The sequence below is a fragment of the Haliotis rufescens genome, unplaced genomic scaffold (assembly GCF_023055435.1).
Source record: "Haliotis rufescens isolate VD_foot unplaced genomic scaffold, xgHalRufe1.0.p SCAF_71, whole genome shotgun sequence".
In the NCBI taxonomy this organism is placed as follows: domain Eukaryota; kingdom Metazoa; phylum Mollusca; class Gastropoda; order Lepetellida; family Haliotidae; genus Haliotis; species Haliotis rufescens.
The window spans coordinates 1138327-1259775 of NW_025964363.1; the positions used below are offsets into that span (position 1 = coordinate 1138327).

Genomic DNA, 121449 nt, shown 5'->3' on the forward strand with positions numbered 1-121449 from the left:
AAGTGCTCGCTGATCCATTGAGGAGGTAATAATGTTAGTGCTATGCACAATCACGTCGTGAATGTAATTTGGCGCATTATAAATGTACGTGTTACTTATTAAAGTCTGTTTGGTAGAGCGTCCGCACGGAGAGCAGAAGGTCCGGGGCTCGATCCCCGGTCGCGTCGTACCAAAAGTCGTTAAAAGATGGTACTTGTTGCTCATAGGGCACAATGCTCTCACACACCGTTCTCCTAAAGACCGGTCGAAAACTAATATTATTATTTGAAACGTCAACGCCAGACAACTAGTCTCGGTTATCCGAAGAAACAGATTCCATTGGGCGTGAAAGGCAAACAATAGCTTGACATTAATCATAGGACGGAAAACAACAAATCAAAACAAAACAACACATCTGAAAAACGTCTGCTATTTCTAACAATATGACAGTAACCATGGTAACGTGAAACATTAAATGCCACAAAAAGAAGTAGAAGAAGAAGTAGAAGGATAAGAAGTAGAAGGAGAAATAGAAAAAGTAGTAGTAGAAGAGTGAGTGAGTAAGTGAGTTGGGTTTAACGCCGCTTTTGGCAGTATTCCTGTTATATCACGGCGTGTCAGCTAAATGTGGGAGGAAAGCCCGAAGTGATGCAGGTCTCAGACGTTTACCACTTTGGTGAAACCCACGAGCAAGGGGTATGGTGCTGACAAACCTAGAAACATAACCGAATCATAGGTTTCTGGCCCAAGGGACGCAACTCTGCACAGCGAATCGCGACGCCTTAGACGACTGGGCCACCCGTGCCCCCAGTAGTATAAGAAGAAATATAAGGAGAAATATAAGTAGAAGAAGTAAGGATAGAAGGAGAAAAGGATGGAGAAGAAAAGAAATAGAAGGAGAAATAGAAAAGGTAGAAGAAGAAGGTTAGCTTGTTTGTTTTGAACGCCGCACTCAGCAATATTCCGGTCGGAAAATAATCGAGTCTGGACAAGACAATCCAGTGATTGACATCATGTGCATCGATCCACGCAATAGTGATACTATGGCAATCATCAACCAAGTCAGCGAGCCTGACCACCCGAAGAAGAAGAAGTAGAAGAAGAACAAGAAGTAGAAGACGAAGTAGAAGAAGAAGAGATACAGATTGAGTCGACATCACGTTTGACTTTATTGAAACACCCGTCTGAACACAACATTACTAAAACTATTTCATAAGTACGAATTTTTATCATTCATATCTTTGCAATGGCAGCAATTTCGCATAATATATTGACATCAACACATTAAAAAATATATAGACGGAACTGTTTTCGTGCTGGCGGACGAACGGGCGAAGGACAAAGTCCGGGGAAATAAGAACATGAGAATGCCAAAGTAACCCTAAAACGCGTTGCCAAATCTTGTTTTGGTTTATGAAAACATTGAAGCAAAAACGTTGGTTGATTAGCCAATTAAGTGCCTTGTAATCAATTACAATATATTTGTTTGTATATGACTGCAAGAAGCTGTGAAACATATCATGGTTATTTATTATACAATTTACAGAAATCACGTGTGACTCATGCATATAGTAGCGGAAAGAGAAACTGAATATGTTGGTCAATAGTGTTGCTTTCACATAAATGAAACAGTGGGATGCACCCACTTGGAAGACATACATGTGAGAACGGTACTGTCTGTGTTTCCTAAGCCACTGTGACTTAAGGGTTCCGGTAAACAAATCAATCTTAGCGTTAAAACTGTCATAAATCTGTGTTCTAGTCTGGTGTTACGATAGCCAAGCGGGAAATTCAAGAAACTGTGCTCAGGAATGAAATCGAAACTTGTGAATACAAGCTACGCACATGAACAAAAGCCACACTCTCAAATCAAAGCTATCCTCATGAATCAAAGCTAGACACATGAATAAAAGCCACACTCTTGAATCAAAGCTGTCCTCGTGAATTAAAGCTTAACACATGAATAAAAGCCAGAATTTTGAATCAAAGCTATCCTCATGAATCAAAGCTAGACACATGAATAAAAGCGACACTCTTGAATCAAAGCTATCCTCATGAATCAAAGCTACACACATGAATCAAAGTTACACCCATGAATAAAAGCCACACTCTTAAATCATAGCTGCGCTCTTCAATCAAAGTAACTCTAATGAATCAAAGCTACACACGTGAATCATAGCTACGCTTATGATTCAAAGCTACCCTCATGAATCAAAGCTACAATCATGAATCGAAGCTGCACTCATGAATCAAAGCTGTATTCATGAGTCAAAGCTACATATGTGAATCAAAGCTACACACGTGAATCAAAGCTGCACTCATGAATCAAATCTGTATTCATAAATCAAAGATACACACGTGAATCAAAGCTGTATTCATGAATCAAAGCTACATACATGAATAAAAGCTACACAGGTGAATCAACGCTACACACGTGAACCAAAGCTACACAAATGAATCAAAGCTACATGAGTGAATCAAAGCTACACGCGTGTATCATAGCTACACACTTGAATCAATGCTATACTCATGAATCAAAGCTGTCCTCGTGAATTAAAGCTTAACACATGAATAAAAGCCAGAATTTTGAATCAAAGCTATCCTCATGAATCAAAGCTACACACATGAATAAAAGCGACACTCTTGAATCAAAGCTATCCTCATGTTTCAAAGCTACACACATGAATAAAAGCGACGCTCTTGAATCAAAGCTATCCTCATGAATCAAAGCTACACACATGAATCAAAGCTTCTTTCATGAATCAAAGTTACACCCATGAATAAAAGCCACACTCTTAAATCATAGCTGCGCTCATCAATCATAGTAACTCTCATAAATCAAAGCTACACACGTGAATAATAGCTACGCTTATGATTCAAAGCTACCCTCATGAATCAAAGCTACACTCATGAATCGAAGCTGCACTCATGAATCAAAGCTGTATTCATGAGTCAAAGCTACACATGTGAATCAAAGCTACACACGTGAATCAAAGCTGCACTTATGAATCAAATCTGTATTCATGAATCAAAGATACACACGTGAATCAAAGCTGTATTCATGAATCAAAGCTACACACATGAATCAAAGCTTCTTTCATGAATCAAAGTTACACCCATGAATAAAAGCCACACTCTTAAATCATAGCTGCGCTCATCAATCATAGTAACTCTCATAAATCAAAGCTACACACGTGAATAATAGCTACGCTTATGATTCAAAGCTACCCTCATGAATCAAAGCTACACTCATGAATCGAAGCTGCACTCATGAATCAAAGCTGTATTCATGAGTCAAAGCTACACATGTGAATCAAAGCTACACACGTGAATCAAAGCTGCACTTATGAATCAAATCTGTATTCATGAATCAAAGATACACACGTGAATCAAAGCTACACAAATGAATCATGCTACATGAGTGAATCAAAGCTACACGCGTGTATCATAGCTACACTCATGAATCAATGTTACACTCATGAATCAAAGCTGCACTCATAAATCAAAGTTAGACTCATGGATCATAGCTACGGTCATCAATCAAAGTTACTCCCATGAATCAAAGCTACACACGTGAATCAAAGCTGTATTCATGAATCAATGCTACACTCATGAATCAAATCTGCACCCATGAATCAAAGCTACACTCATGAATCAAAGCAGTACCCATGAATCAAAGCTACACTCATGAATCAAAGCAGTACCCATGAATCAAAGCTACACTCATGAATCAAAGCTGCTCTCATGAATAAAAGCTACACAAATGAATCATAGCTACCTTCAGGAATCCATGATACACTCATGAATCAAATCTGCACTCATGAATCAAAGTTACGCTCATGAATCAAAGCTACACATGTGAACCAATGCTACACTCATGAATCAAATCTGCACCCATGAATCAAAGCTACACTCATGAATCAAAGCTACACACATGAATCAAAGCTACACTCATGAATCAAAACTACACTCGTGCATCAAAGCAACACTCATGAATCAAAGCTACCTTCAGGAATCAGTGCAACACTCATGAATCAAATCTGCACTCATGAATCAAAGCTACACTCATGAATCAAAGCTACACTCATGAATCAATGCTACACTCATGAATCAAAGCTACACTCATGAATAAAAGCTACACTCATGAATCAAAGTAACGCTCATGAATCAAAGCTACACACGTGAATCAAAGCTACACACATGAATCGAAGTTACACTTATGAATCATAGCTACACTGGTGAACTTAAGCTACACTCATGAATCAAATCTGCACCCATGAATCAAAGCTACCTTCAGGAATCAATGCTACACTCATGAATCAAAACTACCTTCAGGAATCAATGCTACACTCAGGAATCAAATCTGCACCCATGAATCAAAGTTACACCCATGAATAAAAGCCACACTCTTAAATCATAGCTGTGCTCATCAATCAAAGCTACCCTCATGAATCAAAGCTACAATCATGAATCGAAGCTGCACTCATGAATCAAAGCTGTATTCATGAGTCAAAGCTACACATGTGAATCAAAGCTACACACGTGAATCAAAGCTGCACTCATGAATCAAATCTGCATTCATGAATCAAAGATACACACGTGAATCAAAGCTGTATTCATGAATCAAAGCTACATACATGAATAAAAGCTACACTGGTGAATCAACGCTACACACGTGAATCAAAGCTACACAAATGAATCAAAGCTGCATGCGTGAATCAAAGCTACACACGTGTATAATAGCTACACACATGAATCAATGTTACACTCATGAATCAAAGCTACACTCATTAATCAAAGCTGCACTCACAAATCAAAACTAGACTCATGAATCATAGCTACGCTCATCAATCAAAGTTACTCCCATGAATCAAAGCTACACACGTGAATCAAAGCTGTATTCATGAATCAATGCTACACTCATGAATCAAATCTGCACCCATGAATCAAGGCTACACAAGTGAATCAAAGCTGCTCTAATGAATCAATGATACACTCATGAATCAAATCTGCACTCATGAATCAAAGTTACATACATGAATCAAAGCTACACTCATGAATAAAAGTTACACTCATGAATCAAAGTTACGCTCATGAATCAAAGCTACACACATGAATCAAAGCTACACACATGAATCAAAGCTACACACATGAATCAAAGCTACACTCATGAATCAAAGCTACACTCATGAATCAGTGCTTCACTCATGAATCAAAGCTACACACATGAATCAAAGCTACACTCATGAATCAAAACTACCTTCAGGAATCAGTGCTACACTCATGTATCAAAGCTACACACATGAATCAAAGCTACACACATGAATCAAAGCTACACAAATGAATCAAAGCTACACTCATGAATCAGTGCTACACTCATTAAACAAAGCTACACACATGTATCAAAGCTACACAAATGAATCAAAGCTACACTCATGAATCAAAACCACCTTCAGGAATCAGTGCTACACTCATGTATCAAAGCTACACACATGAATCAAAGCTACACACATGAATCAAAGCTACACAAATGAATCAAAGCTACACTCATGAATCAGTGCTACACTCATGAATCAAAGCTACACACATGAATCAAAGCTAAACTCAAAAATCAAAGCTACCTTCAGGAATCAGTGCAACACTCATGAATCAAAGCTACATACATGAATCAAAGCTACACTCATGAATCAAAGCTACACTCATGAATCAAAGCTACACTCATGAATAAAAGCTACACAGATGAATCAAAGCTAAACTCATGAATCAAATCTGCACTCATGAATCAAAGCTACACTCATGAATCAAAGCTACACTCATGAATCAAAGCTACACACGTGAATCAAAGCTACACTCATGAATCAAAGTTACACTCAGGAATCAAAACTACCTTCAGGAATCAGTGCTACACTCATGTATCAAAGCTACACACATGAATCAAAGCTACACTAATGAATCAGTGCTACACTCATGAACCAATGCTACACTCATGAATCAAATCTGCACTCATGAATCAAAGCTACACTCATGAATCAAAGCTACACTCATGAATCAAAGCTACACACGTGAATCAAAGCTACACTCAAGAATCAAAGTTACACTCAGGAATCAAAGCTACACACATGAATCAATGCTACACTCATGAATCAGTGCTACACTCAGGAATCAAAGCTACACTCATGAATCAAAGCTACCTTCAGGAATCAGTGCAACACTCATGAATCAAATCTGCACTCATGAATCAAAGTTACATACATGAATCAAAGCTACACTCATGAATAAAAGTTACACTCATGAATCAAAGTTACGCTCATGTATCAAAGCTACACACATGAATCAAAGCTACACACATGAATCAAAGCTACACACATGAATCAATGCTACACTCATGAATCAAAGCTACACTCATGAATCAGTGCTTCACTCGTGAATCAAAGCTACACACATGAATCAAAGCTACACTCATGAATCAAAACTACCTTCAGGAATCAGTGCTACACTCATGTATCAAAGCTACACAAATGAATCAAAGCTACACACATGAATCAAAGCTACACAAATGAATCAAAGCTACACTCATGAATCAGTGCTACACTCATGAATCAAAGCTACACACATGAATCAAAGCTACACACATGAATCAAAGCTACACACATGAATCAAAGCTACACTCATGAATCAAAACCACCTTCAGGAATCAGTGCTACACTCATGTATCAAAGCTACACACATGAATCAAAGCTACACACATGAATCAAAGCTACACAAATGAATCAAAGCTACACTCATGAATCAGTGCTACACTCATGAATAAAAGCTACACACATGAATCAAAGCTAAACTCATGAATCAAAGCTACCTTCAGGAATCAGTGCAACACTCATGAATCAAAGCTACATACATGAATCAAAGCTACACTCATGAATCAAAGCTACACTCATGAATCAAAGCTACACTCATGAATAAAAGCTACACAGATGAATCAAAGCTAAACTCATGAATCAAAGCTACCTTCAGGAATCAGTGCTACACTCATGAATCAAAGCTACACACATGAATCAAAGCTACACACATGAATCAAAGCTACACACATGAATCAAAGCTACACTCATGAATCAAAGTTAACAAACATGTAACAGAGATTTCCATTTTACCCTCTTCTGAAAACCCCAATTTCTCCGCCGCAACTTTATATTACATGTACAAACTTGTTATCAAAAACAACAAATTACTCTGTTATTGAAAGATCATATCGCCTTATGAGCGATTGTGTACCCCAAAGTACATAAATGACTAGTTCGGCAGATAATCGAGACTGGTTATTCTCTGGCGTTGACGTTTCCTGTCAACATGCGCCAGTGCATATCAATTATGTCACCATAAGTCCAAAATGCGTATAAGCATTTACTGTTTCTATAGTCATCATGTTTTTGGTCACCCAATTTGAACACATTTTATATTCTTAACAATATTAATTTTCCCCTACCCGCTACCCCCTACCCGCTAGCGCCAACCGCACTCCCTACTCCCCCTTCCATAAATAAGCGGATACAATGACAGAGCACCAAGAAGACGATGGAGTGTGATATCATTGTCAGCACCTACTATTAAATCATCATAAAACAATACACTAAAGTAATATTTAACATGTTGTCAGTTATAGCAATACCATCAGTAAATTCCTTTATCCAAAACAATAATTTGGGAAGAAAAACACTACATGAAATGAAGTGCGTTTCTCTTTGTCACTCTGACGTTCAGTGCATCTCTCAATGGGCACCAGTGAAGTGCCTTTCTCTGGTCACTCTAACGTTCAGTGCATCTCTCAATGGGCACCAGTGAAGTGCGTTTTTCTCTGGTCACTCTAACGTTCAGTGCATCTCTCAATGGGCACCAGTGAAGTGCGTTTTTCTCTGGTCACTCTAAATAATAGCGACAGAACCATTTCCATAAGCTTAAGAATTGTCTGCTTAAGGCAGAGCACATCACTCTGATCTCTGATACGTTTTTCCCATGCCTACCAAAAATCTTTTTGAAAGTCTCTCTAAGTCTTGAGTTCGATGTCCAAGTCAGAGTCTGGAATATTGAAAGACCATGTTAGATATACCTCATACATGTAAGTTGTAACATGTAGACACGTCCCGCTGGGGCTGCTGGACCATTCCTCGACACAACACATGTAAAGACATCACAGGATGAGTTGGTTGGTTGGTTGAAGATGGATAATGGATGAACGTGCGACGCATGGATGATATATGTATAGAGAGAAATGTAGATGATTGAATCAAAATATAATATCTCTACCCATATATTGAACTAAACTCATGAGAACGTGTAGGTCGGGTTTTAAATTATGATAAAACCTAGAATTATTTTTTATTAAAGTAATCTTATACTTAAGATAAAATTAGAACTTAAACACACGTGGGGTAAGAAAATATACTTTTCATATATGAACTGGAAATCAATGTCCTGAAACATTTAATCTTTATTTCATGAATCAGTCTTAGCACTATCAACGTGTGTGAACTCCCGCTGCATTAGTACACAGAATCACATCTTGACATGGTGGACCGCCTCCGTGATCTAGTGGTAGAGCGTCCGCCCGGAGAGCGGAAGGTCCGGGGTTCGATCCCCGGCCGCGACATACCAAAAGACGTTAAAAGATGGTACTTGTTGTTACCCTGTCTGGCGCTCGGCATTAAGGGGCTAAAACAAGGACTGGTCGGCTCGGAGTCAGTATACTGTGTCTAAGTGGGGTATTCATGTTAAACTGCGGCATGGTATCTCAGTGAGCTAGCACTATAAATCGGCATCAGTCCGGACTAGTACAAGCAGCCACACAAACACACACATACACGTGCATGCACGTCGCTATATAAGTGCAATAATCTTGGACGCGACGTTAAACCCAATTTCACATCACCTCACCTCTTGTCATGGTGATATGGATCGACTATTGCTAAAAGCGGTGTAAAACAGATTCACTCACTCTCTCCTCAATGCATACAGGCTTATTAGCATTAATAGATGGCAATTAAGATGTTTGATGGATGATCAATGCATGGATGGGAAGGTAGAATGGAAAATGGGTGGTTTAATAAGATATAGTCGGCTACATGTACATGGATAGATCAACACTGTTGTCAACAAACGTGGTCACGTGGGCAACAATTGGAGGGTCGCGCTCAAACAGGACATCGTATTTTCCTCCGTTTAGTGATAACGCCAGTATTTCCTCCCAGTTCCGCCCATGTGTCGCCTTGTCGCTTCTATCAACACAACATCAACATATCAGCATGTGAAATCCGACTTTCACAGACTGAGTATACACGATGCAGTTCATGGTCCTGGCGGCTAGCCTAGTAGGGGGTAAGATTATCTTTTGTGAATTGGACATTTTACATGTCATTATAGGAAAGATGTATTGTGTTATTAAGCATGGATATTCCATGATTATCAAAGTCATGTATGTGCTTACAACATACACCTAGAGATGAATAGTATAACTAGTTTCATATATTTACATATATACACGCGTATAAATAGTTTAATTTACCAACATGTATACATGCATGTAACTAGTTTCATATATTTACATATATACACGCGTATAAATAGTTTGATATACCAACATGTATACATGCATGTAACTAGTTTCATATATTTACATATATACACGCGTATAAATAGTTTCATATACTAACATGTATACATGCATGTAACTAGTTTCATATATTTACATATATACACGCGTATAAATAGTTTAATATACCAACATGTATACATGCATGTAACTAGTTTCATATATTTACATATATACACGCGTATAAATAGTTTCATATACCTACATTTTATAGTTTATATATCCCCATTTGTTAACGTTTGTAGCCAGTTTTATATATCCCAACATGTTTATAGCTAGTTATATATCCCAACATGTTTATAGCTAGTTATATATATCCAAACATGTCTATAGCTAGTTTTATACACCCATACGTGTTTGTAGCTAGTTTTATATATCCCCACGTGTTTATAGCTAGTTTTATATATCCCAGCATGTCTATAGCTAGTTATATATACCCGAACATGTGTATAGCTAGTTTTATACATCCCGTGTGTTTGTGGCTAGTTTTATATATCCCCACGTGTTTATATCTAGTTTTATATATCCCCACGTGTTTATAGCTAGTTTTATATATCCAACATGTCTATAGCTAGTTTTATATATCCCCTAATGTTTATAGCTAGTTTTATTTATCCCAAAATATTTATAGCTAGTTTTATATATGCCAACATGTCTATAGCTAGTTTTATATATCCCCACATGTTTTTTTGCTAGTTTTATATATTCCCACATGTTTATAGCTTGTTTTATATATCCCCACGTGTTTATATCTAGTTTTATATATCTCCATGTGTTTTGTTTTTTTGGTAGTTTTATATATTCCCACATGTTTATAGCTAGTTTTATATATTCCCACATGTTTATAGCTAGTTTTATATATCCCCACATCTTTATAGCTAGTTTTATATATCTCCATGTGTTTTGTTTTTTTGGTAGTTTTATATATTCCCACATGTTTATAGCTAGTTTTATATATCCCCACATGTTTATAGCTAGTTTTGTATATCCCCACATGTTTATAGCTAGTTTTATATATCCCCACATGTTTATAGCTGGTTTTAAACATCGGTGATATAAGTATGTAACTCTGCTCACTTGCCAAGATATAAATATTAGGAAAGAAATACATCACACTTATCAATATTTACCAAATTTTCGGATTAAACAAAATAGACTATGATATAAATCTTTGAAGTATAGAAAGTAAATTACTACAGCAATGATTTGCAAACTGATGTTCTTTCAAGGAAAACGTAGAGTCAGTTTCTACTTTACCCTAACCCTAACCCTACCCCTCATGTACAAAGCGCCACACAGCTGAGAAGCTGAGGTATAGGTACCACAAACAGACACTATCTACCCTCTATACTTACTATCTGTTAAACCTCTAAGCAAATCTTACTATAAGTCGATACAAGGAACAGGCGGACGTTTTATCGCGTCTCATTCAATGACGCAGTGTGGACTCACAAAAAGGAAGCCTCCGCGAACCGAGGCATTGTGCAATAGTCTCCCGTGTGCGCACTTGAGATAGGGCTCCTGAGAGTTCTGTTGAGGGGCAATTCGAAACTTCCTGTTAAAATAACATGTGTGGTCCACTCAACCACGGCGCTGATCTGATGATGACTAAGCCGCGTTGGACGACAACAGCGCCGCCATTTGTTGAGATGGGGATGGGGTGGAGGGGGTGAAATGGGGTTTAACGTCGCATTCAGGAGTATTGCACTTTTATACAGCAGTGTGCATGTGGGTATAGTGTGTTTGGCAATCAGTCATTCGATTTTGTCCGAATTACCTTTAATAGGAGAGAGAGAGAATAATGTTTATTATAGTGTCACATGTTATATACGCTTCGTACTAAAACATGTACACGAACAGTAAAATATAACATCCGACCAGGTATGGCCTACGAGACACTTAGACATAAAAGCAAATTATAACGTCATGATCTGGGTAAGGTAAAATAAGACATATACTAACACAATGTTTAAAATTAAGGTTGGGTTATGAACACGCACGCTCGCACGCACACGCACACACACACGCCAAATTACTTATAAAGTCACGCACACAATCATACACAAACACGTAGGTACCCACACACCCACCCCACACCATACCACGCACACACACACACACACGCACAAGTACACGCACACACAAACACACGCACGCACACACACATACCATACGTACATTATACCATACACACGCACACACACACACACCATACGTACATTATACCCCCCCCACACGCACGCACTCACGCTCCCCCCCCCCCCCCCCCCACACACACACACACACACACGCACGCACACACGTACACATACACCATACGTAGATTACCACACACACACACACACACACACACACACACACACACACACACACACACACACACACACACACACACACACACACACACACACACACACACACACAACACGGGGGTGCATTTATCCTCACCGACACTCAACATAAGCATTACAAGTATAACACTGATCACAAGAAGAAATACTACAATTCGCAAGCATAATGACATACGTGCAGAATAGCGCACACAGAATCAAATGAGTGACAAGCGTCTTTGGAACATTTGATCAATTAGCTTACAAAGAGTATAACACCTGTGTTCACATCTTAGTAATGTTATAAATTTCTCGGTTGAAGATAAGTTTTTAAAATCTGGCATTCATTCACACATAGCGTTCATTACATCATAACGTAAATTATCATACATGTTACAATCAATTAAGAAGTGGACCTCAGTCTCTACTGAGGTAAAACAAAAAGGGCAAGTTCTATCCTGAAGGGGGACAGGGGGACGACTGTACCTCATTTTTTCAATGTTAATGGGGAGGCTGCCACTGCGTAAAAGTGCCAAATATTTTCTGGTGTGTCTATGGATATAATTTGATAAGACATAGGGCTCAGGCGATAGATCCTTTTTAAGCAATCTATAGGTCCTCAGCTTATTACCATTAGGGTTATTAGCATCATTCCACAGCACTGAAAACCAAGCAGTTTCATCCACTTGAAATAATTTTTGCTTAATGAGAGTGAATTGGCCACGTGTCATCGAATGGACATCGATCAAGTCGACGACGTTTAAATTTCTAGCTAGCTTGTAAACCTCCTTTTCCCATGAGCGCCCTCTTTTACTTGACCAAGCATGAATGACACGGGGCAATCTTGTAATTTCCATACTGTTAAGGCGGAACAATAAACGAAATACGTCTATGCGTTGCTTAGTGACACATGATTTCCAACCCATGTCTCCCCTGGCGGCGACATTTGACGCATTACGTCGAAGGCCGAGAAAATTTTTACATGCTTTGTTTTCCAGAGTGTTTAACATTTTATGTTCATACAACCCCCAGATGGAAGCACCATATTGCATAATAGGCTGAACCAAGGATTCATACAATTAAGTGTAAATTGCATAAGTAAAACCACCAGCATCAAAATATTTTGTACATAAAACACCAAAAGCTCGGCTTGCCGATTATCCAGTTCATTAATTGTGAACTTAAAGTCCATGTGTTCGTTGAGCCACAAACCAAGATATTTATAATTGTTACTATACTTAAAAAGAGTTTCTCCAATTGAAAAGTTGGTTGTGGAGCAATTAGTATTGGTAGGCCTAAAATGAACAATCTTAGTTTTTGTAGGATTAACTGTAAGTCTCCACTTTTGACACCATTCATTGACCACGTTTAACATATTTTTCAGTTTGTTCTCCGTGGGCGCCAATAATAAGATATCATCAGCATTTAACATAATACCAATATTTAAATCATTTACGTCAACATCACAGCTCATGCTTTTTATTTTGGCCGCCAGATCGTTAATGTAAATAGAGAACAATAACGGAGAGACAAGGCATCCTTGCCGTAGTCCCCGTGGGGCCTTAAACCAAGGTGAAAACAAACCATTTACTCTCACAGCGCACTTCGCATTGCTGTATAAACTTTTAACAGCTTCAAACATTTTTCCGTTTACTTTCAATCTCAATGCTTTTTTTTTCTTATAGATTACCACTGGAATTGTTTTCAAAACATGCACTCTCTTTTTGTGACAATTTATTCTTAAGGGCATTCAGCATGTCCATTGAACAATATATTCAAGGAGAAGAAACCTGAGAACCAGTTATTTTTTGCAGTTTCTATTTGAAAAAAAGTATTTATTTTAAAGTAGCCCCTCCCCTGCCACAGCTCGACTATTTACAGACCGCCGTCATAGAGCTGGAATATTGCTGAGAACGGCGTTAAACAACAAACATATGAATAAAATCTATGTAACATTCGGATACTAAATATAATACGTCAGAAAAAAACAACAGTCTCGATTATCCACCGAAACATATTCCATTATGCATAAAAAGTAAGATAGCGGTGATGATTATATCAATTATATTGCAACCAACAATTATCTGACAAAGAAACTTTGCCATTCAGTGGGCACATGGGTGTTTATGGGTAATTGTGAAGAAAATTCATTCCTTTCTATTTTTTTTCGACAGGTGTCTGTGTCCTTTTTGGTGTCCCGTTATCTTGTAAGCTGCGCTGTTGTTTCTTTAACGAAATCCCTAAATTTATCAAATCTGTTAGAAGAAATTCTCACCAGAATAAAAGGGAGGCCCTGAATAATCTACCGCGCTTATTCCACGGGTTGCCAACGATGTTAATGAACACGGTAGGGAGGTAACCGCACATGACGCAAAAACAATAGTGAAGCATGTAAAAGTGGAACGAAGTGAACGATATTTTTTCTTCTTCTAAATGTGTCTGTGTTGATATAACATTTTGAATAACTTTTTCTCTCATTGTAATTTGTTTGAATTTAAATTTGAATTAACAATGTAATTTTCTTCGGGAAATTATATTTTTTTGCCTAATTCTTAAACGATAAATCAGCATTTTTATCTCATTCAGCCTTGAACAGCTTTTCGATATATTACACCGGGAGTGCACGGCAAGTGAAATATTTGGGCGAAATTTTTTTTATTGTAAATGTAATCTGACAAACAAAGAGTTTTCCGCCGTGTTGATGCAACGCATGAAAGGTTTCATGTGATGTCGAGATATATGTGCGATATATTTCATATTTTTTACCACCATAATTTTCATACGAATAATTAATGATAAATTAATGTTCTATTCATGTTGCTATTTACGATTTATGATCTTATATATTCCAAAATAAAAAAAATAAAACTGTCAAATGTATTGATCCTAACGCTCCGACAAACTTTGTGGTTTTAATTTAACTATCGTTCCTCAACTGACTAAATCGAAGAAAAACAATCTGATATTTTAATGTATATCAGTTTTAGGGGAAAAGCGATTTTATGCAATAACATTTAATTACATACAATTATTGGACAGCAATAACGTTGCGCAAGTACCGAAGACAAAGACAACTTTTGCGTGATAACTTTTGCGTGATAGTAAAGACACACACGCTCTCTCTCTCTCTCTCTCTCTCTCTCTCTCTCTCTCTCTCTCTCTCATGATGATTCACAAACGGAAACTCTGCCCTGTCGACGAGGAAATATTATGGCGCTTATGTCTACCGTTCAGGATACACTATATTTATAAATAAACCAATGTTTACCCTTTAACCGAATTGTTGACCTGTCCCCCCCAGAGGGTGTCCGTGCATGTCATGAGTGTAGTGAGGTCACGGAAAGAGTGCAGTGAGTTGACAAGAGACGATCATCCTTCACGAATTCCAGTGCATGCTACATGTCTACCTGTCCGAAGACATTTATTTGTCTTTTGTCGACGTACGCTTTAACATCTATGAAATCGCATATATGACCCTTAGTCATTAACGATCATAAAATTCCAACATGGCCGCCAAGGAGCCATATTGAAAATTGCATTGGTCATTTGAACTTGTAGCAGTGTGCTATTGGTTAATATGTGAGCATTCAAGTCTTGGAGGCTTGTCCCTTGTTTGTCTGTCCATCGTTTGTCTGTCCATCGTCTGTCTGTCCGCCATCATACATTAGAACGTTGAAGCTACTTTAGCACTAATGTTTCCCAAGGAATGGGCGGGAATACCCGAGTACTTGTATGACATAATTATAGAATAACCCACGAGGTAATTTAACCCACATTAATTTCACGAGTGACATATTTTCCGTAATCACTCGTACCGAGTGGGTTATTCTATTTATTACCCATATTCATATTAAAGACATGTTTCAAGAAAAAAACAATCAACTGAGTAATGCGGTTGGAGTGAGTGGACGGTGTTTTTTTCACACGCGGATTGATACAAAACAACTGATTATTGATCGGCGACAGTTGACTGTTTTTTTCTTGAAACATGTCTTTAATATGAATATGGGTAATAAATAGAATAACCCACTCGGTAAGAGTGATTGCGGAAAATATGTCACTCGTGAAATCATTGAATAGTCACGCTACATTGAACCAACGATCCATTGAAGCACGGGTCACCGTGACATGTATTATTCACCGTAACACGTGAAGAGAATCGTTCAAATATTCCACCAGTGTTTGTTTGTTTGTTGTTCAACGCCGCACCCAGCAATATTCCAGCTATATGACGGCGGTCTGTAAATAATCGAGTCTGGACCAGACAATTCAGTGACTGACATCATGAGCATCGATCTGCGCAATTTGGATGCGATGACATGCATCAACCAAGTCAGTGTGCCTGACCACCCGATCCCGTTAGTCGCCTCTTAAGACAAGCATTGTCGCCTTTGGCGGCAAGCCTGGGTTGCTGAAGACCAATTCTAGCCTTCTTCACTGGTTTTCAGCACTAATGAGCTGCACTGATATCATCAGAATTGCTCATAGATATCGGATTGTACACACGTGTTTCTATTCTGTCCATTACTTAGTAATCCAGCAACATCAACATCACATTCCCATTAGATATATCGGGACGATGGACGCTGTTACAATCGCCGGTCCTGTATTGGGGGTGGAGAGATCATGTGTGTTAGAGGTGGAGAGATCATGTGTGTTTGAGGTGGAGAGATCATGTGTGTTTGAGGTGGAGAGATCATGTGTGTTAGAGGTGGAGAGATCATGTGTGTTGGAGGTGGAGAGATCATGTGTGTTAGAGGTGGAGAGATCATGTGTGTTGGAGGTGGAGAGATCATGTGTGTTGGTGGTGGAGAGATCATGTGTGTTTGAGGTGAAGAGATCATGTGTGTTAGAGGTGGAGAGATCATGTGTGTTTGAGGTGAAGAGATCATGTGTGTTTGAGGTGAAGAGATCATGTGTGTTGGTGGTGGAGAGATCATGTGTGTTGGAGGTGGAGAGATCATGTGAGTTGGAGGTGGAGAGATCGTGTGTGTTGGTGGTGGAGAGATCATGTGAGTTGGAGGTGGAGAGATCATGTGAGTTGGAGGTGGAGAGACCATGTGTGTTAGAGGTGGAGAGATCATGTGTGTTGGAGGTGGAGAGATCATGTGTGTTGGTGGTGGAGAGATCATGTGTGTTGGATGTGGAGAGATCATGCGTGTTGGAGGTGGAGAGATCATGTGTTGAAAGATCATACACACAGAATATCCGGATCATCCCAAGCTAGCCATTTAATCAATTCTAGGCTTAAAGTTAATCCTCATTGCCATGGGAACGTTAACTCAGATCTTTAAAGAACTTACAAGGGATGTTTGCATTCATGTTTCGTGTGCAACTCTAACGATAGGTCAATCTGTGTCCTGCGTGAAGCTGTGCATATACTAAAGTCAAATCCTCAATGATACAGCGTGGTGTATCAGTACTATCACACGTCACGTGATGTACTTCTTTCTTCACAACACGTCTCTACATCACTGCCTCTTCACGTCGATTTACGACTTCAATGTCTAAGTATTGGGTCTTGTGTTTGGTTCCGTGTTTCTACAGGAGCTGGGATGTAACAACATTATTCAGAATCAGATTATTCTCGGTAGGTCTGCTTTGATCTATCATTCTTGAACTGTTTGAAGAAGTCTATCAATGGGGGCGTCAACAGCACCTGTGCAGTCGTATAAACGCATATCTGAATACAAATAACAGAATTCTAACTTGAGACATCCAGCAATGTCTACTATGGGCATCTTCTTGTTGGAACAGTTTACCAGGTGGGAGCATTGCATCTGATTCCACTAGTAACCACGACATCCACTATATAAGTCACACACACACACACACACACACACACACACACACACACACACACACACACACACACACACACACACACACACACACACACACACACACACACACACACATTCAATTGTTTTGAAAATAAATTTAACTTGATGCTCAATATAAAATGTATTAATTGTTATGAATAGGTAAAACACAAACACCATGACACCCAAACTTCTCCACGGCGCCGACAGGTGTCGGGTTGAAATAGCGAGGCACGACCGCCACCTGACGGCACAACGAAGAAGTTTGCATGACATGGAACTGTAGGTGGCCATGTTTGTTCTGCAGCGTTGGTCAGTTCGGCGGCAGGATGCAGCAATGAGGAGGCAGCAGCTTGTCCCCACATCAGCAGCCTCATACGTTCCAAGCTGACCTTCCTGGATGCCTCGAACATAGACGCCGAATGCAGGTCTGCCTTGCTTTAAAACAGAGAAAGGATATTATTCTCTTAGTGCTTCAAAACATTCCATTTCCGACTCATTAAATCACATATAGATAGATAGATAGATAGAAAGATAGAGAGATCACCTGGACACCTGGTGTGGTAAGTTTAACTTGGCAGAGGAAGTTTTCCAGGATTCTAGTGTTTGTTCCTTGGATTGAGACATACTTACGAGCGTAGATATCAGCAGGCATTAACGTTAACTGAGATCAAAACTCCAGGACCAACTGAAGATGGTTCGTTATATGTTTCAGAAAATACAGTCAACTGTTTACTTGTGCCGAGCGGTTTATTGGCGACTGCGATCTGAAAAGTCGGCTGTCATGGCAGCCAATCGCAATGCAGATCAACAACATATGTAACCAATCAAAAGAAGGTGAGATTGTTTGTCCTTCCTGTGCTAATAGCATAACATTTCAGTAGAGTTCCGTCACCCTCAAAGCCACATTAGAGTTACGACAGTCGCAAAGCAACATCAAGTTACAAAGTGTAGCCACTTTACTCTCCAGGCACCGGCACCTGAAGCTGATCACTTAGAGTGTTACCATTTTCATAATCTCATTAAAATCAGATCTTAGTTTTCGCTACCGATAAACAAAGATCTGAGGACATCCCATTAGGGGTCACGTCAGAACGACCTTTCATCCGTCCAATCAGAACGTCGCTTACCAGATCATGAACGTGACAGTCGGAATGTGATTTCTAATCATGCAACCTCGAAAATGTTAACACAGTGTATTCCTAACGATAGTTACGGGTTTAACGACTGAATCCATACAGTCTAGGCCATCTATTAGCCATTCCAGAATGGTCTTTTGTTCAGGTTTCAAATTTTTAATCGAGAACTTGTAAAAGTATGTTTCGAAGCGTAGAGGCCAATTTGAAATTAGTGCCGTAAAGCACGAGAAAGCAGCTTTCTGATTGGCTAATGTCGACTTCTTGTCAGTCCTTCTATCGGTATGTTTCGAAGCGTAGTCGACAATTTGAAATTAGTGCCGTAAAGCATGAAAAAGCTGTCTTCTGATTGGCTAATGTCGGCTTCTTGTCGGTCATTCCATTGGTCGGTCAAAGTTCGTGCAAGGTCGGTCTGACGTGACCCGTAATGGGATGTCCTCAAATCTTTGATTAGCGGTAGCGAGAACTAAGATCTGATTTTAATGAGATTGCCATTTTCGCATATTCCAATATACATTTGGAGGCTTCAGAGGTTGGTACAGGCTTCAGGTGGCCGTGTCTCGGGGTGTCGTGTAGCCTCGTCTTTTAAGCGCGTGTACAATGGTGTGAAGCATCAGACCTCCCTCCGCCATTATCTGGTGCGAATAATGTGGCGTCCCGTCTCCCCCACTCACACACTGTGGACATTTGAACCACAGGTCTTCATTGTGGAGACAGACGAGTCAGATAATTAAGTGTGTGGCTGTTTATGTTAAACCCTCGAAAAATTCTTCACCTTTTTATGAAATAATTTTTATATTGTGTCATAATGCTTTCACAGTTGACTTGCCTTTGCATGTGTTTGTGACGGGTATTACCGGTGGGGCATGAAACGCTCACCCTTTCGAAAACACGGCATCATCACTATGTGATAGATGTCCATGAACACATATTCATCATTGTTAGACCAACGCTTGGCCGTCGGTCAAAACAAAGCTGGCTCAAGGTTGATAGCCAACGTTGGCCCAACGTAAGTGATAACCTTGACTCAACGTTGGCCCAACGTCTGACTACCATCTGGGATGCTATGATATAGTAAGACTCGTACAATAGACTCTGCTTTTAGCACTGCTTTCTTTTGAATATGGAAAGCGTTTTGTGGCTTATTTTTACTTTAAGTCTGTAATCTGAAGACGTACGCATCATGGACGTCATGAACGTCATCTACATGTGTAGTTGTTCGTTGTAGACTACGTGAAGACCGGCAGCTGTTGGCGAGAAGGAGAAATGGACATGGAGGTCGACCTGTGCAATGACGACGTCAAGAATGTACGTGACTCCAAAGAGATGTGCGGGTAAGGATGCGGACAACCATTCGCTTGCGCTTCTCCGCTCTCGGGGAAATTAGAACACATCTGTGACGTCTTTCTATTGTTTAAACGCTCAATAATTTCTCAGGAATGGAGACGTTGTTTGTCATTTAAACATTATCCTGAACCGACATTTCAATGAATTTGCACTTGGAATTGACGAAACTATTTTTTAAATATTTTGAATGAATAATTTCTAATTTTATCGGAAAACATGTGTCGCCAGCGGGGTTCGAACCCGCGTCGTGTGATCCGAGGATGTGTAATTGTCGACCTCAAAAATACTATGCATATGTATATGATGTTGTGTTAGAGAACGTTACCTATGGCAATGTTCATATTTATAGCAATTAGATCAACCTTCATCCTTGTTCGGGGCTCTATACTTCCGAGTATTCCCCTCAGCATGTACATTTACAATGTACAAGCGATTGATGACATACTACACAAGGACCCTACACAAGTTTGTCCCGTATTGTGAATATCAGCTCGCGACGGAGCTTGGTGCACGTGCAAAAGCGCAAAGAGCGCATTCCTCGTGATTTACGCAACGGCGACTCAAACAGAATAAATACAGTCTGTAGAGAGTTTTGGTTTATTTTTCAAATATATTTCACAAGATCATGTGCAAGAATTGGACGCCTGTCGCCTGCTGTGCCTTCTGTTCAACGGAGCGTGCAATATATGATAGCAAAGAAGGACTAGGTTCTTTTTTAATTTTTAAAATAGAATAGACAGAAGTTACAGTATCTCCCCGCCTATGTATGTATTCTACTTACCGTAAGCTTTCTAAAGAATTTTTCTATATATTTTTAACTTGGACGTAAATGGCTTCCATCTTGAAACGAATGTAGAGGGTTGTTATGCTTTGCTGTTACCATAATGAAAGAAGAATTGTCAGATTTATCACAAAGTTTGACACTGTATAACTTGTTAAGTATAATACATAGATATACTCCGCGCATATCTACTTATTCATCAAACCTTTCTCAGATACTATTCCAAAACTTAGCAAAAAATATGGATGCTAAGTTTCTTCCACAAAAGCTTAAAGATGACACACATTTTTCGAGATTGCTATATTTTCCAGTCAGTTATGGCACCGGCTGGTTAGCTCCCTTGGACCTGGGCACAAGCGGTCAATAGGGGTCATATATATCTATATGTCTGTCTTCAGGTGCTTCGTATCATGAGTGTACTCTCTGTGTTTAATTATTTGTCGTCATGGCGCAATTCTATTCAAAATTCCCTACTTTACTTATTGAAAATTATATAAACAATTCTTGACTCAGTGGTATATTATTTTACGAATTGTAAGGTTATAAACATGTTAATGATTTATAAATGTAACCGTAATGATCCGATATGTTTAACAGATATCGTGTTGTATGACGCAAATACTTGTTAAACTGTTGTTGTTTGTTTAGATACGGATTTCTATCAAATGATAACATCACCGTCATGGAATAACAATATGTTGTAATGATATTATCAATATACTATGTTACATTGGCTTTATCAAGAATTGAATGTATTGACAAAGAAGGAGCAATTGTTTTGGTTTGTATTTCAAAGTAATTTTTTGGTTATATACAATTCTTAAACTGTAAGAAACCTCCATCCGAATTAGTTTCTATTACGGAACAAATTATATTTTGCCTATAAAAACTATCGGATATCCTTTAATTACATTGTTTTGATAAACTAATGCAATTTAATTAAGCCATTTGAGCAGATAAGAGAGGGAGAAACGTCCTGTAATCACACGTGTAGTGTGACTCTTTCCTTTACTTGACTTATCTTTTGTTTCCCCAATGTAACAGGTGTTAAACCGTTAAGCTCATTGTCAAAGACCGGACATTAATGAAGGGATTTGTGTTAGATAACATTAAATCGGGATGAGGAAATATCGAAAGTATCCGTAGCTGCATTGGAATTTAAGTCAATCTTTGTTATTTAACTGGCAAAATTTGTAAAAAAAAATTGCCTTTCTTAACATTTTCTTATTGTTAACAACATTTCCTATATTTGGGGGGAGGCGTCGTCCTGTCTCTCGTGTATAATACATAGAAAGGAACACGGTATGAATATTAGGATTCGAGTTGATATCTAGCCATATGTCAAGATCTAATACTTTATACCTGTTCATACCCAAAAATAATAGTTCAGTAAAATAAGTATCGTAAACTAAAATCACTGAAAAAAGTTTTAAGTAGTTTTATCCTTTCACGTATTAAAATAATGGACACATTTTCCAATATAAGTCTGTACTAAAAATAACATGTTTTCAGTTGACTAACATTTAAACAGAAAATAAAGAATGCTACATTCGTCACATGACGTTAAGATTTAAATTTCAAGGCATGGTTTGTTGTACGTATTTGAGAGATTGCTGTCAATATGACACTTCATCTCAGTGTGTCAAAGGTATGTATAAAAGCAAGCGCGATGAATAAAAAATCATGCATGTGCCTGTTGCGTACGCTATCGGTCATTTTGGTAATCGTCTTGTTATCTTAGCAATTACTGCCGATACGATATATAAGTGAGAATGGATTTGAGGGCACGCAATCACACGGACTGGAAGAAACTACATGAAGGAGAACCACTTAGCTGCGACCGATCTTCCAGATTTACCAACACCGCAACCCTTCCAGGAGTGTACTGTGTGGAGCGGTTGATACAAAGGAAGAAAACTCAAAAGGTAGGTCAACTTAAAGTTAATTTGTGCTTTTGCTTTAATGTGTACAGCTCTCAAGTTATTAGTAAGTAGTAAAAGGTACCATAATGTGTTGGGCTAGATACGTCAGAGCATTCACAGACTAACAGATAATATATAATTAAGATATTAACTATATAAAACAACAACAGCGTATGACGTGAAATAAATAGGATATAGTGTAATTCTTAAAACATCACATTTAACAAAAAAAACGTAAATGTAGGTTTTGATTTATGGTTCAGCACATTTGAAGCAGCGCCATACTTACAGATTTTAGTTGAGGTTTTCAGACATGGGTATTCTATTAATTTCATATAAATTGACATGAAATAGTGTTATTATATCAAAACATTCAAAAACATTGTTTTCATTGAATGGGAATTCATTATATAACAATACTTTGATTAATTATTTCCTGAAACAGTTTTGTCAATAGTTCCATTCTCGTTACATTTTGGTAGAGCCAAGATGGTTCATGAAGTGTTTGTTATTTAAGCAATATGTAAATGTAATACAAGTAAGACCATCCCCAACCTTATCAAGAAGAAATAAATAAAAACAAACCCATAATACCGAACAGATGATGTATTACGAGTGGACTGTATACATTTATATCACGCCTTGGCGATATCACCAGATGGGGTCGCGTTTACGTAATGTATACTGTTTGATAGGGGCATTGAAACTTGATAATACGGATTTAAAACACCACACGTTCAGTCTTGGGCTTGTGTGAAATCAAGGACTTCTCTTTACGCCCTTGGTGAAATACAGTAATATTAGTAGTAGTGCTTTTAATAGAACTTAAGAATAGAATAGAATAGTTTATTGTGTCACAATCCTGAATATGGTTAAAAGTTACATTTACTTGTAAGTAAAGTTGTAACAGATATCTCGTAATATTTGCATTATATAATTAAAGCATTGTCTGGCAAAAAAAGGTCATGTAAAGATTCATTGATATTAAGATTACTATCCTCTGGTAGATTAAAATTACCAATCAACACTGTATTTTTATCAAAACCCTTTACATAGATCTAGTATAACGATAATGTATACAAAAAGGAAATAAGTAATGAAGGCGGTCTTTGTGTGACCGACCGCAACTGCTGGTGGAGGAACACCAGGAATATCTTAAACGTCTGTGCAGTTCAATCGCTACAGACCAGACTTAGTTAACGATGGGTAATTTGATTACATCTATTATCATAATATGATTATATAATCTGTGCACATTACGTACCATTTTATCGTGACATATCGTGTATGAATTGATTATTGAAATGTATTTGCAAATGAAATGGTATTGGCTAAGATCAATGTAAGTCATTGACATGTTCAATATTCTTTATTTTGTTTTCAGGGTGTACTCTATCTTGTGCAGTGGCAGGGTTACTCAATAGAGGACTGCACCTGGGAGCCTGAACATCATCTGCCAGGTCATTTGATTCAGTCTTTCCACCAACCAGATGCCTGTCCACAGCTGATATCTGCATTTTTTCGAGATGTAGAGAGAGGATTCAAGGCACGTCTGAAAACCCGTGAAGTCAGGTTTTCTGTACCGTGTCCTTTGGACGTGTTTAGGTCTGTGTACCATTCTGATGGCAAGGTGCATCTCCAGCAAGCTGATTTTACCAAACATTTTCTATCTGACCACTGGTGGTATCATGTCAACGTCCACGGAGAGGGAACGTGTGTGGACTTTCCTGTGAGGGCCTGGCCACGTGTGAGGATGACTTCCACCTGGGTGGTCCGTGATGGTCGTGTGCTGCTCGTGAAGACCCCCGTCGAGACAGTACAGTTTGCTGTGCTCACTAGAGCTTGTGATGCAGCCTTCATTTCAAAGGGAAAATGAACTCAAACCAACTTATGGCTTTTTGTATATAGTGTATATAGTTTTTCCACAGTGTATATAACCTTAAATTGTTTGTTCAAAATGTCTGACAACATAACGTATGCACAGAATTTGAAATTCAAGGACTCTTTATCATTTTCCACTGAGGTCAGTCCGTTTCTGAATAAGAAACATTTAGAACGGGCTGACAAAATTGCTATATCTTTGTTTGTTACTCATAAATTTCTGAAACAGCTCCATACTGCAAAATGTCGCTATGGTAATCTATCATACATAGCCATTGTAAATACTCAACTAAAGCACATGCAGTTATGTCAGACAGACAGGACGGAAACACACATTGGACGTGTTTGTGGCTCAGTGTCCTCCAAATTGAAAACTAAATATAAATCTGGCAGAAAAAGGGAACTTTTTATGGGTGAAAAACACTGTTTTTCTGTATTTTCAAGTGAGCTACTGTGTGTTCAAGGGGATGGTAATGCTACAGTTACTGAGTTTTTAGGCGATAGAGTAGAGCAGGAATCACACTGCCAAGAAGTTTGGCACACGCTCTCTGGTCAAGGTCCTACACCTCTACACCAAGCTAAATCTGATAGGACTCTGTCGTTTCTTCAGGAATTCGGTTTAATGCCTACAACAACAGCCAGCGGTTCAAAAAACAGTTTAGTCAGTTTACCGATGTCAACTCCAAAACATTATTCCAACTTGTCAGAATCTGAAAAGCTAAAGCTGCGCTCCCTTGTCAATGTTTTGGATCGTTTTGGCGTAAGCGACTCAGCATATCACGAAATTTCCCAAATTCACAGAGAATTACCAAGAACTCACACAGTGGTAGGGGCACGTAATGAGATGTCGTCTTCTGTAGTCATTCAACGTGTGCCAGGTAATGTGCCGGGAGCAATGCTTAGCTTTAAGGATGAGCTCAGGAAGAAGGTAGCGCAGCATATCAAAGATAATCCTAACGTAGATAAGGTGTGTGTTAATATTGGCGGGGATGGCACCAAAGTTAGTAGGATTTCTAATTTTGTCATCTTTACATTCCACATTGTCGAGCCTGGCAAGACACTATCATCTTTAAATTTAAATACCCTTGCCATTGTACAATGTAAAGAAGATTACCATAGTTTAAAATCCTGTCTTTATCCAATGTTTAATGACATCAATGATATTGTAACTGTGGGTCATATCCAAGTGGGTTGCAGAGAGATAGGCATTGACATTCTTTTCTCGTCAGACATGAAAATGATTTCAACAATGTTAGGCCTAGGTGGCGCTACTGGCAATTATGCTTGTCCCTGGTGCAAAGTGCATAAGAATGATAGACACGACGTGACTAAGGCCTGGGACTACTATGACACAGGGGAACTCAGGCGTACAGTAGAGGACATTACACAATGTGCAGACAAATGTTCCCACGGTGCTCTCCATGCCCTACTCATAAAACTTGAGGTTCAGAACTACATTGGAGATGAGTTGCATCTGCTACTTAGGATAACAGATGTGCTAGAAAGGAATTTGATAGTGGAGGCATGCGACATGGATAAGTGTCTAGTTGAAAAGAAAGAGAAGGCAAGACATGTTGACGAGATAGTACAGTGTATCAGGTCCTGTGGTGTTTCATTTTCTGTTTGGGAAGAGAGAGAGAGCAAAAAACTCAATTGGACAAGTCTCTCGGGTCAGGAAAAGAAAAAGCTTTTGAATTATCTACCTGCAAAGCTTAGAGGCAAATTAAATCCTGACACCGAGAGCATCATCATCAACCTTTGGCAAAACTTTTCAGAAATCTATTCCAAAATTTGTACTCCAGGTACCCCAGCAATTGAGGTTTTTGAACTGTCGAAAAGCTGGGTTCAGTTATTCGTTTCAATTGGGTGTAAAATGAATTTGTACCAAAAGATGCGAATAACGCCATATATTCACTGTTTGGTTTACCATGTCCCTGGTTTTGTTCACCGCTATGGCTCAATTCGTGACTTCAGTTGTCAGGCCCTTGAAAAAACTAATGATGAAATTAAAAAAATACATCAGCAAAAATCAAATAAATGGGATGCAACCGTTGAGGCACTGAAAGTCAGGAAACGAATGGAGAACCATAGTGATCTAAATCGAGTCAAGCGCCAATACACCAAAAGGAAGCTTGTGTATTGGGAAGATACGATAAATGAAGTGAGACAGGGTAAAAGGTCAAACATCACTAAAGAAATTACATCTCAACCAACTCAAGATGTCAATTTGAGTGAACTTTCAGTTTCGGGGCCGTGACTTTTTGCAAACTCATGATGTGTCAACGAAGTCCACTTCAAGGGCAAAACTTATGGAGATGGCCAGCAAACTGAACTGATGTTTGCAGACCTGTTTTTGTGTTTAGGACATGTGACATCCTTTTGTTAAAGATTAGCATAATGCATTATATTATTCATGTCTTCACGTTAATAAATAGTTTTCCTCAATTCAAAACTTTGTTTATTTAGTTTGTTAGCTGATGTTTCGACTCGGTGCTTGTATAATTATTTCATGCATAACTATATCGCCTCTTGTGGCACTTTTTAACAACAGGTAATAGCGCAAAATACACTTCAAATGATTACATTCCGATTACATCAATATAAAACGGGGATAATAAAGTATGACATACCAAATTATACATTCATGAACTTAATCCAAAACAATGTTCTTTTAGTTTTTAAAACAAACAGAAATGTAAAATATTTACACGAAATGTATCTACACGTGGGTTCGAACGTAGAACGTACAGCACGAGAGTCGTGCTATAAATAAACACTAATTAACCCTTGCTAATTAACCTCAATTAGTACTGCAGGAGTTATCGCTGATGACATCAAGATACTATTTTACAACGCTTTATTGGGTTTATATCGTTGTGGAAGAGTTAGGTCCCATGTATTCTTGGGTATGAATATTTTGTCAAAATGTAAAAGTAGGGACTGTTTTAAGTCGGGGAATGTCCTCGTAACTCCCCATTCCTGCTCGGCCTCGGCTCCATTATTTTTAAGGAATGGAGAGTTACTCGGATATTCCCCTCTACATAAATTCAAATATAAAAATCAAACTTAAACAAATTATTTGCTTTCTCCATTTATATTAAACACGTCAACTCATGCCATGACTCCCTTTAAGCCTAAATCAACAGGGGCATAGGTGGTCCTGGAACCGGCTGAGGCGCCGGTTCCATTGTGCACAGTTGCGTCCCTTAGCGTGCCAGGATCCCATGACAGAGCGTTCAAATCCCAGATTCACTTAATTGTAATTCTCCCTTTGCCATATCAATGGCCAGCTGGAGGGTTTCGCCTCAGTAATAAAAGTCCACGACCTTCATCACCTCAGTGTTTTCTCCGCCATTAGGCTGACACGCTGTGATATATCTGACATAGTGTTCGTAAAACCAAACCCACTCACTCACTCACTCTGTTGCAGAGCTCTCGACATGTTCGTCGATTGTTGTGGGAGAGCTGCGGAAACGCTGTGTGGAGCAGAGGCGAAAAAGGTGATGCACAACTTGGCCACAACCTACGTTTCCTTGAGCAGGGGGGCCGTATGCACAACAACACAATCACGTGAGTTCCCGAACAATCCCGCGAGATATGGTCGTTTAGTTATGTCTTAATGCATTGTGCATCGTGTGCACGAGTGCATCTACAAATACAAAATTGCATTTATTAGTCACCCATGAAGAGATCAACCTGTATCGAGCAGTGTTTGATAGCATCACTGGCGGTCGGGACTATTTCTGGCATCAGCAGTCATTTGGACGGTGGTGCCGGTAGCTCCTTGCAACTGTACTCTTAGACGGATAATATTCTCCCGACAGACCCAGCTTATTTTCACAAACCACTTGAGATACAAGGACACACTGTGTATGTAGCAAGGTCTGTTGACATATTTTACTTGAATTTGAATTGCAAAGGGATATTCTAGAAGTGGTTCAAACAATCACTGATGCACATCGTACTTCCACTAAGCAATATCATTAGAAATGGAAGTCTAATGGAGGCTACAGTCTCCTGACCCTCATTCCCCGACTACAGCACCACCTCAGAATAGCAGAATACCTTCAATACTTGAGATCATCCCGAAGGTTGAAAGGTTCTACACTTGCTACGTATTTCGCATCTTTCAACTCAGTGATTACAACACGCTCACTATTGCTGAACCTCAGGCCTTGATTAGGTGGTTCAGACGAGTAGATCACATGTTGCAATGGTTGCTCGTGTCAGCGAGATTCATGCTTTTGAGGTCAATAAGACTCTTACGACAACGCTATGGTAAAGTCTTTAAGGCCTCAAATGCCAGGAGGCCAGAAAAGTTACTCACTGTCTCTCCACTATCCTCGATCTTAAGCCCAGACAATCACAAAGACTCCTCACTCTGCCCAGTGAGAGCCTTAGACACCCTCGATCTTAAGCCCAGACAATCACAAAGACTCCTCACTCTGCCCAGTGAGAGCCTTAGAAACCCTCGATCTTAAGCCCAGACAATCACAAAGACCCCTTACTGCCCAGTGAGAGCCTTAGACACCCTCGATCTTAAGCCCAGACAATCACAAAGACTCCTCACTCTGCCCAGTGAGAGCCTTAGACACCCTCGATCTTAAGCCCAGACAATCACAAAGACTCCTCACTCTGCCCAGTGAGAGCCTTAGACACCCTCGATCTTAAGCCCAGACAATCACAAAGACTCCTCACTCTGCCCAGTGAGAGCCTTAGACACCCTCGATCTTAAGCCCAGACAATCACAAAGACCCCTTACTGCCCAGTGAGAGCCTTTAACATCCTCGATCTTAAGCCCAGACAATCACAAAGACCCCTCACTCTGCCCAGTGAGTGCCTTCAACATCCTCGATCTTAAGCCCAGACAATCACAAAGACTCCTCACTCTGCCCAGTGAGAGCCTTAGACACCCTCGATCTTAAGCCAAGACAATTACAAAGACTCCTCACTCTGCCCAGTGAGTTCCTGAAACATCCTCGATCTTAAGCCCAGACAATCACAAAGACTCCTCACTCTGCCCAGTGAGAGCCTTAGACATCCTCGATCTTAAGCCCAGACAATCACAAAGACCCCTCAATCTGCCCAGTGAGAGCCTTAGACATCCTCGATCTTAAGCCCAGACAATCACAAAGACCCCTCACTCTGCCCAGTGAGAGCCTTAGACACCCTCGATCTTAAGCCCAGACAATCACAAAGACCCCTTACTCTGCCCAGTGAGAGCCTTCAACACCCTCGATCTTAAGCCCAGACAATCACAAAGACTCCTCACTCTGCCCAGTGAGAGCTTTAGACATCCGCGATCTTAAGCCCAGACAATCACAAAGACCCCTTACTGCCCAGTGAGAGCCTTAGACATCCTCGATCTTAAGCCCAGACAATCACAAAGACTCCTCACTCTGCCCAGTGAGAGCCTTAGACATCCTCGATCTTAAGCCCAGACAATCACAAAGACCCCTTACTGCCCAGTGAGAGCCTTAAACATCCGCGATCTTAAGCCCAGACAATCACAAAGACTCCTCACTCTGCCCAGTGAGAGCCTTAGACACCCTCGATCTTAAGCCCAGACAATCACAAAGACCCCTCACTCTGCCCAGTGAGAGCCTTAAACACCCTCGATCTTAAGCCCAGACAATCACAAAGACCCCTTACTCTGCCCAGTGAGAGCCTTCAACACCCTCGATCTTAAGCCCAGACAATCACAAAGACTCCTCACTCTGCCCAGTGAGAGCCTTAGACATCCTCGATCTTAAGCCCAGACAATCACAAAGACCCCTTACTGCCCAGTGAGAGCCTTTAACATCCTCGATCTTAAGCCCAGACAATCACAAAGACCCCTCACTCTGCCCAGTGAGTGCCTTAAACATCCTCGATCTTAAGCCCAGACAATCACAAAGACTCCTCACTCTGCCCAGTGAGAGCCTTAGACACCCTCGATCTTAAGCCAAGACAATTACAAAGACTCCTCACTCTGCCCAGTGAGTTCCTGAAACATCCTCGATCTTAAGCCCAGACAATCACAAAGACTCCTCACTCTGCCCAGTGAGAGCCTTAGACACCCTCGATCTTAAGCCCAGACAATCACAAAGACTCCTCACCCTGCCCGGTGAGTGCCTTAAACATCCTCGATCTTAAGCCCAGGCAATCACAAAGACCCCTCACTCTGCCCAGTGAGAGCCTTTAACATCCTCGATCTTAAGCCCAGACAATCACAAAGACTCCTCACCCTGCCCAGTGAGTGCCTTTAACATCCTCGATCTTAAGCCCGGGCAATCACAAAGACCCCTCACTCTGCCCAGTGAGAGCCTTAAACATCCTCGATCTTAAGCCCAGACAATCACAAAGACCCCTAACTCTGCCCGGTGAGAGCCTTTAACATCCTCGATCTTAAGCCCGGGCAATCACAAAGACCCCACACTCTGCCCAGTGAGAGCCTTTAACATCCTCGATCTTAAGCCCAGACAATCACCAAGACCCCTCTGTCTGCCCAGTGAGAGCCTTTAACATCCTCGATCTTAAGCCCGGGCAATCACAAAGACCCCTCACTCTGCCCGATGAGAGCCTTTAACATCCTCGATCTTAAGCCCAGGCAATCACAAAGACCCCTCACTCTGCCAAGTGAGAGCCTTTAACATCCTCGATCTTAACCCCGGGCAATCACAAAGACCCCTCACTCTGCCCGATGAGAGCCTTTAACATCCTCGATCTTAAGCCCAGACAATCACAAAGACCCCTCACTCTGCCCGATGAGAGCCTTTAACATCCTCGATCTTAAGCCCGGGCAATCACAAAGACCCCTCACTCTGCCCGGTGAGAGCCTTTAACATCCTCGATCTTAAGCCCAGGCAATCACAAAGACCTCTCACTCTGCCCAGTGAGAGCCTTTAACATCCTCGATCTTAACCCCGGGCAATCACAAAGACCCCTCACTCTGCCCGATGAGAGCCTTTAACATCCTCGATCTTAACCCCGGGCAATCACAAAGACCCCTCACTCTGCCCGATGAGAGCCTTTAACATCCTCGATCTTAAGCCCAGACAATCACAAAGACCCCTCACTCTGCCCGATGAGAGCCTTTAACATCCTCGATCTTAAGCCCGGGCAATCACAAAGACCCCTCACTCTGCCCGGTGAGAGCCTTTAACATCCTCGATCTTAAGCCCAGGCAATTACAAAGACCCCTCACTCTGCCCAGTGAGAGCCTTTAACATCCTCGATCTTAACCCCGGGCAATCACAAAGACCCCTCACTCTGCCCGGTGAGTGCCTTTAACTTCCTCGATCTTAAGCCCGGGCAATCACAAAGACCCCTCACTCTGCCCAGTGAGAGCCTTAAACATCCTCGATCTTAAGCCCGGACAATCACAAAGACCCCTCACTCTGCCCAGTCAGAGCCTTAAACATCCTCGATCTTAAGCCCAGACAATCACAAAGACTCCTCACTCTGCCCAGTGAGAGCCTTGGACACCCTCGATCTTAAGCCCAGACAATCACAAAGACCCCTTACCGCCCAGTGAGAGCCTTAGACATCCCCGATCTTAAGCCAAGACAATCACAAAGACCCCTTACTGCCCAGTGAGAGCCTTAGACACCCTCGATCTTAAGCCCAGACAATCACAAAGACCCCTCACTCTGCCCAGTGAGTGCCTTAGAAACCCTCGATCTTAAGCCCAGACAATCACAAAGACTCCTCACTCTGCCCAGTGAGAGCCTTAGAAACCCTCGATCTTAAGCCCAGACAATCACAAAGACCCCTTACTACCCAGTGAGAGCCTTAGACACCCTCGATCTTAAGCCCAGGCAATCACAAAGACCCCTCACTCTGCCCAGTGAGTGCCTTAAACATCCTCGATCTTAAGCCCAGACAATCACAAAGACCCCTCACCCTGCCCAGTGAGTGCCTTAAACATCCTCGATCTTAAGCCCAGACAATCACAAAGACTCCTCACTCTGCCCAGTGAGAGCCTAAGACACCCTCGATCTTAAGCCAAGACAATCACAAAGACCCCTAACTGCCCAGTGAGTGCCTTAAACATCCTCGATCTTAAACCCAGACAATCACAAAGACCCCTTACTGCCCAGTGAGAGCCTTAAACACCCTCGATCTTAAGCCCAGACAATCACAAAGACCCCTTACCGCCCAGTGAGAGCCTTAAACACCCTCGATCTTAAGCCCGGGCAATCACAAAGACCCCTCAATCTGCCCAGTGAGAGCCTTAAATATCCTCGATCTTAAGCCCAGACAATCACAAAGACCCCTCACTCTGCCCAGTGAGAGCCTTAAATATCCTCGATCTTAAGCCCAGACAATCATAAAAAAAACTCACTGTGCTCAGTTAGAGCCTTCAACATCCTCGATCTTAAGCCCAGACAATCACAAAGACCCCTCATTCTGCCCAGTGAGAGCCTTTAACATCCTCGATCTTAAGCCCAGACAAAAAAAATCACAAAGACCCCTTACTGTCCAGTGAGAGCCTTTAACATCCTCGATCTTAAGCCCAGACAATCACAAAGACCCCTTACTGCCCAGTGAGAGCCTTTAACATCCTCGATCTTAAGCCCAGGCAATCAAAAAGACCCCTCACTCTGCCCAGTGAGAGCCTTAGACACCCTCGATCTTAAGCCCAGACAATTACAAATACTCCTCACTCTGCCCAGTGAGAGAGAGCCATTACCCCTTGTCAACAGCTGCGACGACGGAAGTATCCAAAACAACAGTGTCTGTTTGGCTCCGATCAGTCATCCTCCAAGCCTACACATTTGCAGGAATATCGCCCCCAAACAGCCCCCAACCAGCATGTGCCATGGAGATAGATAGATAGATAGATCAACCACTACATAGCAACTGTCATCCCCCCGAGGCAAGGGAGTGGACTGACTATAAATGTCCAGTTTCCACCCCTGCTGAACTAGGCTGCAATTATGGAGTTATATTTTGGCTGGACTAACGAGTTTATGCATAATCCAATAAAAATCGCGTAACGAAATGGACATCCGGTTCGTTATGAACATGGATTTCAACGTGCAGATTTCGGTCGACTGCAGGATTTGAAAAAGATGTCTTCCGTCAACTGGACGTCGACAGATATTTTCCAAATCTTTTCACATTTTAAATGATGTGCTCACATGAATTGATGCATTTCGCGAGGTAAGATCCGTTTTATTTCAATATATATCTTGATCATCGATCAGATTGTCTTGACTTGGCGCCGCCAATTTGTTTGAAAGAAATGCAAGTGAAATGAGAGGTGGAATCTGATTGGTCAATAGAAAGGTCATAACTCGTAATAGCCGAGCTAGCCCAAAATTTCCAGCCTTGTTCAGCAAGGGTGGAAACTGGACTTTTACAGTCAGTTAACTCCCTTGCCTCGGGAAGATAAGAACAAATATGTCCAGGAGAAGACGGCTGTTTCAAATGACATGGTCGAGCCAGAAATTCTAGCCTAGTTCGGCAAGGAAGGAAACTGGACTTTTACAGTCAATTGACTCCCTTGCCTCGGGAAGATGAGCATCTGTACATTATCAGCGGTAAGGGAAGGTTGTTTCTGGAAGTCCGACACAGTGTTTGCCTTACACTACCTGGGGGATGTCTCTGTCCCGGAGGTACAGGGTCGCACAAGTTTGGACAACTAGTTCTGGCTCAACAACTGACAGCAGCCATTCGTAGGATCGACATCAGCATACAATGTTTCTTCGTGTACATACAAGAAGAAATATTTGAAATTCCAAACTTCATGCTTGGATACCAGTGGAGGGTTAGATTCTTCTGTAGAGACTTCAACAAACTGAAATCGCCACAAGGTGAGGTTTCACGTGTCCCCAACCCTCTGCTCGCGAACCCCAGCGTTAGGCCGGAGGAGTTGGTTTGAAGACCGTCATGGGGGGGGGGGGGCGTCCTTTGCGAAAACACGACACACATAAGTTACCCGCCCTCGTGATAAGTGGGCCTGCAAAGTACAGGGGGGGGGGGGGGTTAAGAAGCAACCCATGCACGAGCAGTGAACCTTATTGTTGGATGTGATCATAGTTTAGGACCGGCTTCCTCGTGTACATGGCACCGTGCAGGCCCTGTTACAGGTTTGGGTATCTGCACCCTACCGACCATGGGATAAATACGCACAGTGAAAAAGGGCAAGTTTTACACAAATCAAATTTTACCATAAATTGTGTATTTATTAATACTTTTCCTATCTCACACGAAAGCCTCCCACCCATCAATCCCCGCATCACAGTTCCACCAGTCTGTACGCTTTTGGAATGAGTAAGCGTGGGATGTCACGAGTTGCGCGGAAAACAAGAAGTGCACAGTCCATTGTCAGTGATGGAAGCCATGGCGACTGGGGGTGTTTGGGTGAGATGTTTTTTAAAGCTGAAAACTTGGTTTGCGATCGTTTCCACACAAGGATCGAGAAAGAAGGGAAAATGTACTGTGTGAGATAGGATACGTATTTGTAAATATGCAATTTATTGTAAAAGTTTCAGCCTTCTTTAGGTGGCATTTAGAAGTTGATATGACGAACAAGGGAGACAGTTCGATGGATGTACATTCTTTGTAACAAAGAAGTTATATATCCATAGAGGGGCGGTCGGGTAGCCTAGTGGTTAAAGCATTGGCTCGTCACGACGAAGACCCGGGTTCGATTCCCGACATGGGTACAATGTGTGAAGCCAATTTCTGGTGTCCCCCGCCGTTATATTGCTGGAATATTGCTAAAAGCGGCGTAAAACTCACTCACTTATATCCATAGAACTATCTCCCTTGACCATCATCACATAACCGTAATATTTGACATTTCCAGTGGGTAAACAGAGGCCCAATTCCTCTTTATACAATAGAGTTAGTTTCAAACGTATGTTGTTGTGCTTCAGCTTCAACAACATCAAGAACCGCAACAACCACAACAGCAACGACAACAACAGCAGCGACAACAACAACAATAACAGAAGCTCAAGATGACGCATCAATGAACCACACGGCTGAGGGAAAAGTCGGTGTTTCGACATCAATGACGGCAGACGCCGCCATCGGGGCAACACAAACCGGAAGTCGCACGATGTTTGATTGTCAGAAACTTTTATTCATAATAACATGTGTCGTCCCCTTTCTCATCCAAACCCTATTTCCATAGAGCAGCGTCAGACCCGTGGAGCTCCGGGGTAGAATAGGTTTACAGACCGCCGTCATATAGCTAGAATATTGCTGAGTGCGGCGTTAAGCAACATGAAACAAACTAGAAAAGCGTTAACCTGAGAAAGAAACATTAACAGAAATGTAACTTTTTTTAAATATTTCATCATAAAACGGGTAAAGTTTTTGACAACTGCATCAGAGAATATTTCTCCATCACTGCCAGTATACTGTTTTACCGCTGTACTGTACATATATTGATTGTATGTCTACACAACCTTGGGAGCAAAAGGAAGCATAGCGAGTTGTTTTTATGTAACTGAAAATTGAAAGACTGTTGTTAAACTATGTTGTTTCTATTTAACCATAACGACGTATTCCTGCAACAGTTTGTAAAAGGTAATCTGTGACTGGGGAATTGTCAGAAAAATATATTGATTCGATGAAGACTGGGGTAAGAAATGAATTTGCAATAACATGAAATTTGTTTGAAATTTGGGCCGAAAAAGTAAATTTATTGATTTTCAAATATAAATTATCTAAGATACCCATCAGCAGTTGTGTATTATGGGAAAAGCTATTTTGAATTTTTTTAAATTTGAAATAAAATTATTTTTCAAAATATATAACCATGTGGAAGTATGCTTTTAGCGCCGACGAAGCGCCAGCACAGATAAGGTTTGGACAAGATATCGCTAACTTAACATACATGATAAATCAACTGCGATGTATTGGTTCTTTTGCTTCCCTGTGTCCAAGTATGTAATTCAATTATATAGGGCTTTTGTTTACAATTCTATTTGTTGATGTTTACAGTTATATTTGTTGATGCCATGTATTGTTATAGAAAACCCTTCTCCTCGGACAATAAACCCTCGAGAAAGTCCTTGGAATGGTTATATCCGGACAGGTGACATCAGGGCTATAACGAGCTAATCCTGCCACAACACATTCCAGAAATACAGACTTGTATCCGGAACGCCTCCATAAACACTCGATGCTTTTTTGACGGCATTCACATTTTACACGTGCATTCACGCTATACACATGCATTCACTCTGAACACATGCATTCTCGCATGTTGTCATGCGCGTATATAAAGTATATTTTACGGGTGATTCATTCCCTTCGCAAGGCCAGCTCGTCACAACATCTTTCCTATTCACCACCACTCACACCTTCAGTTGGGGGCACGGGTGGCCATGTCGTCTAAGGCGCCGCGATTCGCTGTGCAGAGTTGCGTCCCTTGGGCACGCCAGGAACCTATGATTGTGGGTTCGGATCCCGGTTCGCCCCGATTATGTTTCTAGGTTTGTCAGCACCATACCCGTGCTCGTGGGTTTTACCGAAGTGGTTAACGTCTGAGACATGCATCACTTCGGGCTTTCCTCCCACATTAAGCTGACACGCCGCGATATAACTCGAATATTGTTAGAAGCGGTGTTAAACCCAACTCACTCACATATTTCAGACACCTGCAGGGATGACACGAGTTGGTCACAAATGGTCTCCTGACGTCTCATTCAAGATATATACCTATATATATATATATATATATATATATATATATATATATACCTTCGATGATGTTACAGTAAATGGGTACAGTTTAACATGAATACCCCACTCAGACACAGTATACTGACTCCGAGCCGACCAGTCCTTGTTTTAGCCCCCTAAAGCCGAGCGCCAGACAGGGTAACAACAAGTACTATGTTTTAACGGTTTTTTGGTATGACGCGGCCGGGAATCGGACCCTGGACCTTCCGCTTTTCGGGCGGACGCTCTACCACTAGACCACGGAGGCGGTCCCAGGCATTTTATACAGTGAAACAAGAACTATACATGCAGTGCAGACCATACCCAGAGTGGTAGCACATAGGCCGCTCTGTCGAGATACAACGGATCCCACATCACTTTTAATTCGTCCTTTTTGTCGAAAATATAAATGAATTATGGCATTAATTACCACTGCCATTGAATGGATGGGAGTAATGGTGTTTTATTTTTCAAATATTATATTATATTTTCATATAAATATTACGTTTTATGATATTTCATTGTATATTTACTTTGTACGGCTTCTATGCTGATGTCATTGAGCTCTGAAACACGACAGTTATAATTCTTTTATTCTCCATTCGGAAGTGCCCGTTAACGCTCGTGCTTGTGTCGAGAATTATGAATCCTCCAGGCTGATTGGTTGATAAGAAAGTTCACCTCACATGACCTATGGTGGTTTTGTCAGGTTTTGCCAGAGTAAGAGATCTGATTGAATGTGATTGTGTGCATATACTTACTACGAGTAATGCATATACTTATTATGTGTAATCAGGTTCGCGTATCATGAAGTGAAATGTTTAGCATGAATACCCCACTCAGACACAGTATACTGACTCCGAGCCGACCAGTCCTTGTTTTGTCCCTTAATGCCAAGCGCCAGGCTCGGTAACAACAAGTACCATCTTTTTTTAAATAACGCAGAAAGGGGTTTGAACCACCTTGCCTTCCGCTCTCCGGGCAGATGCCGCATATACTACACAAACAGGGTGGTTCAACTGTTGCAATGGAAATGTGTATGTTATATCGATTCATTGCAAAACACAATCATTTCGGTCTTAAAGAGGGACTATACAATTTTCAAAATATTTTATGCACTGGTAATTACGATTTGTGGTGATTTCTGCATTTTTTGCGCAATAATTAAAATCAAGAAATTCAAGTGTGTATGGAAACCAGAAATCAAAATGCAGAAACGCAGAAATCAAAATGCAGAAATGCAGAAATAAAAAAAACGCAGAAATGCAGAAAGCAATATATCTTCTCCATGATGGGTTTACGTAATGTATATCGCCGGGTCAATAATGCCTTGATTATTCATTGGATGTTTTATTGATGTTTTTTTATATGAAATTATTATTTTGTTGACATCGAAATATGTATTCAAATGCATAATTTTGTTATCATTCCTTGTGGTCATGGTGTGTATTCGATTTGTTCTTAAAAAGAGACTGAGTTTTTTTGTACAGACAGATGAACTCTATGCCGGAGCTTGATCGTCGACGTTGTCGTTGTAGATGAAGGCTCGGGATGGAGAGGGTGGCGTCGTGTATGTGTTTTACTTGTTGTTATGTTTGTACTTTGATATTTCGTCTTATTTTCTGTGTTGAACTAAATAAAACTTCACATCAAGTTTATTAATAATTCTTTTATTGTCTTTGTTTTGATAAAAATATACATTATTTATACAGAAATACTTGTTCTGTTAATACCAGAACTCTCCTGAAAAAATGCAACATTCTTTAGTGACGGGAGATTTCAGAGGAAGTGACTAACGCGAAGCGACCGCAGTCTACACAGTGACTCTATTATACAACTCCTGGTATAAGATGTGATGAAACCCCTCAATTTTCGACAGCACAACCTGTCGCACTCTCTCTCGACGGATCTGATACAAGGGAGATAACTGAGGAGACAGTTGGCCATGCCCGAACAATGAATCACGCTCCAATCCAAATTTCACAAATGACGCTGCTCAGACGGTATTGAATATGACATTCAATTTTATGTTAACAGGCAGTTATTAATAAATACCACTTAAACTGAGGGCAAAAGAAAGAATACACTTGAAAATTGGATTTGTCCAAAAAATTACAAATGTCATTAAAACGTTAATAGGCTGAAACAGTCGCCCAAACACAACTATGATACCCGTATCAAATACATCGAATAACAGTTTATTGCTTGTAAGTTAGGTGTTAGTTACTATCTGTACAGCATTGCGAAGGTCTTGACTCATAAGCCCGGACCTAACCGGCATCTTAATCACCAGGGAGCACGGGTGGCCCATGTCGTCTAAGGCGCCGCGATTCGCTGTGCAGAGTTGCGTCCCTTGGGCATGCCAGAAACCTATGATTGTGGGTTCGAATCCCGGTTTGCCCCAATTATGTTTCTAGGTTTTTTCAGCACCATACCTGTGCTCGGGGGTTTCACCGAAGTGGTAAACGTCTGACACCTGCATCACTTCGGGCTTTCCTCCCACATTAAGCTGACACGCCGTGATATAACTGGAATACTGTTAAAAGCGGCGTTAAACCAAACTCACTCACTCACTCACTCATTCTTAATCACCAGCATCCATCAGCTCAGTGCTCTACAGGTGCTACAGACATTGCCATTATCCTGACTGATTATAGAGTTCACTACAAATGTGTCGTTGGTACATTTTATTTTTGTCTGTCACACAGATTTTAATGTATACCACCATTTCGTATGGATTCCTCAATATATTACTGTACAGATAATACTTAGAAACTCTGGTGGCCCTGTCGTCAAAGACGCTACGCGGTCCTTCCTCGTGTCAGAATCCGAGGGTTCGAATCCCAGATTAACCTTTATTATGTTTAATGGTTTGTCTGCACCACACCAATGCTCGGTGTTTCCTGTCACAGCAAGCTGACACGACGTGATGTTACTAAAATACTCACTCAGTCACTCACTCACTCGATCACTCACTCACCCACTTAATCACCCACTCACTCACTCACCCATCAACATACTCATGCACTCACTCATGCTAGTTCATTTCACTCACTCACTCATGCTCACTCACTCACTCACATAGCCACGGTTGGTGCATCAGTGCATCAGTTATAACCCTCACAACATCAGGCTTCAGGAGAAATAATACCACGTATCACAACAAAAGTCCTTCTATAACAACTCCGGTTGTTACGAACTCCGTGACTCATAAAATCAAGTCGCCATATCCGAAGTTACTTCTCCACGTGACAAGTCTATTACATTGATTAGAATCGAGTTCGATATAGCCGACCTCGTTATATCCGCACTGGCCTTGTCACAGGTACCTCGAAGGGTATCCGTTTGTTACATCCATTAATACAGTACAATGGCACCGATATGATCAAATATCACGTGGTACCTTATAATCAATAGTCACGTGCCCCCTTGTACACACTCCGCAGTATAATCTGCAGAGATCTGGAAATACCAGCATCTTCAAAATTCTTTCATCAACTTGTCTGCTTATTTTTGGAGCACTTTATCAAATACAACACTGTATAACGTAAGTTATTATGACGTCATACTTCAAGACACACTTGTGGAGCCTGGTTGGAGTTCGCAATATTCCGGAATCGACCTCGGAACCTGGTAGTCGTTATCCGACACTTGCAACACACCTCCTGTTTCGCTGGGGGCGTTCGGGTTCGTGCCTCGGGTGTAAATACTCAGAGGCGTATAGGACTTAGGGGTCGGGGAGTCCAATTTGCTTTCATCCAAGGGAGAATACTCTGCCTGGTTTGAAGCTCCGGTAGCATCAGCCGGGCTGTCGGGCACAGTAAGTGTCACTGACGTCATCTGTGACGCCCTTCCTTGTATGACGTCATTATCATCGTATCCCGGGTTATCGTATGCTACATCCTCGCGCTGAGACCGATCCCTCCCCGGGGGTTTCGCCTGGCTGACCTTGAGGGCAGGGGAGAGGGTGAAACCGGGGCGGTTAGGGGGCAGAGGGGGGCTGGTTCCGTTTCTCTCCTTATAAACCGGGTCACCCTGGAACAGAAGATTTTCAATTTCATCGTTTTTTATTGTTTATGGGCATTCGGCGTTTACACTTGTTTTCCTCCTAATCGTCATTTGTAAGTTAATTTTCAATTTGTGTGAGTTCATTGGAGTATGAATCTTTATATCGTGAAGGTCAGCTGTGCGGCCTTGACACAACGGTGGCCATCTTGAATATTAGTATGTTTTTGCAACCGACGGACAGTAAAACAATCTGTGCTTATCATCATTTGAACACATTTATATCTAATGCAAAGTTCTACCTAATGTTTGTTTCTTTCTTTCTTTGTTGTTTAACGCCGCACTCAGCAATATTCCAGCTATATGGCGGCGGTCCGTATATAATCAAGTCTGGACCAGACAATCCCGTGATGACTACATGAGCATCGATCCATGCAATTGGGATACGATGATATGCATCAACCAAGTCTGACCATCCGATCCTGTTAGTCGCCTCTTACGACAAGCATGGGCTGCTAAAGACCTTTTCTAGCCCGGATGCTCACGGGTCAACTCAATGTACGAGTAAAATCTGTAATGATGCAGTAATCTCTCACCATTTCACCAATCTCGGCGTAGTTCTCTTCAGGCTTCTCCTGCCTGCCCTGCCGGCGTTTAAAGACGCCCATGTAGTCACTGAAACCAAACACTTGCATAAACGCTCATCCCCATCTTCATCAATAAACTCAAGCATGACAGGAACAAAACACAATGTCTGCCACAGCCACATTACAACTGTGAACTGAAACTTGGCTACCCTACCGACATTGAATCCTTTACTTCTTTCGCTGGGTGAGTCATTTGTGACTCCTGCCATTCCGGAAGTTTACGGAAAGATACGAGTGCTGGCGAATGCGCGTGAGAGAATATTAAACTAGGCTCTGTCTAACTGATACCAGAGTGAGTGGAAATATACGGATGGACTCTGCATGAAATTGTCCCCTTTTCTTCTAGGAAACAATTTTTAAGGTGCAGCTCGTTTTAAAGTCAGTGTTTCAGTAATGTCCCGGCAGAGGACACCAAGACCTGGTTGCACACAGTGTCACCCATGTTGGGAATCCCACCCGGCGTTAACACTTTAAACCCTCGGCTACACCCTATATACTGACGGCATTCTGCAGAACGTAGTATAACTTGGCCTTTTATCTCAAAGAGTTTTTGATAAAATATTCACATGTCTATTTTCAAATTCATTAAAACATAATCCATTTAAACCATACAGAATTTAGTCTGCCAGATGAAGTCGCAAACAAAAATTGCTTCTTTTTTTCATCTTTTATCAAGAATGAGTGAATGAGTGAGTTTGGTTTAATGCCGCTTTTAACAGTATTCCAGTTATATCACAGCGTGTCAGCTTAATGTGGGAGGAAAGCTCGAAGTGATGCATGTCTCAGACGTTTACTACTTCGGTGAAATCTACAAGCACGGGTATGGTGCTGACAAACCTAGAGACATAATCGGGGCGAACCGGGATTCGGACCCACAATCAGGTTTCATGTGTGCCCAAGGGACGCAACTCTGCATAGCAAACTACGTCGCCTTAGACGACTGGGCCACCCGTGCCCCCGTTTAACAATGAAGACATGCGACGAAGTTGCACCTACCTGAGCGGCTTCCCGCGTTTCTTCAGGTAAAGGACCAGAATGACGACGACGACGGCGACGACTAAAATTGCTACAACAACACCCACTATTGCCCCCGTGTTGTCGCTTGGGTTGCCTGTGTTAGCCCCTGGGCTGGGGCTGGGGCTGGGGCTTGGCGTGGTCCCTGTGCATCGCTCCTGCAGGTCCGCGACATCGGCACCAGACACTGAAACAGCACGCATAAACTGGACTAAGTGTCCTCACCATGTTGCTGTCTTCCATACATTTTGTAATGCAATAAATGGTCAAAACTTTTAACCCCGGCTCAGTGAGGGTATTCTCTGTACTGAGCTACTTACGAGAGCTGCCAGCAGACACTAGTAGTGGGTTCGAATCCCATGTTCGCCCTAAATTGGTTGCTTGGTCTAACAGGGCCCGGGGCGGTGGGGTAGCCTAGTGGTTAAAGCGTTCGCTCGTCGCGCTGAGGCCCCGGGGACGATTCCACACATGGGTACAATGTGTGAAGCCCATTTGTGGTGTTTCCCGCCGTGATGTTGGAATATTTCTAAAAGCGGCGTAAAACAATACTCACTCACTCTAGCAGGACCCTGGCATCGCTCGCACGCTTGTACATAAGTCACGTCGGGCGTCCCTCCCACAAGAAGCTGACACCCATTTAGAACTAAAATACTGTTCAAATCAGCGTTAAACCACACTCACTCACTCACTCACTCACCCGTGACAGAATCACGAATGTGATCAGGGTAACCTACGTAACAAACTGGGATTGAATGACATCAACAATAACCGTTTTAACCTTCGTCCATTGTCTACATATTTCCGAATTTCAGCTTCATAATTATATTGTATAAATGATTTCGCCATGATGTGATTAAATTAATTTGGTAACTGTCCGATACCTACGACCAATTCACTCCCAAATCATGTTGACTCTCCGTGATAAAACAGAAAGTTGAATGAAGCGGGGTTAAAATCAGCGCGTGTGCAATAACGCACGCACGCACGCACGCACGCACCAAACCTACCTGTTGAACACCTGTTGTATGGCTTATCAATAGCACACAGTTTGTCGACAACGACCACGTCTTCTGTCCGCTCACACGCGCCATTTTCGTGGTTGAAGGCGGTCCCCGCACTGCATCTTAGAGGTATGATTTTGGTGATTGTCTCACACAAAAAAAAGAACACACAGTTGCAGGGGTCGATATATTTGTCACCAACTGTGCAAGGGTAATCAATCGGTATGCACGAATCTGAAACACAATTGATATAATACTGATGATGATGATGATATATTTGTCACCAACTGTGCAAGGGTAATCAATCGGTATGCACAAATCTGAAACACAATTGATATAATACTGATGATGATGATGATGATGATGATGATGGTGATGATGATGATGACTCTCCTGTAACGTGTAGCGCTATGAGCAACCACTTGGTGGTAAAAATGCATATTTGTACTTATTATTATATCAATGTTATTTCATGCTATATTATTGGTACTTACTATATAACATTTATCAGCGAGAACGTTGTCTGAATGTTTATCAGAAAAATCACACCAAAACTTACTGAAAAACTGTCGGTCAAAGTTGTTGGCCATTGTTGATGAAGTATACAGGTAGCCAGATAACCCGCCGGTCCCTCTGTCACTCTGAAATAACAGAGATTCTACATTAATGCATGATTTGTTTGCCTGTTGCTTGACGCCATACTTGGTAATATTCCAGCTATATGACGGCGGTCTGCAAATAATCAAGTCTGGAAAGACAGTCCAGTGATTGATATCATGAGCATCGATCTACACAATTTTGATATGATGACATGCATCAAACAAGTCAGCGAGCCTGACCACCCGATGCCGTTATTCGCCTCTTACAAGCATAGTCGCCTGTTACGGCAAGCATGGGTTGCTGTAGACCTAATCTATCTTAACGGGTCCACAACTAGTCCGCAGTATAGCATAGTAGATCGTGGGCATGTCTGGCACCATACTTGACGCCATATTTGGTAATATCCCAGCTATATGACGGCGGTCTGTAAATAATTGAGTCTGGACAGACAATCCAGTGATTGATATCATGAGCATCGACCTACGAAATTGGTATACGATGACATACATCAACCACGTCAGCGAGCCTGACCACCCGATCCCATCCGCGTCTTACGACAAGCGACCTGTGAATAAGTCTTCAGCAACCCATACATGCCGTAAAAGGCGACTATGCTTGTCGTAAGAGGCGACTAACGGGATTGGGTGGTAAAAACAAATATTTCGACAAACATAGTGGCCTCTTACGACAAGAATAGTGGCCTCTTACGACAAGCATAGTCGCCTCTTACCACAAGCATAGTCGCCTCTTACGACAAGCAATGTCGCCTCTTACGACAAGCAATGTCGCCTCTTACGACAAGCATAGTCGCCTCTTACCACAAGCAATGTCGCCTCTTACGACAAGCATAGTCGCCTCTTACCACAAGCAATGTCGCCTCTTACGACAAGCATAGTCGCCTCTTACGACAAGCAATGTCGCCTCTTACGACAAGCATAGTCGCCTCTTACCACAAGCAATGTCGCCTCTTACGACAAGCAATGTCGCCTCTTACGACAAGCATAGTCGCCTCTTACCACAAGCAATGTCGCCTCTTACGACAAGCAATGTCGCCTCTTACGACAAGCAATGTCGCCTCTTACCACAAGCAATGTCGCCTCTTACGACAAGCAATGTCGCCTCTTACGTCAAGAATAGTCGCCTCTTACCACAAGCATAGTCGCCTTTACCACAAGCATAGTCGCCTCTTACGACAAGCATAGTGGCCTCTTACGTCAAGAATAGTGGCCTCTTACCACAAGCATAGTCGCCTCTTACCACAAGCATAGTCGCCTCTTACCACAAGCATAGTCGCCTCTTACCACAAGCATAGTGGCATCTTACCACAAGCATAGTCGCCTCTTACCACAAGCATAGTCGCCTCTTACCACAAGCATAGTGGCCTCTTACCACAAGCATAGTCGCCTCTTACCACAAGCATAGTCGCCTCTTACCACAAGCATAGTCGCCTCTTACCACAAGCATAGTCGCCTCTTACCACAAGCATAGTCGCCTCTTACCACAAGCATAGTCGCCTCTTACCACAAGCATAGTGGCCTCTTACGACAAGATAATGACATTAAGATCGGATAAAATACATTAAGATAAAGTCCAATAAAATGTTATCATGCTACGACTACAGCGACATGGGCGGAGACACCACTGAGTAGGAGATACGACCGGTACATAGACTAACATTCAGTCCTGTGCCCCTCCTGACAAGGAATCTAGCACTGCCGTGCTTCTTGTAAAGGTACATGGTACATGGTACATGTAATGGGTTTCACACAGGTAATGTTGTCATGTTTACTGTGAAGAAAGTAGTCCACTAATGTCCTTAAGGTTCAAGAGCACTTGACACTGGGCTCTGTCTCACTCTCACTTTACACTGTGTACACGAAGCCCTGTTTAGTAACCTAGCAACGGGGCCACAACATCAATAAATAATTAACATATGTCAAGATAAGAATACGGTAAATATGTAAGGATAGGCTATTACACATTCTCAAATACTTCGAGCATAACAACATGCTTGGTTATATTTTATATAATCACCTTATTCATGCAATGTACATTGTAAAATATCCCTCTCAAATACCCCCAATATCTAAATGTTTACACCTATAAAAAGATAAGCATTGCTTACGTTATATATCCAAGACACGACCATTCGTGTATATCGTATCTCGTAATATTTTTCTGACAAAACACAATTGTTTGAAGTAGCAGACATGCTCTCCAAATGAAGTGCGGAAACCGAAACCAGTCGTGTGATGGTACATTTTGATGGCGACATTTGTTTATTAAAGTCTTATATAAAACGTTCTCAAGAACAAAAAAAATGATGTACAAACGCCATCCATTTGGTTATGAGACAAAGTTAAACATGATTGATAGCATAAAGTATACATAATATGTTCCATACATAGAACATTCATCAATCACATGCTTTAAAAAAGGATATGACTCTGTCCTTACGACGTGTTCGTGTGCCAACCTTTCAGCGGCGTCACCTCAGACATTTAGCAACAAGAGATCAATGTCAGGTGCAGATATTTTCACAATATTCATGGACGTTAGAGACTTGAATTAAACCAAAGAAAGGTGTGCTGGGCTTATTTCAAGGTGTACGCATCTGTAACAGAGGCTTGCTGCTCCGTACTGTGCTGTTGTCTTCCTACTGGGGCCGAGAACATCCAGGGGAACCCCGTTTACCCAGACACCAACGTTCCCGGTGTAATCGTCCGGATAAACGAAGTTCTGGATTAACGGGGTTTGTTACATAGTAATGTCCCTTTAAATGTTATTCGTTATCATATTAATCGTTTTTGTCAAGTCGGATTTCAATCAATCACTTATGTACGACATCGTCTCATAAAGTTTAATTATTACTGTAAAAAAACGTTTTTGTCTGTTGATGAGTAAATTCTATGGCTTACTTTTCAATAGCTAAAAATAGATTCTTACACCAATTGGCCGACATAGATTGTAGTTTAAGGGTTTACACGTGTTCATACATATTACATATATGACTACTGACAGATAATAATGTATATATACAACATGCACGCATAATACCAGTGCAGGCGTGGCTCGTCAGTTCACGCGCCGCTCTGTCCCCCTGAATATAAATCAACTGTACGCATGGTGGCCCTTGATGTCTGAGTGTGCAAGTCTGTTTCTTCAGTGTCACTGACGTTGTGCCGTCCTTACAATATCCTTATTGAACTGATCGTATTGAGAATGCTGTTACATCGAGAGATACAAATAATCGTTACCATAAAAGGTTCGAGTGCCGTTTGCAAGATTTCTGATTGAACTGAATCTATTGAGCTCGTTATCAGCTCGACAACTCAGTGACACTATTCGGGTATCTGAAGTTCGCGTGGCAGATTACAGAACATGAATCTACGTTCCCAGGTTGTGAGTTTCATGTCCTTATATGGTCATTTCATAGGTTATAAAAGCTATAATAACATAAACAATAATAATCATAACAATGAAAATGAATAACTACCACTACTACTACTACTACTACTACTACTACTACTACTACCACTACTACTACTACTACTACTACTACTTCTACCTCTACTACTACTACTACTACCACTGATACGACTACTACTACTTCTACTACTACTACTACTACTACTACTAATACTACTTCTACCTCTACTACTACTACCACTGATACTTCAACTACTACTACTACTACTTCTACCTCTACTACTACTACTACCACTGATACGACTACTACTACTTCTACTACTACTACTACTACTACTACTACTTCTACTACTACTACTACTACTACCTCTACTACTACTACTACTACCACTACTACTACTATTACTACTACTACTACTTCTACCTCTACTACTACTACTACCACTACCACTGATACGACTACTACTACCACTGATACGACTACTACTACTTCAACTACTACTACTACTACCTCTACTACTACTACTACTACTACTACACTACTACTACTACTACTACTACTACTACCACTACTACTACTACTACTACTACTTCTACCTCTACTACTACTACTACTACTACCACTGATACGACTACTACTACTTCTACTACTACTACTACTACTACTACTTCTACCTCTACTACTACTACTACTTCTACCTCTACTACTACTACTACTACTACCACTGATACGACTACTACTACTTCTACTACTACTACTACTACTACTTCTACTACTACTACTACTACTACCTCTACTACTACTACTACTACTACTACTACTACCACTACTACTACTATTACTACTACTACTACTACTACTACTACTTCTACCTCTACTACTACTACTACTACTACTACTACTACTACTACCACTGATACGACTACTACTACCACTGATACGACTACTACTACTTCAACTACTACTACTACTACTACTACCTCTACTACTGCTACTACTACTACACTACTACTACTACTACTACTAATACTACCACCACCACCACTGCTATTACCACTACTAACAATAAAATCATCAATGGGGGTCGGGGGTGGGGGCGAATGCTATATGTGTCCGTGGTTTACAGATATGTTATATAGCTTAATAACGTGTTAAAGTGTTCAAAAATATGAAACCGCTACAAGACAACATTATGCATTCAACCGGCGTGACTGGCGGGTTGACATTCATAAAATATCCTGAACAAAGACGTTACTCATTTCCTGCTCAACGAACGGTTGCGTAACAGTCTGACGGACAGAGATACGCACGAGTGATCACAGCGAAAGATAACGACGCTCCTGTAGAAAGCTCCGGAATTCCCAGCGTGGAGAGAGTCGTCAAAGGCATCCACAAGATGACTGATTTGATTGACAGAAACACGCAAACTTTTATTGCCACCATAAATATCGTATATTTTCCAAACGAGTTTATTTTAAACACGTCAAAAGACAGCTTACTGCGTTTTAACTAACACAATCTTTATCTGTAGCTGTTTGGGGTGAACTTACTGCGTTTTAACTAACACAATCTTTATCTGTAACTGTTTGGGGTGAACGCCAATTCACGTATGTGAACAACACGAGTTTTTCATGATCACAACGGTTATAACGTACACCACTGGTCGTCAAAGACAGCTTGGTATATCCGAAGTAAGGAGATGTTCGGGACAATTTGTCACAAATGAAAGCAAATGCCATCTGAAGTGTACCATGTAACCAATGTGTGAAATGCTGGACTTCCTCGTTGATAAAATATATGTAAAATGTGGGGGTAAGACATTTGGAAAGAAGTAGGCATCCCCATGGGCATCCTCTGTGCTCCCCTTCTTGCGAATCTGTTTCTTTAATGAAAATGAATCGGAATTCTGCTCGAATATGTGAAGTGAAAAGAAGACAATTTAGCCAAGACGTTTACTTAAGCTTCAGGTATATCAATGATCTGACATCGTTCAATAACCATCAAAAAGCCAATTCCCTTCCACTGATTTACCCACCTGAACTAGAAATAAAGACCGCCTCATCTGTTTCATATTTAGATCAATGTATAAAATTCAGAGGGACAAAACAAGACTGTATGATTCCTTTATGTCGAGCGATATTCCAGCAGCTCCAGTCTACATTTCAGATATATACGACTTCGTCATATCCGTAGAAGATTATATGTCTGAGCAATATCCAGAGTGATGCAGAAACAAAACTTATTTTGAAACCACTCATCCAATCGCAAACATCCATCAAGCATTGCATCAACTTATTTTCCAGGTACTTCTGATACAACGAACTCATACAGACCCTCCATTATAGTTCGGTACATCCGAACTTTTTGACAGATGCAGTTTCAAGGGGAGTAAAATCGAGGTCGTTATAACCAGCTGTTCGGTATATCCGACTTTGTTATATCCGGAGATGACTGTGCTTCACTACGGTGATTCTTACCCAAAGCCTACTCCTACCTCTTACCCTTTCACAGCAGGGGTTGGGTGAAGCACGCAGAAGAAATTTCGATCCAGGATATATTATGATGCAATATTATAAACATATTTTACCACACAACTGTAAACAACTCTTGCTACAATGTTATAAACATATTATACCATACAACTGTAAACAGCCCTTTGCTACCCCATGTTATAAACATATACCACACAACTGTAAACAGCTCTTGGCTACACCATATTATAAACATATACCACACAACTGTAGACAGCCCTTGTCTACACCATATTATAAACATATACCACACAACTTGATAGCTCTTGCTACAATGTGATAAACATATTATACCACACAACTGTAAACAGCCCTTGGCTACCCAATGTTATAAACATATACCACACAACTCTAAACAGCCCTTGGCTACACCATGTTATAAACATATTATACCACACAACTGTAGACAGCCCTTGGCTACCCCATGTTATAAACATATACCACACAACTTGATAGCTCTTGCTACAATGTGATAAACATATTATACCACACAACTGTAAACAGCCCTTAGCTACACTATGTTATAAACATATACCACACAACTGTAAACAGCCCTTGGCTACACCATATTATAAACATATACCACACAACTGTAAACAGCCCTTGGCTACACCGTGTTATAAACATATACCATACAACTGTAAACAGCCCTTGGCTAATCCATGTTATAAACATATACCACACAACTGTAGACAGCCCTTGGCTACACCATGTTATAAACATATACCACACAACTGTAAACAGCCCTTGGCTACACCATGTTATTAACATATACCACACAACTGTAAACAGCCTTTGGCTACACCATGTTATAAACATATACCACACAACTGTAAACAGCCTTTGGCTACACCGTGTTATAAACATATACCACACAACTGTAAACAGCCCTTGGCTACACCATGTTATTAACATATACCACACAACTGTAAACAGCCTTTGGCTACACCATGTTATAAACATGTACCACACAACTGTAAACAGCCCTTGGCTACACCATGTTATAAACATATACCACACAACTGTAAACAGTCCTTGGCTACACCATGTTATAAACATATACCACACAACTGTAAACAGCCTTTGTCTACACCATGTTATAAACATATACCACACAGCTGTAAACAGCCCTTGGCAACACCATGTTATAAACATATACCACACAGCTGTAAACAGCCTTTGGCTACACCATGTTATAAACATATACCACACAACTGTAAACAGCCCTTGGCTACACCATGTTATTAACATATACCACACAACTGTAAACAGCCTTTGGCTACACCATGTTATAAACATATACCACACAACTGTAAACAGCCCTTGGCTGCACCATGTTATAAACATATACCACACAACTGTAAACAGCCTTTGGCTACACCGTGTTATAAACATATACCACACAACTGTAGACAGCTCTTGGCTACACCATGTTATGAACATATACCACACAGCTGTAAACAGCCCTTGGCTACACCATGTTATAAACATATACCACACAACTGTAAACAGCCTTTGGCTACACCATGTTATGAACATATACCACACAGCTGTAAACAACCCTTGGCTACACCATGTTATGAACATATACCACACAACTGTAGACAGCCCTTGGCTACATCATGTTATGAACATATACCACACAACTGTAGACAGCCCTTGGCTACACCATGTTATAAACATATACCACACAGCTGTAAACAACCCTTGGCTACACCATGTTATGAACATATACCACACAACTGTAGGCAGCCCTTGGCTACACCATGTTATGAACATATACCACACAACTGTAGACAGCTCTTGGCTACACCATGTTATGAACATATACCACACAACTGTAGACAGCCCTTGGCTACACCATGTTATGAACATATACCACACAGCTGTAAACAACCCTTGTCTACACCATGTTATGAACATATACCACACAACTGTAGACAGCCCTTGGCTACATCATGTTATGAACATATACCACACAACTGTAGACAGCCCTTGGCTACACCATGTTATGAACATATACCACACAACTGTAGACAGCCCTTGGCTACACCGTGTTATGAACATATACCACACAACTGTAAACAGCCTTTGGCTACACCATGTTATGAACATATACCACACAGCTGTAAACAACCCTTGGCTACACCATGTTATGAACATATACCACACAACTGTAGACAGCCTTTGGCTACACCATGTTATGAACATATACCACACAACTGTAGACAGCCCTTGGCTACACCGTGTTATAAACATATACCACACAACTGTAGACAGCCCTTGGCTACACCATGTTATGAACATATACCACACAACTGTAGACAGCCCTTGGCTACACCGTGTTATAAACATATACCACACAACTGTAGACAGCCCTTGGCTACACCGTGTTATGAACATATACCACACAACTGTAGACAGCCCTTGGCTACACCATGTTATGAACATATACCACACAACTGTAAACAGCCTTTGGCTACACCATGTTATGAACATATACCACACAACTGTAAACAGCCTTTGGCTACACCATGTTATGAACATATACCACACAACTGTAGACAGCCTTTGGCTACACCATGTTATGAACATATACCACACAACTGTAGACAGCCCTTGGCTACACCGTGTTATAAACATATACCACACAACTGTAGACAGCCCTTGGCTACACCATGTTATGAACATATACCACACAACTGTAGACAGCCCTTGGCTACACCGTGTTATAAACATATACCACACAACTGTAGACAGCCCTTGGCTACACCGTGTTATGAACATATACCACACAACTGTAGACAGCCCTTGGCTACACCATGTTATGAACATATACCACACAACTGTAGACAGCCCTTGGCTACACCATGTTATAAACATATACCACACAACTGTAAACAGCCTTTGGCTACACCGTGTTATAAACATATACCACACAACTGTAAACAACTCTTGCTACAGTGTGTTATAAGCACCTGTTATTCTGCCATGTTCCTCGGTTGACCTTGATTCCGCGCTGTTCTCGGTGCCACACGTCACGCTCTGGTTGACGTGAAATGCAGGTTTGTCACGTTTTGAATATGACCTTTTGTCACACTACGGGTAATGCAGAATATGTTGTCATGGATTCTAATCAGGAGAACCGAAGTATTAACTTGATTAAAACGTATGTTAGACAGCCACAGTCACGGTTGAAAGACTATAAACACAGTCACGAGGTCTGTCGGGGACACCGTGAACCTTGGATTGTGTTGATGCAGTGAAAGTATGGACACTGTTAACAGACAGACAGAGAGAGAGAGACTGACAGAGAGAGAGAGACAGAAAGACAGACAGAGAGAGAGACTGACAGACACAGTGACAGACGGACAGACACAGAGAGATAGAGAGAGACGGACAGACAGACAGAGAGACAGACGGACAGACAGAGAGTGACAGACGGACAGACAGACACAAACTATGCAGTCTAAGTCCTTACCTTCAACAATCACAAAGATATCCCGTTACTAGATGAAGTATGCCTTCCTGCTGTATCCACGGTTGTACAATGTCGATATTGCTTCCAACCTCTCCTCGTTCCCCTGTGCAAATGAATATCAAATCTAAACAGGAACTTATAAACTTCAATGTAAAGAACTGAACGTAAAAACATGCAAATTACTGTACACACCTTTCAAAACTAGACACGATTGCCTGAGTCACGGCCTATATCCGAGAATGTTGGTGAGACCACTGATATCATATTACATTCAGCGAGGCCGCTATTGTTAACAATTGGCCGAGCCAGGAAATCCATACGTTACGCATGACTTCTATCGACCACGCGTCATAAAGGGCTTCCAGTATGACAAGACAGCCTAGCGTTTTACTGAAGTCTACCTGCTTTAAAACACGTTGATATGTATCAGGAAGGAGATCTTTCGACACAAGTGAAACACTTTAGATATACGGTTTTAAAGAACCTGTTCCAGAAGTCAATAGTATTACATTATGGATGACATGTGATTTCACGTCAACACTGTACGTCGTTAACGTAGCAGATATGGTTGACAAGCTATACTGTGTAAGGAGCCAGTGACATCAGTAAAGAGGGGTCGCTCTTGTATACTATAAAAGGTCAAATGCAGCCGAGCGTAGCGCAACGTAACGCTGCAGTGAACAGGCTGGCGAACTTGGAGACAGGCTATAATTTATTATATGTTGTCTGTGTGTTGATTTGCGATTATTTATCACCATAATAGATTATTTATTATAATAATCTACATTTATCTTTATAATTATATCAATAGTAAAAATGTACAGTACAGTGGGGTACAGCGGGTGTGAACACACATCCTCCTTTTTCCGGGGTGGTCGGGTAGCCTAGTGGTTAAAGCGTCCGTTCGTCACGCCGAAAACCCGGGTTCGATTCCCGACATGGGTACAATGTGTGAAGCCCATTTCTCGTGTCCCCCGCCGTGATATTGCTAGCATATTGCTAAATGCGGCGTGAAACTACACTGACTCACTCACTCACTCCTCCTTTTTCCAGATACTTTACATATTCACTGCGCCCTCGTGACTTGGGTATTATGTAGCTGGCTAACATACGTTTAAATCAAGTTTAGTCTGGACCGCACAATCCAGTGATCCAGTAGGACTATCCAGTGGAATACGATGATATGCATCAACCAATCAGCGAGTCTGACCACCCGATCCCGTTAGTCTCTTCATACGACAAGCGCATAATCGCCTATTACGACAAGCATGGTTGCTGAAGACCTATTCTAACCCGGATGTTCACGGGCCGAGAGGTCGAGGTGTAACAGCTTATATACAGTCCCCACTCTTATACAGCAGCCGTCTTTCAGTCGTTAAAGTTATCAACCTTACGGGTACCCACAATACAACTTGCCAGACTGAGATTAAGAGTGTTTTGCAGGATTCACGGGTGCTATTAGATATGGATATGAGAACATGTTTAGTGATATAAACTGCCAGCAACAGAAAGTATACATCCATGTTTGATGGTAAAAATAAAATTATAAAAGGGTGATTTTTTGGTGATGGTGATGGTGATTAAGATGGTGATGTAATTGTTGTGTGTTAAATCTTATGTTTCGGCGGCTGCTTTCATTTGGGTCAAATTCAATTTTAAACACTCGATTTATCATTGTTTGTTTGTTTGTTTGTTTGTTTGTTGAGCGAGGCTGACCACCCGATCCCGTTAGTCGCCTCATACGACAAGCATGGGTCGCTGAAGATCATTTCTAACCCTGATCTTCACGAGTCCATTGTTATGTAAGATGAAAACAGTTTACACGATAGTTACTTTTGATAGTGTTAATTCTCAAAAATATATTTGTACAGCGGCGTTCATACTTTAACGCATACATTAATATGTTATTGTGTGTGTTTTCACTGTACGGAGAAAGGAGTGTTTACACACCAAGCACGTGCACGTCACGAGGTCATTGACGTCACAGCTGGTGGTTGTATGACGGCTATGATCTTCCATATTAACAGTACAACACTGACATGAATACAATTACCCATTGTACAGAAGTGTGTGTTGTATTATAACATCCGATGTTTATATAATATCACAGCCCGCAGTATGTACATCGTGATCGCAATATTAAAATGAATCCCTCATAGTTAGAATCTATCATGAATGACAACCTTATTCTTGTGTCTGACGGTGATATATCTAGTGATATAGACTGTCTAGTGGTGATATATCTAGTGATATAGACTGTCTAGTGGTGATATATCTAGTGATATAGACTGTCTAGTGGTGATATATCTAGTGATATAGACTGTCTAGTGGTGATATATCCAGTGATATAGACTGTCTAGTGGTGATATATCTAGTGATATAGACTGTCTAGTGGTGATATATCTAGTGATATAGACTGTCTAGTGGTGATATATCTAGTGATATAGACTGCCTAGTGGTGATATATCTAGTGATATAGACTGCCTAGTGGTGATATATCTAGTGATATAGACTGCCTAGTGGTGATATATCTAGTGATATAGACTGTCTAGTGGTGATATATCCAGTGATATAGACTGTCTAGTGGTGATATATGGACACACACCAGGATATACAGGCAGACGGGTGAGGAGACTGGGGACTACAGAGATCACAACACAATATTCCTCTGTCAGCAAAAGTGCTTAGATTTACTTTCACTTTAGTGTACGCCCACGTTCATCTGTACAGTGTACACATCGGGTAGAACAGGTCTTCAGCAACCCATGCTTGCCGTAAAAGGCGACTATGCTTCTCGTAAGAGGCGACTAACGGGATCAGGTGGTCAGACTCGCTGACTTGGTTGATGCATGTCATCGTATCCCAATTTCGTGGATCGATGCTCAGGATGTCAACCACTGGATTGTCTGGTCCAGACTTGCTTATTTACAGACCGCCGTCATTTGGCTGGAATATTGCTGAGTCCGGCGCTAAACAACAAACAAACAGTGGTGGGCGACCCCGTACCTAACCCGGAGTGGGTGTGTTCACTGAACTTTGACATATGCATATTAATGAGTGTAACCGAGTCATCTGGCCACGCTCGGGACGGACTCTGGAACAAGGGAAGAGTTTCATATCCTGACAACAACAATTTGCATTTTGCATTTATCACCTGGTTTGGCATCAAGTCCAAATATTTATGTCGTTTGGGTGTGGCTTGAACAGGTTAGATTACACATGGTTTAGATAGGTATCGATCTATGATAATCGAACAAATCTTTGTTTTGATATTGAAACTTTTAAATATTCATTTCGTCTGAAACCTGTATTATTTGTGTAGATTTCCGTGTAGCATAGCGAGAGAGAGGTGTTTTACGCTGCTTTGAACACTAATTCAGCACACACACACACACACACACACACAAACACACACACACACACACACACACACACACACTGACGAAATAACCGTCAAACTGACAAACCTCAGAAATGAGAGGTGTGAGAGGGTTGGCTTTAACAGTATTCAAGGAAACCCCGAAGTGATGCAGGTCACAGACGTTTACCACCTCCGTGAAACCCACCAAAAACAAACGGGGCGAACCTGGAATAGAACCACAATCATAGGTTTCTGGCATGCCCAAGGGACGCAACTCTGCACAGCGAATTGCGGCGCCTAAGACGACTGGGCCACCCGCGCTCCCTTAGAGGAGAGGAGAGGAGAGAAGAGATGTCCCCACATAATCCAAAATTTCGTAGGCCGAAAACACTCTGGATCCGCCAGTTTGAAATCAAAACATTCTGGCGAGATGATATGGAATACATTAATTTCATATTCTCGGAGAAAGAAATGCGTTATTGTACAATAGGTCGATTTTTGCGTTATTCAAACAACTATTACACACAGAGTGAAAGACAACTGAACTTACCGGCGTAGATATATTCACGTCCTCACCGAGAGTAATCCAGTCCTTCTTTTCATGACGAATGACGGATCCCATTAACGTCAACTACTGGGGCAGCACCATACGTCATAACGTCACCACAGCTACTCCAACACTGACAGCAAAACATAACCCGGCTCCACTTGTTGCACAGCTATGACGTGTGGGTGTGAGCTATATTAACCGGTGTAATACACTGACTTGTGTCGCTGACTTGTGTCACTGACTTGTGTCACTGACTTGTGTCACTGACTTGTGTCGCTGACTTGTGTCGCTGACTTGTGTCACTGACTTGTGTCGCTGACTTGTGTCACTGACTTGTGTCACTGACTTGTGTCACTGACTTGTGTCGCTGACTTGTGTCACTGACTTGTGTCTTGTGTCCCTGACCTGTGTGGCTGGCTTGTGACACTGACTTGTGTCTTGTGTCCCTGACCTGTGTGGCTGGCTTGTGACACTGACTTGTGTTGCTGACATGGGTCACTGACTAGGGTCGCTTACTTGTGTTGCTGACTTGTGTCACTGACTTGTGTCGCTGACTTGTGTCACTGACTTGTGTCTTGTGTCCCTGACCTGTGTGGCTGACTTGTGACACTGACTTGTGTCTTGTGTCCCTGACCTGTGTGGCTGGCTTGTGACACTGACTTGTGTCTTGTGTCCCTGACCTGTGTGGCTGGCTTGTGACACTGACTTGTGTCTTGTGTCCCTGACCTGTGTGGCTGGCTTGTGTCACTGACTTGTGTCGCTGACTTGTGTCTTGTGTCCCTGACCTGTGTGGCTGGCTTGTGTCACTGACCTGTGTGGCTGACTTGTGTCAATGACTTGTGTGGCTGGCTTGTGACACTGACTTGTGTCTTGTGTCCCTGACCTGTGTGGCTGGCTTGTGACACTGACTTGTGTCTTGTGTCCCTGACCTGTGTGGCTGGCTTGTGACACTGACTTGTGTCTTGTGTCCCTGACCTGTGTGGCTGGCTTGTGTCACTGACTTGTGTCGCTGACTTGTGTCTTGTGTCCCTGACCTGTGTGGCTGGCTTGTGTCACTGACCTGTGTGGCTGACTTGTGTCACTGACTTGTGTGGCTGGCTTGTGACACTGACTTGTGTCTTGTGTCCCTGACCTGTGTGGCTGGCTTGTGACACTGACTTGTGTCTTGTGTCCCTGACCTGTGTGGCTGGCTTGTGGTCGTGTCTACAGTCTCAGGTAACACAAGAACCATGAAAGTGGGACAGCGCATTCCCTGACGTGCTTAACCTACGGTGCTCTGTTTCGGACTTCTTTGACGGCGGTTTGTGTTATTTGTAAGTTGGCTTATTGGGATTTGTCTGGAGATTAGATATATTTCAGCTACAGCTGCAAAACCAGATATATTTTTTATATAAACCCTATGAGCCTTAATATTTTTTTTAAGAAATGCACCTTGCAACAATGTATTTTTTGTGGTAGGCAATTTATGTTTCTTTCAACAGCCTGAAGCATAATTTTTGGAATAATTTTCGGGGACAATTTTCTTTTGATAAAATCCCACAGATCTTTGAATACATAAAAGAGGGACTTGATCAAGACGCTGTAGTTGGTTTCCTGAATAAAACTGAGACGTCGTCTCGATGTCAGTCATGTAGACATAAATCTCATTTAATTTACCTCACAAAAGGTAAGCTAGACTTGGCTTAAATCTGCCCGAGGCGGTGCCTTTAAATAAGTTATATTGCACGATGACTTCTCTATTTCCGTACACAGCGATGTCCCCGCTGGCGCCCCATACTGTCAGGTGCGACATTCGAAAACCGGGTACAGCCTGGGAACCACGTGATCTGCTTACAGTCCTTCGAGTGTTGGTTTACTGTCAAAAGTCATAAATCGTGGAGATGGTATTACAAGGGGTGGGTGCGGCAGACAGGTAGATTGTATCTTACCGGTTGATGTACGTCCGCATGTTGCTCTGTGATTGCTCTGGAATACAACCATCCGACAATACTAGTACTGAAGCGTTAACGTGTACTGTCGGGGCAAGTATGTGTTTACCTTGTCCAAATATCGGTGCACAATTTAAAATATAGGATTGTTTCTTTGTTGTTTAACGCCGTATTCAGCCATATACCAGCCATATGACGACGGTCTGTAAATAATCAAGTATGGAACAGACAATCCAGTGATTGATATCATGAGCATCGATCCACTCAATTAGGTTACGATGACATATGCATCAACCAAGTCGGCGAGCCTGACCACCCGATCCTGTTAGTCGCCTGTTACGAGAAGAATAGTCGCATCAATACTAATATTGAACCATTAACGTGTACTGTCGAGGCAAGTATTGTGTTTTTAACGTACCTGTAACTCATTCTGTGATGCATTCACTGTGATAAAACCATCCTACATGTTGACTGCATTGAGGAACTGGATGTATGTGTTGAGGTGAGGTGAGGTGAAATGGGGTTTAACGTCGCGTCCAAGATTATTGCACTTATATAGCGACGTGCATGTACGTGTGTGTGTGTGGCTGCTTGTATTAGTCCGGACTGATGCCCATTTATAGTGCTAGCTCACTGAGATACCATGCTGCAGTTTAACATGAATACATAACTCAGACACAGTATACTGACTCCGAGCCGACCAGTCCTTGTTTTAGCCCCTTAATGCCGAGCGCCAGACAGGGTAACAACAAGTACCATCTTTTAACGTCGTTTGGTATAACGCGGCCGGGGATCGAACCCCGGACCTTCCGCTCTCCGGGCGGACGCTCTACCACTAGACCACGGAGGCGGTGTCTATATGTGTTGATGCTATTGCTCAGACAGCTACAGGTACAGAAGCTCACCTTTATGAATCAACAGACCCGCATCCGGGTCTAACAACGTTAGTTTGATGTTGTCGATAAAACATATGATTAAGTTCTTACAGATGTAGATCGCCGTGATGTTGCTGGAACATTGCTAAAAGCAACGTCAAATCCAACTCACTCCCTCACTCACTACAGATGTAGGACATTGGAGTTCAAATCCAGTATGGTTTAACGCCACTTTGAACAATATTTCGAAGATTCAGCTTCATGTGGAAGGAGTGAGTGAGAAAGTTGGGTTTAACGCCACTTTTAACAGTATTCCAGTTATATCACGGCGTGTCAGCTTGGAATGTGGGTGGAAAGCAAGAAGTGATGCAGGCCTAAGACGTTTACCACTTCGGTGAAACCCACGAGCACGGGTATGGTGCTGACAAACCTCGAAACATAATCGGGCCGAACCGGGATTCGAACCCACAATCATAGGTTTCTGGCGTGCCCAAAGGACGCAACTCTGCACAGCGAATTGCGTCGCCTTAGACGACTGGACCACCTGCGCCCCCAATGTGGAAGGAAATCCCGAAGTGTCGACGTTTCCCATTAATGTAATAAGAACACCATCTCATTAAAATCAGATCGTAGTTCTCGCTATCGTTCAACAAAGATCTGAGGACATCCCATTGCGGGTCACGTCAGAACGACCTTACATCCGATCAATCAAAGCGTCGCTTAACAGATCATGAAAGTGACAGTCGGAATGTGTTTTCTAATCATGCAACCTCGAAAACGTTAACACGGGTTATTCAGAACGACAGTTACGGCCCGTACCACTGATTCCGTCAAATTTATCGTCTATCTCTCACTTCCGTGGGATATACGTTTGAACGGCGGAGGCGTTGCACAGTACGTGGGAAACACTGCCATACAATCTCAACCATATATTGGACATTCGGGAATGTTCGTTTGTTCAGTTTTCAAAACTGTGTCAACATATTTTTCAAGCGTAGTCTGAAATGGAAGTCGCCAGGTTGAAACGAGTGCCGTAAAGCTCGAGAAAGCTGCTTTCTAATTGGCTGATGTCGACTTCTTGGTAGTCATTTCAGTGGTCGGTCAAAGTTCGCGAAAGGTCGTTCTGACGTGACCCGTAATGGGATGTCCTCTGACCTTTGTTTTGCGGCAGCGAGAACTTAGGTCTGATTTTAATGAGATTGCTGAGAACACATCCGACATTTGGCAGGATATGGTGTCAGCTGTGGAGCAAGACCCACGGTCTATATCAACATGTCATGTGGTTTAGACATAAAACATGTCTCATTTATATGTACCAGGATCTACAAATCAATTTATCACCATATATGGAATATACCTTTCTTTCGGAGAACATAAAGATATGATATTTTCGTTTTTCAATAAGTTTGGTCATTTTTATAGTAAACTGTTTGGCCATATGTGGCGCCCGACACAGTCGCCACGGTTGACGTAATACAGAATGAGTGAAACAGCGCCTCAGACATTGGGCCCAACCATGACCCCTTCAAACCAAGTTTAAATAAACTTTAAAAGGCTCGTAATTCACGTATCTGTGTATCATGTGTTTCATTCAGTTCTAACATGAGGGGAAATATGGTTTAACGTCGCCTTCAACAATATTACACTTAAATAGCGATGGGCATGCATGTGCATGCGTGTGAGCTTGTTGCATCCCCTGATGCATTCATCTTCTCGAGGCAAGGGAGTAAACTGACTGTAAGTTTCCACTGGTCAGTTACCTCCCTTGTCTCGGGAAGATGCATGCAGAGCGTCAAGGGAGTTAACTGACTTTTACACTCCAGGTTCCACCCTTGCCGAAATAGGCTGGTATTATGGAGTTACATTTTGGCTGTACTAACGAGTCTATGCATAGTCCAATCAAATTCGAGGAACGACATCGAAAACCGGTTCGTAAACTGCAGATTTCGGTCGATTGCAGGATTTGCAAAACATGTGCATCGCCAACTCGATGCCAACAGATATTTTCCAAATCTGTTCATGTTTTTTTTAATCAAGGTGCTCACGTGATTTGATGCACTTCACGAAATCAGACCCGTTTTATCACAATATATATCTTGATTATCGATAAGATTGTCTTGACTGGGCCGCGCCATTTTGTTTGAAACAAATGCAAGTGATCGATACGAGAGGTGGAATTTGGTTTGTCCATAGGAGAGGTTTAGGGAGAAGGGACATAACTCGTAATAACCACTGGTGGGGCTACGATCGAGCCCAGGAATTCCAGCCTAGTTCGGCAAGGGTGAAAACTGGGAGTTAACTATCTTGCCTTGGGAAGATGCAAGCAGGGTAACAAGTACCACCTTCGAACACCTTTTGGTATGACACGGCCAGGAGATCCACTCAGCGACCTTTGAGACGCCCTACCCACGTAGGCTGTCCCAGCGAGCTAGCGGATGTTGTTTCTTGTTAAAAGAGGAATCCTTCCAATTTCTGTTTCTGTATTGAGATACCACATTGATCAAAAACATCTAGAACCACATTTCAACTTTATTTCCTTGAATGTGCATGCACAGTTGACATCAGGTACCGGAGGATTTATTTACATGTAGGAAAATATATGACAAAACAAAAATAAAACTGACAGAATTGCACTAGTCTGACGGCAAGACAACGCCATGGACAAAAAGAAACTACAAAACCTGTGCCTTTATTTGTACAGTGACCTTTGGAACATTATGCTTCAACACTAGTTATACTCAAACACAAAAGTAACGGTCAACATCTTCCCCCGCATCTTGTGAATGTTTACCACAGATTCACTGACACATTAGAGATGTACACAGGATTGACAAGAACTGAAATTGATATGTGACTTTCTTTTTGACCATCAAGCACTGTTAGTCAGTCTGGACAAGGGGTTTAGTGTGTACACAAAGCCCTTGTACAGCCATGTACAAACACCGAGTAAACCATCTTCCAGAGGCAAGAGACTCCACTGGCATTTTTATCAAAGTCTTGTTTCCACCCTTGCCACATCAACCCAACTTTCTGTGCTAAATATGATTGGACTATCGCACATATCGATAGTCCAATCAGAGAACGTTTCACAAAATCAATATCCACGACTGGTACACATTCGCATGAAAGTGATTTACCGCTTCCTGTCCTTGTTGACACGAATGATTTTTTCCACCTTTTAAACACCCCAACAATTGCCTATGTTTATGTGTCAGGGATGAAATCGCGAATGGTTTGTTATCTGATGACTAGGTAGACGCCATCTTTGTGAAGCTTTACGAGATAAGAACAACTCTCTGATTGGATATCGCGTTTTCATTACAAGGGGCACAACTCGTGATCTACGCGAGGTGGCGCCAGGGTCGAACCAAGGAAAGTGGCCTTGATGTGGCAAGGGTAGACACTAGGCTTTGATATTTGCTAGTGGACACGCTTGCCTCAGTAAGATGCGAGTAAACTTGACACAACTCTTAATATTAAACGGTAAAGTTCTGCCTAAAAATACATTTTTCCTTTGCTCATATTTTAGAAGGCATTGGGGAATCCTGAGTACCATCACCATGATAGTCAGGTTAAGTAAAGGGAGGCAACTCTTCTCATCCTACTTAGAAATCAGTACAAACATGATACTTTTCAATCCAATTTGTTCAACAAATGAAACTTACATAATAGTGATTCTTGAATACTGTAAATCTTGAAATTAATGAGTCTCCAAATTAATACGACTGCTGACCCCTATCCGCTATCCAAAGTGTGCATTGAGGCCATCTTAATGTTGATAGTCATTTTGGAGACATAAATGCAAGTTTAGTTATTGCGAACAAAGACCACTCGCATTTAACTCACGGGTTAATTCCAAGATTTAGAGTAATCAGGTTAAGTAAAGGGAGGCAACTCTTCTCACCTTACTTAGAAATCACTACTGTTAATAAAACGTGGTTAGTCAGCTAGTACTTATGTTATGGATGACAATGTTTCCCTGTTCAAGGAGGAAAAGAATGAGCTGAAGGAAAGATTGTAGAACTAAATATTTTGTCTTACCCATGATGCAATGGTCTCTGTGTCCTATACAAGATGAGAGACAATATGTATATCTTGATTTGCTCATTTCTTTCGGAAAAATACAGGTGGTTAGATGGAGTTTGTTTGTTTGTTTAAAACCACATTCAGCAATGTTCCAGCTACATGTATATGATGGTGGTTTGTATATGAACAAGCCTGGACCAGACAATCCAGTGATTGAGTGAGTTTGGTTTTACACTGCTTTCAGCAATATTCCAGCAATATCACAGCGGGGGACACCGGGAATGGGCTTCACACCTTGTACCCATGTCAGGAATCGAACCGTCAGCATGACAAGTGATGCATCAACCACTAGACAATACAGTGATTGACATGAGCATCTATCTTCGCAATCGGAACCGATGACACAATCAACCCCACCACCACCAAGCCTGACCACCTAATCCACGTAGCTGCCCCTCACAGCAAGCACATGTTGCTGGGGATATCACTTCCGACCTTGAAGCCCCACATGTTGAGTACATGGAATAGATGGGCCAAAAATATATCAAATAGAAATTTTAGATTTTTTGTATTTTGTTCTCTAAAAAGTAAACTGAACATAAAGCTTATTGCATGTGCATTTTAACCTATCATGGAACAATACCTGTTCTCGCAGCCATTCCAAGATAAAAAATAAAATAAAACATTCTTATAAAAAATGTCATAAAACATATCTCTAATCAACCGTAAGAACATTATTTTTGGCATCTTGATATTGACCAAAAGTATTCCATGAAAGAACACATTCTTGTTCTGGTCTGTTAATGCAATAGCCAAGAATACAGAGGAGGGACTGACAGCGAGCCAGTCGGCACAGCCTCGTCATCTGATCAGGGTAAATGCATGAGAATTACCGTATTCGACGTAATAAGCGCCCCGCTCTAATAAGCGCCCACAGCGATATTTGCTAATATATTGGCCAGTGAACAATCCTAATTAGCACCCCTTCTGATTGATCAATGTACACAAGACTTATTTATTCGCGTATAATACGCACTCATGTGTTATATGCACACTTAATTATCATGATTATGGGCAATTAAATTCTGGAAAAATATATCTGTCGTACATAAACATTTCACGCTGTCAGCATACACCACGAAATTTATCTTTTAACTGTTTTTTTACTAAAATAATATTCTAATAAGAGCCCCCTATTTCTAATTTTGAGAGCGCCCCGGGCGATTATTACGTCGAATACGGTATACACAATGTAAATGTAAATGTACATTATGAAACAACAAATATCACATATGCCTTCTGGAGATGTACTGTTATCATGGTTATTCATTTCAACATAGAGTAACTTATTACATGTCACTGTTACAAAGCAATACATGATCACACTCCACATGAGGTACACTGTTTATATATGTGTGAGAGCACCAGACAGCCTAGCACCACTGTCTGCAGGAGCACATTTCAACAACGTCCATGTGTCAAGGGACATAACTCCAGCTTCATTATGCACACAATCAGCTATGACTTGGCGAAAAAGGACTCAAACTTGGCATTGTGTTGTGGGTTTTTACATCACTGAGTATTTACCACATATTGGGTTTTTTCAAATTTATTTTTTATAAATTATAAGGGTCAATGGAGCCGTGATCCAACAAATCAAAACATAACATAACATAACATAACCGCCTTATCATAATATGTTTTGATTCGTTGGATCAGTCTTATGATATGCAATTCAAATAAGCAAACCAACACACTTCACCTCACCATGAACCAACACACCTCACCTCACTATAAACCAAGACACCTCACCTCACTATAGGACACAGAACAGGATCCTCTCTGTGAATGGGTTTGTTCTTTACAGATAAAGCAAAACGATCCAGCATTTCAGGTAACCATGGTAACATACATTAATATATTAGTAAGTAAGATAAATTTTACTTTCCTTAATTAGTGTTTCCTTGACAAGTTTTTTTTACAAGTTTTAACAATATGATGGGTATTTGCTGCCATGGTTACTGGAATTTTGGGGACCGTAATACACAATACATATATCAAATTATTACAATCATGCATAAAATAACAAATAAACCGAGAATAGCAAAAATCACACAAAATTCTTCCAAAATTTCTTCAAAATAAATAATTATGTTCAAGCAGTGGCATTATGACATTCCACGTTTTTTATTTGATTGACAGTCTCAGCCAGTAGACTCACCAGTCTCCGCATCTGTTTGTTCAGATCTTGCCCAGCCGAGGGACGACACACTCTCCCTCACTCCACACAGAACAATGCTAGTGAGAAGCATAGTGAACAAGGGGTCAGCAGACTAGATAGCCACAATGACAGACTACTCGCAGGCAGTCTCAGATTCACAAAGTCACAGAATTCACAGAAAACTCACAATTCTCCTGTATTCCCAGTGCTGAGTGTGGCAAGAATTCTCATGTTGAGATGTCACAGAAGCAGACAGGTCACTTCTACCGGTCTGATGCAGACAAGTGCCAGTTTCATACCGGTCTGCTTTCAGGTCAACCTTCCGCAACATCCAAATACAGGGGCTTGTGCTCATTTGGCTGCATCTTCCCTAGGCAAGGGAATTAACTGACTGTAAAAGTCCAGTTTCCATCCTTGCCGAACTAGGCTGGAATTTTGTGGTTCGATCGTTGCACCACTAGTGGCTATTACAAATCATGTCCCTCGTGACTCCCTCCTATTGACCAATCAGATTCAACCTATCATTTTACCTGCTTTTGCTTCAAACAAAGTAGCAGCACCCAGTCAAGACGTTCCAATCGTTAATCAAGATCTAGATAGTAATAAAACAGGTCTAACCTCGCGAAGAGCATCAAATCACTTGAGCACATTATTTACAAACATGAAAAAGTTTGGAAAATATCTATCAATGCCGAGTTGACGATAAACATGCTTTGCAAATCCCGCAATCGACCGAAATTTGAAGGTCAGTTTATGAACTGGATGTCGATTTTGTTAACGATTTTTTGGACTATACATAGACACGTTAGTTCAGGCAAAACATAACTCTGAAATTCCAGCATAGTTCAGTAAGGGTGGAAACTGGATTTTCAAAGTGAGTTAACTCCCCTGCATCAGGAAGATGAGTTGGCTATGTCTGAGTGATACTATGTAAGTGGTTGCCTTATCGGCTCCGTCTTCCTAAGACACATTTGTCTCTGCAGATCATATGCTCCACACAAATACACGATCTACATCACCAAAAGCAGGACAATAGATGTCATAAAGCGTTGTCTTTCCCTATCTGGAACTCTACAACAGAATATTGACGGTACTCTCACACCTGCTCCACATCAAGGGCCCTAGAATAGTGGTGTGTCGGCAGTTGTCTCCCCTTAAGCTGAGGCCTGATAGTAGTCGCTGTTGAGGGAGAGGCTTGGGGGTGCTATGTTGACGGAACTGTTGGGGGAGCTGGCTTGACTCTGTCGGTTGAAGTGGGTGCTGTCGAAGCTGTTGCTGAAGGCCACGCCCTCGTCCTTGTCCCGCTCGAAGGGCGTCTGGTAAGGCAGACTGAGCGTGTCCTCGTCGGGGATCTCGTCCACCTGGTGCTTGTAGGAGAAGGGGATGCTTGGGATGGAGATGCTGCAAGTTAAAATGACAATGATTGACACAGGGACTGAGATTGTTTGTTTTGTTTGTTAATTTGTTTGTTTGATCGTTCGTTTGTTGTTTAACAATGCACTTTGCAATATTCCAGCTATATGATGGTGTACTGTAAATAATCGAGTCTGGATCAGACAATCCAGTGATTGACATCATGAGCATCGATAAACACAATTGAGATACAATGACATGCATCAACGAAGTCAGTGAGTCTGACCACCCAATCTCGTTAGTCGCCTCTCACAACAAGCATAGTCGCCTTTTACAGAAAGCATGGGTAGCTGAAGACCAGTTCTAACCCGGATCTTTTGTTAGTTTGTTTTGTTCGTTGTATAATTCTGCTATCAGCAATATTACAACCATAGGATGGCGATCTGCAAATAATCAAGTATGGACCAGATGTTCTGGAGGACGATGATTGACAGGTAATGGGAGGAACTTAGGCGGATGATTGACAGGCCATGGAAGGAACTGAGGCAGATGATTGACAGGCCATGGGAGGGATTCAGTAGGAGGACAGACAGGTTATAGAGAGATTTAGGAAAAGTATTGACAGGTCACTGAGGACGATGATTGGCAAGTCACATGAGAAGCTGGGAAATGTGTACAACGACTGAATAATGATAACAAGGATGCAACAGGAAGGATGAAAGGTGAAGGCTGGATTACCAGTATATAAGTTGTATCATTCTCGACTATCCAGTAAGGAAAATATACCTCATTCTGTCAAGATCAACACCCTGGACCTATCCCCCTTCACAGCTTCGCGTAGGAGTCTCATCTCTATCGCTATCGTGCCAATCACTAACTTAGCACAGAATTTCTCTTGCTCATGAGAGTTATTTGATTGCCTGCCTATTTCAAATTTCAAATTTGGCTCACAAAAATGTGAATGGTGTCAAATAGTTTCAGTGAGTGAGTGAGTGAGTGAGTGAGTGAGTGAGTGAGTGAGTGAGTGAGTGAGTGAGTGAGTGAGTGAGTGAGTGAGTGAGCGAGCGCACGCACACTTTAACCACTAGGCTACCCCACTGCCCTTTCGAATGGTTTCATCATCACAGAATACAAATACAATGGCCTGGAAAACGGAAGACAGTTTTCGAGTCTATGAAGCTGGTGTCCGAGTTGAAGGAGTTATCTGCCCCTGTTTTAACATGTCCTTGGGAGACAAGATTACAAGCAGATACAAACTAGTGCCATTAACTGAACAGTACCTGAAGAACTCCCTCAAAAACGTTCCGTAGACGAGGGGATCAAAACAAGTAAAGTAGATGTAGGTCGTCACATCCACCACACTGAAACAGGGAAAACATGCTGGCTGAATCAGGCAAGATCAACAAAGTAGGTCAAAATATCGGTGTACAATATAAAATATAGGTTTGTTTCTTTGTTGTTTAACGTCGCACTCAGCAATATTCCAGCTATATGATGGTGGTCTGTAAATGATGGAGTCTGGACCAGACAATCCAGTGATTGACATCATGAGCATCGATCCATGCAAATGGAATACGGTGCATCAACCATGCATCAACCAGCCATACTGACCACCTGATTCCGTTCGTCGCCTCTTACGACAAGCACAGTCACCTTTTAAGGCAAGAATGGGTTGCTGAAGACCTATTCTACCACAGATCTTCCTGGGTCTAAAATATAAGTACTCTTGTTTGAGTGAGTGAGTGAGTGAGTGAGTATGGTTTTACGCCGCTTTTAGCAATATTCCAGCAATATCACGGAGGAGGACACCAGAAATGGGCTTCACACATTGTACCCATTTCGGGAATCGAACCCGGGTCTTCGGCATGACGAGCGAACGCTTTAACCACTAGGCTACCCGACCGCCCCTTACTCTCTTGTTTGAAGGCAAGTGTTTTTGGAAGTGACGAGTTTTTTATTCGTTGTTAGATCGCTTTGCTGAAGTATATGAAGAGCGATGAAGATTTGGGTTGAGGATTTAAGAGGAAGTCAAAATCAAAACTGTTTATAGGGAGCAGCACAGTGATGCAGGCAGTTACTGATTCCCTAGAGTCTTAGCTACAGACATTTCTCTACTGTGTGGTTGGAGATGTTTTTGTACAGAAAACACAGGAACAAAATACTAGGGGTTAAGGTCACACAGAAGGAAACATTCAGTCCTGAAAAAAGTGTGTTGTGTCCAAAAAATATCTTGGGCTCATTTCAGAAAAAACAAGTGTTATGTTTTGATGAGGTATGAGTAAAATCTCTCGAACCGCCAAAGAAAATGAAACTGTTGGTCCCTAAGAGAAAAAATGAATATAATTAGAAGCCGGATAAACAGTCCTAAGAATTGTTTAAGTAACACTGTCCTTGCACTCATCATGTGTGATCTCGAGTACTTGAGAGCTTTCTGCTCTGCCATGTTTTATCCTGTTTTATCCTGTTTTATCCCGTGAACGTACCACAGGCCCTTGGCCACGCTGAAGTAGATGAGGCCGCTGCCGACAGCCTGGGTCAGGTTCAGGAGGGCCAGGAACAGAGCGTAGTAGTAAAAGGACTTCTTGGCTGGAACAACAACACAACACTTGTCATACCTGGAGTCGGGTAATTGTTACCTCAGGAATCTTGTTTATGTATAGTGCAGATTTTTATAGGGAGGACATCGTTATTTTACGTTTATACAGTGATAGAAAATAACAGCTTTAGTCGACTAGTCCTGCTAATAATAACATATAGCAAAACTCTTAAAGGGCAAATTTCTACTTGTCCTTATGATACCTTAACTATTGGGCAGTTTGGCAAGGACTATAGGACTAGTGCCAATTTTTTACGCTGTTATTCCTCCATAAATGCAAAAGAATATTGAAGTCAATTTTTATAAATACACACTACAACAATAATATCTTGAGACTGCTTATTTCGGACATTAACACAAAAAAACTGCTGACAATACGAAATCGGTGACATCATTCAGCACAGTCATGCTCCACAAGCCCCGCCCACTGTCTTGTCAGCACAGTCATGCTCCACAAGCCCCGCCCACTGTCTTGTCAGCACAGTCATGCTCCACAAGCCCCGCCCACTGCCTTGTCAGCACAGTCATGCTCCACAAGCCCCGCCCACTGTCTTGTCAGCACAGTCATGCTCCACAAGCCCCGCCCACTGTCTTGTCAGCCAATCATGCTCCACAAGCCCTGCCCACTGTCTTGTCAGCACAGTCATGCTCCACAAGCCCCGCCCACTGTCTTGTCAGCACAGTCATGCTCCACTAGCCCCGCCCACTGTCTTGTCAGCACAGTCATGCTCCACAAGCCCCGCCCACTGTCTTGTCAGCACAGTCATGCTCCACAAGCCCCGCCCACTGTCTTGTCAGCCAATCAGGAAACAGTAGTCCGGTAATGAAACTTTATGGAACACAAGTCAATACATCAAGTCACCTCTATGACCAGTTAGTACATCAAGTCACCTCTATGACCAGTCAATACATCAAGTCGCCTGTGTGAACAGTCAATACATCAAGTCACCTCTATAACCAGTCAATACATCAAGTCACCTCTATGACCAGTCAATACATCAAGGCACCTCTATGACCAGTTAGTACATCAAGGCACCTCTATGACCAGTCAATACATCAAGTCGCCTGTGTGAACAGTCAATACATCAAGTCACCTCTATAACCAGTCAATACATCAAGTCACCTCTATGACCAGTCAATACATCAAGTCACCTCTATGACCAGTCAATACATCAAGTCACCTCTATGACCAGTCAATAAATCAAGTCACCTCTATGACCAGTCAATACATCAAGTCACCTCCATGACCAGTCAGTACATCAAGGCACCTCTATGACCAGTCAATACATCAAGTCACCTCTATCCCCACTCAATACATCAAGTCACCTCTATCCCCACTCAATACATCAAGTCGCCTCTATGACCAGTCAATACATCAAGTCGCCTCTATGACCAGTCAATACATCAAGTCACCTCTATCACCAGTCAGTACATCAAGTCACCTCTATCCCCACTCAATACATCAAGTCACCTCTATCCCCACTCAATACATCAAGTCGCCTCTATGACCAGTCAATACATCAAGTCGCCTCTATGACCAGTCAATACATCAAGTCACCTCTATCACCAGTCAGTACATCAAGTCACCTCTATGACCAGTCAATACATCAAGTCACCTCTATCCCCACTCAATACATCAAGTCACCTCTATCCCCACTCAATACATCAAGTCGCCTCTATGACCAGTCAATACATCAAGACACCTCTATCCCCACTCAATACATCAAGACACCTCTATCACCAGTCAATACATCAAGTCGCCTCTATCCCCACTCAATACATCAAGTCGCCTCTATCACCAGTCAATACATCAAGAGGCCTCCATGACCAGTCAGTACATCAAGGCACCTCTATGAACAGCATAGATCAGGTTATTACAACATGAAGTCCCCTAGAGGAGACACTAGTATGGCATAATGTCTCTCTCCGTTTACTTACAAGGCAGCGAGAGCTTGGTGTTCAGGTTCGTCCACGGAAGGATAAATATAACACTATACACCTGAAACAGGAAGTAACTAGTGAAAGACGGCAATGAATGATACAAGCAACGGTCACACACTCTCACAGCTGGGACACGAATGTCCTTCACCTCACAGAGCTATATGTGCAATGGAAATGATCATAAGGACAGCCATAGAAGATTCTTTATCTGAAACAGATTCTTAAACCATAAACTTAACCAAATATGATTCAAATTTATGAGTTACAATAACTATAGATCTTGTAATAAGTTTCTATATTCAATGATGTAACATTCACTGACAAACATCATTCCCAATAGATAGAGAATATTGGTCTCAAAAGACACGAGGGTGAAATGTATTTATCATCCAACATCATTCTTCCAACTTTTTCAGTTTGTAGACAGTAATAAGCATCGTTTTAAGTGTAGAAAGTACTGCCAACAGCTTCAGTAGCAGAGCCATTAATGATGTCATTTGATTGTGACATCATGGTAACCAATGACGTCACAATGGTCTGCAAAGCATTGTGATGCAATTTCATTGCAGCGATATCTACAATGTGGATATCGCTTGATCTCACCCAAGCCATATCTCCTGTGGGAGCCAGTTTTGGATAATAAAGTTCCTTGCCATTCAAAGGCAGTCTGGTACCGATAGTAAAATTTTCATGAGTATTTTCATGCGATGTTTCCATTAATAATTTAAAATATCTCATATGAAGACTGGTTGCATTTTCCAGAGTAATTATTAATCACAGTAAACTAAATTACTGACAATGACCTTTTGACCTTGAACATGGCCTTGAACTTTTGACCTTTGATGATGATTTACTTACAATTGAGAAGAAGAGGGAACTTGAGAACCAGAAGATCATGCCGCCATGTGCAAAGATGTCAAAGTTCTCTGTCTCATTGGCAGCGGACTCCACATGGAACTTGGGGTCCGGGCGAACAAACTCCAGTGTCCCCTGCGGCAGAAAGGTAGAGATGTCACAGGGTTTTACGCACAAATGAAGAGAATGGATGCAGAACACAAAAATACAGTGTCCCAAGGGATACATAATAATATTCAATGTACCTACAGCACATCAAGAGCAGTGTCTGTGATGAGTGTCTGTCATTTCATCCATCAGTCCTGACTACTGTCAACGATCATTGATTCATTCCAGGCTCTGAAGTAATTATCTAAATGTACAGTACTCACACCATTTCATTACTTTACAGGACCCTCACATTGCCTGCAAGGACCCTCACATTGCCTGCAAGGACCATCACATTGCCTGCAAGGACCATCACATTGCCTGCAAGGACCCTCACATTGCCTGCAAGGACCATCACATTGCCTGCAAGGACCATCACATTGCCTGCAAGGACCCTCACATTGCCTGCAAGGACCATCACATTGCCTGCAAGGACCCTCACATTGCCTGCAAGGACCATCACATTGCCTGCAAGGACCATCACATTGCCTGCAAGGACCCTCACATTGCCTGCAAGGACCCTTGAAATAATTATTGGTGGTTCCACTTTTCTAACTGATGGCAAAACCCTGATGTCACGGCTTGAAACATGTACAATACAAGAACAAAGATGGCATGAAGTTTGGGCACTTCAAACCATTGTATCTAACAATTGTGTAACATTTCTAAAATATTACTGAAATAATAGAATGTACACACCAGACAAAATGTAAATTGTGACCTGTGAAGAAGACAAGAAAAAGACCATGGTGAAGGAGACAGACAATGTTCTCACCTGTGTACAGGAGTAGGCAAGAGTGATGGTGAAGGAGACAGACAATATTCTCACCTGTGTACAGGAGAAGGCAAGAGCGATGGTGAAGAAGACAGACAATATTCTCACCTGTGTACAGGAGTAGGCAAGAGCGATGGTGAAGAAGACAGACAATATTCTCACCTGTGTACAGGAGTAGGCAAGAGCGATGGTGAAGGAGACAGACAATATTCTCACCTGTGTACAGGAGTAGGCAAGAGTGATGGCGAAGGTGACATTCTCACCTGTGTACAGGAGTAGGCAAGAGCGATGGTGAAGGAGACAGACAATATTCTCACCTGTGTACAGGAGTAGGCAAGAGTGATGGTGAAGGAGACAGACAATATTCTCACCTGTGTACAGGAGTAGGCAAGAGCGATGGTGAAGGAGACAGACAATATTCTCACCTGTGTACAGGAGTAGGCAAGAGTGATGGTGAAGGAGACAGACAATATTCTCACCTGTGTACAGGAGTAGGCAAGAGTGATGGTGAAGGTGACATTCTCACCTGTGTACAGGAGTAGGCAAGAGTGATGGTGAAGGAGACAGACAATATTCTCACCTGTGTACAGGAGTAGGCAAGAGTGATGGTGAAGGAGACAGACGATATTCTCACCTGTGTACAGGAGTAGGCAAGAGTGATGGTGAAGGAGACAGACAATATTCTCACCTGTGTACAGGAGTAGGCAAGAGTGATGGCGAAGGAGACATTCTCACCTGTGTACAGGAGTAGGCAAGAGCGATGGTGAAGAAGACAGACAATATTCTCACCTGTGTACAGGAGTAGGCAAGAGTGATGGTGAAGGAGACAGACAATATTCTCACCTGTGTACAGGAGTAGGCAAGAGTGATGGTGAAGGAGACAGACAATATTCTCACCTGTGTACAGGAGTAGGCAAGAGTGATGGCGAAGGAGACAGACAATATTCTCACCTGTGTACAGGAGTAGGCAAGAGTGATGGTGAAGGAGACAGACAATATTCTCACCTGTGTACAGGAGTAGGCAAGACCATGGTGAAGGAGACAGACAATATTCTCACCTGTGTACAGGAGTAGGCAAGAGCGATGGTGAAGGAGACAGACGATATTCTCACCTGTGTACAGGAGTAGGCAAGAGCGATGGTGAAGGAGACAGACGATATTCTCACCTGTGTACAGGAGTAGGCAAGAGTGATGGTGAAGGAGACAGACAATATTCTCACCTGTGTACAGGAGTAGGCAAGAGCGATGGTGAAGGAGACAGACGATATTCTCACCTGTGTACAGGAGAAGGCAAGAACGATGGTGAAGGAGACAGACAATATTCTCACCTGTGTACAGGAGTAGGCAAGAGTGATGGCGAAGGTGACATTCTCACCTGTGTACAGGAGAAGGCAAGAACGATGGTGAAGGAGACAGACAATATTCTCACCTGTGTACAGGAGAAGGCAAGAGTGATGGTGAAGGAGACAGACAATATTCTTACCTGTGTACAGGAGTAGGCAAGAGCGATGGCGAAGGTGACGACCAGCACACGGCGGATGCTTGTATGACTGTCTAGATGGCCTGGAGGAGGAGATCACATAGTTAGTGGTCATTCTAACAGCCGCTGTGATTGGTCATTCTAAGACAGATGCTGTAATTGGTAGATCTAAGACAGCCGCTGTGATTGGTCATTCTAAGAAAGCTGCTGTGATTAATCAATCTAAGACAGCCACTGTGTTTGGTCAATCTTAGAGAGCCATTTTGATTGGTCAATCTAAGACAGCCACTGTGATTGGTCATTCTAAGACAGCCGCTGAGATTGGCCACCTTGAACCAGCACTACAAGTTCTGTTCCTATTCAATTCATTCTACCATCAACCTAGCTCTACACTGAAAACACAGTATGTTTATCTCATAAATATTCAACATTTTTGTTGTCATAGAAACGAAAGATATCACTTTACAGTTGACTCTCTTTCAGCGGTAATAAACTGACAGAGCTATCAGTGTCCAGTTAGAGGTAGTTACTCATCTGTGTTTTCTAGTAATCAAGGATTTTCGGTGATGTTTAACCACAGTATTGCAGAAACAAGATAAGACAACAGAAACAGTTTTACCTGTCAGAATAATTTGCAATTAAACCCAATGTTCCTAAAAACACCCGATCCAGTTTCTCAAACACCCCCTTTGCTGGCTAGATCGCCAGGGTAGTAACAGTATCTGAAACAGTGTCCGAAATAACATCCCGTCTGCCTGCCTGCCCGCCCGCCTGCCCGCCTGACCGTGGAAATATTCAGGGTAGTTACAGTATCTGAAACAGTGTCCGAAATAACTTCCCGTCTGCCTGCCTGCCCGCCTGCCCGCCTGACCGTGGAAATATTCAGGGTAGTTACAGTATCTGAAACAGTGTCCGAAATAACTGCCTGCCTGCCCGCCCGCCCGCCCGCCTGCTTGCCTTCCTGGCCGTGGAAAATTTCCTCCACCTGCCCACTTGTCTGGCAGACTTTAAGACTATTTACGTATTCACTTTTATCATAAATTCTTGTACATTTTCAAGTAATTGTTTGCATTATTTCAACGGAATCAAGACGTGATTTGTCTCTCGTTTTTTGCAATTTTTCAATACTCATAATTCCTGAATGTGGGCTGGTAACTTTGAAGATTGGCAGCAACACTTATGGGTCACCTGCCCAACTGTCTGTTAATGTGGATACGAAACTTCCCCGCGAATATGAAACTGCCCTCAATGTTTTGGGAATGACTTTACGGCAGCCATCTTGGTTTGCTTTAGGCTGGCAGTTATGGGTGCAGGAGGTATATTGTTTGGCTGATGAATACATGTGTATATGAAGAACCTGGGTGTCTTGTTGGGTTTTAAAAATTATTTCGAACACTGATCTGAAAGGATTGCTGTACTCACCAAATGCAAGACCGAAGGTGACGACGGACAGCTCAGTAGCCAAGAGGAAGAACCTCAGGATCAGCCACAACACCTACAACAGAGGTTACCATGGTTATTCAAGCCATATCAAGGTCATCTGCATGTGAAGGTCATCAGTAGAGGTCAAGTTTGGAAAATGCTGGACCAGACAGACGATGATTGCTGGGCATCCATGCTGACGGGCAACGACATACAACTTTTATAGTTGGGTAGATGATCCCATCAAAGATAGAGACATGGCAATGATCAATGTGTACATCAGAGTTTAAAATTGCCTCATGAAATCTACCCTGATGGGGACATAATACGTCAGCTGTCAAGGTTGTCTTCTGTTACACAGTGACTCTCAACAAAGAACCATTCATATATTAACATGATTAATGACATTGTTTCAACAAAACCGCATATGATTGATTGACTGACTGACTGACTGACTGACTGACTGACTGACTGACTGACTGACTGACTGACTGACTGACTGACTGACTGACTGACTGACTGACTGACTGACTGACTGATTGTCATTATGTCGTTGAGTTGCAGCTGGCTTCTTGAATCAGACATGATGTAGACATGGAATTTATATATAACCTTTTATTATGTATAAGAGGGTCTATATTACTCGTGGGAGACATAATAGAAATAAATATTTTTATGTTTAATTTATTCCTCGGACCAGCTGCCAGTAGGGGCGCCGGGCACATGAATTGAAAAATAGAAAATGGCTGGCCTCAGTATATGTGTGTGAGAGAGTACATGGTGTGTGTCTGGAATGGAAGTCGCCAGTTTGAAACTGGTGCCGCAAAGCTTGAGAAAGCTGTTTTTTTAGTGACTAACGTTGACTTCCTGTTAGGCATTTCATTGGTCGGTCATAGTTCGTGAAAGGTTGTTCTGTTGTGACCTGTAACGGGGTGTCCTCGGCGATAGCGAGAACTTGTATCTGTTTTTAATGAGAATGAGGTAATCCAAGCATGTGATTAATCCTGTTTTCAAATTTGTACTGACCAAGTTTCTCATCACCCGTTCGTTGATCGGAATTCGCTAAAGGGGTACGGTGTAATTTTTTTCTGTGCATAATATTCAAATTATTTTTTTTCCAAAGTACTGAATCCGCAAGAGGGGGGTGCACATTATACTCGGGTGCGCACTATACTCAAGAAAATATGCTAGGTGATTATCGATCTCTATGATCTGTATCGATCGCCAGCCCTAGTGGCTTCTAACACCCTTGCAATGTTTGAAAAATGAAATTCAAGGTGCCCTTGTCATAACCACAATGTTCAAGTTGAAGATACGGGATGTCCTCAGATCCAAATACCATTGCAGAAAACCTCAAGGGCCCAGGAACCCTCAATGTTGTACAATGCCTTGCCATGCAGGTCTTAGTCTTTTACCACAAGCACATAGCCTCAAGATTCGAACCCTCAGTCATTGCATCCTGGTACATGTAAAGGATGCAACTCTGCTAAGCAAATTCCAGTATCTTAGAGTGAAGTTGGTTTAATGTCTTATTGAACAGTAATTCAGTCTGATAACGACTTGTCAGATTGATGTGGGAGGAAAGCCCAAAGTGATACAAATATGAGATGGTTACCGCTTTGGTGATGTCCACGAGCACGGGTATGGTGCCCACGATACCGGAACCTAAGACAACTGTAACCTCATGCCCCAACTTTGTGTACACGTTGTCAGTACAGTTCTTGTAAACATGGTAAATCTACAGTGGCATGCACAATGCAAAGACACACCCACCTTGTCAGCTATATCTCCAGCCAGGACTGAGGCATTGACCGTCATGGATACGACACAACGCAGGACGCTGATCACCGCCACCAGAAACACCTGCACACAACATGACACATCGTGAGAGGTTTATTAACAGTTGAAAGGAGAAGAAGAAGAAGAAGAAGAAGAAGAAGAAGAAGAAGAAGAATAATATTTCACACCACCCGGGGTATACTCAAAGCGCTATTATTACTCACTGGATCAGTGTGCACTCAACAATCATTCTCAGCTCCCTGGGGAGTACACAACCAAAGCTGCCTGTTAGATGCTAGAAGGTTAACAACCACTTGGCCATCTCATCCTACCTGTTCTGGGTGAACAGAGGCACATTTGGAACAAAGTCACTTGCCTCAGGAGACACCACATGTGTTACATGTGCTTCAGTGTTTGGCAGGACCGAAGCCCTTGAACAAGTCATCGGTGTTTGTTTGTTTTGTTTGTTTCTTGTTTAAAGCCGCACTCAGCAATATTCCAGTTAAATGAAGGCGGTCTGTAAATAATCGAGTCTGGACAAGACAATCCAGTGTTTGACATCACGCAGTTGGGATCGATGACATGCATCAACCAAGTCAGTGAGTCTGACCTCCCGATAGTCGCCTCTTATGACAAGCATAATCGCCTTTTACGGCAAGTATGGGTTGCAGGTCGACAAGGGGCCTAAGCTCAGATCAGAAAGCATGTGGTTAATATCCCATAGCAATTCCATAGCCACTACATTGGCACCCAACATGGGGCTGACCAAGTTCAGATCACAATAAGTCTCAGCGCCCTACAATGTGGCCAGGGAGTCTGCAGCTTACTGACAGGGTTACCTCCCTTGGTCATGTGGACAAGGTGTCCGACCTCAGATCTGAAGGTCCGTGGTTCGAATCCTTTCAGGCAAGTCAGGAATGTTATGGCCTCTACATAGACATCATGTTATCGTTGACTGATACTCACAAGGAAATAGAATGCCATGAAGATGGGGCTTGTGTTGGTCCGGAGCTTGGAGACTGTGGACTTGAGACGCCACAGCAGGAACATCAGAAACAGAGCATTGGGGATGAGGATGATGAGATCCCAGATCCGCACTCTGTCGACACGGCAATACAGACCACCATGTACACATCATACCACAATACTGCCTGCACAATACTGCCTGCACAATACTACCTGCACAATACTGGTGAATGGGCAATCAATGTACAATACTTGCATAATCATGATAATACATAAGACAACAATGCACAATATTTTTTTACTCTTTTATCCCTTTGATCACAGACTTCTACATTAGGGTCATGACAAGACAGATGATTGGTGTGACCAGTCATAAGGTCAACAGACCTCACAGAATGTGCTTACCCCGAGTTGCAAAAGTCAGCATAAAGAATCCACTGGCAGGATCAAGACTAACAGACCTCACAGAACGTGCTTACCCAGAGTTGCCAACATCAGTATACAGAATCCACTGACAGGATCAAGACTAACAGACCTCACAGAACGTGCTTATCCGGAGTTGCCAACATTAGCATACAGAATCCACTGGCAGGATCAAGACTAACAGACCTCACAGAACGTGCTTACCCAGAGTTGCCAAGGTCAGCATACAGAATCCACTGACAGGTTCAAGACTAACAGACCTCACAGAACATGCTTACCCAGAGTTGCCAACATTAGCATACAGAATCCACTGGCAGGATCAAGACTAACAGACCTCACAGAACGTGCTTACCCAGAGTTGCCAACATCGGCATACAGAATCCACTGGCAGGATCAAGACTAACAGACCTCACAGAACGTGCTTACCCAGAGTTGCCCACGTCGCCATACAGAATCAATTGACAGGATCAAGACTAACAGACCTCACAGAACATGCTTACACCGAGTTGCCAACGTCAGCATACAGAATCCACTGGCAGGATCAAGACTAACAGACCTCACATAACGTGCTTACCCCGAGTTGCCAACGTTAGCATAGAGAATCCACTGGCAGGATCAAGACTAACAGACCTCACAGAACGTGCTTACCCAGAGTTGCCAACGTCAGCATACAGAATCCACTGGCAGGATCAAGACTAACAGACCTCACAGAACGTGCTTACCCCGAGTTGCCAACGTTAGCATAGAGAATCCACTGGCAGGATCAAGACTAACAGACCTCACAGAACGTGCTTACCCAGAGTTGCCAACGTCAGCATACAGAATCCACTGGCAGGATCAAGACTAACAGACCTCACAGAACGTGCTTACCCAGAGTTGCCCACGTCGCCATACAGAATCAATTGACAGGATCAAGACTAACAGACCTCACAGAACATGCTTACCCCGAGTTGCCAACGTCAGCATACAGAATCCACTGGCAGGATCAAGACTAACAGACCTCACAGAACGTGCTTACCCAGAGTTGCCAACGTTAGCATAGAGAATCCACTGGCAGGATCAAGACTAACAGACCTCACAGAACGTGCTTACCCAGAGTTGCCAACATCGGCATACAGAATCCACTGGCAGGATCAAGACTAACAGACCTCACATAACGTGCTTACCCAGAGTTGCCAACGTCAGCATACAGAATCCACTGGCAGGATCAAGACTAACAGACCTAACAGAACGTGCTTACCCAGAGTTGCCCACGTCGCCATACAGAATCAATTGACAGGATCAAGACTAACAGACCTCACAGAACATGCTTACCCCGAGTTGCCAACGTCAGCATACAGAATCCACTGGCAGGATCAAGACTAACAGACCTCACAGAACGTGCTTACCCAGAGTTGCCCACGTCGCCATACAGAATCAATTGACAGGATCAAGACTAACAGACCTCACAGAACATGCTTACCCCGAGTTGCCAATGTCAGCATACAGAATCCACTGGCAGGATCAAGACTAACAGACCTCACAGAACGTGCTTACCCAGAGTTGCCAACGTTAGCATAGAGAATCCACTGGCAGGATCAAGACTAACAGACCTAACAGAACGTGCTTACCCAGAGTTGCCAACATCGGCATACAGAATCCACTGGCAGGATCAAGACTAACAGACCTCACATAACGTGCTTACCCAGAGTTGCCAACGTCAGCATACAGAATCCACTGGCAGGATCAAGACTAACAGACCTCACAGAATGTGCTTACCCCGAGTTGCCCACGTCAGCATACAGAATCCACTGGCAGGATCAAGACTAACAGACCTCACAGAATGTGCTTACCCCGAGTTGCCCACGTCAGCATACAGAATCCACTTGCAGGATCAAGACTAACAGACCTCACAGAATGTGCTTACCCAGAGTTGCCCACGTCGGCATACAGAATCCACTGGCAGGATCAAGACTAACAGACCTTACAGAATGTGCTTACCCCGAGGTGCCTACATCAGCATACAGAATCCACTGGCAGGGAGGTTGTGAGATTACTGCAGGAGGAAAGGAGTTGTTTCTCAACCCCAGGGTGGACATCTGCGGGGCCGTCATGGTACTGGAATTGCCAGACACATGTAAAACCTTGTCCTCAAAAATGTTCGATTTCATCCCATGCGTCACCATTGTGGCAGAAATGCTGAAATGTGCCACGGCCATTCAACAATGGACGTTTGTATGACCCTGCAATCCCTTCAGACGATGAACCATCAAGGTTCCAGCAGGGCTGCTTGTCTTCTGATTCCTGGACCAATGAAGCAGCTAGACCCTTGTTACATCATGCTTCCTATCCGTGAATTACCTGTAAGGATAAACGTGAAAACTTAATGTCAGAGCCATGATAGCAGGGATTGTCAAGACCTGATCAGGGGCTGTTATTCAGCCTTAAGTCTGCAGCAATTGTCCGTTAAATTTACAAATTGGAATTAAAATTTCCCAATTCAAGTTGTAATGTAACTGAGGTGGCTGTGTAGAGGAGACTTGTATAATAACAGAACCTATAAACATGAAAAACATGATATTGCATAAACGTAAGGTAAAATCCCATTAATATAACCATGATAACACCTCTGAATTGTAAAAAAAAAGAGAAGTTTTAAAAAACCTTCATTCCATACAAAATGTTTTTTCCCTTTTCCTGCATCTCAGTTAACTGACTCCAAAAATGTCCAGTTTCCACCTTTGCCGAACTAGGCTAGAATTCCTGGGCTCGATCGTAGTGCCACCAGTGGTTATTACCAATTATGTCCCTTCTATGCCTCTCCTATGGACCAATCAGATTCCACCTCCCGTGTTACTTGCATTTGTTTCAAACAAAATGGCAGCGCCCTATTAACATGATCTGAACGATAATCAAGATCTATACTGTGATAAAACTTGTCTTACATCGCGAAGTGCATCAAATCACGTGAGTACCTTGATTAAAAACATGAAAACATTAGGAAAATATCTGTTGACAACGAGTTGGGGGTACACATGCTTTGCAAATCCTGCAATCGACCGAAATCTGCATGACAGTTTACGAACCGGATTTCTATTTCCTCGCACAATTTTGATTGGACTATGCACAGACTCGTTAGTCCAGACAAAATGTAACTCCATAATACCAGCCTAGTTCAGCAAGGGTGGAAACTGGACTTTTAAAGTCAGTTAACTCTCTTGCCTTGGGAAGATTCTTTTCCTGCCACAGGCAATTGGTTGGAATTACTAGATAAAGCCCTGAATAATTATTCTCATCCAAAACTGGCTCCCACAGGAGATATCGCTTGGATGAGATCAAGCGTTAACTACACTGTAGATATCGCTGCAATGAAATTACATGACAATGCTTTGCAGACCATAGTGACGTCACGGGTTACCATGATGTCACAATCAAATGACATCACTAATGGCTCTGCTACTGAAGCTTTTAGCAGTACTTTTTAGACTGAAAACACTGCTAATTACTGTCTACAAATTGAAAAAGTTGGAAGAATGATGTTGGATGATAAATAAAATCTCACCCTTGGGTCTTTTGATATCAAATATATCAACACTCGTTGATAAAAGTGGCAAAAATCCTCCGCAAGCCTCGGAATTTTTCCACTTTTATCAACTTGTGTTGATATATTTGATATCAAAAGACACTCGGGTGAGATTCTCTATTTATCACAATCATTAGACGAGAAATAATCAAATTTGTATAACGGCATTGATCTATATAATAACAAGGTGACGAGTGAGTGAGTTGGGTTTAACGCCGCTTTAAACAGTATTCCAGTTATATCACGGCGTGTCAGCTTAATGTGGGAGGAAAGGCCGAAATGATGCATGTCTCAGTTGTTTACCACTTCGGTGAAACCCACGAGCACGGGTATGGTGCTGACAAACCTAGAAATATAATCGGGGCGAATCAAGATTCAAACACCGCCAGTATGGTTTGTTGGACACTTAGACCACTGACAATTGGGACACAAGATGGAGAGGCTTTTCGGTTGCGAGTGGTTTTATTATTTTTGAAAAACCACGAGGTGGGTACAAAAGGCGGATTAATATTAATATTTATATCTGTATTAATATCTGAGCTTGCAATGCTTTGCGATGTTACAATGTCAATGCGACGATAGTAGATGTGCATTTCTATGTTTTGTTTACTAGGATGGGTTGTAGCGAGGATATTCATGAACAACCATGCACTCAAACGCTCTGACGTTTCTCAATGTATGCTATTTGGTCGCCTCTTACGACCAGCGTATGGTGCTGGGGACCTAGTCTGACCCGGAATCTCCATGGTGGAAGTGGAATAAAGACATATACAGTAAACTACGGTTATAACAAACTCACAAGGGACCACTCATTTTTAAATTGTTATATACGTTGTTTGTTATAAGCATATCAACAGCAAATATACAGCACATGGAGGGGACCAAGAAATAGTTTGTTATATCTGTTAGTTTGTTATAAGCATGTTTGTCATAAACGTAGTTATATGAATATAGTTTTTTTGTTACCTCTACACCCCTTAAAAGTTAAAACAGATTCTTCCATTGCATACCTACCATTGTACCTACTATTCGACAAGTTCTTTTAGCAGTAGATCTATATTGATCACTTCGGACATGACAAAACTGTGTATATACTGATGCAGGTATGGTGTACAGCAAATATTTCAACTCCCCATGCTAGCTCTTCTTGAGACCCTAAATCATGTGCATCATAATCTGGTCTGACAGGGCCACCCCATTGACAACTCAACAAATTGCTGACAAATACAGTGAACCAACCTAAACATTGAATCTGAATACTTACCACCAGATCGATAAACGCGACAGACATATCTAGAAATATAGATGATCTACCCTAACACAACACAGATTTCTACACAGAACGATCTCGACATCCAATTGTAAATATCGTTATGAACACCAGACATTGATAGTCTTGATACGGTCCAGCTGATAAGACATTGACCTCATCCTAATTTAGTCTCAGTATATCACCGACCGTTCTGTTCAAGTGAGACCGGTGTTGTTATCTGATAGTATCCGATATGTTACACACAGCTGAACCATATAAACAATTATAACTGTATGATTCATGAGCACGCTCAGAGTGACTTAGCTCAATGCTTGCTAGACTAGCAAACAGGGGGTGTTTTTCTACACATTACCCTTAGATGTCCGCAGTTATAATTCAATCACACATGAAACATACCACTGGTGAGACATGGTCTTACTGTATCTTGAAGGTGATCATCTGATATGTTGTGACATCAATAAACACAAGGATTATTTTTAACCGGAAAAGAAACTTGGACTTGTCCTGGAAGTCTAAATATAGAACACTGCAGCGTTTCCGGTTACATCATAGCGTAGTGCTAGACGCGAGTAAACACAAATTATACTCATAAAACATATGCTTTCAACCAATTGAATAGTGATCGTGGTAATTTACCACGGCAATCCATGTCTTATCGATGTCTTAGTTTCAGGTGAAGACGTTTCCTATTTCGTTTACTTCTAACCGTATAGTTGCACGCGAGTACATCGAGTACGACAGTCTTACCTCCCCTACATATGTTTTCGTCACGAGGAATCGCGATCTCGGCTCGAAACAGGAAAATGAGAATTTTCCAAATCCATCTCTAGGATCAAGCAGAATTGACAACCAGGTTAAAAAGTGTTGAAAAGTCATCAGGTTAAAATAAATATATGTATATCTTCCTACAACATTATGTCATTGTACCACTGGCCTCGTGCATATAGCAACCAGGAGACTCTCGCACCATGACTGGGGAACAGTACCTCACAGTCTTAGAAATTGGCACTAGTCCGATAGTCCTTGCCAATTTGCCCAATAGTTAAGGTATCATAAGGACAAGTAGAAATTTGCCATTTTTAAGGGGTTTTGCTATATATTATCATTATAAGGACTAGTGGACTATAAATGTAAGTTTCTCCAACTGTAACCGGAAGATTTACAATGGATGTGGTTTTTTTTATAATTGACGGACGCGTGGAAATCATAACTATTGGACACGCTTGCTGTAAAAGGCGACGATCTTGTCGTAGGAGGCGACTAACGGGATCCGGTGGTCAGGCTCGCTGACTTGGTTCATGCATGTCATCGCATCCCAATTGCGTGGATCGATGCTCGTGATGTCATCACTTGATTGTCTGATCCAGACTAGGATTATTCACAGACTGCCGTCATATAGCTGGAATATTGCTGATTTCGGCGTTAAACAACAAACAAACAACAACAAAAACCCACATCAATAATTGACGATTTCTGTAGTTCACGACAAATCGCATTCTGTATCTTATTGACTGAAAAGGATGTGAAGACCTGTCACGTGCTTATTGGCGCGATTCTCTTTTAACATGTTGATATCGTTATGTGACGTAATCCGTACATCTAATTTGCATATGAATGGTCAATGCAATTATTGATCGCTCTGAGCAAATACATATTGCCATGAACATCAAGACAAAATATTTCTCAAATTTCACTATGTATTTATAGTACATTACATTGTAGCCACTTACAGCTGATTGAAGTTTTTCTGTGAAACACAGAAAACGAAAACAGGCATTCCCAAAGTCCGCGTTATTGGGTAATTGCGACAGAATATCATTTAGGTGGAAAGTGCAAGCAAGTATGATGTTTTGAGATTTTAAACAGGGCGGTTTAGGTGGAAAATAGATATAAATATGCGTAGTCACGATAGCCTTGGGACGCTACGTTTTGGAGACACAAATAAACAGATGGATAATGAGATTCATTAGATAGAACTTTATTATTTTTATATTCATTCTTTCAATTATTCATTTGTATGTTTTCCATTATTACATTCTCAAATGCAAAAAGCATGCAACTTAAAGGTACATTAATACTCGTACATATTGCATTGTTAAAAAGATGTTCAGAAGATTAATGAACTAACTGACACGCATGCATAAATATTATACTATCGAGCTGATATAAGTATATATCAATCCAAGATAGTTGCGCGGACACTAGCAGCTGAAATACACAAGGCACGTGCGTGTGTCCTGATTGGTTCGTAGTTTGTTGAAATCGGAATGTCCGAATCGAGGTGGTAGATAATGAAGTCACATCGTCATAGAAAGCCGACATCTGATTGGTCAAGATCCTAGAAATGTACTCATTTTAACATCGCAAAGAGTATGTGGAAATTAAATTATCTAATAACACCTGCCTCAGCTCTTCCACCGTTTCCGGAGGGCTCATGCCTTGCACACAACCGGACATATCATACCAGCGGGGGATATGAGTATTTTATGCTTGTTTTTTTTTATATCGTTATAAGATACTGCCTTGGGTCAAGCTCCTCAGTGGGCCAGGGACTCTGGAATGTCTGCTGACCACAGGTTGGAGGTTGGAGTTGAGAAACACACACTGTCACAACACGGATGGCCTTAGTGATCTGCTGACCGTTTTATTACAAACCAAACTCCTCCCAGATAGAGACATATTCTGAGAATTTGGACTGGTGTGGAAAGTGAAAATGAAAGTTCCACTCCACTACATATCGGGGGAAACGTAAAAAAACAATTGACACATGTCTGGTGTTGCCTTGCTCTGTGCCATGGCTGGAATACACGTGTGTGCGTGCGTGCGTGCGTACGTATTATGAAACAAAATCAGCATCATGCAGGGAAAATGTATTTAATAAAATATTTCACAGGCTATATATATATATGGGCGTGTGGAGTGTGTGTGTGTGTGTGAGTCACCGAGTAACGGATAGGGAACTACGGATATGACAAACTAATTTCCAAAGTCACTTGACGTTCGTTCTATTCATGTTTACGGTATAATATTGACGCCAAGTATATTTCAGCCACAGAAATCAGGAGTGGCAATACAGGAGACTTATCAACATTGACAACATGAGCATCGATCAACGCAATTGGGATACGATGACATGCACCGACCAAGTCATCGAGGCTGACCACCTGATCCCGTTAGTCGCCTCTAACGACAAGCAAAATCGCCTTTTACGGCAAGCGTCAGCGGGACCGAATCCCGGACCTTCCGCTCTTCGGGAGGACGCTCTACCACTAGACAACGGAGGCGGCCCAAGCTTAAAGTCTCATTGAGTTCGTTCTCTGTGCGGTTTTAATATATTCGCACACCCGGCGAATATGGTCAACATTTCAGCCCCATCGCCTTTTAAACTCCAGCAGCCTATACTAAGCCCTTTCAGCTGTAGGAACGTCAGCTTGAGAGTCCCTTTAATTCTCGTGGTTCCCATTTAGAATGAGTGTTTACTTAACCCTATACCTAATCATATTTCAGGAATAGTTGTTCAAATTCAAATTTGCGTTTTATTCGCACGTGATTCTTAGCATACATGTACAACTGTTATAGACTATAATTGGCACTTCACCTCAATGAATGTTGTTTAACAACTCTCATCATAATCAGAGATGTGAGACATCTGTCTGTTGAGTGTGAGGGAGTGAGAGACATCTGTCTGGTGTGTGAGTGGGAGTGGGAGACATCTGTCTGATGAGTGAGGGGGGGTATTTTACGCAAATACGCAGCTTATCTGTAGCTCTGTTACCCTGAAGATTCCGGGGTAGAATACTTGCCGTAAAAGGCGACTATGCTTGTCGTAAAAGGCGACCAACGGGATCGGGTGGTCAGGCTTGCTGACTTGGTTGACGCATGTCATCGATCCCAATTGCGTAGATCGATGCTTATGATGTCAATCACCGGATTGTCTGGTCCAGACTCGATTATTTTAAAGACCGCCGTCATATAGCTGGAATATTGCTGAGTGCGGCGTTAAACAACAAACAAACACACAAAACAAAATGTTTTACGCTCAGCAATAGTCCAGTTATAAATAATGGAGTCTAGACCAGACAATCCAGTGACACAGGAGCAGCAAACTACGCAGCTCGGATACAATGACACGCATCAACCAAGTCCGCGAACCTGACCACCCGATCCGATAGTCGCCTCTTACGACAAGCATAGTCGCCTTAAAATTACGACAAGCATAGGTTGCTGAAGACAAATTCTAACATGCGGAGACATGCACTAGTCAGACTGTACGCTTTATACGGTCAAATTTGCAGTAAGAATGGTATTGTTTTCTGTTACCGTTATTTTTATATAAATTCTGATAACAATTCAAACATATCACGTCTACACACACGATTTATTTTTCTGTCAGAAATCTCGACCAATCAAATTGTTCTACAACAGTGACACCTGCTTGCGTCATATCTTCCACGGCCTTGTCCACCGGTGACGTCAGAATCACCCCAGACTCCTCACACCCCTTGCAACGAACATCATAACCACCCATGTACTTTTCCATACAAACAGCGCATCGCTTCAAATAGTTGCTGTCGCGAGCTCCACACATACTCAGGTCAACTACGACCTGAAGGTCACCTTTCTGGCCGAAGTGCTGTTGCAGTTGTATGGAGCTCTGTCTGACGCAACTGGTTGTCGTGCACCCACCAATCAAAACTGTTTTAATATTTTCTTCCCGGATTCTCTGAATCCAAGCTTTAACACCGACTGGATCAAAATCTAGGATTCTAGTGTTAGGTTTAATGATCTCTGTGTAGTGTTTGTGTTCAAGACTGGTTGAGACCTCAGAGTCAAACTCGAAGTCATGTTCCCGGCCGAAAAGACAGCGTGTTAACAGAAGCGGGACATCGTCAGAGAGATGCTTCACGATGTGAGCCGACCGAGAGAACACTTGGGAGATGCGTGTGACGTCACCTGGTCCAATTGCTTGCATCCACTGCCCTATGGTGAAAGCCTTCTGGAGATCAATCAAGATAACCCCTATGCGTGAAGAGACGTCCATTGCATCGAATGGTCATGAAGTTATCACTCGAATTCCACACTGCTTCTGAAAATAATAAATAAGTATTTTAGTGAGAACACCAGGAATGAACCATTCACGAGTACCCGGTTCATGATATCATTATCATCATCATCACTATTATAATAGTATTATCACCCTTGACCAATTCGCTCTTCAGTTTCCTTGTCCCTCTCAAATCGAATGACATGAGCCTACACTAAAGATAGTCGGCCAATCATATTACTCTAACAAGCGAGCAAACTCCTGTGCTAATTTCAGTTATGTGAAAGGGCAGATGGTGACATCACTTTCGAATTGATATATACTACACCGGGTAATGGCGGGTTATAATTATTTTAGGTTATTTTAGACAATATAAAAGCTGCATCTTATCACTTTCTGAAACAAAGTTGTTGAGGTAGGTCTGGCTTATTTATGAATCTTGTGTTAATGTAATCTCTGCAGTACACATTTGACGTGATTTTTTAATAAAATTAATTTTAAGTGGTACCAAATTATGAAATAGTAGCACAAACATGCCTACATATTTCAAAGCATGCGCAATTTCTCTGTCACTGTGGATGCACTCTGTATTTGATTCGCATCTGTTTTCAATGGTTGTAGGATTTCGCGTCCAGTAAATCTATTATATGTCCTTGTTTACGTGAAGCTAGCCAACGACTTTCTCATATTGAGTGAAGCGACAGTAAAATATAAATTCCCTAACCATAACTGTCGAAATAAGAAACTAGAAGAAACTCAAGACTTCAATGAGAGGGCGCAATGCTAAACCATTTCCTGTACGTATACCGGTATCCGCCAATTGTCGGAAGACTGATATTGTGTATACTGGCGCCACACCCTGACCGTGTCGATGCAGCCGAGATCCGCTATGGGGACGTCCAACATTGAGACTGTCGCGTCGTCTTGACAGTCGGACCCCATCGCGGCTCTCGGCTAGGGTCGATGGAACTGGAAATAACCACGACACACGATACCTGCAGCTAACAATCCGGCACGCACATGGTGAATGAGGGCTGCCTCCAAGACGGGTGTGATATGTATCGCCGGACAATGAACAGTTCCAATCGTCATCAAAGGTCGATCCGTTCTGGTATTCGGCACCGCACGCCGTTTTCCGTTAGCAGCAATACTTTCCCCGGAATGATACGAGTGGTCACGAATGGAATACTGTCGGACTTTTCTTCTTTCCCGGGTTGGTCATGAGTGTGGCAATAGATTTCCTTAGACAGATAACTCCCAATTTAATGTAGCTGCTTACAATGAGTTACCTCCCTTGGAATATTACGCAAAGCTTTTTGAACGCTTTTTTAGTTATAGCTCAGCGTGTTATTTTTATTTTTGAGAAAATCATGTCGTAATGTGGTACTTTCTTTAACGCACATTTTTATAAGTTCTGAACTATGTGTGTGAATTGGGTGCACAATTAAGATCTATTTATTGTCTTTGGTGGTAATGTATACAGAAATAAAGATTTTTTTCGAAATAAAAAGGTGGGGGTGCGCACCCCCGCACCCCCCGTCTGTATCCGCCCATGCAGCCGATCCCGTTAGTCGCCTCTTACAACAAACATAGTCGCCTGTACTTGTATTTGAAGGCAAGTGTCTTTGGAAGTGAATCGTGTTGAATTCGATACCCGAGGGTGAAACATTAATTGCAAATATAAGAATTGTTGTCATGTTTAATAAAAAACACCTTTAATTGTGAAGATATAAAATACTGTGCGACAACTTTATGTAAACTGCTTGATACCAGAGTACAGCGTTTGTTTTCAAAACCCATTTATTTCGCTTTGTTTCATCTAGATCTGGTATTAGGGACAAAGACAATTTGTCATCTGATTCTAAAATGTATAAGGGCATCAGGGATACATTTGTCGCAACTGAGTTTGAAAAAACATGTGATGCACCGAAACATGATATTTGTAAACACTTTCCAATATGGCGGAAAGTTCACTTCGTCGATCCTATTTTTGTGTATTTTCTGAGATATGGTAAACGATTTTGGGGTTATTGACGACGTTTCAGAATGATCATTAGTGAATGATAACACAGATAACCGTAAATCTTCCATAGCTAGGTTTCAAAACATTCACGAAATGATTTTGTGATTTTGTAAGGTATCAGCAGTTGCGATATTTACGATGTGCCTATTTCTCAGAGGTTTTCAGTAATTATAATTTACCTAATGATATCCCAGATTAAAGAACATCACGAAGAATTAAAAACCGTGACGTGTAGGGGAGATTTTTCGACTTCACAGCGAGGGTAGAAGGGCAAGAAGCAAGGGTGTATTCATGTGCCGCCCTAGGGGTTAGGGTTTCCTAGTTGTGCGAATTATTCAGCGAATGTAAGTATAATGCTTGTTATACCATCCCTGTAACAATACTCGGATAACTTTGTTTCTGTTGCCTGGAGACAATGTCACATTGTATTTATTGACCACAACTCGTTAAACTGAAATCTGAACCCAGCCATCACGTGACGGGATGTCAGTTATTGACAACCCCTATGGTGTTATACGACGTCATAGGTGGTGTCAGTTTTCATTTTTGTAAGTGGTGGGATATTTGTCGGTCACCTCTGCAAGACATGCAATGAAATTATTCTATTTAAAAACATGCCAGCCGCCCATAGGAATATCAAACTGCCGCCCCCTAAGTCTACAACACTCAATCATACGGTGCCAACACAACTATACAAATCTGTCGTGTCGCTTGCCTGCCACAAGTCTTGTCTACAGCTCATATATTGAATAAAACAGTCCTCACCACCCCGTTCTCATTCCTAGCAGCCTGTACTCATCTCCTTCTCTAGCAGCCTTCTCTCACATCATTCTCAGTTCTAGCAACCTATACTCATCCCAATATTCTCTCTGGTTGCATATACTCATCTTATTCTCAGCTCTAGCAGCCTATACTCATCCCAGCTCCAGTAACCTATACTCATCCCAGCTCCAGTAACCTATACTCATCCCCTTCTCAGTTCTAGCAGCCTATACTCATCCTATTCTCAGTTCTAGCAGTCTATGCTTATCTCCTCAGCTCTAGCAGCCAATACTCATCTCCTCAGCTCTAGCAGCCTATAGTCATCCCCTTCTCAGCTCTAGCAGCCAATACTCATTCCCTTCTCAGCTCTAGCGGCCAATACTCATTCCCTTCTCAGCTCTAGCGGCCTATACTCATTCCCTCCTCAGCTCTAGCAGCCAATACTCATTCCCTTCTCAGCTCTAGCGGCCTATACTTATCTCCTTCTCAGCTCTAGCAGCCAATACTCATTCCCTTCTCAGCTCTAGCAGTCTATACTCATTCCCTTCTCAGCTCTAGCAGCCAATACTCATTCCCTTCTCAGCTCTAGCAGCCAATATTCATTCCCTTCTCAGCTCTAGCGGCCTATACTTATCTCCTTCTCAGCTCTAGCAGCCAATACTCATTCCCTTCTCAGCTCTAGAAGCCAATACTCATTCCCTTCTCAGCTCTAGCGGCCTATTCTCATTCCCTCCTCAGCTCTAGCAGCCAATACTCATTCCCTTCTCAGCTCTAGCAGCCAATACTCATTCCCTTCTCAGCTCTAGCAGCCAATACTCATTCCCTTCTCAGCTCTAGCGGCCTATATTCATCCCCTTCTCAGCTCTAGCAGCCTATACTCATCTCCTTCTCAGCTCTAGCAGTCTATACTCATCTCCTTCTCAGCTCTAGCAGCCTATACTCATCTCCTTCTCAGCTCTAGCAGCCTATACTCATCTCCTTCTCAGCTCTAGCAGTCTATACTCATCTCCTTCTCAGCTCTAGCAGCCTACACTCATCCCATTCTCAGCTCTAGCAGCCTATACTCATCCCCTTCTCATCTCTAGCAGCCTATACTCATCTCCTTCTCAGCTCTAGCAGCCTATACTCATCTCAGCTCTCTAGCAGCCTATACTCATCCCCTTCTCAGCTCTAGCAGCCTATACTCATCTCCTTCTCAGCTCTAGCAGCCTATACTCATCTCCTTCTCAGCTCTAGCAGCCTATACTCATCTCCTTCTCAGCTCTAGCAGCCTATACTCATTCCCTCCTCAGCTCTAGCAGCTTTGGCTCATCTCTAGCAGCCAGTGCTTATCCCATTTTCAGCGCTAGCAGCCTATAATAATATTCACATTCACATTACAGGAAGGTCCCGACATTAAGACATTCGTTATTAAATACTACTGTCAGCCGCAGGTATGCTAGTCAACCACTTCGTGACTGACACCAAACTCAGAAATGACCTGCGGAACGCCAGTGGCGTTAACGTTTCTACCCCTACAGTGTGTAATCAACTTGTTACTGATGTACCTGTATACTGTCTAGACTTCAGCGGTCGTCGTGCCCGAATGTGACGTAGACAATGACATTTCAGGATTTCAACGTAGCAGAACATGACTCCTATGGAGGGGGCTCAACCATGATGGGATCAGTAGAGCTGGATGAACCCATCTCCATGCCCTACAGCGGGACACGATGACGGGTGTGCGCTACTGGGATGCCATTCTGGATGGGTTTGTGAGATCGCATGCTGGTGCAATTGATCGGACTTCAACCTCTTAGACAATAAAGCACGACCTCATCGTGCCAGGGTCGTTGATGCCCACCTAGAGCAGGAGACTATTGTCCGCATGGAGTGACCAACCCGGTCAACTCTATCGAACACATGTTAGAAGAGCTGCAGATCGCCCTCTCATGACGCCCAGTCCTTCTCACAACTCCACAGGAACTCGGCAATGCTGACCGTTGTACAATCTTTCCTTGCCAGACACTTATTGGGAGCTAGTGTGTGATCGCATCACGTGGATCACATACGCGCAACTGAGAATTGTTCTTTGGACACTGAATTTAATTTCGTGATTTTTGGACGTTTCAGTTTTGGTCAGATACTCTCATTTTGATGGGGAATTCGACTGATTATTGGTCACATGGTGTTTGTTTACTTTGTGTGGCACATGGCAACGGACTTTTGTTCATTTAACATGTCTTGACGCAATATTGTTTTGGGCTATTTCAAAGAATGCACACAGTCTTTGAGTAATATATTCGGACACAATAAAGGTATATACGTGGGTCCTATCTTCAGACTTCCACAACGATCTGTTACATGCAGCTGCATTGAGATACTGGGAATATAGGTCTGTACACAATAAATCTCCCCACGACCGTCTCGGGTTTCAACTACGATCTGTTGAAGGCTCTTGTTAGTTACATATCACGAGATTGGTCATGCGAACGAGCGCGATAGTCGACAGTTACAATGGTGACGGTTGTGTTTATTGCTTATATTGTTTGGTTGTGTCACGAATCGGCAGGTATTTGTGTCACGCATGCTATACGGGGCGACCTGAGAAGACTTGCTCTACCGACAGCTGGTTTGCATATTTACTTTAATATGCAGTCGTTATATAACTGATATTTGCTCTACCTGTAAACAAAATTTGGTTCCATGCGTGTATAAGTTACAGCGGAACTGGGGGCACGGGGGGCCCAGTCGCCTAAGGCGTCGCGATTTGCTGTACAGATTTGCGTCCCTTTGGCACGCCAGAAACCTATGATTGTGGGTTCGAATCCCAGATCGACCTGATATTGATTCTAGGTTTGTCAGCACCATAACCGTGCTCGTTGGTTTCACCGAAGTTTTTTACGTCTTAGACCCGCATCACTTCGGGCTTTCCTCCCACATTCAGCTCACACGAAGCGATATAGCTGGAATACTGTTAAAAGCGGCGTACACTCACTCACTCAGTACAGCGGAACTTTTACAACCAACATTTGTTGCATTGGAGGAGCCTATAGTTTTCTTTGTTGTTCATATTGCACACGAACAATATACAGGAACAGCGCTCATAAACACACCCAAACACTTGTTCCTGTCACCCGGAACTGTTCACGACAGGGTCGGGACATTTTAACTGCAATTTTATGTATTAAATTCTGATATTTCTTTCCGGGGCGGAATTATATTTGAACAGAACAAAACCATGCATACCTACGGACATCTGGTTTGCATATTTACTTGGATATGCAGTCGTTACGGATGGGAGACGTTGTGTTTACAGGCATCGCGGGGAACGTTATGCACGAAACTCCAGACAAGAAGACTTATAAATGTAGAAGATAATTTCAACATTTCTAAGTAATGTACCAAACATTGTATGCGTATTTAAAAATGACTGTGTGATTAACCGCCTTCCACTCAGCTGGCACGCCGTCGGTGGACTTGATCGTAAGGTACCTAGGGGGCAACTCATAAAGGCTTCTATTTCCCCATCCGACAAAATCACTATTAAGGGGTGGAGAATTCACTATTTTGACTTGTACCATACGTTCCCGTGTTTTTCAGAGGAACAATTGACTTGCCGTTGCATGTGTTTGTGACGGGTTCCGCCGGTGCCTTTTCGCGAATACCTGGCATCAACACTTTTTGATAGTGATACATAAACACAAGCATATAAAACAGTCGGAATCGTACAATGGACTCGTCTTACAGCAGATCGCTTCTATTATTATGGAAAAGGATTTTGTCGCTTTTGTTTTGTAATAGCTCACATCAATAAATACTAAAGACATCTGTTATTGTCATACCTTTATACGGAACCTTAGTCACTCAGTATCGTTGAAATATACACTACCTTCCTCGGAGTTGCTTCACATTCCTGTTGTGTTGTGTGCTAAGGACATTCATACAGGGAGCCATTGTTGCTGTGATTTCCTTCCTGAAAATTACTTTGAGGATGTCAACCTTTAGCAATTTAGATTTAAAGGGAAGGAATCAACACTGAACGAATTATGTGAGTTTTATCCGCTGTCAAGCAGTTGAACTGTTCACTCGTGTGGTATGTGTCTCTGACATGCGCTATAGTTAGAATAAAGGCATACTATAGCTGTACTGTCACATGTGTGATCACTGTACTGTCACGTGTGTGATCACTGTACTGTCACATGTGTGATCACTGTACTGTCACGTGGAGTGATCACTGTACTGTCACGTGTGTGATCACTGTACTGTCACGTGTGTGATCACTGTACTGTCACATGTGTGATCACTGTACTGTCACATGTGTGATCACTGTACTGTCACGTGTGTGATCACTGTACTGTCACATGTGTGATATATCTGTACTGTCACTTGTGTGATATGACTGTACTGTCACGTGTGTGATATCATTGTGCTGTCACGTGTGTGATATGACTGTACTGTCATGTGTGACATTGGCTGTACTGTCACGTGTGCGATATGGCTGCGCTGTCACGTGTGATATTGGCGGTACTGTCACGCTGTACTGTCACGTGTGTGATATTGGCTGTACTGTCACATATGTCATATTGGCTGTACTGTCACGAGTGTGATATTGGCGGTACTGTCACGTGTGTGATATGGCTGTACTGTCACGCTGTACTGTTACGTGAGTGATATTGGCTGTACTGTCACGTGTGTGATATGGCTGTACCGTAACGTGTGTGACATGGCGGTACTGTCACGTGTATCACAGTGTGTGATATTGGCTGTACTATCACGTGTGTAATATGGTCGTGCTGCCACATGTGTGATATGGCTGTACTATCACGTGTGTGATATGGTCGTGCTGTCACATGTGTGACATGGCGGTAATGTTACGTGTGTAATATGGCGGAACTGTCACGTGTGTGATATGGCGGTACTGTCACGTTGTACTGTCACGTGTGACACGCCTGTACTGTTACGTGTGTGATATGGCTGTACTGTCACGCTGTACTGTCACGTGTGTGTGATACTTGCTGTACTGTCACGTGTGTGATATGGTTGTATTGTCACGTGTGTGATATGGCGGCACTGTCACGCTGACTGTCACGTGTGTGATATGGCTGTACTGTCACGTGTGTGATATTGGTTGTACTATCACGTGTGTGATATGGCGAAACTGTCACGTGTGTGATATCGCTATACTGTCACGTGTGTGACATGGCGGTACTGTCACGCTGTACTGTCACGTGTGAGATATGGCTGTTCTGTCACGTGTGTGATATCGCTATACTGTCACGTGTGACATGGCGGTAGTGTCACGCTGTACTGTCACGTGTGTGATATGGCTATATTGTCACGTGTGTGATATGGCGGCACTGTCACGCTGTACTGTCATGTGTGTGAGATATGGCTGTTCTGTCACGTGTGTGATATGGCTGCACTGTCACGTGTGTGATATCGCTATACTGTCACGTGTGACATGGCGGTAGTGTCACGCTGTACTGTCACGTGTGTGATATGGCTATATTGTCACGTGTGTGATATGGCGGCACTGTCACGCTGTACTGCCATGTGTGTGAGATATGGCTGCTCTGTCACGTGTGTGATATGGCTGTACTGTCACATGTGTGATATCGCTATACTGTCACGTGTGACATGGCCGTACTGTCATGCTGTACTGTCACGTGTGTGATGTGGCTGTATTGTCACATATGTGATATCGCTATACTGTCACGTGTGACATGGCCGTACTGTCACGCTGTACTGTCACGAGTGTGATATGGCTGCACTGCCACGTCTGTGATGTGGCTGTACTGTCACGTCTGTGCTGTACTGTCACGTGTGTGATACGGCTGTACTGTCACATGTGTGATACGGCTGTACTGTCACGTGTGTGATATGGCTGTACTGTCACATGTGTGATATGGCTGTACTGTCACGTGTGTGATATGGCTGTACTGTCACATGTGTGATATGGCTGTACTGTCACGTGTGTGATATGGCTGTACTGTCACATGTGTGATATGGCTGTACTGTCACGTGTGTGATATGGCTGTACTGCCACGTGTGTGATGTTGTTGTACTGTCACCTGTGTGACATGGCGGTACTATCACGTGTGTGAAATGGCTGTACTGTCACGTGTGTGATATGACGGTACTGTCACGTGTGTGATATGGCTGTACTGTCACGTGTGTGATATGGCTGAACTGTCACGTGTGTGACATAGCGGTACTGCCACGCTGTACTGTCACGTGTGTGGAATGGCTGTACTGTCACGTGTGTGATATGACGGTACTTTCACGTGTGTGATATGGCTGTACTGTCACGTGTGTGACATAGCGGTACTGCCACGCTGTACTGTCACGTGTGTGATATGGCTGTACTGTCACGTGTGTGATATGGCTGTACTGTCACGTGTGCGACATAGCGGTACTGCCACGCTGTACTGTCACGTGTGTGAAATGGCTGTACTGTCACGTGTGTGATATGACGGTACTGTCACGTGTGTGATATGGCTGTACTGTCACGTGTCTGATATGGCTGTACTGTCACGTGTGTGATATGGCTGTACTGTCACGTGTGTGATATGACGGTACTGTCACGTGTGTGGAATGGCTGTACTGTCACGTGTGTGATATGACGGTACTTTCACGTGTGTGATATGGCGGTACTGTCACGTGCGTGATATGGCTGTACTGTCACGTGTGTGATATGGCTGTACTGTCACGTGTGTGATATGGCTGTACTGTCAGAGGGGTGGAACGTTGTGGCAGGCCAAGACCCTCACTACTTACAACTATCCTCCTCCATGAAGATGGCGTCTTGATAACTGACTTCCAGCTGACTGCAGCGCTCAGCACATGATGGTAGTACACGCCACGCCACCTGGAATGCACCTCCGGTATTCTAACGTCAATACACCTCTTCTTTTATCATGTCAGTATTTTACCTGCCACCGGAAATATTTTCTAGCGCGACCTTGCGGAAAACATCAAATTCGTTTTGCATGTTATCAGTGTGAACCATACTCTCATCACTTACGCATAGGGATGACTGGTGTTTTTGACGAGGTTCGTTTGTCTGTGATCTTCTCAGGCACAGGATGATAGCGGAAGAAGCTTGTCGGGCTTGTCATATATTTCTTGATTTATGGATCCGACAACCTTAAAGTCGAAAATTCAAAGAGAGAAATAAATCAGAATGTTTTTTAGACAGCCGACGATAAAGATCGTTTTGACAATAGAAATCTCACTCAAGCTGTCACCCTAGCCGCCATGTCCACCAACATGTCCCAACACCGGTCAAAGTCTTGAACAAAGTGCATGATATAAAACGAATACTTCTCTGACAACACACCTATACACACTCCACAGAAACAGTATTTGCCATGGTTTAAAGTCAGAAACGCCTCCTTGTCTTGACGAACCTGAAATAGCCTGTAGGTGACAGGTCTGACGTCACAACCAGCAGCTGTTCTCTTTCTTTATTGTTTTGTTTGTTTGTTGTTTAACGCCACACTCAGCAAAAATTTAAGCTTTATGACAGCGGTCTGTAAATTATCGAGTCTGGACCAGATAATCCAGTGACTGACATCATGAGCATCGATCCACGCAATTGGGATACGCTTGGGAGCGGGCTTGACCACCCGATCCCGTTAGTCGCCTCTCACGACAAGCATAGTCGCCTTTTACGGCAAGCATGGGTTGCTGAAGACCTATTCTACCCCGGATTTTCAGGGGACAAGCATGGGTTGCTGAAGACCTATTCTACCCCGGATATTCAGGAGAGATCTCTGCTCTGGAAGAGGGAGCCAGCAAAGACTCAGTTTGTCAACCCTTCAAGTTGTCCGTGCTGTGCATTCTTTGATACCATGGGGACCCTTTTTCAGACCATGGATGTCGGGGACATATTCAGCTCATCCAGGGCAAGACACGGACACATTCTTTGTTATGGTCAATGGATGTTTTGCCAAGAAGTTAACTTGAGTGAGTGAGTTTGACTTAACGCTACTTCGAGCAGAATTCCAGTTACAGCACAGCGTGTCAGCCTAATGTATTGGAACCCACAATAATGTTTCTTGCAAGCCCAAGGGACGCAACGCTGCACAGTGATTTGCGGCGCCTAAGACGACAGGGCCACCCGTGCCGCTGAAATTAGGTTGAGAGGGTAGAATTAAGATTAATTTGTTTAGCTCAATCTTCTTTTAATCTAGTCATAAAGCCGGTTCAGAAACAATAAGTACTGATTTTGTTTGAAGTACAGGGTGTTTATTATTGTTACATTAGCTGTATATGTTTTCGCTTCTGTCAGAGAAAACTTCACTTTTTAAGGTATTCCCTGTGGCTAGAGACTATGTACAATGCATTTGATCAAATATTATCAATACAGTTAACGCCCTGTGGGGACCCGGATTAGAACAGATCTTCAGCAACCCATGCTTGCTGTAAAAAACGACTTGGGTTGAGAAAAAGACTTGCAACAATGTGTTTTTGTGGCAAAAAAATTCTTTTCAGCAGTTTTTTTCGATAACCTCCCCCTCTCCGTCTTTAGCTGACCATGATACATACACTTGGTAGATGAATCGAATATTTTTACAAGGAATCAAATTTGTGAATTCATACCTCAGTTACAAAATATATATTTCACATCACCTGGTCAAATGAGGTCGAGTGTACCACAAATGCAGCCCCGATCACGTGTTTGTCCAGGTGTGTTATGTATAGAACTGGTTGTATCATCTCGGAAATATCTCCTTACATCTCCTCTCAAAGACAATTCAGACAGTCTGAGTGGAGTTTCTTTCTCCCTGTGAATCGTGGACATGTCACTATTTGAGCAGGTCACATGGGGTACATTGGTATATTAAAACCAAGATGTGATCCGTGAAGATCCGGGGTAGAATATAGGTCTTCAGCTACCCATGCTCGTCGTAAGAGGCGACTAACGGGACCAGGGGGTCAGACTCGCTTACATGGTTAATGCATGTCATGTATCTCAATTGCGTGCGTGGATCGATGCTCATGATGTCATTCAGTGGATTGTCTGGTCCAGACACGCTTATTTACAGATTGCCGTCATATAGCTGGGTAACCGATGTAAAGATACACCGGCATCGTAAACTGTTAAGTAAGTTACGTCCATGTCTGGATTATGTAAAGACACACATGCATCGTAAACTGTAAAGTAAGTTACGTCCATGTCTAGACTATGTAAAGACACACCTGCATCGTAAACTGTAAAGTAAGTTACGTCCATGTCTAGATTATGTAAAGACACACCTGCATCATGAACTGTAAAGTAAGTTACGTCCATGTGTAGACTATGTAAAGACACACCTGCATCGTAAACTGTAAAGTAAGTTACGTCCATGTCTAGACTATGTAAAGACACACCTGCATCGTAAACTGTAAAGTAAGTTACGTCCATGTCTAGACTATGTAAAGACACACCTGCATCCATAAACTGTGACGTAAGTAACGTCCATGTCTAGACTATGTAAAGACACACCTGCATCATAAAATGTAAAGTAAGTTACGTCCATGTCTAGACTATGTAAAGACACACCTGCATCATAAAATGTAAAGTAAGTTACTTTACTGTCGCATCCTCAAGTTATCAAATGTATTATCTCATTCTACTTTGATAAATACCTTGCATCTTTTTTCCGTACCACAGCTTCCTGTTCAGCCCGATTTGAATAGTGATAAAAATACCCATTCAATCAAATTTCTCTCAAAAGATATATTCTGTACTAACAAGTCAGAGATTGGAGTGATGGAGGTAGTGGCCACTTCCAAATTGATGGCATCGAATGGGGCAAGGGTGTTAATCACAACAGGGGATATCATACCCTGGATAAGAGAGGATGATGTCGGATCATTCAACCAGCATCTCTCATCCCTCATTTCTTGACTTAAGGTTTATGGATGTTCTGAGGGCATTTGGCATGGGAAGGTCGAAGTTTTAATAAAGACAAATATGGGCAGCTCAATATTTGTTTCTAAATGGCATAATGTTGTAGTAAGGTCTGATTAGGGAAACAGTAACTGCTGATTCTGTTAAAAGTGCAGGTTGTTTACTTTTTGTACATGATCTTTTCCTTGGTAGAGAAGGCTTTGCACTCATTTGGTGTTTATGACCTATAATTAAAAGAATCTGGACCAGACAATCGAGTGATCAATATTGTGAGCACTGATCCATGCTGTTGGGGATCGACTACACACGATGACCCCAGTCATTAAGTTTGACCACTAGGTCACCTCTTGTCATGCTTATAACCAGCATAGGCTCCTCGCGACCAATTTAATCTGGAATCCCCATTAGAAGTTCCTGAGGACCAATTCTTATATGGAATTGGAACGCTAGGTTCTTCGGACCAAATCTAACCCAGAATCCCAATGCTAGGTTCCTGGGGACCAATTCTAACCCGGAATCGGATTGCTAGGTTCCTGGGACCAATTCCAACCCAGAATCCCAATGCTAGATTCCTGGGGACCCATTCCAACCCAGAAACCCAACAATAAGTTCATGGGGACCAGTTCTAACCTGCAATCACAACACTAGCTTCATGAGGACCAATTCTAATCCCCATGGGAAGTTCTTGGGGACCAATAACCTGGAATCCCCATGGGAAGTTCTAGGGGACCAATAACCTGGAATCTCCATGGGAAGTTCTTGGGGACCAATAACCTCGAATCCCCATTGGAAGTTCTTGGGGACCAATAACTTGGAATCCCATTGGGAGTTCTTGGGGACCAATAACCTGGAATCCCCATGGGAAGTTCTTATGGACCAATAACCTGGAATCCCCATGGGAAGTTCTTATGGACCAATAACCTGGAATCCCCATGGGAAGTTCTTATGGACCACTTCTAACTCAGAATCCCAACATTAAGTTTCTGGGGTCCAGTTCTAACCCAGAATCCCAATGCTAGGTTCCTGGGGACCAATTCTAACCTGGAATCCCCACAGTTGCCTTGTCCTGATATGAGTAAGCATCTTATCAATTATTATTAAAACGTGAAATTATTTTAAGTTTAATTTTTTTATCTTCAGTTTTCTTACTCATAAAAATTAATATAGTATTTTTTATTTTTATTTTTTTCTCATTGTGCAAGTGTCAGCTTAATTTCTCTTTAAAACTGTTACCATGGCTACCATTAAATCACAGTCAATCATTCCTAATCCCGTCAAATCTTCTAGGAGTGAGTTCAGTTTAATGCCACTAGTATTTCAGTTATATCTGTGTGGGAAGAGACCTAAAGGTGACACAGATGCCCACCAGCTTTTCTACGTTCATGAGAACCTCAAGTTGAAGTAAGAATTTGCCCAATGTGCCGGAATAATTGTCTTGACGATGAGCTTCACATCTTACTAACCTGTATCATGTATTCAGACAAAAGTTACATTTAAGTTCGGATTGTTCAGCAATATATTTGAATGATGATGGTGTTTTATCTGATGTACAGAAGTTCTGTTTTTAAAGGACAACAGGGACATCAGTAAATACTGTCAGAACCTTTATCACATTAAGCTCCACCTTGAGCATTGTTACATCCTTAATGAGTGTGCGGGTAAATACTATATGTTATGCATGGCAAATTGCAGCACCTCAGATGACTGGGCCACCCTTGTATGAAGATGCAGTACATATCACTTTACTATGAGTGAGTGAGTGAGTGAGCGAGCGAGTGAGTTGGGTTTAACGCCGCTTTTAACAGTATTCCAGTTATATCACGGCGTGTCAGCTTAATGTGGGAGGAAAGCCCCAAGTGATGCAGGTCTCAGACATTTACCACTTCAGTGAAACCCATGGGCACTGGTATGGTGTTGACAAACCTAGAAACATAATCGGGGCGAACCGGGATTCGAACCCACAATCATAGGTTTGTGGCGTGCCCAAAGGAAGCAACTCTGCACAGCGAATCGCGGCGCCTTAGACGACAGGCCAGCTATGACTTCCAGGATGTCACTTAAAGATATATTAACAGTTGGTTTAATATTGATATTTTTGTTACAAGTAAATGGAGAGGGCAAACAAGATCACTTACAACTATCCTTACTTATTTTCAGGCTTGTGACTTATAATTGGTCAGTCTAGAAATATAACCATCAATAAAGTTTAAAACATAACGCGAATCGGGCTCAGAAACAACAGGAAAAAAATAATCAACAGCATATTCTTTTCTATTTGGAACTGCCTGTTTATGCTCATTTTAAGATACAGAAATCCGCTGATTTTATCCCGATTGCTACATTCCATACCAAGAAATTAGAAAGGAATTTAGTTGGAATTTTTTACTTGGTATCTGGGAAACACTACCAACATGATCAACCCAACCTGTGTCTTTGTAAATCAAGACTCTTGAGATACATTGGGGATGCAGAAATCCGTTACAAGAGAAAAACCTCATCTTCCTGAGGCAAAGGTATTAACTGACTATAAAAGTCTAGCCTACCTTGCCGAACTAGGCTAGCATAATGGAGTTATTTTTGGGCTGGAATAATGAGTCTATGCATAGTCCAATCAAAACTGCGTAAACTGCCGTACAGATTTTGTTAAATTGCAGGATTTGCAAAACATGTGTACCGCCAACTTGGCATCAACAGATATTTTCCAAATCACTTATTATGTTTTTAATCAAAGTGCTTACGTGGTTTGATGCACTTCACGAAGAAAATTCCGTTTTATTACAATACACATTTTGATTATCGAACTTGCCTGGGCGCTGCCATTTTGTTTGAAGTAAATGTAAGTGATATGAGAGGTGGAATCTGGTCAATCGGAGGGACAAAGAAGGGACATAACTCGTAATAGCAACTGGTGGCACTTTGATGAAGCCCAGAAATTCCAGCCTAGTTCGGTTAACGCCCTTGCCTCGGGAAGATGGAAAGTCCTCTTCTGAATAATAACTAGTGAATGAGACTCCTCAGGCTGACTGGAAAGTTTCTTCTGTATCTCTCTTTGTAAAGGTTTACCCGTTTACATTACTTTAACATGTGTCTAGGTTGTCTAGATATATCCTAGCAGGGGAGACGCTGGTTGGGCGACGCACACACTACTGTGGCGATCAAACCTAGTTCATCATCATCATAAATTGCACCCATAACTTACATCAGAATTTACACCTGCAGCAGAACATTTCTACAGTTTTTTGCTCTGTTGAAGAATAAAGAAAGGAATATGCCTGTCACCATGTTTTTGTAATTAGTTTATATTACAGAACTTCAGGGATTTATCTGATTCTATGTTTGAGTCACAGAAATGTTTTTTTGAATTCCAAGAAAAGAAAGGTGGGAGGCTGGCGATATGTAACTTTATAAAATATTTACTGATGATAAGAATCCTATAGCCTGTGATGGAAGAAGGGGATTTCAATGTTTGATACAAGAATATCAACCAACTCTGAACAGGGTCATCTTCCTGAGGCAAGAGAGTTAACTGAGTGTAAAAGTCCACTTTCCAACCTTGCCGAACAAGGCTAGCATAATGGAGTTAATTTTTGGCTGGAATAATGAGTCTATGCATAGTCCATTCAAAACTATGTAACGAAATCAACATCCAGTTCGTAAACTGCCGTAGAGATGTTGGTAAATTGCAGGATTTGCAAAACACGTGTACTGCCAACTTGGCATCAACAGATATTTTCCAAATCACTCGTTTTTAATCAAAGTGCTCACGTGGTTTAATGCACTTCGTTAAGTAAGATCCATTTTATTACAATACACATTTTGATTATCGAACTTGCCTGGGCGCTGCCATTTTGTTTGAAGTAAATGTAAGTGGCAAGAGAGTTAACTGACTATAAAAGTCCACTTTCCACCCTTGCCGAACCAGGCTAGCATAATGGAGTTATTTTTTGGCTGGAATAATGTGTCTATGCATAGTCCAATCAAAATTGCCCAACAAAATCGAAATCCAGTTTGTAAAACTGTCTTGCAGATTTCGGGCGATCGCAGGATTTGCATAGGATGTGTACCGCCAAATTGGCGTAAACAGATATTTTACAAATCTTTTTCTTGTTTAATCAAGGTGCTCAAGTGATTTGATGCACTTCGCGATGTAAGACCCGTTTTATCACAATACAGATCTTCATTATCGATCAGATAATCTTGACTGGGCGCCGCCATTTTGTTTGAAACAAATGCAAGTGATATGAGAGGTGGAATATGATTGGTCCATAGGAGAGGTTTAGAAGGGACATAAGTCGTAATAACCACTGGTGTCGCTAGGATCAAGTGTAGTAATTTCAGCCTAGTTGGGCAAGGGTGGAAACTGGACTTTTAAAGTCAGTGAACTCTCTTGCCTCGGGAAAATGGAACAGGGTGTACTTTTGACCAGATTAGAAATGTAAGTTATACACTACATACAATTTACAGGTTTGATTTCAGGACTCACAATGTACGTTATGTTCTTCCATTCAGTCTTGTTGTGTACAGGACACAATCTTTGTGTCAGATAAAACCCAGGAACTTTCATAGGCTGAGACTATTATTTAAATACCAAAATGTATATTTAATCAGTTAAGTGAAAGTTTCGAACACCAGCACATATGGCACAAGTTGAGTCACAACACCTTCCCACAAGAAGAACCTTAAAACACACTTTCCCAGAGCGCTGTCGACCATACTCTGTATAGGAACTCTGATCAAATCTTACAACAAAATATGTTTTATTTTGAAAACTTAACATCAGCTTCAATAGAAGAATAAATACTTAAAATGTTTGAACATCTGTGAAAAAAATTCACAGCCATATAAAAGTCTGTATAAACACAGGGCTGCCTCACTGACTTTGGCACATGTTCAAAACACCCACACTGTTGAGGCCAGTTTTCTGAGCAGCCATTCAAACCGACCACTCCAGTCATGGAATCACAAGCACATCAAAGCTTGCTTGGAGGGGTCACTTTGACCTGGTCTTTCGGACAGATTGAACAAAATGGACATTTGCAGCTCTGTATATGGGAGTCTTGCAAAGAGGGTGGCCTTGGACTTAGTTCCTGGAAAATCCCAGCTGGAACCACAGATGAGACACATGAAGAAGGAACAAGCAGCTGAAAATAGACTGGTTCACCTTCCAACACAAAACACCAGCAAACCATTCAGGGTGGTTGTGGAGATCTTTCTTTCCAATACAAAAACAAACACTGTGGCTTCTCTAGGAAGACGATCACACACTAAAATTTCAGGGCTACAGGATGAAAGGCTTGGTCAGGTTTCCCTGAAACACGTTATAATATTGCAAGACACAACCATGGTATGTTGCTGTGGTTACGGTTTCAAGCACATTTGGCACCACCATGTATCCCAGATAATGAGATCGACGTCATGGTTACCGGCGCCACACACCGTGATTGGTTTCACCACATTCACTTGCTGGTTAGACTGCAAGGGGCATCGAAACTGGAACAACATATTCATAATGTTGATGTTCAATTTTGAGAGGACCAATTCCTCTGTACCTGCACTTCACACAACAAGAATGCACGCCAAAGGATGGAATTTTGATGAGGGAGTCAAGAAGGTTTTGTAGAGTTACAAAACTGTCTTGTTGACTTCCAAAGGGTCACGTTTCTCACCAACCACCAGCGAGTATTCCTTGAAATACAACTTCTCACATTTTCACTGCTGTTCAGCGAATGCCTTCCTGGACTGGGGAACGATTTCATCAAACAATCAAAATCACATTAATTTCACACATGTACGTTTATTTCACATACCTAAAAGAATGAGTACACATCACTTGCGGAAGCAACAATCACAAGTAAAAACCACCTGTCACAATATTGAAGCACTTGTCCACAAAATATAATTAATTCAAATTTCTTGATCCAACATGGCTCCTTCCGGACTGAGAAATACTCACAAAAACACAGGCTATATATTAATCAGTATGCCATGCACTTAATACACAACACATATTATCTTGCGATCATCGGGGAAAGCGCCTCTTCACACTACAAGCTGAATAACTGTAAGCCCTAAACCAACATAAACCATGGCAGCAGAACCGGTAGCTAGATTCATCACTTTCAACACATCCTACACTGCTGTCTCCGTGAACATTTTCCAGCATTCTAATTTCCAACTTTGACAACATCTTGTAATTAATTTTGAACACAGTGAATCAGCTCATTTTCCCCCAAACCAATGAATTTCCGAAACACTTCTTTCGTTTTTTCACAAAATTGAGTTCATTGTGGAGAACTTCCTAATTGGCATACTTTCTGCTGGAAAAGAAAGTTCCATCCACTAAGAAATCTAAACGTTGTCATTGTTGAAAATTGTTCTGTGTGGAACTACACAACAACCCTTGCAAACACTGTATAAAACAAACTAACGCTTGGCGAGATTCGTGTGACACTTCCCATGAACAATTTCTTCAAATGGCTTCCACTGCTTGGAATGGCAGTTCATGGAACACACTGTTCAGTCCCACACACAGTGGTTGGGTTGAATAACCACGTCACAAGGAATATTTGGCTCATAGAAGCTTTCCTTTCCAATTCACCATTTGGCACAGTTTTCACACATCCATATTTCAGAATCAATTCCCAGTATTTATGTCTTCTATATTCAGAATCCTCACAGACGATCTCTCCTCTGAAACTGTGTCTTTGATGAACCTGTAAAAGTTTCAAACAATTACTTTATATAGATAGAAACAACACAATCGCTGATCATGATAATAACATAATTCAGCGTTAGAATTTGGCACTAGTCTTATCGTCCTTGCCAAACAGTAAGTGAATATGGTTTTACGCCGCTTTTAGCAATATTCCAGCAATATCACGGGGGGGGGGGGGGGGGGGGGGCACCAGAAATTGGCTTCACACATTGTACCCATGTCGGGAGTCGAACCCGGGTCTTCGGTGTGACGAGCGAACGCTTTAACCACTAGGCTACCCGACTGCCCCCCTTGCCAAACAGCCCATTAGTTAAGGTATCATACATGTCATAAGGACTAGTAGAAATGTTTAAGGGTTTGGCTATATGTTATCATTAAAAAGACTAGTGAAGTAAAATGTTAGTTTCTACTACTGTAATTACAAACATGGAGGTATTATTAAGTTGGTGTTACAACATCTAACATTCTTAATCACGCAAATAGTTGTATCTTTCTGAATTGTTGAAGCAATATTTACTCATTACAAGAAGAAAGCTAATGAACAAACATAACAGGAAGTAAACTAGTTTCAAATTTGAATACATATATTACCTCAACAGGATCCAACAGGCTAGCTGGTTGACTTAAATGACGTACTGAAATGACAAAGACAAAAATATCTGTAAATATCATAAGAGACACAGATTATGCTAATACCTTGATGACAATAGGAGAGTGATTGACAGAACTGTCAGACTACAGATAAATATCTCAGATGATATATGTACATGTCTATGGGAGTTACACACGTCTAAATGTTCAGATTATTTTATAAAAGTGTCTTTTTCAGGATAGAAAATCACAACAAAATTAGAATAAAAAAGGGGTGACAATTCAAACATGTCTGAGAACAAGTGATTAAGGTAAACCCCTACACCGCAGCAATGCATAAGAGTGTACTGTATAACAACACAACAGACATCTGCATGTGTTGGCAGTCTCTAACATGTTTAACAATGTTTGCTCGGTTATCAGTATTCCATTGCTCAACACTGCTGTGAGATACATTCTCGGCACAGCACTGTAGCATGTAAATGATCAAGTCTGGACTAGTCCGTCTGGGAATGTGAGCAACCTCCGTCATTGTCAGAGAGCGATAAGACGTAAGAATAGTGCTGGAGACTCCAATCTAGTTCCAGAAGGGACACCTCGTCATCCTCCATCATACAGGATATTATATCTCTACTCCATAACAATAAATACCCTGGACCTATTTGCCATCATAACTTTGTTTTAGAAAGACGGAGTTGTGTTGAATGCCACTTTGAATAGTATTTCAGTTATATCACTGTATGTCAGCTTAATGTGGGAGGAAAGCCAGAAGTGATGTAGGTTTTAGACATTTACCACTTTACCACATTTTACCACATGAGCATGGGTATGGTGCTGACAAACATTGAAACACAATCAGGGCGAACCAGGATTCAAACCCACAATCATAGGTTTCTGGCGTACCCAAAGGGCACAACTCTGCACATTGAATTGTGGCGCCTTGGAAACCACTGCCCCGTTTGTTTCTGAAGTGACATCATTTTCTCAATATCTCTGTCCAGAACATGACACAAAACATGCACATGGGATTTGAGTGAGTGAGTATGGTTTTACGCCGCTTTTAGCAATATTCCAGCAATATCACGGCGGGGGACACCAGAAATGGGCTTCACACATTGTACCCATGTCGGGAATTGAACCCGGGTCTTCGGCGTGACGAGCGAACGCTTTAACCACTAGGCTACCCGACCGCCCCACATGGGATTTGATTTGATTGACTTCTTACAGAACCATGCTCTTCAAATCAGGCTGACTACAAAGCCATGGTAGTGAATTGGTCCAGTTATTTATCCTAACAGAACAGACAGCCTTCGAAATTCATGCTAGTCTGCTAGCCTGGGACTACTTAATTGTGCTGAGGACAAGTTAGAATCCAAGGATGGTAGCCCTCATTGACTAGTAGCTTTTGAGGGCGATAATTCTGAACCAGTTCTTTATGCCGTGACTTTGCTTCAAAGTGCAACTGAATAAAACTAAAAGAAAATGTCGGCAAATATGGTTGCTAAAGACCTATTCTAACCCACACCTTCACGGGTAACAGCGGACTGTACATACAGCAGACAGGGAGATGTGGGGTGTAGCGGATGTAAGACTTACCTGTATGTCGATGTAGCTGCAGCACCAGGAGGGGAAGATGTGACAGACGACGGAGACACTGCTCTAGCTGCTTAGGCATTGATATAAGAAAACATACAGAACATTCTAAAACAATTACAAACTGTGACATAAATAAATTCATTCTCACCAGAATTAAAATGGAACTCTTCCACTATTCGACATCATTGTAAAAACTAAAACAAAATCTTTATAAAGATACAAATACAGAGTTGCATACCAAATCAGTATTAGCAGTAGTATCAGTACTAGCAGTAGTATCAGTACCAGCAATAGTATCTACAATTCACTGAATGTGCTGAGTCAGCAGAATGTCCACCTGCTCGCAGTCTACAACTGACATCTGCTATGTACAATCGTATAAACAGAGCATAACAAGAACCCTGAAGTCTCAAAACTTAAAAATTATCAGAAAACAATCAACCAGTAACATGCAACATGTGCAGTGTGTTTATAATGTAACCATGGCAACAGCAGACCTCTTAAGGAGTGCGCTGGTAACTGAGGGACCTTGTCAAAAGATCACGAAGCAGGAAAAACAAGTGAATTTAGTTTCTGTTGAGAACATCCCAAAAAAAATCAGCAACCTGTTGGTAATTCCATCATTGTTCATTATCATCTCTAACCATAAAACTTGCCCAGCACAATGTGCCCGCAGTGACAAATACTGCTTCCCTAATCATTGCAATTGGGCAATAAAAAAAGTATATCATGTAAACAGTGCCTCACCCCACCAAAAGAAATATTCTTTTTTCGGCTTCATCGGTTATTTAAAAAGATCCCAAACATAATGAAAAAAAAGAAGATTAAAAATAATAGAAGTGACTGTAAACATGTTTGTTCGGAACCAGTCACCTGGATCTGATAAGAAGACTTCCGCATGAAAACAACACTTCTTCAAGGAGCAAGTTTTACAAGTTCAGGGCCTGTATGCTTTCTTTTGTTCCTGGCTCAAATGACAGATTGTTACAGAACTTAAGTTTACAAGATATAGACATATATCATGTTCTTTTTAGTTTATCAATTAGGCTGAACAAGTATACAGAGATGATTCTGAAACAGTAAATTCTTGCAATTCTTGCCAAATCATGCTTTGTGGAATAAAGGAAACTGCATCAACCACAGTGCCTTAAAAACTGCATCATGCGCGGTGTCTTAACGATGAAGCACCTGTCTCACATTAACCAGCTACTTGACAGCTTTTGTTTGAAAACAAAACGAACATGGTCAAATAACATCAATTGTCACAATTGCAATTACCCTACAATCTCCCTTCTTACCATTTCATATACATCATCTGAACAAACAAAAGACAGGTTCACAGTATTTCTATAAAATACTTATTAAAGATATATGTGAGGGAAATAATCATTTTGCTAAAACGGAGTCAGAACTTGGACAGGATATTGAAGAACAAGTCAAGAAGATGATCAATTCAATCCTGTTTAGGTGTACGAGCGTGAGTGAACTACAATGGTTTCCGTTTCAAATTTTAAATCATATATCGCTAACAAACTGTCTTCTGAATAAATGGGATATGTGGACAGTACAAGTTGTAGCTACTGTTCGAAAGAAGATCTTATACACATATTTTGGGAATGTAACAAAGTTAGCTCCATCTGGCGAGACATGGAAATTTGGATATCTCACAAAACCAAAAACCAGGTAACAATATCCAAAGAAAATTTTCTTTTTGGTTATTTAACAAAAAATAACAATCCTTTAAACTTATCATTATTTTGTCAAAACGAATCATTTTCAACTTTAGAAATAATAAATATCCACCAACATTCCAATTTATACAGAAGGAGCTCACTGCATTTTATAAGTTAACAAAGTATACTTCAGTCATTATTTGTAATAGAGATTACTTTAATAAGCTTTGGTCAAGCTGTCATGCTTTATTTCTGTGAATTATCATACAAAACCATGTAAATGCTCTTATAAAATAACCAAATTACAACAAAAAAACTGGAATTGTCACAATTGATGTTGATTAATGATCCATCACTTACTTTATACAAACACTTGGGAAACCAGAAACTCTTTAAACACACATGTTGCTGTGTACTCCTCATCCCTGCACTACTACACATTCTACAGGTGCGTCTTGCCAGGTACACCCAAACACCCTACACCTATTGCATAAACAGGAGGAACGCAACGCTTCAACGTGATGAAGCTAATGATCCGGTCTCAATCTCTGTGACAACATTCAGAGCTAAGAATAATGTCCCGACATATGGCACCTTTACATAACAAACAATTATTGCATGATCAATTTTCATAATTTCTTAGAATGACAAATGAAAGTATGTCAAGGGTATCAATGTTTCTCAGCGCAAAAGTCTAAGTAAATCACAAGGTTGGTTGTAAAAATAAAGTATAAATCAATACACACTATGCGAAAGATTCAGCGGTGTTTTCTCTTGGTTTTCACAATGATCATAAATATGGTATGTGCTAAACATTTTCTTTTCTAGCCCAAACAAATCTTCATTTTGAACTTTTACAGACAGACTGCTTAATATCATCAGTGCAGCCAGTCGTATTAACTCTACTTTGGCTTCCACTAGAAACATAGAAACAGAGGCACAGACTTAGTTCAGTTGACACTGGACAGGTTTTTCATGGCATACATCAATTGACGTAACAACATTTCTGAATAAAAAACTCAAATTATAGAAATATGAAACATTCGACCGGAACTTAACCTACAAACTCAGGCTGAAGCGAAATCAACTTAAATTCTAAATTTAAAAACGAGATAACAACGACAAGTCTGTCACAAGGTCTTCCCAACCCCAACTAGGCAGCTCCAAGGACCACCACAACCACCAAATAATCTTCTTTAGCAGGATCGGCAGGGAGCTGAGGTGCACGCTTCTGGAGAAAGCTGTATCCAAATGAGCAGGGAGGAAACGCATGAAGCACACCCACATTGTTCTTGTCCTGTGACGGGTTGGGAGGGAGGGAGATCACACCAGCAGCTTCCTTCTGCTTTAGGTAAGTTACCAGATTCTTGAGGGGTCTTGGTTGAATGGATCCACTGGGGTCCTCATAGCTCTGTACAGTACTTGGTAATGCTAACAGGATACAGTGGCCATGTGCCCCAGAGCTCTGAATGCGACGTCCTACATCATCCAGTTTGGGCTGATCTAATCGGAGACGTTGAGTAATTTTGAGAACTGGAGATTCTGTTGTTGTTGGGTCTCTCATCAAATTGTCCACTATTGTCACATCCCCGCTAACCACATGCATACGAGCAGCGAATGAACTACTTTTAAGTATCAATGCACCATTCCAAGCAACAGGTAAACATTTAGCTAAATCAGACAATGAACCAACATGGTCAGAAATATTGAGCTCCTTGTCACCTTCAAGTCTCCGCCCATTCCGTCCCATTCTTTCATCACACTCTTTCCCTGATTCACCACTAGTCCGACGCAAAGCATCATGGTCCTTGATTCCGTCACGCCCAATAAACTCACGAGGTCTGTCTGGTGACCTTGACCTCCCAGAACGATGAATACCAAGCTCACCCGGAGATCTAGGTCGTCTCAGACGATCACTGTGGTCACTTAATCGATCCCAATCGTCTCTCCTCCGTTCGGAATCACGTGGATTGTCAGGATTGCGATATGCATTCATTGGATCACCACCAGCGATATGCCAATCATCACGGCGAGATCTCCGGTCACCTTGACCATCGGAACCTTGGCCCTTCCATGGACCTCCCTTTTCTCCAACTTCGAAACCTCGTCCCTGTTCCTGGTATGGGCTGTCTTGCTCGGAGACATTAGCAGCGATCGTGTTGGGGTCAGCAAAATCCACTCGAAGACGCCGGTTGTGTCCTCCCATGGGCCACCCACGCATGTCCTGACATGCTGCAGTTGCAGCATCAACCCCATCATACAATACATAAGCATAATTTTTTCCATGAGGCCACTCTATCCTATGAATCGCACCAAATCTATCAAATTCTCTTTCAAGTGTATCATAACTCACCCAAGGACCAAGCCCACCTACCCACAAACAAGTTGTAGGAGTCACCTTTCCATAACCAATTTTACACTGGAACTTTCCAATATATTTTCCAGACATATCCACCTTTGACTTGTGTGCACAATCTAGATTAATAAATTTAATGAATGCATATGCATTACCCTGACCTCTTTGGGGTCTTTTAATATCTATGTCTTCCACACTCCCATACTTTTCAAATATCCGTCTCAATTCACCATCAGTAATATTCACATCCAGATTTCCCACGAACAATGTTCTTGTTGCCTTATCATCAAACTCAGGATCAACATGATCTAAATGATGAGGAAATTTCTCATTTGGTGCACGAGGACGATCAAGCGGTTGTCCGGCAGCGGCGGCCACAGCAGCAGCAGCAGCAAAGGCTGCAGCATCCCCTCTTGGAACAAACTCTCTGGCTGGCTGAATGGGTCTGTCACCCCCACCACCTCTACCCCCACCGCGTCTATTTCCCATCATGTGGGGTGGGGGAGGAGAGCCACCTGACCCCATGCGACTTGCATGGCCATAGAACATATCACGATTATTATATTCACTATTTGGACTGTTGCTACGTGTTCGCTTATTGAAAACTGGGTCCACTCTAACTTGACGATCAAACAAAACAAGCTTAGCTTTTGCATGTTTTGCAACACGAGCGTGTTCTGGGTAACGGAAGTTTACATATGCCACTCTCTGATCTCCTGAAACAGTAATTTTCACGTTCATTTCCCCGTACTTTTTGAATTCCTGAAGCAGGGTATCTCTCAACAATGGATCAGGGATTTTGCTTGGAATACTACTTATACACAGTGACCTGTAATCGTGAGATTTCGACTGATCACGACTTTGAGCATACCCCCCCTGATCCATCATTCGATCGTTTCTGAAGTGTTTACGTGGGTGATCCATCTCTCCACGGTCAAAGTCATCCCGACGTGGAGGATACGATTTGTTGAACTTCCCACCCCTCTCACGCCGATCGAATTCAGGACTCAATCTGTCGCGGATGGAGTCGTGATCGGGTAATGAATATGAAGAACGTGACCGTTTGCTTCTCGGAGAAGCATCACGATCTTGTTGTCGTTTCATGACGGTTGTTCTCCAAAAAAAAGTTGCTGATGTCGCCGAAAGCTTCTGTTTCACACCGCCGCCATCTTGGGTTCAGTGAATAAATTATGTATTTTTTACTCGCTCAGTAAGCACTGCTATTTGACTGTTATTCCCATCTTCAGTGACTGTTCAATGATGTTAATGTACAGAAAAAATAATCTGAAGAACTGTACAAATCATACAAAAGAAAAGCTCGCATGACTATATTGCAGTGCGCATTATTTCGCATTCCGGAAAAGACACATCAGCTTCGCGTAGGAATATCACCCCGGAATATAAAGTGAGATATGTTAACGGAATTACCTCCCTTTGCTCGCTATCGTCTGCACTCCTTCACAGGACGGGACACCTCCGCGAATCAGCTAGAGCTGTGAGGGGCTTAACAGCAGCGACATGCAGCGACAGGATCACTCGGACAAAATAAGCCGCTGTGAAAATTGCAGAAAGTATGTGGAAATCAAGTAATCTTAGCGGTACCGTCACAGTCCAACAGCAACACATCACTATAAGGGGAGGCGAGCAATAACAAACATGCATGCTGTCCACAACAAGTAGGGGAACATGAAATATAAATGTTACGATCGGTCGTCAGAAGGCACATGAGTTTTCTACCAGAAATAGAACGGATTCGGAACCAAAACCTAGATACCCGAAACACTGCACATGCTCCGTGCACGGGTAACAGATCATTCGGGATTTTGACACTTCATTTAAGCAAAAGATTTGTTTGTTTGTTTGTTTAACGCCGCACTCAGCAATATTCCAGCTATGTGACGACGTTATGTAAATAAACAAGTCTGGACCAGGCAATCCAGTGATTGACATCATGAGCATCGATCTACGGAATTGGGATACGATGACATGCGTCAACCAAGTCAGCGAGTCTGACCACCCGATCCCGTTAGTCGCCTCTTACGACAAGCATAGTCGCCTTTTACGGCAAGCATGGGTTGCTGAAGATTTATTTTGGTGAAATGTCGTCAAATCGCTCTGAGACATTTAACAGTATAGTTGATTTGCGTAATCCACATGTTATATGCGTAAGGTCTCTACATGCTTTAATACCATTCTTTATAGGCCTGTTTACGATCAGATGATTTTTTTGTATATATATGTAGACTATATAGATAGTTTTTTCAGTTACAGATGAAAAACCAGATACTTTTTCTAATTAAGACTATAAACCAAAATATTGGTTTGACTTGCAACAATGTGTTTTTGTGGCCTAAAATTTATTTTATTTTCAGCAGGTTTTTTTTCGATAACCCCCACCCCCTCTCAAAGACAATTCAGACAGTCTGAGTGGAGTTTCTTTCTCCCTGTGAATCGTGGACATGTCACTATTTGAGCAGGTCACATGGGGTACATTGGTATATTAAAACCAAGATGTTATCCGTGAAGATCCAGGGTAGAATATAGGTGTTCAGCAACCCATGCTTGTCGTAAGAGGCGACTAACGGGATCAGGGGGTCAGGCTCGCTGATTTGATTGATGCATGTCACCGTATTCCAATTGCGTGGATCAATGCTCATGATGTCAGTCACTGGATTGTCTGGTCCAGAATCGATTATTTACAGACCGCCGTCATATAGCTGGAATATTACTGAGTGTGGCGTTAAACAACAAACAACGTTCTGTTTATGATATACTGAACAAACGAAGTTAGGGACCATGAATATGTTTGTGGATACCTTTTGTAGTGAAGACTGACCACACAATTTCATATTTAACTTATAAAACGTATTTTACGCTCCCCAACTGTTTTTGTTCAGTATATTTCTGTTTTAAACTTCGCCAGTGTGTCTTCATCAATGCATGCAACTAACAAGGGGGTGGTATATGTAATAGGTGTAGTTTATTTTCTAAAATGTACTACAAAAGGTAGTATTTTATTGCAGTCAGATTTAAACGCAAAGTTCAACTATACCAATATCGAAAACACATGCAACTCATGCCACACATCCTGTTTTCCGGCAAACGAAAAAATGAACACAAAAAAATAACAGTGGTAACCTTTGAGCGAAAAATATGCAGCATTCCCGAATCTAAACGTGATGACGAATTAGGTTTGCAATTAACACCGAATTCATAATACTGATGGCACGAATGACGAAGTCTTTATTTCTGTATAAATTACCACCAAAGACATTAAATAGATCTTAATTGTGCACAGACACACCCCCCCCCCCCATTTAAAAAAAGCTGTATCCGCCCATGTGGTCATATAAATAGCATCAATCATTATCGATATTTGTTGCATGAATATGTAGTTGTTAAGTGTGACGTTCCTCCCTTTGCGCCCTATACCATATGTACTGATCCTTCAAAATTCAAATAGGGTTTTTGTAGAGCTACAACGTTTGTGTCATCAGAGACCATAACATATCTCATGGTGTCATCTAACGTTTGTAACTCGCAAGCCATTCCAAACTGGTTACAAATGTCCTATTTCACCTTGCTATGTAATTAAGGAAGGCCGCGTTTACAACCTGGGTGAGAACTGCCGGTTTTAGTCCTAAAAAGAGCATTTTCCCCATTTTTCAAACTACAAAAAACACACATTTGTTTTATGTTCATATTACTGAAATCCGTTGTCGAAGCCATGCCTGCGCGAGCTACATAATTTAAACATAGTAGATCCCTGTGTATAAATTTACAGAGGCAAATAGCTTGTTACAAGTTATGACGGGAGTGTCGACTTTGAATGTTTACAGTTGCAGCATTGTGTGATTTTCGCCCTAAAACTGGCACTGGATTTAGGATGCACTCCCCTCAACGCAACCACGACGCCATGTTTACATAGGCCTCCCCGTGTTGATCTAAACAAGGTCACGTGACCTGATGGATCAGGCTTGTGCTGGCAAAATGCTTATATACGGTTTTACGAATTAGAGAAGACAAACGTTTGATGTTTGATTAAATGCTTCCACATGCCGAGATGAGGCGGGATAACGTGACCATGCGACTATTATTGTTTCAAGCGCGGATTTGTATCACTATGGCAACTTGAACCGTGACTCCGTACGAAATATTTCTGTGGTGAAAGTTTCAGTCTCTGTTTTACGTGCGACTGTTTCAGCGTTTATATCACTTTCCGTTAAGTGGTCCAATGCAAGATATAACACATTCATGTTCACCAATGTAATTCAATATTATAAAGCTTGACATGCGCGATTTAAAGAGCAGTACCCTCCACTCAAAGACGAAAATACCCATCCAAACGTCATTATTCTCGATTTTTTTTTTCAAATTAACCCTTTCATTACCCTAGAATTAACTATGCATGTGTAAAACGAACTGGTCATGCATACACTGAAGTTGATTGCATGAAGTTTTATCTTTTTCTCAAACATATAAAAGTCAGAAGGAATGCGTGCATAGTCAGAAAGAGATGGGAACATTAGTGACTTGTAGTGTGACCATTGAGGTTTAGATAAGTTTTGTCATTAAACGATATATCCCGTGACTAACCACGGGCCCGGGTTCTGTGGGTACCCGGGTCCTGCTCAGTACCCACCCGACCCGAATACCCGAGTTACCTGTCCCAGCCCAAGTCTCAGGGATCCCTACAGATTCCGTGTAGTCAGATAACAGCGGTCACTTTTTGTAGTCAACAAAGGACTGTAGGTGTGTTGAGGACGCGTGTTGGCCCACACGCTCTGCATAAAACAAGAAAATAGCAGAACCTCTGTAGAAAGCATTACGAAATGTGTCAGATGTGTTGAGAATGTGTCAGAAAAGAGAATTTGACTTTTTTATTTCAACACTTGCATGCTTTTGGCTAATACCAACACTCACTACAGGGCTAAATGTGTCAAAAAGTCTGATTTCATAGGGTTTATGGAAGCGGTTTTTATATTTAAAGATGAGCAAGCTGATTTTCTTAGGAGAATTAGTACTGACATATATTATGGCAAAGGCTCGTCTTGGGCCAG

The 121449-nt window shown here is 41.9% G+C and overlaps 5 protein-coding genes across 14 annotated transcripts; 1 reads left to right on the forward strand and 4 right to left on the reverse strand.

The window, feature by feature from the left end:
- Positions 1-9191: 9191 nt before the first annotated feature.
- LOC124122578 lies at positions 9192-37277 on the forward strand. The gene is made up of 6 exons (XM_046485651.2): positions 9192-9348; positions 18082-18202; positions 18490-18611; positions 20139-20244; positions 28272-28411; positions 35710-37277. The coding sequence occupies exons 1-6, from the start codon at positions 9312-9314 to the stop codon at positions 35967-35969; spliced, it is 786 nt and encodes a 261-aa protein (XP_046341607.2). The 5' UTR covers positions 9192-9311; the 3' UTR covers positions 35970-37277.
- A 1881-nt stretch (positions 37278-39158) lies between these two features.
- On the reverse strand, positions 39159-58406 carry LOC124122577. Of its 5 annotated transcripts, none has more exons than XM_046485647.2 (7): positions 58128-58406; positions 54217-54319; positions 44734-44815; positions 44181-44408; positions 43156-43360; positions 42109-42187; positions 39159-41542 (listed from the first exon to the last, which is right to left on the reverse strand). In XM_046485647.2, the coding sequence occupies exons 3-7, from the start codon at positions 44762-44764 to the stop codon at positions 41078-41080; spliced, it is 1008 nt and encodes a 335-aa protein (XP_046341603.2). In that variant the 5' UTR covers positions 44765-44815; positions 54217-54319; positions 58128-58406; the 3' UTR covers positions 39159-41077. The 5 variants fall into 5 exon arrangements, with proteins under 5 accessions (XP_046341603.2, XP_046341600.2, XP_046341604.2 ...); XM_046485644.2 differs by lacking the exon at positions 58128-58406 and adding an exon at positions 54409-54750; XM_046485648.2 differs by lacking the exon at positions 58128-58406 and adding an exon at positions 54409-54750 and having other exon boundaries at positions 54217-54340.
- A 7694-nt stretch (positions 58407-66100) lies between these two features.
- On the reverse strand, positions 66101-86277 carry LOC124122575 (transmembrane protein adipocyte-associated 1 homolog). Of its 4 annotated transcripts, none has more exons than XM_046485642.2 (11): positions 86168-86277; positions 82895-83254; positions 80492-80624; positions 79520-79609; positions 77747-77819; positions 76328-76407; positions 73926-74057; positions 73065-73125; positions 71014-71116; positions 69811-69891; positions 66101-68578 (listed from the first exon to the last, which is right to left on the reverse strand). In XM_046485642.2, exons 2-11 carry the CDS (start codon positions 83110-83112, stop codon positions 68332-68334), a joined length of 1218 nt encoding a protein of 405 aa, XP_046341598.2. In that variant the 5' UTR covers positions 83113-83254; positions 86168-86277; the 3' UTR covers positions 66101-68331. The 4 variants fall into 4 exon arrangements, with proteins under 4 accessions (XP_046341598.2, XP_046341596.2, XP_046341595.2 ...); XM_046485640.2 differs by having other exon boundaries at positions 86146-86271; XM_046485639.2 differs by having other exon boundaries at positions 86102-86261.
- A 3836-nt stretch (positions 86278-90113) lies between these two features.
- LOC124122583 lies at positions 90114-97512 on the reverse strand. Of its 3 annotated transcripts, none has more exons than XM_048388459.1 (2): positions 97450-97512; positions 90114-90835 (listed from the first exon to the last, which is right to left on the reverse strand). In XM_048388459.1, the coding sequence occupies exon 2, from the start codon at positions 90788-90790 to the stop codon at positions 90128-90130; it is 663 nt and encodes a 220-aa protein (XP_048244416.1). In that variant the 5' UTR covers positions 90791-90835; positions 97450-97512; the 3' UTR covers positions 90114-90127. The 3 variants fall into 3 exon arrangements, with proteins under 3 accessions (XP_048244416.1, XP_046341611.1, XP_046341612.1); XM_046485655.2 differs by lacking the exon at positions 97450-97512 and adding an exon at positions 91789-92067; XM_046485656.2 differs by lacking the exon at positions 97450-97512 and adding an exon at positions 91601-91782.
- An 11720-nt stretch (positions 97513-109232) lies between these two features.
- On the reverse strand, positions 109233-117775 carry LOC124122591 (RNA-binding protein spenito-like). The gene is made up of 3 exons (XM_046485665.2): positions 112361-117775; positions 110765-110808; positions 109233-110171 (listed from the first exon to the last, which is right to left on the reverse strand). The coding sequence occupies exon 1, from the start codon at positions 117491-117493 to the stop codon at positions 115187-115189; it is 2307 nt and encodes a 768-aa protein (XP_046341621.1). The 5' UTR covers positions 117494-117775; the 3' UTR covers positions 109233-110171; positions 110765-110808; positions 112361-115186.
- Positions 117776-121449: the final 3674 nt, after the last annotated feature.

Bases quoted from the DNA above. Each gene is read 5' to 3' on its own strand.
- LOC124122575 (XM_046485642.2), bottom strand. From the start codon at position 83,112: ATGGCCGTGGCACATTTCAGCATTTCTGCCACAATGGTGACGCATGGG. The intron at 80,625-82,894 runs GTAAGCACATTC...CCGTGTCGACAG, and splicing joins GCTGATGTAGGCACCTCGGG to AGTGCGGATCTGGGATCTCA. The intron at 79,610-80,491 runs GTGAGTATCAGT...TGTTGTGTGCAG, and splicing joins TCATGGCATTCTATTTCCTT to GTGTTTCTGGTGGCGGTGAT.
- LOC124122583 (XM_048388459.1), bottom strand. From the start codon at position 90,790: ATGGACGTCTCTTCACGCATAGGGGTTATCTTGATTGATCTCCAGAAG.
- LOC124122591 (XM_046485665.2), bottom strand. From the start codon at position 117,493: ATGAAACGACAACAAGATCGTGATGCTTCTCCGAGAAGCAAACGGTCA.
- LOC124122577 (XM_046485647.2), bottom strand. From the start codon at position 44,764: ATGGCCAACAACTTTGACCGACAGTTTTTCA. The intron at 44,409-44,733 runs GTAAGTTTTGGT...ATTGTGTTTCAG, and splicing joins CTTTGACCGACAGTTTTTCA to ATTCGTGCATACCGATTGAT. The intron at 41,543-42,108 runs GTGAGAGATTAC...CTTCTGTTCCAG, and splicing joins ACGCCGAGATTGGTGAAATG to GGTGACCCGGTTTATAAGGA.
- LOC124122578 (XM_046485651.2), top strand. From the start codon at position 9,312: ATGCAGTTCATGGTCCTGGCGGCTAGCCTAGTAGGGG. The intron at 9,349-18,081 runs GTAAGATTATCT...TTTGTTCTGCAG, and splicing joins GGCGGCTAGCCTAGTAGGGG to CGTTGGTCAGTTCGGCGGCA. The intron at 18,203-18,489 runs GTCTGCCTTGCT...TATATGTTTCAG, and splicing joins AACATAGACGCCGAATGCAG to AAAATACAGTCAACTGTTTA.